The sequence below is a fragment of the Vulpes vulpes genome, unplaced genomic scaffold (assembly GCF_048418805.1).
Source record: "Vulpes vulpes isolate BD-2025 unplaced genomic scaffold, VulVul3 Bu000000624, whole genome shotgun sequence".
Classification (NCBI taxonomy): domain Eukaryota; kingdom Metazoa; phylum Chordata; class Mammalia; order Carnivora; family Canidae; genus Vulpes; species Vulpes vulpes.
Window position 1 is genome coordinate 236,062 of NW_027325676.1, and position 128,522 is coordinate 364,583.

Genomic DNA, 128,522 nt, shown 5'->3' on the forward strand with positions numbered 1-128,522 from the left:
GTTAATAAGGATTCGAGCAGAACTCAACGAATTTGAGATAAGAAGAACTGTGGAACAGATCAACAAAACCAGGAGTTGGTTCTTTGAAAGAATTAATAATACAGATAAACCATTAGCCAGCCTTTTTAAAAAGAAGAGAGAGAAGACTCAAATTAATAAAATCATGAATGAGAAAGGAGAGGTAGATCACTACCAACACCAAGGAAATGCCAACGATTTTAAAAACATATTATGAACAGCTATATGCCAATAAATTAGGTAATCTAGAGAACTGGACATATTTCTGGAAAGCCACAAACTACCAAAACTGGAACAGGAAGAAATAGCAAACCTGAACAGGCCAATAACCAGGGAGGAAATTGAAGCGTCATCAAAAACCTCCCAAGACACAAAAGTCCAGGGCCAGATGGCTTCCCAGGGGGATTCTATCAAACGTTTAAAGAAGAAACCATACATATTATACTAAAGCTGTTTGGAAAGATAGAAAGAGATGGAGTACTTCCAAATTCGTTCTATGAGGCCAGCATCACCTTAATACCAAAGCCAGACAAAGACCCCACGAAAAAGGAGAATTGCAGACCAATATCCCTGATGAACATGGATGCAAAAATTCTCAACAAGATAGTAGCCAATAGGATCCAAGAGTATATTAAGAAGATTATTCACCATGACCATGTAGGATTTATTCCTAGGACACAAGGCTGGTTCAACACTCATAAAACAATCAATGTGACTCATCATATCAGCAAGAGAAAACCATGAACCATATGATCCTCTCAATAGATGCAGAGAAAGCATTTGACAAAATACAGCATCCATTCCTGATCAAAACTCTTCAGAGTGTAGGGATAGAGGGAACATTCCTCAGCATCTTAAAAGCCATCTATGAAAAGCCCACGGCAAATATCATTCTCAATGGGGAAGCACTGGGAGCCTTTCCCCTAAGATCAGGAACAAGACAGGGATGTCCACTCTCACCACTGCTACTCAACATAGTACTAGAAGTTCTAGCCTCAGCAATCAGACAACAAAAATACATAAAAGGCATTCAAATTGGCAAAAAAGTAGTGAAACTCTCCCTCTTCACCGATGACATGATACTCTACATAGAAAACCCAAAAGACACCACCCCAAGATTGCTAGAAATCATACAGCAATTTGGCAGTGTGGCAGGATACAAAATCAATGCCCAGAAGTTAGTGGCATTTCTATCCACCAACAATGAGACTGAAGAAAGAGAAATTAAGTTGTCAATCCCATTTACAATTGCACCCAAAAGCATAAGATACCTAGGAATTAACCTAACTAAAGAGGTAAAGGATCTATACCCTAAAAACTATAGAACACTTCTGAAAGACGTTGAGGAAGACACAAAGAGATAGAAAAATATTCCATGCTCATGGATTGGCAGAATTAATATTGTGAAAATGTCAATGTTACCCAGGGCAATTTACACGTTTAAAGCTATCCCTATCAAAATACCATGGACTTTCTTCAGAGAGTTAGAACAAATAATTTAAAATTTGTGTGGAATCAGAAAAGACCCCGAATAGCCCGGGGGAATATATTAAAAGAAAACCATAGCTGGGGGCAGCACAATGCCAGATTTCAGGTTGGACTACAAAGCTGTGGTCATCAAGACAGTGTGGGACTGGCACAAAAACAGACACATAGAACAATGGACCAGAATAGAGAACCCAGAAGGGGACCCTGAACTTTATGGTCAACTAATATTCGATAAGGAGGAAAGACTATCCACTGGAAGAAAGCCAGTCTCTTCAATAAATGGTGCTGGGAAAATTGGACATCCACATGCAGAAGAATGAAACTAGACCACTCTCTTTCACCACACACAAAGATAAACTCAAAATGGATGAAAGATCTAATTGTGAGACAAGATTCCATCAAAATCCTAGAGGAGAACACAGGCAACACCCTTTTTGAACTCGGCCACAGAAATTTTTTGCAAGATACATCCACGAAGGTAAAAGAAACAAAAGCAAAAATGAACTATTGGGACTTCATCAAGATAAGAAGCTTTTGTACAGCAAAGGATACAGTCAACAAAACAAAAGACAACCTAGAGAATGGAAGAAGATATTTGCAAATGACATTATCAGACAAAGGGCTAGTTTCCTAGATCTATAAAGAACTTATTTAACTCAACACCAAAGAAACAAACAATCCAATCATGAAATGGGCAAAAGACATGAAGAGAAATCTCACAGAGGAAGACATAGACATGGCCAACATGCACATGAGAAAATGCTCTGCATCACTGGTAATCAGGGAAATACAAATCAAAACCACAATGAGATCCCACCTCACACCAGTGAGAATGGGGAAAATTAACAAGGCAGGATACAATGAATGTTGGAGAGGATGTGGAGAAATAGGAACCCTCTTGCCCTGTTGGTGGGAATGTGAACTGGTGAAGCCACTCTGGAAAACTGTGTGGAGGTTCCTCAAGGAGTTTTAAAAATGGACCTGCCCTATGACCCAGCAATTGCACTGCTGGGGATTTTTCCCAAAGATACAGATGCAATGAAACACCGGGACACCAGCACCCCGATGTTTCTAGCAGCAATGTCCACAATAGCCAAACAGTGGAAGGAGCCTCGTGTCCATCGAAAGATGAATGGATAAAGAAGATGTGGTCTATGTATACAATGGAATATTCCTCAGCCATTAGAAATGACAAATACCCACCATTTGCTTCGACGTGAATGGAACTGGAGGGTATTATGCTGAGTGCAGTAAGTCAATCGGAGAAGGACAAACATTATATGGTCTCATTCATTTGGGGAATATAAATTATAGCGAAAGGGAATAGATGGGAAGGGAGAAGAAATGGGTGGGAAATATCAGAAAGCGAGACAGAACATGGAAGACTGCTAACTCTGGGAAATAAACTAAGGGTTGTGGAAGGGGAGGAGAGCGGGGGTGGGGGTGAATGGGTGACGTGCACTGAGGGGTGCACTTGACGGGATGAGCACTGGGTGTTATTCTGTATTTTGTCAAATTGAACACCAATTAAAAATAAATTTATTATTAAAAAGTAGAAGATGTGGTTTATGTATACAATGGAATATTACTCAGCCATTAGAAATGACAAATACCCACCATTTGCTTCGACGTGGATTGAACTGGAGGGTATTATGCTGAATGAAATAAGTCAATCGGAGAAGGACAAACATTTTATGATCTCATTCATTTGGGGAATATAAATTATAGTTAAGGGAATAGAGGGGAAGGGAGAAGAAATGGGTGGGAAATATCAGAAAGCGAGACAGAACATGGAAGACTCCTAACTCTGGGAAATGAACTAGGGGTGGTGGAAGGGGAGGAGGGCGGGGGGTGGGGGTAACTTGGTGGCGGGCACTAGAGGGGGGCACTTGACAGGATGAGCACTGGGTGTTATTCTGTATATTGTCAAATTGGACACCAATTAAAAATAAATTTATTATTAATAAAATAAAAATAAACAAAACAAAACAAAACAAACTTTAAAATTGAAAAAAGAAAAAAAGAGTTAGCTGTGAAGGGTGACCTAATGTGCATTTTTATGATTCAAGTGCAAAGGAAATGGATGTTGCACGCATACATAGAAATGTGTGAGTTTTACATGCTCTCTCCTTTTACCCACGATTTTTTAATTGAGCCACTTTTCATTCTGATCCCTTTGGTTAAAAAAAAAGCCTCCTGGGCACATCAAATTACCAGCTCAGTAGAACACCAGAATTAATCACTGAAGATGGAGGACACTGCATATCATTAGTGCAAAGGACAAAAGGGAGGAGTGGGAGTGACTGGGAAATGGGAGACTCCTCTCTCACACAAACTGGCAACCCTGAACTCTCTAACCTATCAAAAATAATTAAAAGTGCCATCTTCTTAGTAATTTTAACCTTACTAACAGGTGACCTGCACAGAGAAGTTGCATGTGTCAGCTCGCATCTTGGTTTAGGAAGCATTTTCCCCCCAAGGATATAGAACTAGCAAATTACATGCTCAAAACAAAAGAAAGAAGCAACCTTACTATTTATAAATCTAGGCAGAGTAAAAATACATAAAATAAGTAGCTGGAAAAGTTTTAAATAACAGCTCATTCTTCTTTTCTTGTATCTCTCACTAAAGAAGTTCCAAGGAGCTAGGTCAATTATTTGGGGAAAAAAGAACAACTTTATGTTAATGAATCTACTAAAATCACATTTATAGTGCTATGAGCAATGATTTGCATAAAAATACTGAAGTGGCATTTTGGGGTCTTTTGATGTTTGTAAGTCCCATAGATGTATTTGTTTGTTTATTTCTGGCCATGAGTAGAATTGCAGTGTTGCGATAAAACATTTCAGGATTTCAGGATAAAGAGACACATCTTAAATCTGTTCTTAAATTATCAAGCAATCCTTCCTTACCAAATGGAAATTACTAAAGTTGTTTTCCACCTCATATTTTAGGGGAAAAAATGATGTGATATCTGTCTTCATGGAAACTACAGTATCTGCAACACATGATAAATGAGGTCATATATTTGATTACAGTGGCCCTAGTCGAGACCCTGGTTATTGACACTAGCAGCATTTTCTGCTCTTTCCACCACCTTTCCCCACAAAGTGATGTAAGTTAGATCTCAATAAAACTGTTCAATCTATGTGGCTAGAAGTTTTACATCTATGAACGTGTGTCAGTGTCTGTGTGCATGCGTACTTGTGTGTCAATGAGGACTAGTAAAGCATGATATTGGATATTGAGCCCTTGTTTTTGAAATGATTACCGATTCTCAAAATGGTCTGTGCGTTTAACACATGGGAATGTTAACATTTAGTGTAAAATTGATTGTTCCTAGATGGTTTTGTGCTGTGAATTCTTTTTGTGCTACATTCTCGATCATATGTCATTAGAGGAATGTGATTTTGGCAGTTCTCATGTCAGCGACTGTTATTTGGTGCAAGTGTTTAAATGTTTAATGGACGGGGACCTCCTCCGAAGTCTCTTAATAATTTCTTAGATTAGCAGATCATGTGAAGTTCTTTTAAATGAGCTCATAAAAATGATCTCCCAGTATTCTTGTAAAGAGATTTTCCTGCCATCTTCTGATATAGAAGTATAAATACAAGACCAACATATAAAGACTAAATGTGATTATACAAGTTATGTCAGTAAATTCTGACAGTATGGTCCTTCAGGTAAAAGAGGGTTATTATGGGTGACAATGCATGATTCATAATAATCACATTTTCTTTCCCTTGCCTTTGTCAAAGAACTAAAGAACAGTTTGGTGCATATAATGTTTCAAAGAAGTTTCCTGGAGTGTTGGGATTGATCTTCATGCCTCCAGATCTTGGTCCTTGCAAGTTTGTCCCAAGCCTGAGACACACATCTACTCATTAGGTGCAGCAAAAGCTGATTTCTGAACTCTCAAGAATGTAGGACGTAACCTGGGCTGCAGAGAATCCAATACCGTGATCCTGTTAAATCAATGATACTGCTTCAGAATGAGAGAGTAGGTACAGAACAAAGAGTGTTTTTATTCCTTTTCGAGTCCTCTTTTAGTCCACTGCAAACATTTAGTCAGGAAGCCATGCTTTGTTAAAGAACAAATGTTTTTCAATTTCAAAAGCTTCTCTTTACAATTGAAGGTGGTGGCCTTGATTCATTTAATTTCTATAGTATTGCATTTATAAGAAAACATAGTATAAAGAACAGAGACCATATTGCAAACAAAGTTTCCTTACAACAGGAAGGAAAGTTTCCTTTACTAAGAAGCATAGGATTTGGAAAGGAGAGAAAGAGGAGAAGAGTATAGGTATTAGTGACCTACCCACCTACTTGGGAACTAATGCTCCAGGGAGAGGGAAGAGGGAATGCTGTACACTCCTTTGCAAAGCCTTATATTATGCCTTTTGTTGGTGTTATATAATCCCTGGGCAGAGAAGCAATGTCTGAGGAAGTATCTGAAGCCTGCCTCTTTCAAAGAATTCTGCATACTGTGGCATGATGAGGAAAATCAGTGATAGCTTTTGGGTCTCCAGCAAGAATCACAGATTTGAGACAATCAGAAAAATGTGAAAGAGCCACTGTGGGGTCATGACAAGATCCAGAGGCATTAACACACATGACACCACAGAATAAGCCAGACCAGTCATACCTCAGTAGGCACTCCAGTGGGCCATCCAGTGATGAGAGAAGGAAAGGAAAATTCCAGAAGACAGAATGTGGACCTCTTTATACCCACCATGCTGGCATGCACCCAGAAGCCAGTTGTACAGGAAAGAAAGTTAGAGAAGACTCTGTAGAGGGGAGAAACAGTTGTGACTAGCGTTTAATAGATTTTTTCCCCCATAGTATTTTGTTGTTTTTTTTTTAAATTTTTATTTACTTATGATAGTCACAGAGAGAGAGAGAGAGGCAGAGACACAGGCAGAGGGAGAAGCAGGCTCCATGCACCGGGAGCCCGATGTGGGATTCGATCCCGGGTCTCCAGGATCGCGCCCTGGGCCAAAGGCAGGCGCCAAACCGTTGCGCCACCCAGGGATCCCTCCCCAAAGTATTTTGAATTCAAGTTGAATTAATCTTATTTGGCCAGTGTTACTGTATTTTTTCCTGCTAGTAAAAGGACTCAGATTCTGGAAGACTTGTGAGATTAAATAACAAAGGCAGCTAACTTTTCTTTTAACAGCTGAATTTACATTTAGTTCTATTATGTTCATGTCCGAGACAGGAAATTTCAGGATTTTCTAAAACCAACCTTCCTGCTAAATGTTGTGAGAATTTGGCCACACACAAGAGACAACAAGGATTTCAATTACCCTCCATCCATAAACAACTAGAAAACTGGACATAGTTTAGGAAGTAACTACTTTAAGAAACTTGATGGTAGGCAGTATAGGAGAATAATCTTGGAGGAAAGAGAAAGGAATGAGGTGAACTCTACCTTTGTCTAGACCTTCTGCCTAGAAGAATTTCTACTGAAGTTCAGGAAGGGGAATTCTAACAAAACTTGTGTATATGAATGAATTGAGGAGATAGAAATCATCATTTGGGGAAGCCAAGGCAATTAGAATTTGTGAGGCAGACTACCTAAGAGGAGGGAGCTATGCAGAAGTGCTCAGGATATTTTCATGGAAGTTGCATCAAGTCTTTGGCTGAAAATGAATTTGCAAACCCATCACTGGATATGAATAATTTCAGAGAACAGAACAGTTACCAGTGAGCTGAACAATTAATTCCTGGAGATTGTAAAGGTCTGAGAATCATTCAAGTTCCCATAAACCCAAGCAAAGAGACCTTCATGAATACATGGTACATTTAGTGGAGAGCCCAGAGAAGCCTCATCTTAAAAGTGGGGCTAAATGAGCATTAAAGGTATTCTAAATTCACCCAAAAAGATGTAACAAACGCAGTACTCAAGAACATAAAACCATGATGTCCCACATCACTAAAATCACTGCATATATGAAGAAGCAGAAAAATGTGACCCATAACTTGGAGAAAAGTCAATCAATGAAACAGACCCAAAATTAAACATATAATATATAAAAATATATAAAAATATAATCTTGATTAACAGACAAGAACTTTAAAACAGCACAAATCCAATATGTATATTGGATAGTGATAGAAATGCGAGAACGAAGCCCAGAAAACTAACAAAGGCTGAAGAAAAATTAGTCTTTAGTGACCTTCTGAGACAATAACAAATGATTTGACACTTGTGCAACTGGAATTTCAGTAGGTAAGGAAAGGAAGAGAAAAAAATACTTGATGACATAATAGTACAACTTTTTTTTCAAATTTAATAAGTTATAAACTTTCAGAACCAAAAGACAAAATGAAGCCTAAGTAAAATAAACATAAATCAAATCTCTCCAAGTTTTATTGTAATCAAACTGCCAAAAAAGTGTTAAAGAGGGAATCCTAAAAGCATCAAGAAAACAGACACATTGCACGCAGAGACACAAAGTTAAACAAAACAGCAGACTTTTTGTCAGAAATCATTCAAACCACAGAAAAGAGGCTTATCTCTCTAAAATGCTGACAGAAAAAAATAAAAAATAAAAATAAAATGTTGACAGAAAAAAATTCTAAATTCTATATTCAGCAAAATATCTTTCATAAATGAGAGTAAAGAGAAATTGACAAACTTAATATATAACTGATAGGGAAATTCAAGTGATCTAGAATTTGCAAATGATTTTTAAAACTAATAAAGTTGGAGGATTTATACCATTTGATTTCAAGATTACAAAGTTAAAGTACCAAGGCACTATAGTAATGGCAGAGAATAGACAGATAAATGGAACAGAAATGACAATGCAGAAATACATCAATTATATAACCAATTGATTTTTCAACAAAGATGTCAAAAATTTACGGCTGGGGGAAAGATTGTCTTTTTAGTAAACTATGCTAGAATAATGGATATATATATATATGTATGTATATATATATATATATATATGTATGTATATATGTACGTATACACACACACACACACACAAATGGATCTCAGCCTTCTCATTACACCATACCTGAAAAATAATTCAAAATAAACATAGGAGCTAAATCTTTTAAAAGAAAATATAAGGGAAGATCTTTATAACCTTGATTTAGGCAGAGATTTCTTAGGCAAGACATAATCATAAGCCCATAAATGAAGATTTTGTTAATTGGACTCCACCAAAACCAAAAATTTTACTTGTCAAAGGACACTATTGAAAATGAAAAGGCAGCCACAAAATGAGAGAAAATATTTGCAAAACATACATCTGTCTAAGGTAGATCCAGACACATAGCACAAAATATACAAAGAACTTGTATAACACAATAACAAGAGAAACTTTTCAATTAAGAAATGAGCAAAAGAAAGACACTTCATAAAAGAAGACACTCTGGCTAACAAGCTCCTGGAAAGATACTCAACATCATCAAGCATTAAGAAAATGCAAACCAAAATTATAAAATACCAGTATAGAACCATTAAAAAGCTTGAAATAAAAAGGCTGACAAATGCAATTATTGACAAGGACATAGAGAACACTGGAAGTCTCCTATATCTCTGGTAGGAATGCAAAACACTGCAATCACTTTGTATAATAGTCTGGCAATTTCTTTCTTTTTTTAAAATTTATGATAGTCACACAGAGAGAGAGAGAGAGAGAGAGGCAGAGACAGAAGCAGGCTCCATGCACTGGGAGCCCGATGTGGGATTCGACCCCGAGTCTCCAGGATCACGCCCTGGGCCAAAGGCAGGCGCCAAACCGCTGGGCCACCCAGGGATCCCTAGTCTGGCGATTTCTTTAAAAGTTAAACATAGGGCACCCCGGGCGGCTCAGTCCTTTAAACATCTGCCTTCCACTCAGGTCATGATACAGGGGCCCTGGGATTCAGCCCGCATCTGACTTGTGGGCAGGTGCTCTCCGCTCCCTCCCTCTCAAATAAATAAATAAACTCTTAAAGGAAAAAAAAAACCATACAGTTAACCATGTGTCTACAGAAACAATAGTAAAAAATCTTTAAAAATAAATAATAGTAATGTTTGCCAGTGTTTTTTAAAACATATGTAGAAGTAAACCGTATGCAAATTTTGGCACAAAGAATGAGACAGGGAAATGGAAAATCCACCTATGTGGATTAGCATAATACGGTTTGAAGAGGATGATAATTTATTTTATTTTTTGAAGATTTTATTTATTCATTCAGGAGAGGCAAGAGAGAGAGAGAGAGAGAGAGAGAGAGAGAGAGGCAGAAGCACAGGCAGAGGGAGAAGCCGGCTCCAGGCAGGGAGCCCGTGCAGGGCTCGATCCCGGGTCTCCAGGGTCACACCCCGGGCTGCAGGCGGCGCTAAACCGCTGGGCCCCCGGGCTGCCCTGAAGGAGATGAGCATCTAAAACCACAGCCCCTACGGACCCGTCGTGTTTCCTTTCTGGCTCCAAGAATCGTTTCATTTGTCAGCTGAGAAAGCTTTTCCTAGGCTGCTGCTGCAGGCTCCTCCGGGCCTTGGGGCGCCTGCACAGCCGCCCCGCGCGCTGGGGTGACCACCGGCTTCCGCCCCCCGCCTGCCAGGCTGGACGGCGCCTTCTGGGGCACGGCAGGTGGGGCAGCAAGTTCTCCTCCTTTCCTCCTGCTCTCCTGGGCCTCTGTCCGAGCCGCCTTCGAGGGTCCCGGGGAGCCGGACGGCCAGTTAAGGGGGTCCTGGCAGGGAGACCCCCGGACGGCGAGCTCCTCCCCGCGCGGCCGCCCCCGCGAGAGCGGCTGGACTGTGGAACGGCACGTGAACCCCACGTCTAGGCCTCGGCCGCACCGACCCAGATCTGCGTACAGGCAGAGGCTTCTGGCCGCAGGCAGGAAAGCGCCGGCTTCGAGCTTGCTTTCTACCGCACGTCAACGGCGAGCGCGGCTGCAGGCTTCGCGGGACCAGCTCCAGGCCGGGGGACGCCCGCCTGAGCGGAAGCAGCTCCGCTCCCACAGGCCTCGGGTGCTCCGGCGCCCGCTGGCTCTGAGGAGCGACTGCGCACGCGCAGGTGAGAGGCGGGCGGGAGGCCTTTGGGCGCCTGCAGTTGCCAGCACATGCGCGGTGCGGCGGCAGGGACTCCCCGAGGGAGACCAGGCTTTCGGGGCGCATCCGAGAGTCCGGGCCGCCGAGCTGGAAGCCTGCCTGAAAACACCCCGCAAGGTGCGCTCTCCCGCCGCGGCCCTGCCCGGCCACTGTCCGGGCACCCTTGGCCGCACCGCGGAGGACGGCTCTCTGTGGAGGGCACGCGGGCTCCCGGCCCGCCGCCCCCCTCACCGGCGGGGCCTCCGCGAGGTACGTGCGCCCCCCGGGCCTGCCTTTCTGAGGGCGGGACGGGGGAAAGGGATCGGATGCGTCTTTGCAGCCCCGCGAGGAGAGGATTTTCATGCAATTTGATGACCGGATGTTCTGTGGGAGGTGGCGGAGGGTACAGCGATGGCGGTTTGTTTTTGGCGGAAGACTTTTTAAAAGTTCAGGTTGGAAGAATGAATCGAGACAGGGCATTCGTATTTAGATGGAATAAATTCACCTGCCAAATCCATCACATTAAAGAAAAAATGTGGGCAGCCCGGGTGGCTCACGGTTTAGCGGGCCTGTAGCCCAGGGCCTGATCCTAGAGACTCGGGATCGAGTCCCGCTTCGGGCCCCCTGCCTGGAGCCTGCTTCTGCCCCTGCCCCTGTCTCTGCTTCTGTCTCTGTGTATCTCATGAATAACTAAATAAAATCCTTAAAAGAAAAAACGTTAATGGTCTTTAGGGGAAGAGGAGGGAAAACTGAATTTCTGGCCAAACACCAGTTGGTCATTACTGCTGAGCTTTACCAGACAACTGTGTGTTCTGCTCTACCCTTGGTTTCAGTGCCCTCAAATACCATCACAAGTCAGGGGGTGGGCTGCAGCTCTGGGAGTGTCCCTAACAATTCCCCTTTCTTTTAGGAGTTTGATGTCTTTCAGGATTTTCCTTTTTGTCGTTTAAAGCCACTCATGAGATGCAATGGGTGGTGGGTTAAGTGGGGAAGTCAGATTAGTGTGGCCAAATGTGGAGAAAATTCCTAAAGACAGGATGATCAACAACAAGAGAAGACACCTGGGTGACCAGTTGGTTAAGCGTTTGCCTTTGGCTCAGGTCATGAACCCAGGGTCCTGAAATGGAGCCCTGCATCAGGCTCCTTGCTCAGTGGGGAGTCTGCTTCTCCCTCTCCTCCTGAGCTTGTGCTCTCTGTCACTGTCTCTGCGTCTCTCTCAAATAAATAAAAACCCTAAATAAAAACAGACAACAAACCACAATAGCAAGACCGGGTCCCAGAGATTATTCGAAAGAGCAGCACAAAAGTCCCATTTATCTGAAGGGTGTCTTCTTATCAAATAATTTGAATTTGCTGTGGTCAGGGTCTGTGGAAGTCTTCATGGGATTATGGATTACACAGAACTGGAAGGGCCTTTAAGAAATAAAGTTGGTATTGTACTGGAATTAAAAGAAAAGGAGTTAAGAGTTAACAGGGTACGATAAGGGTCTGATTTTCATCTAGATTTCACCTTCCACTCCAAAAAGTCCAAAGCCAAAGTGGCAAAAGTAACTGAGTAAAGCACACATATGAGGAATGCCTTTGCTCAATTTTTCCCTTGTTTTTAGGAAGACCAAAAGGATCCTTTGTACTCCAAGGTACTAACACTTGATATAGATGAAAATCTACATAAACCAACATGATATCTGTCTGCAACCGGTAGGTACTATTTAAATGTCTTTTAGGGGGATCCCTGGGTGGCGCAGCGGTTTGGCGCCTGCCTTTGGCCCAGGGCGCGATCCTGGAGACCCGGGATCGGGTCCCACGTCGGGCTCCCGGTGCATGGAGCCTGCTTCTCCCTCTGCCTGTGTCTCTGCCTCTCTCTCTCTCTGTGACTATCAAAAATAAATAAAAATTTAAAAAAAAATAAATGTCTTTTAGGGAGAAAGGATAAGGTCTGAAGCTTGGCCGTGTCTTTAGCGTCTTTCCCAATATCTAGGCTTTGCCATCCAGGAAAAATCCAGAGCAGTGTACTAAATCAAAGTAATTGATTGCTTTACCGAGTGGTATCTTGAAAGTTTAGAGAGTTGGACTTCTATGGTTATTGTTTGTATAAATAATGCTTTATGAACCATAGTGATATGTGATAAAATCTCATAAACACCTATAGATGTACTCAAATCACCTTAGATTAGGTAGTGGACTTTTAATAAATGTTCTGCAGTTTGCTTGTACATATCCTGGTTGATTTCTTAGAGTCCTGGCAGCTTCTGAGCTAGTGTTTTTCTAAGACTCTGAGGCAGTAGTTATATTGTTTAAGAATCCAATCAGTAGTTTTATCCTTATTCTGGATACACTTCCATTATAAACAGTTGATGGAAATACACACACACATGCGTGTGTGTGTGTGTGTGTGTGTGCATATGCACACCCAGGTCCATACATAAAAGCCATTATCCCTCAAACGTTTTTCATCTTATTCATAAGCCAAAACTAAGTACTATTGAGGAGCATATGGTTCTTTAAAAATCTATTAAGGAAAAATTTGGATTTAAGGGAAATAATTATCCATTAAATTCTCAAAACATTCTCGAAGCACCTGCGTGGCTCAGTTGATCAAGTGTCTGACTCTTGGTATCAGCTCAAATCATGAGTTCAGGTTCTGCATTGGGCTCCATATAAATAATAATAAGTAATATTAAAATAATAATAATAATAAAATAAAAGGAAATTCTTAGAACATTTTCGATCTAGACTTTACCCTTAAGTGGAAAGAATGGAGAAATTTAATATGTCCAATTTTTTATCATTTTCCCTCTGTTCTGTGCAAGAAAAACCAATAGAATTAATGTGGTTTTGGTGTTATTTTCTTATTCTAGTTAGCTTACTTTAATAATATCACTTAATATTTTCTTTGCTTTTATACTAAGTTTCTGAGTTTTTCATGTACAATGAATGTATCTGTGTTGTGATTTCCTAGTTTCTTCATGGAATGTACTATTTTATTTCTGGATATCTGATCATATTTAAATGCCTTAAACTTTCCTGGTCAAAGAGTAACTTCTTTTCCCTTTAATATTCTGCAGAGGGATTAAGCAGATTCTTACAGGTTGAAATGTTTAAATACGTCTTCAGAACACTCATGGAAGAAAGAGTAGCTCTGTCACATTTTTAGCAACAACACACTTAAAAGAATAGCTGTCCAACTAAACTAAACCGGCTTGTGAAGTCCACTAGAGTTGATCCCATCCTAAATTACTTGGCTACATTAGTACATTCGTATAATAAAGAGCAAAACATAACAGGAAGGTAAGATAGCTGTGTCTGAAACACATGAGGTACTGATATATATTAACAGACATCAGTTTCTTTTCTTTTTTTTATAATAAATTTATTTTTTATTGGTGCTCAATTTCTAACTTGTGCTTTCAAATTATGAAGGGGAATTTGAGATGCTTTCTATCTCGTTTTTGGAAAATTTAAGATAATTTTAGAATAGGTTAGATTTAGAATAGGGTTTTTTTCTTAGTTTGAAGAAATAGTTGAAAAAGTAAATAGGAATTGTGTGCCATGGCCCCTCCTCCATCAACTGGGTCTCAGAAACAGTGTTCTCTTCCTCTTGGCTTACAGAAACCAAGTTTCTGTACTTGTGCTGCTAGGTGGACACTGTGGGTGAACAGGGAGGGACAGAAGGACCAGAATGCACAGACTTCTCTTTCCATTTCAGTTTTCTATCATCTATCGGCTATGAATGACCAAGCCTTGTTTCTGTCCACTTGCAGCCCCCTTAAATGAGGCTGTAAGAGAAGACCCCCCGCCCCGGCAGCATTCACAAATTGATAGCTTCTGGGTCACATTAGAATGTTTTAATTTTTTTAAATTCAACTTTGCTTTTTTTCTTTGCTTAAGGTACTTGTCATACTTGAATACAGAATGATACACAAATTAAAGTGTATTATATTAATTGGAACTGATCACATCCTGGGGAAAGTTGGCTGGGGCCTGAGTGGCAGTTATAAATCCCAACTGCTTGAGTCCTTGATGAACATTGGTTTACTGAAAGGTGTTAGGACCAGGTTTTGCCAAATTCTAGAACTATTCTCAGATTGTGGTATGTGCCTTTATTCTGTAATTACATTGAGGCTGCTTCAGATCTTTATTACTCCAGTAATATAAAATTGTGTAGTCACAGAATCTCCCAGTTACTATTTCCTGCAAATTAATTGGCTACCTTCAAAGGCTGATGAACAGGATACCTCTTATTGATTGTAGTATTGAGTATTGTGTGACTACTGAGTAATAGCTCCTGCATCCCTCCCCACTTCTTTCTAATGCTGATTTTCATTCAGGTAATATAATCTTTCACATGACCATATGCTTTCCTAATCCAATTACGGTAATTTTTTTTTAAATTGTATTTAAGTTCTACTTAACATAGATTTGCAATATTGGTTTCAGGAGTAGAATTCAGTAATTCATCACTTACATACAACACCCAGTGCTCATCCTGACAAGTGTCCTCACCACCCATCTAGCCCATCCCTGCTCATCTCCCTCCAGCAGCCCTCAGTTTGTTCTCTGTCCTTAAGTCTCTTATGGTTTTTTCCTTCTCTCTTTTTTCCCCCTTTTCCCATATGTTCATCTGTTTTGTTTCTTAAATTCCACATATGAATGTGAAATCATATAGTATTTGTCTTTTTCTTACTGACTTATTTCACTTAGTGTAATGTGCTCTAGCTCCATCCACATTGTTGCAAATGGCAAGATTTCATTCTGAGTAATACTCCATTGTATATAAAAGAATGCATATTCTACTTTGGGATGAAATGTCCTGAATATACCTGTTAAGGCCATCTGGTCGAGTGTATCATTCAAACACTTCTTACTGTCTTTGTTTTAAAATCTAGTTTAATATAAGTTTGGCAACCCTGGCTTTGTTTTGCCATCCATTAGCATGATAAGTGGTGCTCCATCTCCTTAGTTTCAATATGGGGGTGTCTTTAGGTCTAAAATGAGTCTCTTGTAGGTAGCATATAGATGTGCCTTTTTAAAAAAATCTATTCTGATACCCAATGTATTTTGATTGGAAATTTAGTTCATATACATTCAGATTGCTTATTGAAAGATATGAATTTCATGGCACTGTGTTACCTATAAACTTGGTGTTTCTGGTGATGTTCCTTTCTAGTCTTTGTTGCTTTTTTTAGAAAAGATTTTTTATTTATTAATTCAGAGAGAGAGAGAGAGAGAGAGAGAAGGCAGGCAGAGAGGCAGAGACACAGGCAGAGGGAGAAGCAGACTCCATGCAGGGAGCCTGACATGGGACTTGATCCTGGATCTCCAGGATCACACCTTGGGCTGCAAGCAGTGCTAAACCACTGGGCCACCGGGGCTGCCCGTCTTTGTTGCTTTTGATCTTTTTTCTCCCACTCAGTTCCTCTTAATATTTCTTGCAGGGCTGGCTTAGTGGTCTATGAACTCCTTTAGTTTTTGTTTGTGTGGGACACTCTTTATCTCTCTTCCTATTCTGAATGACAGGCTTGCCAGATAAAATATTCTTGGCTGCATATTTTCCCCATTCAGCACAATTATGGTAATCTCATTCTTCTTGGCTGCTCATATTTTAGAAACAGGTATGATGCATTTCTGGTCAATGAGCTATGAAGTGGAATATTGTGGGAGCTCAGGGAAAAACTTTGTCATAATTAAAGAGACACAAAAACACAGCATTTTTTACTGGATATCATTTTGTCACATATGGTGTAAGGTAGTTAACATAAGGATAAGCCTATATCCTGAATAATGCAATGTTGAAAAATGGAAAGATCCTTGATGATGTTGTCGAGGCACTTAATTAAGCAACCGTGTAGCTGCCTAACTGCAGAATTTCTCTTATGAAATGATCAATTTCTTAAGACGTCAGCTAGTGAGGCCAGGATTTTCTGTTTCTTGTAGCTGAAATCTTCCTCATTAGTACACTATGGGAACCATTTCATTATTGAATAATTTATAATTATAAGATTTATCAGGCTATGTAGAAAGGTTTTTATCTCAGCCTGTTTCGCAGAATAAATTATCCTTGAAAGGAGAGGGAAAATTGGATGATGGTAGAAAGATAAAACAGAGTAAGGTTAAACGACAAAAAAGATGTGATGGTAGCCGAGACCAGGGGTCAGAATGTATTCTAACACATTCATTTAGATTAAAATGTTATATATATATATATCATAAGTCTATAGGTATATGTAAATCTTTCTTCTAAGATTGTGCAGATAGTTCATATAGTTTGTGCTTCTGATGAATCTTGAGTACTTTCATGTTTCTTAAATTGCTAAACCTAAATTATGAATGTTGTGTTTACTCAACAAAGTCCTCTTATCTACCATTTATTGAGCTTAGCTTCAATAAACTTTGAACATAAATTAAAGGTTTCTATGAACTAAGCTTCTCTTCTGAAACTGATTTATGATCTCAGTATAAGCAGGAACAAAGAATACTGGCTTAAGTAAAAGGCAGGTAGGGATCCCCTCCTCTAGCCATCTCCCACCAATGTGTCCCAGAGCCCTGAGAGTGGGGCAAAGCTCTTTTTTTTCTGGATGGAGAACCCTCTCTGGCAGTTCCTTCTCAGTTGCTTGTGATCTACTAGCCTCTGGAAGGGGAAGGGCAAGGGCAAGATGTGCAGACTTCCTATGTTACTTTCCAAGAGCTTCAGACTACTTGAAGAGTCAAGGAGAAGGATATTGTGGATCAAATAGACACAAATCCTGAGTATATATTTAGAAATGCTCAGCATACTTGGTTTGAATTTAGAGACAAAGAGTTTTTCATTGTGATCAGGTTCCTATTCCTTTGGAGGCAGGTATCTTATCTGTCCACCTGTCTGTCTATTCACCTATAGCTTCCTAGTTCAGCCTCTCTGGTATGTTCTATTTAATCTGCCAAAGAAAAGGAAACAGTTACACCATCACATCATTTGATAGGAACTTTATATTACAAGTTAGAAGTCATAAAGGAGGAACAGAAATATTTTTTAGGATAAGTTAGATGAGTAGAAGATAACTTCTCTAAAGTCACATGTGCCAGAAAATACACATAGGTTTTTAGAGTCCTGGGGAGAGTATGGGAGGAGGGGTAACCTGCTGGCTAAACAGTGATGTGGCATTAGCCTAGATTAAGACTACTGACTCTGATCTACAGGCCAGATCCTACCTGCTGCCTGGTTTGTTTTTTTTTTAATGATTTTATTTATTTATTTATTTATTTATTTATTTATTTATTTATTTATTTATTTATTTATTTATTCTTGAGACACATAGAGAGGCAGAGACACAGGCAGAGAGAGAAGCAGGCCCCATGCAGGGAGCCTGATGTGGGACTCGATCCCGGGTCTCCAGGACCATGCCCCGGGCTGAAGGTGGCACTAAACCGCTGAGCCATCCAGGCTGCCCTGCTGCCTGTTTTTGTATGGTACACAAGCTAAGGGAAGGTTTCAACATTTTTAAATGGTTGAAAAAAATTAAAAGAATATTTTGTGATACATGAAAATTGTATAAAATTGAAACTTCAGGTTCCATACTTGGTTTTATTGGCATGGAACCGTGCCCATTTATTTACATATTTTTTTCTGGCTGCTTTTGAGATAGGAAGGCAGATTTGAACAGATATTATAGTCCTGCAACAAAGGCTTAAATATTTACTCTCTATCCCTTTACAGAAATTTTGTTAACCTCTGACCTAGACCACTGTTTCTCAACCCTTAATGTTTGTAAATCATTTGAAGATTTTGTGAAAATATATAGTTTCTGATTCAGTAGTTCAAGGGAGCCTACGTGTCTGTATTTCTTTTTTTTAAAGATTTTGTTTATTTCTACATGAGAGACACACAGAGAGAGGCAGAGACACAGGCAGCGGGAGAAGCAGGCTCCATGCAGGGAGCCTGATGCAGGAATTGATCCCCGGCCTCCAGGATCACGCTCTAGGCGGAAGGCAGGTGCTAAACCACTGAGCCACCCAGGGATCCCAGTGTCTGTATTTCTAATGAGCTGAGGACCACATAGTAAGTGGCGATGCTCTAGTGCAGGATTAACACACTTATTGTTTAAAGAGCCAAGTAATAAATGGTTCACAGTCTGCAGCCTATTCAGTCCTTTTGTTACAACTATGTACATCTGCTGGGTAACGTAGACATAGACAACATATAAAAGATCAGGAGTGGCTGTGTTCCAATAAACATTTACAGAAGTAGGCTTTGGGCTGGAATTGGCACGAAGATTTACTTTAGCATTCACTGGTCTCAGCTGTTCAGTGTGGGTGTCCATTAAGTAATAGGCACAGTCCTACCCTCAACTTGCTTACTAGTTTTATAACATATTCCAGTAATGATGATAAAGACAGCAGTTAACTTGTATTGGGTAATTATCATATGCCAGGCTCTATGTGAAGTCCTATGAGCCATCTCTTATTTAATTACCACAACAAATCCTAGGAAGCAGATACCATCATTATCCTTGCTTACAGATGAGAATACTGAGCTTCAGAAAAAAAAAAATTAATCAAAGCTGCCAACAGCAAATCAGTGGTGAGCCTAGGGTAAGGCATAACTCATGATTATTGAATGACTGTTGGATTATAGATGACTGGATCAAATCTGTGCATTCTTGGGAGTTCCAGAAGCTGGAGAACCAGACTGTGACTATACTGACTTCCTTCATTGTGAGGCCTGGTTCTCAAGGACCTGAGCAGTGAAAGACAAGACATCTCTTTAGAGGCAACATTGAATGTAGGTGTCAGAAACTGGATGTTTGACTCATGCCAGAGCATTCTTTTTCTTGAAAGATTTATTTAGTACCTTCACTGCATGTTTTTGAAGTTAAGGCTCTTAGAGATCTCAGAAAGCACATTTTTCATAGTTTTGGGATTTTCCATGCTCCAAAAATGAAATTGCTTTACTTTATAATAACATGTTATTTTAGGCACCAAATAAGTATGGCATTTTGCCTTCCTTGTGTACTTTGGATTTTTTAATATAAATTTATTTTTTATTGGTGTTCAATTTGCAAACATATAGAATAAACCCAGTGCTCATCCCATCAAGTGCCCCCCCTCAGTGCCTATCACCGAGTCACCCCCCCCCCGCCCACCTCACCTTCCACCCCCCGCCCAGTTTGTTCCCAGAGTTAGGAGTCTCTCATGTTCTGTCTCCCTTTCTGATGTTTCCCACTCATTTTTTCTCCTTTCCCCTTTATTCCCTTTCACTATTTTTTATATTCCCCAAATGAATGAGACCATTTAATGTTTGTCATTCTCCTATTGACTTATTTCAATCATACAATAAATGTCCCTTCTAACCACAGTGACTGAAATTACATTTCTCCTTCCAAATTCTATATTTTTTCCTTCCTTCTTAGCTGCAATTACTAACGTAAAGAGTAGATAGACCTTGATTCTGGCCTAAATATAAGACTACTTTTATCTGTCTTTACACTGTTATTTCCATGTAAATGAATGTTTTTAGGTAAGATGCCTATCAGTATAACTACATTATAATAAATTAATAGGTCCCTGAGAGCAAACATGTTGTTAATAAAAATGCTTTGGAAAAAACTTTCTGGAGTCTCAGACACAATCTCCTTGGACTATAGATACCATATAAAGATGAATAAGTATGCCATTTTTTATGAATCACCTGTTGAAAAACTTTTATGTCATTGCTCTGATGAATAAGACTAGGTTTCATTTTATAAGCAGTCAGTGTAGGTACAGGGCAAGGAGGAATATGTCAACATTTTCTAAGTCTTAAGTATCAATCTTGATATGCCTAGGTGGATCAGTGATTTGGCACCTGCCTTTGGCCCAGGGCAAGATCCTGGAGACCCAGGATTGAGTCCCGCATCGGGCTCCCTGAATGGAGCCTTCTTCTCCCTCTGACTGTGTCTCTGCCTCTTTCTCTCTCTTTCAGTGTCTCTCTGAGGCAGAGACACAGGCAGAGGGAGAAGCAGGGTCCATGCAGGGAGCCCGATGCGGGACTCGATCCTGGGTCTCCAGGATCATGTCTTGGGCCAAAGGCAGATACTCAACCACTGAGTCACCCGGGGATCCCATGAATAAAAAAATCTTAAAAGAAAAAGCATCAATAACCTTAATTTTTTAGGTGGGCAAGGAAGTTAAATATGATACTTAAATAGGAAATCAGGTACTTACAGATTCTTAAAGCCAGAATTTAGGATGGTCTAATCTAGCCATCTCTGTACACTCCTATTTTTCTATGTAAGTCCCAATTGATTAAGTAAAATTCTTAAAGTCATTTGCTTCTTTAACACAAATATGTTAGTTTTTCCCCCCGAATCTGGGAACATGTATTGGTTTCCTCGGGCTGTTATAATGAAGTACCATAAGTTGCTGGCTTAAAACAACGGAAATTTATTATCTCGCAATTCTGTAGTTTAGAAGTCTGAAATCAATGTTTTGGTCGGGCCACAGTCCTTCTGAAGGATCTGGGGCAGAATTCTTTGCCTCTTCATAGGTTCTGATGAAGGCCAGCAATTCTTAGCACTCTTTGGCTTGAGATATATATCACTCCAATCTCTGCCTCTGGCTTCATATGGTGCTTGTGACTCTGTGTCTTCACATTGCTGTCTTCTTAAAAGTATATCATTTGTTTTGGATTAGGGCTCCACTCTACTCCAGTATGATCTTAACTAATGATATCTGCAACAACTCTGTTTTCAAATAGGTCACATTTTGAGGTACTGGGTATTAGTACTTTACTATATCTTTCTTGGGTGAGGGATGGTACAGTGTACCCATAACCGAGTATGGGGATGTCAAGATATTATTGTTTTCCATGCAGATCTTACACTATAGGAAGAACACATATATAGAGATTTATGAAGATGCAGGTTGTAATATACAATATTCACAAAATGCTGTAAGCGTATTGCAGTGGGGAAAGCTACCTTTTCCCAAGTGAAATGGTAAAGGAAGGCTTTCAAAGGCAGGTGCCATTTGAACTAATCTTTGAGGGACATATAGGAGTTCATTGAGAAAAGGATGCCAGATGGGAGGACACATCAGCCAGAAAGTTTGGGGTAAAGGCATGGATTAAGTGTTTGTTTGCTGTGATTATTACTAGCTACTCTTTCTTTCTTTTCTTTCTTTCTTTCATTCTTTCTTTCTTTCTTTCCTTTTCTTTTTGTTCTTTTCTTTTCTTTCATAATAAATTTATTTTTTATTGGTATTCAATTTGCCAACATACAGAGTAACACCCAGTGCTCATCCCGTCAAGTGCCCCCCTCAGTGCCCGTCACCCACTAACCACCCCCCCTCCTCCTCCCCCTCCACATCCCCTAGTTCATTTCCCCGAGTTAGGAGTCTTCATGTTCTGTGCTACTCTTTATTTAATATTAGTGTGTGTCATTTAATTAACAACAACCTTTTGATCCCAATTGTACAGATGGGAAAACTGAAATTTCAAAAAATAAAGTATTTGGTCTCCCGCTAACACATTTTGAAGGTGATACTATTGAGATTAGAACCCAGGGAGCCTGATTATATAGTCTATAATTTGCCATTGTGATGAAAACTACAGTTTAGGATATTTGGGAGCGCATATGGATAGTTAGACATAAGGCCAAAGAGATAGGTTAGAGACAAATTGTGAAGAGGTTGGTTTATCAATTGATTTGCTTAACAGAAAATTGTTGACTTACTAGAGTTTGAACTTTAAGGGCTATTGACATTTGAACAATTTCCAAAGCTCTGTTAGGACAGGTGTCAAATGGCCACATTCCTATGGAGTGTAGGGTAGTTTGGAGGCCCAGATGCTAGAGAGGAGGTTACTGTCATGGACCATTTTAGAATTAATGAAGGTTGGAACTAAACAAGACAATGGAACCGGAGGGGTGATAAAGTCAGAGATACTTGTGAGTCAAGGTCAGTGAGGTGTTGAAGTCATTGCCTCTGTTGTGTGGCCATTCCTGATCCTTTGGCTCAAGTGCTGAAAGTAGAGCTGTCTCCACTAATGTGGTTAAACACAATAATTTAATTCATACCCCTAACTTAGGAAGAGTCTAGTATGTGGAAGTGTGATGGTTGTATTAGTACACATATAAATGATTATATTAGAGAAGATATAAAAATGTCTTTAAAATTCCAAAGACTGAGTTGACATATTTTAAAACAAACTACATAAAAGTGGTAAAAAATATTTTGCCATGTGCTCTGATGAAATCTCATCTATCTGTATTTTTTTTAAAGATTTTATCTATTTATTCATGAGAGATTAATAGAAAGAGGCAGAGACATAGGCAGAGGGAGAAACAGGCTCCCTAAGGGGAACCTGATGCAGAACTCCATCCTAGGACCCCAGGATCATTACCTGATCCAAAGTCAGACACTCAACTACTGAGCCACCCAGATATCCCTCATCTATTTGTATTAAGTTGTAATTCCTTTAGGTTAAATTCATCCAAGTGTTATTGGAGGTATAGCCACACTTCAGCTCAGCTTATTCAACTAAAGCCTGGTTATTGTAAAAAATATATTATTTCTTTAAAATAGCTTAATTGATTCCTGGGTTAATGTAATAACATTTTGCATTAATTTGAAAGCAAGGCATTATTTAAGAGTCCCAAGTTGTCTTTGTGTGGGACAGAGGGAACCAAAACTGTGTCTCCCTGTTAATTATGGCCCTTGTGAGAAAAGCTGCCCAAACAATCATAAATATCCAGCAGGATATTTATGGTATTTCCTAAAAAGATAACAATTACTGGAGGAAAGTTAATTAAAACAAGCTGCATTTCTCTTAAGTGAATTTTCTCTTATTTTGAGAAATTATTTTATGCAGGTATCTGGTGCCACCACAGATGGTGCATTGTGACTTGCTCATCTTTAGTGACTTTTGGCTTGTCTCTGTGTACTTGGCTGCTTTCCCCAAGTGTTGGCCAAGGCCTTCTGATATAACTGCCATTAATCAGGCAAAAGCAAATATAAGCAATGTGAATCTTTTTCCATTTTTAGCCCATAAGTTAAAAGTGTGGAAATGTTATGTCTTCTTGTGGTTGATTTTCAACTTGATACTTTGCATCATTGCAAGATTTAAAAAATTCCTGGAATGTTGATTTAGAATGTTGAGGCACTAAATTAGAATTCAGTTTTAAGATTTGAAACACACAGTGCAATTAAGGGGTTTAAAATTCTTGTACTTCATCTCTTGTAAGAGACCATTCTTTTATAAATTAGGATGTTTTGTAAAATAGCAGCCAAAGGACAGGGAGGTGGAAAAGGAAAATAGAAAAACAGGAAGAATTATCCTTCTTTGTTCCATTCAAAAACACACCCAAGAGAAATATTAAGTATAGATAGTGAGGGAAAAGGCTGACAGTGCCAACTTACTAGCATTGATTAAGCAGTTCAAATGTGTTAATATAGTGATTTTCAGATTACTGATAAAATATGTAACACAACAGGAGGAAAAAACCCACAACCGTATTCTCAGTATCCAAACTATTGCTGCCAACGTGAAGAAAGACTGTGCGTCATATAATGTTCTGCTGGACTTAACTGTTGTTTAGGTCTGTGGGGATATATCAATACCTAGAACTATATGCCAGCATGTGAAGGGAGATCAACTGTGAAGGGCTTCTTCCTTTGCTTAATAAAACTCCTGGAATCTAACAGGGAACCAACCTGGAATCAGATGCCTATGTGAGATTTGCAATGCCTTTTTCATAGTAAAGAATCTAAACACATCCAGAGAGTGATTATATAAATATGCAGTTCATATAGGTATATGGTCTACCCAGAGTTTCCTAGCAGTTTAAAAATGGTTCCGTAGATAAGAGGGATAGACCTAGAGTCTAGAACTAGAGCTGAAGCTGGAGCTGGAGTGCTTTCCAAGACCACCACCAGTTCTTCCATCCCTGGGAAAAAGGACAGAAAGGGGTGGTTCTGCTTGGCCCATTCAGAGATTTACTTGATTAGGATTCAGTCTGGACTAGACCACCTCATACTTTGACACTCTTAAGTTCTAGTGTTATAATACATGGCCTCAAATTATTCAGAATCAGTGGGACATGGTCAGGGAACCCTTGCATTTCTGTCCCTCCTGTAGAGAGAATTCAGCATTTGCCCAGTGCCCTCCAAGACAATAAAAAGTAGTGGACACAGCCAGATCCACACCAACCAGCTTATATCCTATTCTTATGGATTCTTAAGTGATGACACATTGATCAAGTTCATGAATATCACTGTTGCATGGAAACAGCAATATCTCTGATACCTGGTATGTTCTAAGAAAAAACATTGTCATTTTACTTTTCAGAGTTAAAGTCACTGAAGTAGGATTTTAATAAAGAAAATTAATACTGATATAATGTCTACATTATACAGTTTTACAAAGATACTTGATTTCTTTAATACAAATTTAGAGAAAAACTATAAGTAATGGTGATGATGTGAATAAAAGAGATAAGAGTAACCGATCTGGAGGGCTTGCCCTGCCTGAACTAGAAGACTTTGTTCTTTTTCTTTTTTAAGATTCTATTTATTTATTCATGAGAGATAGAGAGGCAGAGACATAGGCAGAGGGAGAAGCAGGCTCCCTATGGGGAACCCAATGTGGGACTCAATCCCCGGACCCTGGATCATGACCTGAGCCATTGAGCCACCAAGGTGCCCCTGGAAGACTTTGTTCTTATGTGTTGTATGGATTGTAGACAAGTGATCTGGAGGGCTCGAGTCTGAATCTGCTGCCCTAAATTTGGTAGTGAGTTTAGAATATTTGTTGAAAGCAGTTATTTAAAATGAGACAACATTTACAAAGAGATATTAGAACTGTGGCTAAAGTTTCTGGAAAAACCATGGAATAAGACAATTTAATGAACAGAATAAGTAGTGGGGATTTGGAATGATCTTTACGAATCGATAACAAGTGGCAGAGAAAAATGAGTTACCAATTTTCCAGCTATGTGGAATGAAACTGCACTTTCTGGGATTCACATTTCATATCAGAATTGTTTAACTAGCAAAATGCTGAAATGATTAAATATAAAACCATGAAGTTAAAGCTCGAGAAAACTTTGGTCAGAGATGTTTCTGGAATGAGCCTTCAGCTTTCGTAGTTGTTTCTGTTCTGTTGGTCAGTGATGAAATGTGCTCTAATCAACCTACTAAATTATCCACAATGGAAGGTTTACTTTGGTGTATATTTGTATACAGATACAGCCATCTGTATCTCCTTTCAGAGCTGTGATTCACAGAGCAGCGCATCCCTTAACAGCTCATTTCCTCAGGGATACTAAGCAAGATCCACACCCAGGAAAAGAGAAAAGTTTAAGATCTCTTCCCTTACTGTGAACCCTTTCCATGTTTAAACACAGATGGCTCTCTTATTTGCAGTCTGGCTTAAACTGAACACTGCCACAAAGGCGCTAAATACTTCCTGTGCAGAGACCCAGGGTCCATTTTTCACCAGGAAAATAAGAGCTGTCTTTACCAGCAGTGTGCTTTGCCCAGATGTGAAACTGAAGCCGAAATGAATGAAACAACTTTATTTTTCCTATGACAATTTAGATGGAGAACACTGTAATAAGTTGATATACAGTTTATTTTTTTATTTTTTATTTTTTAAATTTTATTTATGATAGTCCCAGAGAGATAGAGAGAGAGGCAGAGGAAGAAGCAAGCTCCATGCACCAGGAGCCCGACGTGGGATTCGATCCCGGGTCTCCAGGATCGCGCCCTGGGCCAAAGGCAGGCGCCAAACCGCTGCGCCACCCAGGGATCCCTACAAACAGTTTAATATGTGTTGGTTGCCTGTTAGAAACTGCCAAGAGTTCAGGTCTTATTTAGTAAAGCATGGTGCTGATTTAGGTCTCAATCTGGTCCTTCCTCTGTCTTGGAAGTCCTCCCTGGCCATCACAGTAAACCAATAATGTTGGGCCTGGGAAGCTGTCTCCTCCTAAGGTTTTTTTACATTTTAATTGGTGTTTATTCTAATTTCTATTGATTTGACCATTGCCTTCTGACTTTTTTGTCTTACTTCAGCAGAGTAATGTCAAATGACTATGTAAACATACATATTTCATTTATATAGTTACTTATAAAATAATGTGTTCTTTGGATGTCCAATTGCTGTATCAGCAGAGTTAACTCCTCAAAACAGGTGGGACAGCAGGAAGAGACTACAGTGAATGGAGAAATTCACTAACTTACTGTGTCTGAGTAAAATGAATATATATCTTTGAAGGACATCATTTCCAACTTTAAAATCAAAACAGAGAAGCCTAATCTAATGTGATTTGACTGGCCCATATTTTTTAAGCTTAGTAGTACCAATTCTTGAAATTTTGAAATTATTAATACAAAAAATAAACATAAAATATTTTAGAAGGCATTTTGGTCAAAGTTGTATTATATAGTAGGCTTTATTTTCCTTGGCATATTATGAAAAAGTCAAAGAATAGCTCTGACCAACGGTGTACTTATACTTACTGGTAAATATTTATTAACTAGCTCTGGATATGGGGTTAGAGAAGTCCTGATTCGTAGCATTTGACAATTAACATGATGTAAATACTCCTACATGGGGCCAGTTTCAGACTACCCCTGGGATGTCAATTGGCTTGAAAACCTCTTGAAAGTTTAATAATTAATTCTTACAATGCATAATAAGTCCACTCCAGCATATTGGCCAAGGATGAATTTATACAAACCTTAAAATGATCTTCACAAGTTAAGAGTTTGTCAAATCAGTTATCTAATGGGGACATGGAACCTCAAATATCTGTCTTATGATCCTCCAAATACCTCTAGAAAAAAAGAATAAAAACATAATAGGGATAAGAATGGGAAAATTCTACTATATTTGCTATATTTAGAATCTTACATCAAATATATTGGAAAAGTGTATTAAATGGAATGAATAGTTCCTTAAGCCTTTGAGATAAATAAATGTTTCTCTAAAAATAAAGATTTTAGTATTACTTTAGCATGCTGTTGGAAGTATAGTATCAATAAATGGCCATGAATAAATGATTTACTGTCAGTCATGAAACCTTTTCCTCATATTACTTTTTAATTTATTTTCTTGCATTGTGTCTTCTTTGGTATCCCTTTTCCCTCAAATCAGTTTCTATGCATCAGTGCCGATTTATTTCACCAAAAAAAATATCCCTACAAAAGCTCTTTATTGTTTTTTTTATAATTTATTTTTTTTTTTTGGTGTTCAATTTGCTAACATATAGCATACCACCCAGTGCTCATCCCATCAAGTGCGCCCCTTAGTGCCCATCACCCAGTCACCCCTACCCTCTGCCCACCTCACCTTCCACCACCCCTAGTTGGTTTCCCAGAAAAAAAAAAAACCTTTATTGAATTCTGTCTTTATTTTACATGATACTGGAAGCAATTTTGGGGTAGTTTTAAATTGTGAGGACAAAAAAATTGTACTTAAAATAATTATTTATTTTTCCTTAAAGTTCGAATGAATTTTTCAAACATATATTTCTGTATAGAGTCTCAGTTATGAAAATTTGTTCCAGGTCTTAGATAATATTATACATTTGTATGTAATTTTGCTATATAAACATTTTATGTTAATTATACATAATTAAATAATAAGACAAACTAAAAAAAACAAAAGCTCTTTATCAGCTAGACTGTTTACAATGCTTAATGATTTTATTCCCCCCTCCTTCCCACCATTATTTAAATTAAAAGAATTAGAAGGATGTTGCTAATCCTGTGCTAGAGTATGGGAATTATATGAAAAATAACCTGTGAATAATCCCACCTTACCTGGAAATATTAATAATTTAGGAAAAAGAGACTTAGTTGTTTAATCTGCCAGAATGAAAAGTTACAAGTAAAAGCTTCTTTTTTTTTTCTGATTTCATTTTTATTTTTATTTTTAATTAACTTTTATTGGTGTTCAATTTACCAACATACAGAAAAACACCCAGTGCTCATCCCGTCAAGTGTCCACCTCAGTGCCCGTCACCCATTGCACTGTTGGGGATTTACCCCAAAGATTCAGATGCAATGAAACGTCGGGACACCTGCACCCCGATGTTTCTATCAGCAATGGCCACAATAGCCAAACTGTGGAAGGAGCCTCGGTGTCCATCGAAAGATGAATGGATAAAGAAGATGTGGTTTATGTATACAATGGAATATTACTCAGCAATTAGAAACGACAAATACCCACCATTTGCTTCAACGTGGATGGAACTGGAGGGTATTATGCTGAGTGAAACAAGTAAAAGCTTCTTAACTTTATTCATTCCTTTCAGCATCTCAGGCCTGGGACTCAGAAGGTCTATGTTGATTAAATTCATTGCTACTTGAGAATTTTTTTAATTGGCAGCTGATAAGGAGTGTTTTCAAATAAATGTATTCTAATGTGGTCCTTGGGTGTGATCTTTTCTTTTTAGGAATAGCCAAGAAATAGATTTACCAAAGAACATAATCCAATAATCTTTACTGAGTTGTCATCTTTTTTTTAAAGGGCTTATATCAGCACTGGGGGTTATATGCAACTGTGAATTATTAAAAACGACATCTGAAACTAATGTTGTACTATATGTTGGCAAATTGAAGTTAAGTAAAAATACATAGATAGATAGACAGACAGACAGACAGACTGATATTTTTAACTTGCCTAGTCCTCTCTCATCTGTTCTTGTTTGCTCAAATACAGGAGAAGCATAATGGCAATGCTCTAGAACAATGAAGAAGAAATTGTTCCAAAGTGTTTGATTTCATCAGGACCAGAATAAGATTAGGTGTTTGTAATACAGTTTGACTCACAGATTAGATCATCTTCTGACAGAAAGTGGTAAGAAAGTCATAGCTTTGAGATATGCCTGCAAACTAACACATCTGCTCATAAATAATAGTTTCTGGGAGAAGGAAGACCAAAACAAATGTAAAACAAAAGACATAACAATGTCAACAGCAACAGAAAATAAAAATTTGATATAAACCAGGAGTCAGATTTTGTAGCATACCAGTAAAATTCCCCTGAGTTACCAAGGGAAATGCTATTTCATCAGTTTTGAAATGACTTTCCACGAGACCATTGACAAGTACTTCCAATGCCGGCTTCCAGTCTAGCTTAGTGGAACATATTACTCTTCTGTGAAGGTTTGAGGGACTGTGTACAGCATTGCTGTTAATATTCCCATTTCATGTGTGAAACTGGGGTATGAAGGGTTAGTCTGTTTCTCTGGGCTTGCACAGCTCTCTGAAGCAAGAATATCCAGAGGAATTATAGAAGTATGATTATATTGAAGCTTATTTTAAAAATTGTATACCATTTTGAAACATAAGTTAATTGGAAAATTGGGCTGTTATCAATTACAATTTAACTTGAATGTCTGAAAATAGTTCATAAGTAGGCTTTACTTTCTATAATTGAGGTTTCCATGTAAAACATGTTTTATTTATAACATGCTGTACCTTATTTTTTTACATGGTTACTAACCATGTACCTTTTGAAATAGTTATGATTTTAAAAATGATAATTCTGAAAGGTCTATTTCTATGCCTAAGAAAATATTTGAATACTCTTGCTGTGTCATTTAATTTTGTATTGACTCCAGCTGCTGGTTGCAATCTATTTTCTTCCAGCCAGTGGCCATGAAGATGACTTTCTAAGGTGCCTCAAATCCATATTTTATTTAAGATGTATGCTTTCAAAGGTGATCATCCACTTTAAAAGTAAGAAACACCAAAAATAAATAAAGATACTAAGTCCTTTATTCCATTGAATATTCAAGCTAGAGGGAGTGTGTGAGGTCCTGCAGTCAGGGCTCCTCATCTTCTCTTTTTTAAAGATAAGGATACTAAGCCTAGTGAGATGGTGCAGCTTGCCAAGGCCACACAGCTAGTTAAGGAGGAGCCAGCACTGGAGCCCACATCTCTTGGCTTGCAGTTGAGACCTATTTCAAGGAGACCATATTTAGCAAAGATTAAAATGCTGAAATTTTGTCTCCACATCTGTATTTTTCAGTAAATCAATCTTGGACATGAATCATACTCACCATTTCCAGTATTTATCTGAAAAGTCCTAGAGCTCTGAACATTTTGGGGTTTGCCTTTCATTAGCTACAGTGAAAATAGTGAAAGAGCCAGTCCCACCTCCTGTCCTGAATATACTGTTCCTCTCTGATATATTGGGTTTGCAGCTACTTTTTGAGCCTCTCTCTTGAACACCATCCTCTTTACCTTATTGAAAAGTTATTGGGAATTTGGGAATCAAGTGAAATATTTCATAGTTTACAACAATGTAATTTAATGTTCACCATTAAAAATCACAAACATAATGATACTCATTTATAGTCTGCCTTCCCTCTGGCTATTATTAATAATTTAAATAATGTTAAGATATTGTTTCAAAGGAATATTTCCATTTTCACCATATGTGACATTTAACATCTTAATGCATAGAAATAAATGCTTAGGGGTATCCCTGGGTGGCTCAGCGGTTGAGCGTCTGCCTTCAGCCCAGGATGTGATCCTGGAGACCTGGGATCGAGTCCTGCGTCGGGCTTCCTGCGTGGAGTCTGCTTCTGCATCTGCCTGTGTCTCTGCCTCTGTCTTCCTTTCTGTCTCTCATGAATACATAAATAGAAAGAGAGAAAGAAAGAAAGAAAGAAAGAAAGAGAAAGAAAAAGAAAGCTCGATTTGAGGAATTTTTTTTTTTAACTATAGGAAGTGCATTAACTGAAGTATTTGTATCTGCTTTACTTCCCTTGAGGACCAGAATAATAGTAATCACATTTTTCCTGAGTGCTTACAAGCTGCCAGTTCTGGGAATAAACACTTTATTTGCATCATCTTATTGAATTCTTATGGCTACCCTGTGAGATGGTTATTATGGACCCCATTTTAGAGATGAAGTAACTGAGGCTAAGGGATTAAGATCACAAAGTTGATAAATGGCAGAACTGTGGAAAAATCCAAGCAGTCTCAATTCAGTTCCCAGCTCTGTGCTAGAATATAAAACCCTCTGGAGAGGGGACAGCTTCCTAGGCCCAGCATTGTTTGGTTGCTTCTGTGAGCATGGAGGGCCTCTGGGAGTGGGAAATGATTGGGTTCAGACTGAAGAAACATCATGGAATAGTGGTTGAAAACCTGGGCTCTAGACAAACAGTGTGCTGAGGGTGGCATCCCTGCTTTGCTACCTACCAGGCTTTAATTACCCTGTCTGTATAATGAGGAAAATATTACTACACATGTCTGTAGGTCTGCTGTGAGCACGGGACAAGATAATCCATGGAAAATACTTTACACAATGCTGGGCATGTAATATACAGTCAGAAAAGTTTAGCTATACTTACACTTGACTGATAACAAAAAAAAAAAAAAAGAATTCCTAGACCATTGTCCATATCTCCAAACCATAAAAATACCCCATGAAAAAGGAAGATCTGAAGAGTGGTCTGGGGGCTCTGGGTGAGAACTTTCATTCTCCTTTGAATAGCTCAGATGTCATTAAGCCTTGCTCACAAGAAAGTAAAGCAGCCAGGCAGCAGTTATGATATGATAACAAGTGAAAACAAGACAAAACATCAACCAGACATGGCCCTAACCTTGGAAAAGTTGAAGAAGAGACTACGTAGCCAGGGATACTGTGAACAGAGGTGCACACGGGTATTACAAAGTGCACTGCTGTTGGGAGTGAGGCATGGGGTCTTTGTAGAGACTAAGGAAGTACTATATGATAGCATCCTAGAGATGATAAAGCCCTTGTTATGTGAAACACATGAGGCAGACCTGTTGTTGAGTCAAAGAAGCTGTTCTCTGCACCTAGGATATTTAATTTGGCAAAATTTCTGGGATAGGAGTTGCAAAATAAACGCACAGATCTTTCCTAGCACCAATGAAGGTTTTTGGCTAAAGCATAGAATGGGATGGGAGTGGTTGGGCAGGGTAAAAACCTAGTGTGAAGAGTCCTAAAGAATGTGGTTTGAGTATGGTTTAGAGTCAAGGTAATTTGCAAACTACTAGAGGTTTAAAGAAGAAGAGTTTATGGACTGTGTTCCTCTTTCTCCCTCTTTCCCTCTGTCTCCCCCTCTACTCCACCACACTTCCTGGATTATGTATCTGGAATACCTCTCTATCCTTCCTCTCCCCATTCCCCTCCTGTTTGCTTAAACTAACTCCTGCAGTCTTCATGTCTCAGTTTAGGACTTTCTTAAAAAGCCATCCCTGACCATAGAGTGGTTAGGTCTATTCCTGCGTGTACTACTAATATCCTCCTCTTACCCGTCAAGTTTGTTTTCTTTATGTATTGCTTTGTAACATATCACCACAAATGTAGCAGCTTGAAACAAAATTTATTTTCTCACAGTTTTTGTGCCTTAGGTATCCTGGACACTCTGCTCAGGAACTAAGGCTAAGATCAGGATGTTGGCCAGCTGTGTCTTCATCTGGAGACTTGACCAGGGAAAATTAAGCTTCCAGGCTTCTGTAGCTTGTTGGAGGAATTTGTTTCCTTGCAGCTGTAGAACTGAGGTTCCTATTTCTTTAATAGCTGTAGGCGGGGACCTACTCTCAACTCAGGTCCTTACCATGTGACCCTCTCTACAACATGGTAGTCTGGCACTTCAGGGCCAGCAGGGAATCTGCTAAAATAGGAGCTTATGTAACATACATAATCATGGGAGTAACTTTCCCATCATATTCACAAATTCTGCCCATACTTAAGCGGGAGGGGATCATCCTGTTTGTGTATACCAAGGGTAGGGGATCTAGGGAGTCATCTCAACATTCTGCCATTTTTGCTTTATGACTGAGACATCAGTCATCTCAAAATATCCTTTATCACATTGCATTATAATTGCCAAATTGCTGAGATCCTAGAAGGATTATCTCTTGGTGGACCTGGCTTGTGCTTTGCATAGTGCTTGGCAGATATTGGACTCTCAATAAATACTTGCTCAGTCACTTAATAAATGTTGACAGTTGTGTTTGGGTGGTAGAAAGCATGGAGGCCAAAAGAGAAAAAAATCTTAATAATCAATACATTCAGTAGAGTCCTAGGTGAAAAAATGTTTCTGAATTGAATTGTTTCTGAATTGAATGAAGGACAGAGAAATTTTGAACTAAATCTGGAAACTACAGAATCTATTAATGAGGTGTTAGGGAGCAAGAATTTTCTGTTCCCTAGTAGGTCATTCTAGGTGGGCTAAAATCAAATTGACGTGAGACAGATTAATAGAAGAAAACAAAATTTAATTTCCTACATATGGAGAATCCACACACTCAGAAATACACCAAAGATAGTCAAACCAAGGGAGGTATATATATGTCATTCTGAACTAATAAAAAAGAGATAGGGATCTGGTACTTCAAAGGTAAGGAATGCAATTGTCAGGAAGACATAAAAGAATTAATGTTTGGTAAAATGTTGTTTACCACTCAGAAACAATGGGAGAGAAAGGACTTTGATCAAACAGGCCCTGCTATGTTCTTTCCTCTCTACCGTATCTAGTTTGTAGTGTACTATAGTTAGCTCTGATGATAGCTCTCTTCCTGGAGCAGGGTGTCTATCTAAACTATTTTTAGTCAGTTGTGGGGGAGATGAACTTTTCCTGAATCTTCTAAGTTTTGATTGCATTTGAACTCAAAGAAGCTATCCATCCTGGGGTGGTCTGCCTTTTGGCCCCTAAGAGGATGGTAGCAGCATTGTGGTGATGGGGAAACTTGACACTGTATTTTTGGAGGTGGTGATTAAGTGATACTCAGTCAACACTGTTTGGTTGATTATGTTGCATGGGGTGTTGAATAAGTAAGAATGAACAGTTCCCACTAATTTGCTGACGTGTGGGAGGCTGTCCATGATAATCATTGCTTAAAAAAATATTTTAGCTTTTCCTCTGATTGAGGCACAAGGATAAATACTATAGGAGAGTTATCAGGGCTGAACCAAGAAAATATAGGAAATTTAAAGCAGGGAATTCGTTTACTCAGTGATGGGAATGCTGAGAAGACAAAGGAGGGACCGTGAGACTAACCAGAGATCAGTAGACCCAGGAAGCCTCTACCATCTAGGGTTCTAGGTCATTCTAGGGAGGAGGTGATCACATAGGAGCTTGGAGGTCAGGGTTAGGGAATTCATATGATAAAAGAAAACAAAACACAAAAAAGAGTCAATACTTATAATGTGCCTACCAAGTAAGAAAAAGACAACTAACCAAATAGAAAAGTACGCAAATGTATTAGCAATTCATGCAGCAAAGTAAGATAATATAGTTCAGTTTTTATAAAGCAAGACATTAAACAACAGTCCTCCATGGATGATTTCTGAAATGGAGAGAAATGTGAAAGGTTGCATAAATGGCTGGCTTCTTACATTGGTTACTGGAAAGGAGGAGTGTGGAGTGTGGGATGGAGGACTAGGGAACGGGAAAATAAAAGAAAAAATGAGTACACAAGAAAAGTTTAAAGAACACATTCAGCATATACCTAGTCCCATTCATGTAAAATTATTGAAGTATATGTCTATGTATAGGTCTGTGTATATACTACTTCCACTGCTCCCACCCAAGTCCAAACATCAGCTCTTCACCCGGATTCCCTTTAGAATCTTCTTTCTCATTTCCCTCTTCCATGCTTGCCTTCTTGCAGCACTCTGCACACAGCCAGAGTGATTATTTGAAAAGCTAAATCAGATCCTTCTCTGATGAGTACTGTCATGATAGTACTCTCTGAGTACATGATAGTCCATGGTAGTACATGATAGTACTTTCCATCTCACTCAGAGTAGAATGTGGCCCCTGTAGCTTCTCTAACCTCAGGTCATTCTCTCCCTTCCCTCAGGACACTCCAGCTACACTTGTCTTCACTATTCCTCGGATGTGCTGAATGCCATGTCACCTTACAAATTTAGTACTTTTGCAATCCCCTTTGCCATCTCCATCTTCCTGCCCTCTCCTCCATACTTCTGCTTAAATGTCACTTCTTTAAAAAAGATTTTCCTGACAACCCTACCCAAAATAACATCTCTGGCACTAATACCCTTCTTTACTTTTCTTTAGAGCATATTACCACCTGACATATGACTAGAATATAAACATCTTGAGGACATAAGCTTTGTGTCCCATGGCACACAGTAGGCACTCAAAAATTATTTGCTGAATGAATGAATAAATGGAGATATTTGGACAAGGATAGTCACCAAAATATTAACACGTATAGGTTTCATATGCTTTTTGTTTCTTCTTTATAATCTTCTCTATTGCTTGAGTAACAAAATTCTTTTTTTTTCATTTTTATTTATTTATGAGAGAGAGAGAGAGAGAGAGAGAGAGAGAGGCAGAGACATAGGCAGAGGGAGAAGCAGGGTCCATGCACCGGGAGCCCGACATGGGATTCGATCCCGGTTCTCCAGGATCGCGCCCTGGGCCAAAGGCAGGCGCTAAACTGCTGTGCCACCCAGGGATCCCGAGTAGCAAAATTCTTAAACATTATTTTTCCTCAGTGACAAATCAGAGGTTTGGCTTGTTTATAGGAGTCTCTGATAGTTTTAGATGAAGAAATCTTAAGGAAAAATGAACTTATTACTTATTATTATCAATAATAATCTCTGTAGCTTTCATTTTCCCACAGAACCTCAAGATGTTACTTAGCTATTGCCTTATTTTCTAGACATGAGTAGGAAGTCATATATTCAGGGTCCTAGTTCCTATACTAGTATATGTGCCTTGCATCTTCCTGCTTATTGTAGTGGAGATAAATGTATCTTGTCTGTGTCAAAAGCTACATCACTAGTGTTTGCTGTAGTACTTAAGAAAAAGGAGATTGGTGTTTCCATTTACTTTGAAGTTCATAAAGAAAGACCAAGATAGGGGATCCCTGGGTGGCTCAGTGGTTTAGCGCCTGCCTTCAGCCCAGGGTGTGATCCTGGAGTCCCAGGATCGAGTCCCACATCAAGCTCCCTGCATGGGGCCTGCTTCTCCCTCTGCCTGTGTCTCTGCTCTCTCTCTCTCTCTCTCTCTCTCTCTCTCTCTCTGTGCGTCTGTCATGACTAAATAAATAAAATCTTAAAAAAAAAAAGAAAGACCAAGATGTATTAATGGATGGAGAGTTGGATAGATATAGAATGAAACAAGATAGTGAGATATTAATGTTAGAATCTAAGGGGTGAGGGATGCCTGGGTGGCTCAGTGGTTTGGTGCCTTCCTTCGGGCCAGGGCATGATCCTCGAGTGCCAGGATCGAGTCCCACGTTGGGCTCTCTGCCTGGAGCCTTCTTTTCCCTCTGCCTATGTCCCTGCCTCTGTCTCTCTGTGTCTCTCATGAATAAATAAATAAAATCTAAAAAAAAAAAAGATTCTAAAGGGTGAGTATGTAGGTCTTCACAGTTTCACTGTGAAATTCTTTCAACTTATAAATATTTGAAAAATTTTATAATAGAATTTCTTTTTTCAATAATAAATTCATTTTTTATTGGTGTTCAATTTGCCAACATACAGAATAACACCCTGTGCTCATCCCGTCAAGTGCCCCCCTCAGTCCCCGTCACCCATTCACCCCCACCCCCCGCCCTTCTCCCCTTCCACCACCCGTAGTTTGTTTCCCAGCGTTAGGAGTCTTTATGTTCTGTCTCCCTTTCTGATAATAGAATTTCTGAAAAGTTAAATGACTAGATATAATGGAATGTAGTATAATATTATTTATTTCTTTTTGATGAGAGAACAAAATGAAATTTAGATACTCTGATGAAAGCATTTAACAATATTCTTAGAAATAATAAATATTATAGTCCATGTATTGTGTTACTGAGATTTATGGTCGTGTTAACTACATTTATTTCATTGGGAAAAGTCCATTTTGATCATTTGGTAATGTAGTTTCATCAAGCATCTTTGGTACTTTAAGCATGTATAGAAGAAGCAGTGAGAGTCTGGTCTTTTCCATTAATTAGGGCTTTCAGAAGCTTACTGAAAAACACCCTCTAAACATGACAAGCATTGAGAGCTGTTGCACTGAACTACAATTAGCACAGTTAATAATAGCTTTTCCAGGAAAAGAATTTAAGGACTGTGCAGAACCAAAAAATCTAAATTAAGCATCATTATGTATATCACTTCAGGGTGTTCTTTGCTTTTCATGTGATAAATAGGCAGAAAAGTTTGTCTCGATGCTAAATACTATTACCTTCTAAACCTCTAAAAACACATTCATTCATTTCAATGTGTCACGCTGTTCATTACACAGAAGCCATAGAGAGGCAGGGACAGAATTTCAACTCATGGTCTCCCCCTCCCTTTCCCCTGATCCTCTCTCTCTGTCTCCTTCTTGTTCTTTACCCTCTTCTCTCTTTTTTTTCCTCCCTCCCTCTTCCTTATCTCCTAGTCCTTCTTTTCCCCCTCCTGTCTCTTTCTTTTTCTGTTCCCTTTCTCCTTCTCCCTTAGGCTGCCAGAGAGAGGCAGTAGGCCATTTCTGCACACTCATTTCTCCTCTAATAAGACTATGCTGAGTTAGAGTGTGGAGACATACTAGATTCTCTATTTAAGATATATAAGCTATGTATTTATAATTGTGGGTTATACTTTTCAAATTCTCTGTTTTTTTTTTCTGACTAGGGCTCTGATTTGAAAAGAGATGTATTTCAATTTCAAGCTGTAAATACATTTTTAGTCAGATTCCCCTTCTATTATAATAGTTTTTGCTTTATATGGTTAGCACCTGTGTTGACTGGTACATTCATACAGTGCATTCTTTTGTGCCTTTTATGAGGATATGACTTCCCTTTTTATCTAGTTTAGTGCTTTTCCCTGTCTATTGAATTTAATATAATACTTAAGTTGTATATTGTCTGCTATTAACCTTGCTATTTGTCTTTTTTACTTTGCTTGGATTTACCTTGTATTTTTTTCCTATTTCTTTATTTTCAGTTTTCAAATTACTTTATATTTAATAATATTCTCTAATTTCTTCTTTTATTAATCCAATATGACTGACTTAATGGAAGCATATAGTCCATTAACACTGAGCATATTGACTGATCTGCTTTCCTTAATTTTTTTCTTATTTTACATTATTGTTTGCAATTTATTCTTATTTCTCTGGTTTATTCAAGTTACTATTCATTCTATTCCCCTTTACCTTTATGTACCCCTCTTCTGCTCTAAGTCAGACACACATTTCTCTCCTACTGTTTAAAAGCAAGATATATATATTTTTAAACCCATACTTAAAGGAACTATACTGATTCACAGAAGATGAAGTCCAAGAGGTATAGCAGGATGAAGAAATTCAAAACTTCACTAGACTTATTTTCTCTATCTTGTTCCTCCCTGCTCTGTTCCATTTTTTCAGTTTTATTGAGGTATAACTGACAATAAAATTGTGATATATTTAAAATGCACAATGTGATGATTTGATGTACATACTCATTGTGAAAAGAGAGAACAGTTGCCTCCCCACCACCCCCCCAACACCCTGGAGGCTTCCCTCCTAATTATCATAACACTCAAACCAATAAGATGAGTCCTTTAGCAAACTTTCACTTGCTGCTTTTCTGTGTTTCATCCCATCAGATGAGAGGTTTGGAATGTGGGGTTTTAAAAATCATTTTTTTATATATTCATTCATTCATTCATTCATTCATTCATTCATTCATTCATGAGAGACACAGAGAGAGAGGCAGAGACTCAGGCGGGGGAGAAGCGAGAAGTAGGTTACCTGTGGGGAGCCCCATATGGGACTGAATCCCAGAACTCTAGGATCATGTCCTGAGCCAAAGGCAGATCCTCAACCACTGAGCCACCCAGGTGCCCCAAGGAATGTTTTTATCACCTAATCACTCCACTCTAATCCAACCCTGCCACCATCTTCAACTTCTGGGTTTTGCTGAGATAATTAAATACTTTTATTCTAAACCAATTCCACTTTCATTTCAAGAATTCTTATTTAGTACTTTTAAAAACACATTCCCAGACAGTCTACCAATATCTACTTAGACTTAAATATATATTTAGATTGTGTGTGTGTGTACTCTACTAAAATGCTCTTCAAGTTTTTTGTACAACTTGTCATAAATCTGTCCAGCAGCACTATTTCACTGGATACCTATATCCTTTGATCTTGCTCTTTCTCTTTCAGATTCTTATTCTAAAAGGTTGTTATTTTTTTGATGTAGACCTGGGTACAAATATTGAAGGTTCCCTAAGTGATGGGAAGCAAAGCATCACCTGCCTAACTCCCTGGGGAATTGCATAGAAGGTAGACAGTTAGACTATCTAGACAGCAGAGAGTCTTCCTGTCCCTTTTCCTACTCATACCTTCCTGCCCTCAGAAAAAGGGATGTTTAGCCTTCTAGATATGCTTTTTCAGCTTTGTAGGGGTCAGACTAAGAGCCCTTCACAAGAGACCAAGTCATCCTTAGATGCTTGGAGTGTACAGAACTTTGAAGCTATCCCTAGTATTCATCAAATGCAAACTTAATCTTGAGTCTCTGAATTTGGCTTTCAAACTCATGCCTCACCCATGTTGGAAAAGGCCCCACATTTTCTCCTCTGCCAAGATCTTTTCATAACTCAACATCTTACTTATACTCAGTGGCTCACCACCACCAACTGCTGCTTGGCTCAAGGTAGACAAATATATTTAAGCCAGAAATGGATAGGAAATAAGACATTCAAATTTGATCACTGTTGTCCCAGAATTCTCTTAAAACAGATTCCAGCTTTTAACAATTAATTATTTTATACATCATTAGAATGCCTTCAGAATGGGGACGTAGAAATGAAAATGATCAGGATTTGGTCATGTATAGATTGTGATAGGAGTTTTTATTGACTGTGCAAAATTCCTCCAGGAACCACTACCCTTTCCCTCAGCCAGTTCATGCAGTTTCAGCCTTGGTAAATTGAACTATTAGTTAAGGATATTTGTTTTGCAAATAACAGAAAAATATAATAAGGCTTATGTAAAAATGGTATTTTTTTGCTAGTATAACTATCTTGAGATAAACAGACTTTGAGGAAATTAAATAGAGATATATTGAACTTTGGGTAGCTGGATAATTACTTCTGTCATCATCAACTGGTTTCTGCTTAGCTTCTATTCCTTCTGTGCCAAAACTGTTCTTTTTCAAGACTGAAGATGTCTGCTAACAATTCCCAGGGATAGCGATCTTGGTCACATCCAGTGGCAGAACGTATGTCTTTCCATTAGCTATCTGAGAAGCCCCCAGAAAATATCACGTTCCTTATTTGGATCATATGCAGTAATGGACAAAAATCTGCCTCAGTGGCTTGGACATAAATCATCAAAGTTACATACATGTGCTAACATAGAGACACAAACAGTGTCCACCAGCCTTCTCCTGTCAAGGTCACCAAAGATTTCTGTTTTTTTTTTTTTCCTGCTAAATCCAGTGATCAATACTCAGTCTTCATTTTACTTGACTTATTAGTATCATTTGACTCAATCGATCATTCCTGAAACACTTTCCATTGCTCCCATGACTTTGTTCTCCTACTTTTGCTCCTACCTCACTGCTCCAATTTAGTCTCCTCTGTTGGTTCTTTCTCAAAATCCTAATATCTTATATGCCAGAAGACTCTTTAGACCTCTTCTCTTTTCTGTCTCTACTCCCTGACTTCATGGTCTCATCCAGTTCCATAGTTCTTCATATGAGCTATACAACTGTGTATAATCAATATCCTCATCTTCATTAGCAAAATATACCAAATTAGCATTATCATTCTTATCACTAAGTGTCAGAGAAATGTTATCTCATTTACTCCTGACAGAACTTCATGATGTAGATGAGTTACTATCTCCATTTCACAGGTGAGAAAACCGAGACTGAAGACCACCTCACTCTGGCACAGTCACAAAGTGGTATAGAGCCAGGCCTTGAATATGGATAGGTGATTCCAGAACTTTTTTTAAAGATTTATTTCTTTATTTTAGAGAGAGAGGAAGAGAGGGCAAGAGGATGTGATTGGGGGCAGGGAGAGAGAGAGAGAGAGAAAGAGAAAGAGAATCTTAAGCAGACTTCCTGCTAAACACAGAGCCCAGCTTGGGGCTACATCTCACGATCCATGAGATCATGACTTGAACTGAAACCATGAGCTGGATGTTTAACTGACTGAGCCACCAAGGCACCCGCAGAACCATTCTTCCGAGATCAGACGAGATCGGGCGTGTTCAGGGTGGTATGGCCGTAGACCGCAGAACCATTCTTAACCACCATGCATTACCGCCTCTACATTGCCAATAGCTTTTTGATGTGTAGGATCTCTGAAAGACATTCCTTTGCTCTTTATGCCAGTATCTGACATTATGGTGCCCTGCTTTTAGAAGGTTGTTTCTCTGTTGCCAAGGATTTCCAAAATGTTAAAATTTCTGTTGTTTCAAATGACTTCAAAATTTTTAGTAGTGAATTTTCTGGCTACCAGGAAAATTTTAGAGGCCAAACTGCTAGTGATCCTATTTTCTTAAAAGGAAGACAATGAACTGACATTAAAAAGAAGTCTAACAGGGACGCCTGGGTGGCTCAGAGGCTGAGCATTTGCCTTTGGCTCAGGGTGTGATCCTGGGAGTCCAGGATTGAGTCCCACATTGGGCTTCCTGCATGGAGCCTGTTTATCCCTCTGCCTATGTCTCTGACCCCCGCCCACGGTGTCTCTCATGAATAAATAAATAAATCTTAAAAAAAAAAGAAGTCTAACATACTCTTTGAAACTTTTTTTCCCCTGGCTAATGCCTTTTTTTATGTTTGTCTTCTCCACCATCTTTCTGGAATAATAGCTTTATAAAATAAAACATAAAAAATTGAATAAAATAAATAAAATAATAAATACATCACAAAATAAAAGAAAATACCTTTGTTTTATTGCCCTCCATTTGAAATCTGAATTCTAACTTCCCAATTCCACTGAAATTACCACTGTGTTATTTTTACCTCAATTGCCAAATCCAATGAACATTTTTCAGTCACTATTTCACTTGGGTTTTCTGTGGTACTTAACAGTGTTGATTATTTCTTTCAACTATTTTCTCACTTGAGTTCCATGACAACATAGTCTGGATTTCTTTGTATTTCTGTGACCTCTTCTTTAGAGCACCCCTTACTTGAATGTATGATTAACTTTGTTTTTCTCCAGGGTTATTATTCCTCTTCTCATTATATTCTCTCCCTGGATAACATCATTTGTCTCTGGGTATAATTTAAAAACGGATAACCCTAAATATGTACCTTCAGCTGGAGGTCTTATAAGTCCCTTAGTCAACATCCCCAGAGTTTAGTAATGTGGTTCCTCTTTCTTTACTCTGAAACGATTCCACTTTTCTTGTCACTGTCTGCATTAGTGATATGGCACCACTGCTATCTGAAGTCCATAACATTCTAAGCTATCCAGTGCTTCCTTTCTTCTCTCACCTTCAATACCCATGTGCTCACTCAAGTGATCTGTCAGGCCTGTCTTCTCTGCAGCATCACCAGTAGCCTTGTGTTAGTTCAAGCACGTCACCTCCAGCCTGAATTATAATAATAGGCTGCTTTTTGGTCTTCCTGGTTTCCTTCTTGCCCATGCAGTTTTTTCTTTTTGTATGTTGTTACTGGAGTGACCTTTCCAAATTTCAAATCTGACTATATTGTTCTCCAGATGAATTCCTTCAGTGACTTCCTGATGCCTAAAAGAGGAGGTTCCAGCTCAACAAAATCCTTTCTAATCTGTTCCCAGCCTACTTCTCCAGCCTCCTTTCCTTCTACTTCTTTTTTTATTTTTTTAAAGATTTTATTTATTTATTCATGAGAGACACAGAGAGAGAGGCAGAGACACAGGCAGAGGGAGAAGCAGGCTCCGTGCAGGGAGCCTTATGTGGGACTCGATCCCAGGACTCCAGGATCAAGCCCTGGGCTGAAGGCGGGCGCTAAACCGCTGAGCCACCCAGGGATCCCCTACTTTTTACTTCTTGCCTTCTTCCTTCTCTTTCTCTTTCTCCTTTTTTGATCATCTTCCCCTCCCCTTCTTTTTCTTCTTTTTCTCTCCATACCCTCCTTTTCTTCCTTTTAGCATTAAATTGTTTGTAGTTCTCTGAAGATGACAAGGTTGTTTTATAGGTCTGGGCCATTTGAAACACTTTCACCACCCATTGAACTGCTACTTATCCGACGAAGGCCAGTTTCCATATTATTCCTTCTAGTTTCTCCAAACTGAATTCATTATTGCCTTCTTTGTACTACTTTTGTAATTTGCCTTTACTTCAGTATACATAAAGCTCCCTAGTTACATCTGTTTAAATTCTGTGGCTCTGTCAGATTGAAAGTTTCTTAAAGGTAGTAATTCTGCTTTTATTATCTTTTTATCTCCTGTTAGAATGTTCAGCATATAACAGAGTGGCAGCATTTGTTGAGCTGGCTTAACTGAAACCATAGCTAGACAATTTCTCTTGGGATATTAATAATTCTATTAGAAATGATATTATATATTTTAATAACACCTTACTGTGTACTATGAATTTCTGTGCAACCTTCTATTAAGCCTAAGCAATTTTCACCATAAATTAAGCATATAAGGAATCACATCTGTTATTCCATGTCAGTAAGATAACCATTTATTATTTTTAACAAAATACATATGTTATTTTTTGCTAAAAATCTGTAAAATTTTCCAAATGGAAAAATCATTTCTGTTTTCTCATAGAAATGACAGCAAAGGCAGTACCATCTGGGATAACATTAATAGCTGAATCCAAATTGATTACATCATTCTCAAAGAGTTTAAGTCTCATATTCTTAAGTCATCTATTTTTGCAGTTTCAAATTTATGACACATATTGAGATAGATTATTTATTTTATTAAATTTATTTTTTATTTGTGTTCAATTTGCCAACATACAGAATAACACCCAGTGCTCATCCCTTCAAGTGCCCCCCTCAGTGCCCGTCAAACATTCACCCCCACCCCCCGCCCTCCTCCCTTTCCACTATCCCTAGTTCATTTCGCACAGTTAGGAGTCTTTATGTTCTGTCTCCCATTCTGATATTTCCCACACATTTCTTCTCCCTTGCCTTATATTCCCTTTCACTATTATTTATATTCCCCAAATGAAAGAGAACATATAAGGTTTGTCTTTCTCCGATTGACTTACTTCACTCAGCATAATACCCTCGAGTTCCATCCACGTCAAAGCATATGGTGGGTATTTGTCATTTCTAATGGCTGAGTAAATTCCATTGTATAAATAAACCATCTCTTCTGTATCCATTCATCTTTCGATGGACACCGAGGCTCCTTTCCAGATTGGCTATTGTGGACATTGCTGCTAGAAATATCGGGGTGCCAGGGTCCTGGCGTTCCAATGCATCTGCATATTTGGGGTAAATCCCCAGCAGTGCAATTGCGGGGTCGTAGGGCAGGTCTATTTTTAACTCTTTCAGGAACCTCCACAGAGTTTTCCAGAGTGGCTGCACCAGTTCACGTTGCCACCAGCAGTGTAAGAGGGTTCCCTTTTCTCCTCATCCTCTCCAACATTTGTGGTTTCCTGCCTTGTTAATTTTCCCCATTCTCACTGGTGTGAGGTGGTATCTCATTGTGGTTTTGATTTGTATTTCCCTGATGGCAAGTGATGCAGAGCATTTTCTCATGTGCGTGTTGGCCATGTCCATATCTTCCTCTGTGAGATGTCTGTTCATGTCTTTTGCCCATTTCATGATTGGATTGTTTCTTTGGTGTTGAGTTTAATAAATTCTTTATAGATTTTGGAAACTAGCCCTTTATCTGATATGTCATTTGCAAATATTTTCTCCCATTCTGTAGGTTGTCTTTGAGTTTTGTTGACTGTATCCTTTGCTGTGCAAAAGCTTCTTATCTTGATGAAGTCCCAATAGTTCATTTATGCTTTTGTTTCTTTTGCCTTCATGGATGTATCTTGCAAGAAGTTACTGTGGTCAAGTTCAAAAAGGGTGTTACCTGTGTTCCCCTCTAGGATTTTGATGGAATCTTGTCTCACATTTAGATCTCTCATCCATTTTTAGTTTACCTTTGTGTATGGTGAAAGAGAGTGGTCTATTTTCATTCTTCTGCATGTGGATGTCCAATTTTCCCAACACCATTCATTGAAGAGACTGTCTTTCTTCCAATGGATAGTCTTTCCTCCTTTATCGAATATTAGATGACCATAAAGTTCAGGGTCTACTTCTGGATTGTCTATTCTGTTCCATTGATCTATGTGTCTGTTTTTGTGCCAGTACCACACTGTCTTGATGACCACAGCTTTAGAGTACACCTGAAATCTGGCATTGTGCTGCCCCCAGCTATGGTTTTCTTTTTTAAAATTCCCCTGGCTATTCGGGGTCTTTTCTGATTCCACACAAATCTTAAAATAATTTGTTCTAACTCTGAAGAAAGTCCATGGTATTTTGATAGGGATTGCATTAAACGTGTACATTGCCCTGGGTAACATTGACATTTTCACAATATTAATTCTGCCAATCCATGAGCATGGAATATTTTTCCATCTCTTTGTGTCTTCCTCAATTGCTTTCAGAAATGTTCTATACTTTTTAGGGTATAGATTCTTTACCTCTTTGGTTAGGTTTATTCCTAGGTATCTTATGCTTTGGGGTGCAAATTGTAAATGGGATGGACTCCTTAAATTCTCTTTCTTCAGTCTCATTGTTAGTGTATAGAAATGCCACTGACTTCTGGGCATTGATTTTGTCTCCTGTCACACTGCTGAATTTCTGTATGAGTTCTAGCAATCTTGGGGTGGAGGCTTTTGGGTTTTCTATGTAGAGTATCATGTCATCGGCGAAGAGGGAGAGTTTGACTTCTTCTTTGACAATTTGAATGCCTTTAATGTCTTTTTGTTGTCTGATTGCTGAGGCGAGGACTTCCAGTACTATGTTGAATAGCAGTGGTGAGAGTGGACATCCCTGTCTTGTTCCTGATCTTAGGGGAAAGGCTCCCAGTGCTTCCCCATGGAGAATGGTATCATGGTATCTGCTGTGGGCTTTTCGTAGATTGCTTTTAAGATGTTGAGGAATGTTCCCTCTATCTCTACACTCTGAAGAGTTTTGATCAGGAATGGATGCTGTATTTTGTCAAATCCTTTCTCTGCATCTAATGAGAGGATCATATGGTTCTTGGTTTTTCTCTTGCTGATATGATGAATCACATTAATTGTTTTACGAGTGTTGAACCACCCTTGTGTCCCAGGGATAAATCCTACTTGGTCATGGTGAAAAATTTTCTTAATGTCCTGTTGGATCCTATTGCCTAGTATCTTGTTGAGAACTTTTGCATCCATGTTCATCAGGGATATTGGTCTGTAATTCTCCTTTTTGGTGGGGTCTTTGTTTGGTTTCGGAATTAAGGTGATGCTGGCCTCATAGAACGAGTTTGGAAGTACTCCATCTCTTTCTATCTTTCCAAACAGCTTTAGTGGAATAGGTATGGTTTCTTCTTTAAACATTTGATAGAATTCCCCTGGGAAGCCATCTGTCACTGAACTTTTGTGTCTTGGGAGGTTTTTGATGACTCCTTCAATTTCCTCCCTGGTTATTGGCTGTTCAGATTTTCAATTTCTTCCTGTTCCAGTTTTGGTAGTTTGTGGCTTTCGAGGAATGCGTCCATTTCTCCCAGATTGCCTAATTTATTGGTGTATAGCTGTTCATAATATGTTTTTAAAATCGTTTGTATTTCCTTGGTGTTGGTAGTGATCTCTCCTTTCTCATTCATGATTTTATTAATTTGAGTCTTCTCTCTCTTCTTTTTAATAAGGCTGGCTAATGGTTTATCTGTATTACTAATTCTTTCAAAGAACCAACTCCTGGTTTTGTTGATCTATTCCACAGTTCTTCTGGTCTCGATTTCATTGAGTTCTGCTCGAATCTTTATTAACTCTCTTCTTCTGCTGGGTGTAGGATCTATTTGCTGTTTTTTCTCTAGCTCCTTTATGTGTAAGGTTAGCCTTTGTATTTGAGTTCTTTCCAGTTTTTGAATGGATGCTTGTATTGCGATGTATTTCCCCCTTAGGACTGTGTTTGTTGTATCCCAAAGATTTTGAACGGTTGTATCTTCATTCTCATTAGTTTCCATGAATCTTTTTAACTCTTCCTTAATTTCCTGGTTGACCCTTTCATCTTTTAGCAAGATGGTCCTTAACCTCCACGTGTTTGAGGACCTTCCAAACTTCTTGTTGTGATTTAGTTCTAATTTCTAGGCATTAGGGTCTGAGAATACAGGGGACGATCCCTTTCTTTTCGTATCGGTTCAGACCCGATTGGTGTCCCAGTATGTGGTCTATTCTGGAGAAAGTTCCATGTGCACTTGAGAAGAATGTGTACTCAGTTGAGTTTGGATGTAAAGTTTTATAGATATCTGTGAAATCCATCTGGTCCAGTGTATCATTTAAAGCTCTCATTTCTTTGGAGATGTTGTGTTTAGAGGACCTATCGAGGGTAGAAAGAGCTAGATTGAAGTCACCAATGTAAGTGTATTATTATCTAAGTATGTCTTATCTTTGGTTATTAATTGATTTAAATATTTGGCAGCTCCCACATTGGGGGCATATATATTGAGGATTGTTTAGTCCTCTTGTTGGATAGATCCTTTAAGTATGATATAGTGTCCCTCTTCATCTCTCAGTACAGTCAACGGGGTAAATTTTAGTTTATATAAGGATGGTACCCCTGCTTTCTTTTGAGGACCATTTGAATGGTAAATTGTTCTCCAACCTTTTATTTTCAGGCTGTAGGTGTCCTCCTGTCTAAAATGAGTCTCCTGTAGACAGCAAATAGATGGGTCCTGCTCTTTTATCCAGTCTGACACCCTGCCCCTTTTGATGGGGTCTTTAAGCCCGTTCACGTTCAGAGTTATATTGAAAGATAATGAGTTTAGTGTCATCATGATATCTATTCAGTCCTTGTTTTTTGTGGATTGTTCCACTTAACTTCTTCTTAAAGGGGAATTTTAAGAGTCCCCCTTAAAATTGCTTTCGTAGCTGGTTTGGAGGCCACATATTCTTTCAGTTCCTGCCTGTCTTGGAAGCTCTTTATGTCTCCTTCCATTCTGAATGAGAGCCTTGCTGGATAAAGTATTCTTGGTTGCATGTTCTTCTCATTTAGGACCCTGAATATATCCTGCCAGCCCTTTCTGGCCTTCCAGGTGTCTGTGGAGAGGTCTGCTGTTACCCTAATACTTCTTCCCATAAAAGTCAGGGATTTCTTGTCTCTTGCTGCTTTAAGGATCTTCTCTTTATCTTTGGAATTTGCAAGCTTAACTATTAAATATCGAGGTGTTGAACGGTTTTTATTGATTTTAGGGGGGGGGAATCTCTCTATTTCCTGGATCTGAATGCCTGTTTCCCTTCCCAGATTAGGAAAGTTTTCAGCTAGGATTTGTTCAAATACATATTCTGATCCTCTGGCCCTTTCGGCGCCCTCGGGAACCCCAATTAAACGTAGGTTTTTCTTCCTCAGGCTGTTGTTTATTTCCCTTAATGTATCTTCATGGTCTTTTAATTGTTTGTCTCTTTTTTCCTCAGTTTCCCTCTTTGCCATCAACTTGTCTTCTATGTCACTCACTCATTCTTCCACCTCGATAACCCTCTTCTTTAGGACTTCTAGTTTGGATTGTATCTCATTGAATTGATTTTTAATTTCTGCCTGATTGGATCTAAATTCTGCAGTCATGAAGTCTCTTGAGTCCTTTATGCTTTTTTCTAGAGCCACCAGTAGCTGTATAATGGTGCTTCTGAATTGGTTTTCTGACATTGAACTGTAATCCAGATTTTGTAACTCTGTGGGAGAGAGAACTGTTTCTGATTCTTTCTTTTGAGGTGAGGTTTTCCTTCTAGTCATTTTGCTCAGTGCAGAGTGGCGAAAAACAAGTTGTATTGGGAAAGGGAGAAAAAGAGAGGAGAGAAAGAAGGAAAGAAAAGAGAAAAAGAAAAAAAAGGAAGAAAAAAAAGAAAAAGAGAAAAAGAAAGAAAGTAAAAAAAGGGTGGGGAAAGCAAACAGACATTAAAAAGCAAAAAAAAAAAAAAAAAAAAAAAAAAACCAGAAAAACACGGGGGAGTATCTTCTCTTTCTGTATACTTTAAGTCCCTTGACTTCCCCTGGAAGTTGTCAGTCTAGCTGGTCTTCTGGGGGAGGGGCCTGTTGTGCTGATTTTCAGGTTTTAGCACTTGGGTTTGCTGCTCTGCCCCCTGCCTGGTGCTGGGCTCAGTGGGGGTTGTTTACCCCATGAGGCCCCTGAAGGAACAACCCTGGTGGTGGCGGCCAGCTCCAGAGCCCTGGATTCAACTCCCGCAGTAACTACGGAGCTCTCAGTCCGCAGGGTCTGATGCCCCGGGGCGGGGCCGGTGATCTGCTCAGCTTGGGTCAGAAGCGTCCTTGCTGTCCTGTGCCCTCCCGGCCTCTGCCTGTCCTGGGGGGAAGCCGGATCCTGGGCTGTGTCCCACACGCAGTGCTCCCGGGCCTGCGCTGTTGGATTCGTGCTCCTGGCCGCACAGCCCCCTCCGCGGAGCCGCCGCCTGAGCTTCTCCTACCTGCTCCCGGAGCCGTGCAGCCCCCTCTGCACGGAGACTCTTCCTCGCCCGAGCCCCTTCGAGGTGCTCCAGGTCCCGCTGTGCGCGCTGCAGCCCTTAGGGAGCTCGGCGCACTCTCCCGGGGCGCAGGTGTCTGTTAGTGTCCCAGGGAGCCCGAGGGCATCCCCGCCCTCCTGGGTCCTGCTCTAACTCCCTGCGGGCCCCTTTCTGCCCGGGAAGGTTGGTGCAGCTCTTGCTTCTCCGGGCCGGGGCTCTCCTGTCCTGGGGACTCTCGCCCCAGCCTCAGCCCAGGTCCTCGCCGGGCCCCTCCCCCTTGGAGGCCTTTTGTTTCTTTATTTCTTTTTCCCCGTCTTCCTATCTTGAGAGAATCGAGAACTCTTCTCACTGTAGCGTTTCAGCTGTTCTCTCTTTAATCTCAGGCCGAATTCGTAGGTTTTCAGGATGATTTGAAGGTTATCTAGGTAATTTGTTGGGCTCAGGTGATTTGGGGACTCTACTCCTCCGCCATCTTGCCCCTCCCTCCCGGTATATAAACTTATTGTTAGTATCCCCATAACTTAGATGAAAACAGAGGCCAGTCATGTGGCTAATAAGTGGAAGTCCCCCAACTTAACCACCACTCTAAATTACTGACACTAAAAGAAAATTCTCCAGAAAAACATGTGAGATTTTTCCCAAAGTAAGAAAAAGAAGGGTAAACAAAAGAACATAGTCAAAGAAAAGGAGTTAAAATCACTGTAGCTGTTTTACAAAATTATCAGTATTATTGTGAGATTTTTATCTTATTTTACTTATATGGAGAAAAGAATAAAATAAAGATGAACTAAAATAAAGATGATTAATGTAAATTTATCACATTAAAATCAAGAAGAAACATAGTACTTAGTGTGCAAGTTCTCAATGTTTTGGTATTATCATTGAAACAATTTTTTAATTTTATGAGTCTCTAGAACAGGGCCATATACTAATGTGTATTTCATTAAATATAGCTTAATTAAATACATTTTTGTGTGTAAGATTGTATAAACCAAATATAACATTGCTTTCACCTTAGGACCAACAGTGACACATCCAAAATATTTACAAATTCAACTCCAAGAGCCTGGAAGAAAGATGCAGCCCTTCACAGACATTCTCAAGAAGCAGTTAAGAGACTTTACCCCCATATAACACAGTATTCCCTCAGTCCCATTTCACATGGCAGCTGCTGTTTCTATAATATTTCTTTTTGTCTCTTCTGCCTATTTTGGAAGAGACACCCTATGACCTTACTTATATAGGACTATTTACTTCCTCTTCTAGGCTTCCTCTGAATCGTGGCACATTTCTCCACCTGTATATTAAAGGCCCTTCCTATCTTCCCACGAAAGAAAGGACCTTCGTTCAAACAAAAGAATAGGGAGAAAGGCTGATAAAGGTCAAATGATAGCAATGCCATATTCTAGGCAAGTACTTACTTAATATAGCTTCATGAAAATGAAGTTTCCCATACATAGAAAACCCAAAAGACTCCACCCCAGGATTGCTAGAACTCATACAGCAATTCGGTAGTATGGCAGAATACAAAATGAATGCTCAGAAGTCAGAAGCATTTCTATACAATGAGACTAAAGAAAGAGAAATTAAGGAGTCAATCTCATTTACAATTGCACCCAAAAGCATAAAATACCCAGGAATAAACCTAACCAAAGAGGTAAAGGATCAATACCCTAAAAACTACAGAACATTTCTTGAAACAAATTGAGATAGACACAAAGAGATGGAAAAATATACCATGCGCATGGATTGGAAGAATTAATATTGTGAAAATGTCAATGTTACCCCGGGCAATTTATACGTTTAATGCAATCCCTATCAAAATACCATGGACTTTCTTCACAGAGTTGGAACAAATTATTTTAACATTTGTGTGGAATCAGAAAAGACCCCAAATAGCCAGGGGAATATTAAAAAAGAAAACCATATCTGGGGGCATCACAATGCCAGATTTCAGGTTGTACTACAAAGCTGTTGTAATCCAGACAGTGTGGTACTGGCACAGAAACAGACACATAGATCAGTGGAACAGAATAGAGAATCCAGAAGTGGACCCTGAACTTTATGGTCAACTAATATTCGACAAAGCAGGAAAGACTATCCACTGGAAAAAAGACAGTCTCTTCAATAAATGGTGCTGGGAAAATTGGACATCCACATGCAGAAGAATGAAACCGGACCATTCTCTTACACCGTACACAAAGATAAACTCAAAATGGATGAAAGATCTAAATGCAAGACAAGGTTCCATCAAAATCCTAGAGGAGAACACAGGCAACACCCTTTTTGAACTCAGCCACAGCAACTTCTTGCAAGATACATCCAAGAAGGCAAAAGAAACAAAGGCAAAAATGAATTATTGGGGCTTCATCAAGACAAGAAGCTTCTACACAGCAAAAAAACCAGTCAACAAAACAAAGGCAACCTACGGAATGGGAGATGATATTTGCAAATGACTTATCAGATAAAGGGCTAGCATCCAAGATCTATAAAGAACTTATTAAACTCAAAAGAAAAGAAACAAACAATCCAACCATGAAATGGGCAAAAGACATGAACAGGAATCTCACAGAGGAAGACATAGATATGGCCAACAAGCACATGAGAAAATGCTCTGCATCACTTGCCATCAGGGAAATACAAAACCACAATGAGATCCCACCTCACACCAGTGAGAATGGTGAAAATTAAAAAGGCAGGAAACAATGAATGTTGGAGAGGATGTGGAGAAAGGGGAACCCTCTTGCCCTGTTGGTGGGAATGTGAACTGGTGCAGCCACTCTGGAAAACTGTGTGGAGGTTCCTCAAAGGGTTAAAAATAGATCTGCCCTAACAACCCAGGAATTGCACTGCTGGGGATTTACCCCAAAGATACAGATGCAGTGAAATGCTGAAACACCTGAACCCCGATGTTTCTAGCAGCAATGTCCACAATAGCCAAACTGTGGAAGTAGCCTCGGTGTCCAGCAAAGGATGAATGGATAAAAGAGCTGTGGTATATGTATACAATGGAATATTACTCACCCATTAGAAACGGCAAATACCCACCATTTGCTTCGTCGTGAATGGAACTGGAGGGTGTTATGCTGAGTGAAATAAATCAATTGGAAAAGGACAAACATTATATGGTCTCCTTCATTTGGGAAATATAAAAAACAATGAAAGGGAATAAAGGGGAAAGGAGAGAAAATGAGTGAAAATATCAGTGACAGTGACAAAACATGAGAGAGACTTAACACTGGGAGATGAACAAGGGGTAGTGGAAGAGGAGGTGGGCGGAGGGTTGGGGTGACTGGGCGATGGGCACTGAGGGGGGCACTTGGTGGGATGAGCACTGGAGGTTATGCTATATGTTGGCAAATTGAACTCCAATAAAAAGTAAATTAATTAAAAAATGAAACTTCCCACCTTTGATAAATAATAAAAGAATTGGAGCAAAATCCTATTGATAATTTATTTTCCTATGGCAACATATGGCAAAAATAACAGTCACTGATTTCACAGATCTTTACTGTGAAACAGAGGCAGGAAAGTGAAAGATAAAGATAATGACTAAAAAGACATAAAGCAACAGCAATAGTTACATTTTTGTTAGCAGACCATGTGGAACTGGAAAGGCACTGCTGGAAATAGGAATTTAAAAGTAGAAGAAGAAACACAGTATTAAACTATTTAAACTTAGTAGTTTTTCCTTCAATTATTTATTTTACTGACAGCGTTGTGATGTTAGAGGAGGATAGAAGAGGAGGGAATTTGACAGTCACACTAATTTTGAAATGCTTATTGGACATACAAGTAGAGATGTGAAGTAAACTGTTGGATAAATGTAACTCAAACTCAGAGGAAAAGTCTAGACTTTAGATATAAATTTGGAGATCATCATGAAACAATGGTGTTAAGTCATGAAATTGGCTGGTATTACCTCAGAAGATGATAGAGAAAGAGAAGGAAAATTTATATTAGGGTAAGAGGAGAATAAAAAAAAAGAGGTAGAAAAATAAGTCAGTGAAATAAGAATAAATGGATGAGTGTGTGGTGCTGGGAAAACAAGGAAAAAGACAGAGTGGTCAGATATGCTTAAGGTTAGATCATTTGGAAGAAAAATTTCACTGATTTGGCAATGTCAAAGTCAACGGTGAACTTAGCATGAGCAATTTCAGTGGAATGTGGAAAAAGAATCAGGATTGAAGTGGATGTAAATATTAAGGGGAAGTGATTGTGAGTAGAAAGAGCCTTCAAAAGAAAAGAAAAAAGAAAGAGCCTTCATAGGATAATTCCACTAAACTTCTTGTTATTCTCATCAGGCAAAACCCAACTTTAATTACTGCCCTCCTTACCTCTATGGTAGCATCGTCCAGTGATGCCCTCATTTTCTGTATGTTTGTTTATCTCTTATTTATCCCTCTACTTCATCTTACCTTTCAAAATTTCTTCACTGTGTCTCAGGGAATTCATTTTCTAAGGTAAAAAGACTCCCCTAATATCCTCAACCATATTTAAAATGTTATCTTGGGGACGTCCGGGTGGTTCAGTGGTTAAGCTGAGCCTTTGGCTCAGGGCTTGATCCTGGAGTCCCGGGATCGAGTCCCACATTGGGCTCCCTGCATGGACCCTTCTTCTTCCCCTGCTTGTGTCTCTGCCTCCCTCTCTGTCTGTCTCATGAATAAATAAATAAAATCTTTTTAAAAAGTTATCTCAGCTTCCTTATTTTATTTTTGCCTTGACTGGAACATTGTTTGTCTCCCCTCACATGCTATAGTGGCCAGGAGTGGGAGCATTATTGTTGCTCACTTTTGCTATTTCCATGCAATACTCCTCCTCTCTTGAGAGTTTCCCCAAAAGGTTGAGTAGGCTTGTTAGTTATCTTTAAAGTAGGAAAGTTCTAAGACAGTATTACAAATAGCCTTTCTGTTGCTGATGACATCCAGGGCTCTTACTAGCGTTTGTTTATTCTCCATAATTATTATTTGGTGTCAGAATATAACTCAAAGAAATACTGTTTCAGTTATGTCAGAGGGCAAGGATTTTGATCATGAAGTTTTTAGCTGCTTTAACTCCCTCTGGATGTTATCTCTGAATAATAAGCTAACATATTTTTCGAAGTATAAAATACCAAAAATAGTCATGTGTGGAAGAATATTGTGAAATAATGTGAGTTGAGAAAACCCAGGAGCTAATACAGTGCACGAGAGAGTAGATAGAAACTTTGTTGTAACTGTATGATAATGAAAATATTCCATATGCTAATTTCCATTCTAATTTCAAAATTAGGTTATAAAATGCTTTGGCAAAGCAAGATTTTTCTCTGAGTGTATGATCCATTTTGTTTTCATGAAACGTTCATCAGCCTTTAACCCTAAGAAACATTTGAACCTAGGAAGATTATCTCTTTGGTGCAAGAATTTTCCTATTAAATGGCTCATTATTCAGTTTTTATTAACTGAATTTGATCAAAAAGATCAAGTGCCCAAGAAGTTGTATAATCTGTAATTTTAGATAATCTTTTAATAATCAAATACGTTTCTTTCATATGCTCATAATTAAACCCATGGTTCATTAAATGACATTAATTTTTAAATTTTCTATAACATTCACTCATCATCTCAAATCCCTTAAGTATTTCCTTAGTAAGGATAAATGATATATTGGATCATGACTAGTTTCATTGTTTAGCATAACAACTTGGAAATGAATCTACCTTCAGGATTATTTTCCACCTATGAATAGGCCTCAGTGGAGATAATAAACCCTTGGATACCAGAGAGATTAATTAGTGTGATGGTCTCCAGAGGTCCTCACTGTCAGTTCTCTGCTTTATCTTGGGATAAAGCCTTCTTAGTGAAAACTTTCCTCTGCTTTGTGAGTGTAATGTGGTTTTTCTTTTAGAAAGTGGTCACGTATCCCAAGAGTCTAATTTAATGTATTTGCTGGTCAGTTTGACTTTTCCTTCTCATAGTGTTCTCATAGAACATAGTTCAAGGTAGAGACTGAATTCTCTAGCTGAACTTTTCAAACTAGTGTTGCAATCATTAAAATAACAACAAATAGGAAATCTGTGGTTACGTAGACTGTCAGTTCCTTGATTGCAGATAAAACATAACTGTGAATGTAGATTGCTTTCCAAATTTCTTAAGACAATTTTTTTTGTAAAAACACTTCCAATTGCCTATTCCCAGAAAATACCATTGACTCTGTCAAAACCATAGGTTAGTATTAAATACACACACCTGTAGATTTTTTTCACATAAAAAATATGTATATGTCATTTTGTTTTTGCTTCCTGTTTGTAGCAATCACACTGTTTTTCTTACACTGAATATGAAATGTTTTCCTTTTATGAATTAAACAATTACCAGTAGAGTACATTTGGAGATGTACAAAGTGATCTGATATGTTTATCTTTGAGTATAAGAGAGAATTTGCAAGTGAGAGCTAAGTATTATGCCTTACTTTACAAGTTCTTGGGGCTTAATTTACCTCATCTATGAAGTTAAAAACTTGTACTAAATTATAAATCCTTGAAGAGCTGAAGGGTTAGTAATTGTTAATAGATGGCCATGAGCCCGTCTAAGATTAAAAATTAAAAGTTGAACAATGGATATTTAATAATCATAAAAGAATTATTAAGCACTAAATTTATGCATGACATTTAATTTCTTCAAGAAAATGTAAAGAATAAAGTCTCTTGCCTTAAATTGGCTTATTTTATAAAGAAAGAATCACACAGGCAACCAGATACATTAAAGAAGACGTTCTATATATCTTGATTTTTTTTCTTCATCCAATCTATTTACTTAAGTCTCTTAGCTACACCTTGTGCAATGAACAGTGGATTGAAAGATGAATAAAACATAGCCTCTTACCTCAAGGAATTTGTAGTAAATATGTTTAAAAATCACAGCAAAGGGGCTGGGTGACTCAGTTCATTAAGGGTCTGACTTTGGCTGAGATCATGATCTCAGGGACCTGGGCTTGAGCCTCCCGTCAGGTTCCCCACTCAACGGAGAGTCTGTTTCTCCCTCTACCTCTCTCTCTCTGCCCCTCCTTCTATTCATGCTCTTTGTTTCTCTCAAATAAATAAATAAAATATTTTTAAAAATCACAGCAAAAATATGACCATGGAAAAGGAAATATTAAATTTATAAATTTATAACTTAGGCTGTAGAACTTACCATTCCGAACTGATATGATTTCTTTATTAAATCAGTGGCTTTCAATGTAAGTGCTAAAGTCTTGAATTTTCCTAGTATGGCGTTTCTTAATGCCATATTTTTCCTAGAATAGTAAGCTTGATGAAATTAGGGATGTGTGTGTGTCTCTCTCTTTTTTTGTTTTTGTTCTTGTTTCTATACATAAGTTTATTTTAAAAAATGTATGGCCTTTTTACAAAATTTTTCCTTAAATTCCAGTTAGTTAACAGACAGTACAATACTGGTTTCAGGTGTAGAATTTAGTGATTCAACAGTTACAAACAACACCCAGTGCTTATCACAAGCGCACTTCTCGATCCCCATCACCTATTTAACCCATCCTGCTGGGCACCTCCCCTCTGGTAACCATCATTTTGTTCTCTATGGATAAGAGTCTGTTTCTTGGTTTTCCTCTCCCTCTCCCATGTTGTTTGCTTTTTTTCTTAAATTCCACACATGAATAAAATCATATGGTATTTGTCTTTTATTTAGAGTTGCGAGGCTAACACAGCATCATGGCTGGCATGAGAAGATGCTCAATGTGTTTACTGGAGTGAATTTAAGGGTGTAAGCATGAGTTGACGTTTCTTATCGTGGTAAGTTTTTACTGTCTACTTTGAAGTACAACACACAGAGAAGTGCACAAAATACTAATGTGCAGCTTGATGAGTTAGGGCAAAGTAACACGTGTATAATGACCACTAAGAAAAAAAGAAAGATCATCATCCTTTCTTAATCCTTACTCCCTCCTTCCTTCCAATAAGCCACTATTCTGAATTCTTACACTGTCTACTGTGGCCCCAAGGCTGTCAAAAGCACTGCTCATCTTCTAATCACCTTTAAGAGAATCAGGAGACACTACAATGGGAAATGCTAGACTCCCCTCCTGTGTTTCTTTTTTCTCCTGAATCTTGGTCCTTAACATTTGGTCTACCATAGCTGGAAATTCATGACAATACTTTAAATAAAGATTAGAGGTCATATTGAAAATTATGGCTGTTTTTTACAACAGAAATACAAATACACATGTTAATTTGTTGGTTTTCAAGTTATCTTTATTCCTATTTACCAATATTTGTTCTTCAGGTGTGATTCTTAGACTTAAATACGTAAATATTGTCATATACAAAGAATGTATTCAGTCAGATGCACATGAAGTAGGTAGAGTTGAATAGGTTTGAATGTGAAAGTAATACTTTTGAGGTGTATTTTCTATAGAATTAGCTTTTCTTCAAGCCAAGAGGACAATATAGAAGATACATATTTAATTGTATATTTACTTAGGTTCTAATTATAGGACAGTTTTCTCCTTTCATATTTATTCCAGGTAGTCCTAGAAAATTTTTATAATAATCTAATCACAGCTCAATATACATTATATATATTGAGGATATATATTATATTATCTTCTTCCAACAAATTAATTTATCATAGTTATTTAAGTGTTAGTTTCTTCATAGAATATTTAAATATGATTGAATTTGGGAAGAAGGTATTCACATATGCATTTTCAGGATCACAGACTTAGGAAAAACATACTCATATTTTATAATTGGACAGTAATTTCAATTATTATGTCCCTCACATTCCTGGAAATTTAATGGATACATATAGGAAGAGAACCTGGAATACACAGTATAACACTAAGACATGGATTAAATTCCTCTCAGGAATCCTTTTTGCCCTTATGAAGCCTGTCCTACTCTCTTTTCTGTCACTTCACTTTCTTGTTTGATTATCTGTATTTAAATTTGCAGTTAGTCAGTTGCCTTTTTGTTACAATTTACATGTGGCAAACCTCTTGCTCTCATCATAAAGAAGGGTCACTGAAAGTTAGGGAAAATCAGCACGTATCCACAATAATAGGCTGAAGTTCCTATTGTCTGATAGGCTTGTACTAGACACATTTTCCCATCCATTTCACAACACCTGATTTCTTGTCTCTGCCTGTCTATAGATGGAATGTTCTTTCAGCCAACCCTTGAATAGACCAATTCCTACTGAGAGTAGGGTAAGACTAGATTCAGATCTAATTTCTCCTACCTTCAAGCAGGCTGAGGTCTCTATGTATTTAATCCCATTCACTTTCCTCTATGTATTCAATCCCATTCACTTTCCTCATACCTATTTACTACACTGAGCTAAATAAATAGCTCTGTCAGTTTTCTGTGGACAAGGATGATTTCTTATTCGTTACATCCACTAACAATTATCCCAGGAGTAGTACATGGCAGATGCTCAATAATGTACGCATACTGAGTGCCTGATTTAAAATAGAGCTACTGAAAACTGACAAAATCTAGGTGATCTTGGAATGTCTAAAATTGGGGGAGGGTTTAGTGGTCTGCCTATCTATTTACCTACCTACCTATCAGTTTCCCTGCCCACTTATTTATGTATCACTGAAAACCTTCAATAGTATGATAACTAAAATTAATAAACAATTGCTCTAAGTCAATGGAATTGAAATGGGGGATGAAATCACCAAGTCACTGCAACCTTAAATAAATGTTTTACTTCACCTGTCATCAATTTCTTCATTTGTAAATTGAATGGCTTTAATAGATCCCCTCTGAGGACTTCTTTTACTCATTTTGTGATTTAAAAACTTTTCAGTTCTGTCTACATTTTGATCCAGTTGTTAATTAACAGGGATATAACTAGTTAATAGAAAAAAATCAGAAGGAAAATTTGGGAATTATCATAATCGACAAACAGGGAGATAAGTCCTTTAATAGTCAGTGATCTATGTAGTTTCTTATTAAGTCATTTTCATTCTGTTGATATTTCTATTTTCATGATTTCTTTGTTTTTATATTTCTGAGCAGATTTCAGTCATATAAAACTTTAGGGATTTTTCCAAAGAAGTATTGCAAATTCTTTTAATAAGTTGTTTGTGAAAAACAGCATTTAAAACTGGAATTATTAGAATTAATGTTAATCCTCTCTAGGTATATTTCTCAGCAGATGGGAGAATACTTAGGCTATTAAACCTAATTCATGAATCACTATCTAGGGTAATGAGACTTTAATATTCATTTCAATTTTTTCATTAATTCAAAGTGTCCAGGGCTTTCAGATAAGCCCGAATGAATAGATAAATAAAAATATTAAAAAACAAACAGTTTAATGTACCTTTATTTTATTATTTTTAAAGATTTTATTTATTTATTCATGAGAGAGAGAGAGAGAGAGAGAGAGAGAGAGAGGCAGGCACAGACACAGGCAGAGGGAGAAGCAGGCTCCATGCAGGGACCCCGATGTGGGACTTGATCCTGGGACTCTGGGATCATGCCCTGAGCCGAAGGCAGACACTCAACCCCTGAACCATTCAGGCATCCCTGAATGTACCTTTAAAAGGTGAACAAGTAGAATTATATCTCTGTTTCTTACCTGGCAATTATACAGTATGAATGGTTTCCAAAAATACAGCCAGAAGATTGAACGTAATTTTTTTCTGAGGATAAATTGACAATTGGTGGATTTGGTAAACTGAAATAGCCTCCCAATAAAAATTCCATAAAAAATTTGGAAACCATTTATCTGATAAAGGGTTAACAACCCTAATATATGAGAAACTCCCACAACTCAATAGCAAAACAAAAACAAGCAAAACAATCTGATTTAAAGATAGACAAGACAACTGAATATTTTTCCAAAGAAGACATACAGATAGCCAACAAGCCACATGAAAAGATGCTCAACATCACTAGTCATTAGATAAATGCAAATCAAAACCACAATGAGATATCATCTCATGTCTGTTATAATGGCTATTATCAAAAAGACAAGATATAATAAGTGCTGGCACAGATGTGGAGAAAAGGCAATGTTTGTGGCTATTGGTGGAAATGTAAATTGGTATAGCCACTATGGAAAACCCCCACTGTCGATGTTTCTTGAAAAATTAAAAATAAAACTACCATATCATCCAAGAAATCAACTTCTGGACATTTATCTGAAGAAAATGAAAGCAGCATATCTGCACTCTCATGTTTATCACAGCATTATTTATCGTAGCCAAGACATAGAAACATCCTAAATGTCTAACAATGGACAAATGAAAAAAGAAAATGTAGTGCATGTATATTGTGTATATATACACATTATATTCCATATATAATAATGCATTATTAATCAGCCATGAGAAAAACCAAAGAAAATCCTTCCCATTGTGACAGCGTTGATGAAATTGAAGGTATTATGCTAAGTGAAATAAATCAGAGAAAGACAAATACTATATATTACTTACATGTGGAATAAAAAAAAGAATTCATAGGAGCAGAGAATATATGTATTTATTCATGAGAGACACAGAATGAAAGAGATAGAGGCAGAGACACAGGCAGAGGGAGAAGCAGGCTCCATGCAGGACTCCATCCCCGGTCTCCAGGATCATGCTCTGGGCTAAAGGCAGCGTTAAACCGCTGAGCCACCCGGGCTGCCCTAGGGTCTGTTTTCATCTATTTCACCGAACACCTATATTTTCACCCTAAATATCAAATAGAAGTGATACTGTAAGGTGATCTTTATGCCCATAATACCATACCATTGATCAATTGTCTGTTTTTGTCAATACCATACTGTTTTGATTATTACAGCTTTGTAATATATCTTGAAATCTGGGACTGTGATACCTCCAGTTTTTTTTTCTTTTTCAGATTGCTTTGGCTATTTGGGGTCTTTTGTGGTTCCATACATGCTTATGAATTACTTGTTTTAGTTCTGTGAAAAATACTACTGGTATTTAATAGGGATTCCATCAAATCTGTAGATTTTTTTTGAGCATGGGATATTTTATTAATACTTGTTCTCTCATCTATAAACATGGAATATTTTTTCATTTGGTCTTCAATTTTTTTCATCAGTGTTTTATAGTTTTTCAGTATCTTTCACTTCCTTGTTTATGTTTATTCCTAGGTATCTTATTCTTTTTGGCGCAATTGTTAATGGAACTGTTTCTTAATTTCTCTTTTTGCTTCTTCATTATTAGTGTATAGAAATGCAGTGGATTTCTGTATATTGGTTTGTATCCTGTGACTTTCCTGAACTCATTTATCAGGTCTAGTCAATTTTTGGTAGAATCCTGAGGGTTTTCTACATATAGTATCATGGCACCTGCAAATAGTGAAAGTTTTACCTCTTCCTTACCCATTTGGATGCCATTTATTTCTTTTTCTTTTCTTATTGCTGGGGATAGGACTTCCAGTACTATGCTGAATAAAAGTAGTCAGGTGGAAATCCTTGTCTTGCTCTTGATCTTGGGGAAAAGCTCTCACTTTTTTCACCATTGAGTATGATATTAGCTGTTATTTTTTCATATATTGTCTTCATTCTGTTGAGTTATGTTCCCTCCAAACTTATTTTGTTGAGAGTTTTTATCATGAATGGATGTTGTACTTTTAAATGCTTTTCTGCATCCATTGAAGCAATCATGGTGTTTTACACTTCTCTTGTTGATGGGATGTATGATGTTAATTGATTTGTGAATATTGAATCACATTTGAATACTAAGAATAAATCCCACTTGATCATGGTAAATGATTTTTTTAGTGTATTTTTGGATTTGGTTGGCTAATATTTTGTTGAGGATTTTTGCATCTATGTTCATCAGAGACATGGGCCTGTAGTTCTCTCTCTCTCTTTCTCCCTCCCTCCCTCCCTCCCTCCCTCCCTCCCTCTCTGTAGTGTCTTTATCTGGTTTTGGTATCAGGGTGATGCTGGCCTCATAGAATACATAGGAGCTTTCCTTCTGTTTTTCAAGTAGTTTAAGAAGAGTAGGTATTAACTCTTCTTTAAATGCTTGTTAAAAAGAAATATTTAAGAACTTATTTATTTATCCATGACAGAGAGAGACAGAGGCAGAGACACAGGCAGAAGGAGAAGCAGGCTGCATGCAAGGAGCCCAATGTAGGACTCGATCCCGGGACTCCAGGATCACACCCTGAGCTGAAAGCAGATGTTCAACCACTGAGCCACCCAGACATCCCCCCTCTTTCTCCTTTTTATGAGTCTGGCTAAATGTTTATCAATTTAGTTTATTTTTAAATTGGATTTCAATTTTCCAACATATAGCATACCACCCAGTCCTCATCCCACCAAGTTCCCCTCAATGCCCATCACACAGTCACCCCAACATCCCGCCCACTTCCCCTTCCACTGCCCCTTGTCCATTTCACAGAGTTAAATGTCTCTCATGTTTTGTCACCCTTACTGATGTTTTCACTCATTTTCTCTCCTTTCCCTTTATTAGCTTTCACTAATCTTTATATTCCTCGGATGAATGAGACCATATAATATTTCTCCCATTCCGATTGACTTACTTCACTCAGCACAATACCCTCCAGGTCCCTCCACATTGAAGCAAATGGGGCTATTTGTCTTTGCTAATGGCTGAGTAATATTCCATTGTATACATATAACACATCTTTTTTTTAAATTTTTTTAATTTATTTATAATAGTCACAGAGAGAGAGAAAGAGAGAGAGAGAGAGAGAGAGAGAGAGAGAGAGGCAGAGACACAGGCAGAGGGAGAAGCAGGCTCCATGCACCGGGAGCCTGACGTGGGATTCGATCCCGGGTCTCCAGGATCGCGCCCTGGGCCAAAGGCAGGCGCTAAGCCGCTGCGCCACCCAGGGATCCCCCATATACCACATCTTTATCCATTCATCTTTCGATGGACACCGAGGCTCCTTCCACAGTTTGGCTATTGTGGATATTGCTGCTATAAACATTGGGGTTCAATTGCTGGGTCATAGGGCAGATCTATTTTTAACTGTTTGAGGAACCTCTACAGTTTTCCAGAGGGGCTGTACCAGTTCACATTCCCACAAACAGTGCAAGAGGGTTCCCCTTTCTCCACATTCTCTCCAACATTTGTTGTTTCCTGCCTTGTTAATTCTCCCCATTCTCACTGATGTTAGGTGGTATCTCATTGTGGTTTTGATTTGTATTTCCCTGGTGGCAAGTGATGCGGAGCATATTCTCAAGTGCTTGTTGGCTACACCTATGTCTTCCTCTGGGAAATTTCTGTTCATGTCTTTTGCCCATTTCATGATTGGATAGTTTATATCTTTGCTGTTGAGTTCAAATAAGTTCTTTATAGATTTTGGATACTAGCCCTTTATCTGATAAGTCATTTGCAAATATCTTCTCCCATTCTGTAGGTTGTCTTTTAGTTTTGTTGACTGTTTCTTTTGCTGTGCAGAAGCTTCTTATTTTGATGAAGTCCCAATAATTCTTTTTTGCCTTTGTTTCTCTTGCCTTCATGGATGTATCTTGCAAGAAGTTGCTGTGGCCAAGTTCAAAAAGGGTGTTGCTTGTGTTCTCCTCTAGGATTTTGATGGAATCTTGTCTCACATTTAGATCTTTCATCAATTTTGAGGTTGTGTGTGTGTGTGTGTGTGTGTGTGTGTGTGTGTGTATGGTGTAAGAGAATGGTCTAGTTTCATTCTTCTGCATGTGGATGTCCAATTTTCCCAGCACCATTTATTGAAGAGACTGTCTTTTTTCCAGGGGATAGTCTTTCCTCCTTTATCGAATATTAGTTGACCATAAAGTTGAGGGTCCACTTCTGGATTCTCTATTCTGTTCCACTGACCTATGTGTCTGTTTTTGTGCCAGTACCACATTGTCTTGACGACCACAGCTTTGTAGTACAACCTGAAATCTGGCATTGTGATGCCCCCAGCTATGATTTTCTTCTTTAGTATTCCCCTGGCTATTGGGGTCTTTTCGGATTCCACACAAATCTTAAAATAATTCATTCCAACTCTCTCAAGAAAATTCATGGTATTTTGATAGGGATTGCATTAAACGTGTAAATTGCCCTGGGTAACATTGACATTTTCACAATATTAATTCTTCCAATCCATGAGCATGGAATATTTTTCCATCTCTTTGTGTCTTCCTCAATTTCTTTCAGAAGTGTTCTGTAGTTTTTAGGGTGTAGATCCTTTACCTTTTGGTTAGGTTTATTCCTAGGTTTCTTTTTTTTAATTATTTTTCTTTTTTCATTCATTTTTTATTGAAGCTTGATTTGCCAACGTATAATATAATGCCCAGTTCTCATCCCATGAAATGCGCTCCTCAGTGCCTGTCACCCAGTCACCCCAACCCTCTGCCCACCTCCCCTTCCACCACCCCTAGTTCGTTTCCCAGAGTTAGGAGTCTTAGTTTTCTTATGATTTTGGGTGCAATTGTAAATGGGACTGACTCCTTAATTTCTCTTTCTTCAGTCTCATTGTTAGTGTATAGAAATGCCACTGACTGCCACACTGCTGAATTGCTGTATGTCTGGCACTCTTGGGGTAGAGTCTTTTGGGTTTTCTATGTACAGTATCCTGCCATCTGCGAAGAGGAAGAGTTTGAATTCTTTGCCAATTTGAATGCCTTTTATTTCTTTTTTGTTGCCTGATTGCTGAGGCTAGGCCTTCTAGTACTATGTTGAATAGCAGTGGTGAGAGTGGACATCCCTGTCTTCTTCCTGATCTTAGGGGAAAGGCTCCCAGTGCTTCCCCACTGAGAATGATATTTGTTGTGGGCTTTTCGTAGATGGCTTTTAAGATGCTGAGGAGTATTCCCTCTATCCCTACACTCTGAAGAGTTTTGATCAGGAATGGATGCTGTATTTTGTCAAATGCTTTCTCTGCATCTATTGAGAGGATCATATGGTTCTTGTTTTTTCTCTTGCTGATATGATAAATCACGTTGATTGCTTTACGAGTGTTGAACCAGCCTTGTATCCCGGGGATAAATCCTACTTGGTCATGGGGAATAATCTTCTTAATGTAATGTTGCATCCTATTGGCTAGTATCTTGTTGAGATTTTTTGCATCTGTGTTCATCAGGGATCCTAGTCTATAATTCTCCTTTTTGGTGGGGTCTCTGTCTGGCTTAGGAATTCAGGTGATGCTGGCCTCATAGAAGGAGTTTGGAAGTACTCCATGTCTTTCTATCTTTCCAAACAGCTTTAGTAGAAGAGGTATGGTTTCTTCTTTAAACGTTAGATAGAATTCCCCAGGGAAGCCATCTGGCCCTGGACTTTTGTGTCTTGGGAGGTTTTTGATGACTGCTTCAATTTCCTCCCTGGTTATTGGTCTGTTCAGATTTTCATTTTCTTCCTGTTCTAGTTTTGGTTGTTTGTGGCTTTCCAGAAAAGCATCCGTTTCTTCTAGATTGCCTATTTTATTGGCATAAAGCTGCTCGTTATACGTTTTTAAGATTGTTTGTATTTCCTTGGTATTGGTCATGATCTCTCCTATATTATTCATGATTTTTTAAATTTGAATCTTTTCTCTCTTCTTTTTAATAAGGCTGGCTAATGGTTTATCTATCTTAATTCTTTCAAAGAACCAACTCCTGGTTTTGTTAATCTGTTCCACAGTTCTTCTTGTCTCGATTTCATTGAGTTCTGCTCGAATATTTATTAACTCCCTTCTTCTGCTGTGTATAGGATCTATTTGCTGTTTTATTTCTCCAGCTCCTTCAGGTGCTAGGTTGGCTTTCGTTTTTGAATTCCTTCCAGTTTTTGGATGGATGCTTGTATTGCGATGTATTTCCCCCTCCGGACTGCTTTTGCTGCATCCCAAAGATTTTGAACGGTTGTATCTTCATTCTCATTAGTTTCCATGAATCTTTTTAATTCTGCCCTAATTTCCTGGTTGACCCTTTCATCTTTTTGCAGTTTGGTCCTTTAACTCCTGGTGTTTGAAATCCTTCCAAATTTCTTATGATTTAGTTCTGATTTTAAAGCATTATGGTCTGAAAATATGCAGGGGACGATCCCAATCTTTTGGTACCAGTTAAGACCTGATTTGTGACCCAATATGTCATCTATTCTGGAGAAAGTTCCATGTGCACTTGAGAAGAATGTGTATTCAGTTGCATTTGGATGTAAAGTTCTGTAAATATCTATGAAATCCATCTGGTCCAGTGTATCATTTAAAGCTCTTGTTTCTTTGGAGATGTTGTGCTTAGAATATCTGTCGATTGTAGAAAGCACTACATTGAAGTCACCAAGTATAAGTGTATTATTATCTAAGTATGACTTCACTTTGTTTATTAATTGACTGATATACTTAGCAGCTCCCACATTTGGGGCAAAAATATTCATGATCGTTAGGTCCTCTTGTTGGATAGATCCTTTTTATTTTTTTATTTTTTATTTTTTTGGATAGATCTTTTAAGTACGATATAGTGTCCCTCTTCATCTCTTACTACAGTCTTTGGGATAAGCTTTATCTAATATAAGGATGGCTACCCCTGCTTTCTTTTGAGGACCATTTGAATGGTACATGGTTCTCCAACCTTTTATTTTCAGGCTGTAGGTGTCTTGGAGAGCTGGTTTGGTGGTTACATATTCTTTTTGTTCCTGCTTACCTTGGAAGCTCTTTATTTCTCCTTCTATTCTGAATGAGAGCCTTGCTGGATAAAGTATTCTTGGCTGCATGTTCTTCTCATTTAGGACCCTGAATATACCCTGCCAGCCCTTTCTGGCCTGCCAGGTCTCTGTGGAGAGGTCTGCTGTTATCCTAATGCTTCTCCCCATAAAAGTTAAGGATTTCTTGTTTCTTGCTTCCTTAAGGATCTCTTTTTCTTTGGAATTTGCAAGTTTCACTATTAAAGGTCGAGGTTTTGAGCGGTTTTTTATTGACTTTAGAGGGGGGAGGGGATCTCTCTATCTCCTGGATCTGAATGCCTGTTCCCTTCCCAAGTTAGGGAAGTTCTCAGCTATGATTTGTTCAAATACACATTCTGGACCTCTGTCCTTTTCAGCGCCCTTGGGAACCCCAATTAAATGTATATTTTTCCTTCTGAGCCTGTCATTTGTTTCCCTTTCCCTTAACCTATCCTATGAGCTTTTAATTGTTTTTCTCTTTTTTTCCTCAGTTTCATTCCTTGCCATCAGCTTTTCTCCAGTGTCAGTCACTCACTCTTCTACCTCATTAAACCTCATTGTTATGACCTCCAGTTTGGATTGCACCTCATTTAATTGATTTTTAATTTCGGCCTGATTAGATCTAAATTCTGCAGTCATGAAGTCTCTTGAATCCTTTATGCTTTTTTCTAGAGCCACCAGTAGCTTTATAATTGTGCTTGTGAACTGGCTTTCTGATATTGAATTGTAATCCAAATTTTATAACTCTGTGGGTGAGAGGACTGTCTCTGATTCTTTCTTTAGAGGTGAGTTTTTCCTTCTAGTCATTTTGCTCAGTGCATCGTGGCCAAAAACAAGTTGTACTGGAAAAAGGAGAAAAAGAGAGAAAAAAAAGAAAAGAATAAAAGCGGGGGGGGGGAACAAACGGAAAACAAAAATCAAGGGGGAGTGTCCTCTGATTCTATACACTGTAAATCCCTCGACTGCTCTTGAACTTTCTAGTGCTGCTTGGTCAATAACTTTATTTCCCCCTGTCCTTCTAGCTGTTCTTCACCTGGGGGAGGGGCCTGCTGGGCCTGCTGTGCTGATTCTCAGGTGTGTGCACCTGGTGGAGATGCCCAGCCCCCTGCCAGGTGCATTGCTCCATGGGAGCTGTTTATCCTGTGAGGCGCCTGCTCAGTCCGGGGTAAAAGGTGACACCAGTAGGAACAACAGTGGCAGCGGCCAGCTCTCCAGCCCTAGAGTCAAGTCCCGCAGTAATACCGGGAGCTCCCAGTCCACAGGGACCTGGATGCTCCCTGGGCAGGGGCACCAATCTGTACAGCTGGGGGCGGCAGCAGGAGCGTCCTTGCTCTCCTGTGTCCTCCCAGCCTCTGCCTGTCCTGGGGGGTGCCAGATCTTGGGCTGTGTCCCCCGTGCCCTGGGCTCTGGCGTCCTAACCATTGGAATCCCGCTCCTGGGCTCGCAGCCACCTCCGTGCATCGCCGCCACCTGAACTGCTCCAGGGCCATAGTGGACGCATGCTCCAGGCCTTTAGGGAGCTCTACCTGGGGTGTGTGGCTCGCTCTCCCCCAGGGTGCACTTCCTCCATTACTGCACCTGGGAGCCTGAAGGCATCACCACCCCTCTTGGGATCCTGCCCGAGCTCCCTCCCAGCGCCTTTCCATCTGGAAAGTTTGGTAAAGCTCCCGCTTCTCCGGGCCTGTGCTTTCCTGTCTTGGGGGCACTTGCTGCGTGGCCTTAGCCTGGCTCCTCACGGGGCCCCTCCCGCTTGGCTGCTGTTTTCTTTATTTTTTGTTTCCATCTTCCTACCTTGATAGAAGTGCCAACTCTTCTCACTGTAGCATTCCAGCTGTTCTCTTTTTAAATCTCAGACTGAATTCGTAGGTTTTCAGGATGATTTGAAAGTTATCTAGGTAAGTTGGTGGGGACAGGTGCCTTGGGGACCCTACTCTTCCGCCATCTTGCCCCGCCTGGCCACGCTCAAAATTTTTAATGATTCTTAGAACCTGGATATCCTGACTGATGCAGCAAGAGGGCAACAATCCGTGTATATTCAACTGTTGTCTTTCTTCCAGGGCAAAAGCCAAGTCAGAAGAGTTAGAGGCCATGCAGTCCCATTGTTTGAAGAACGGAGTCACCGACCTCTCCATGCCCAGGATTGGATGTGGTCTTGATGTCCAGAGCGTGTGAAGGATATCTGAGGCTCTCAGAACGCCTCTTCATCCAGGATGGACCGGCAGGGCCCCTTCTCTCCAGAGCAGCCTCCGGGAATTGCCCCACAGAGGGGAAGCGGTGAGTTGGGGGGCACGTCCAGCAGGGGCTGAGCAGGCGCCCACCTGCGGTCTTCACCAAGTGCACGATGCCTTCCCAGAGCCTGATAGTCCTTCCTTGGCTGGACGGCCAAAAGGAGTAGCCAAAAAGGACTATCAACGGGTTACAGCCTCTTTTCCCCCAACGGGCTGCTGAGGGGCAGCAGCACCGGGTGCCCACCCACCTGGGGGCATGGAGCCGCATGTGGCCCCTGCAGGCCCTTAGCCCCAAGGACAGCTCCCCGGGAGGGCCGGCAGTGGGGCAAGGCCAAGCTGGGGACCCTCTGCAGGGCTGCATCTGCCCAACAGTGGCTGACAGGGTCGGCCAGGGAGGGCGGCATGCAGGGCAGGAGGCAGAGGCTGCTGGGGCCCTGGTACAGGCTGGTTGATCTTCTTAAAGAACCAGCTCCTGGTTTCATTGATCTGTTCTATTGTTTTCTTAGTTTCTATTTCATTTATTTCTGCTCTATGCTTTATTATTTTCTTTCTTTTGCTAGTTTGGGGTTTTATTTGTTCTTCTTTTTCTAGCCTCTGTAGGTGTAAGTTTAGGTTGTTTATTTGATATTTTTCTTGCTTCTTGAGGTAGGGCTGGATTGCTCTAAACTTCCCTCTTAGAAAGGTTTCTGCTGGATTGCAAAGTTTTTGGACCACTGTGTTTTCATTTTCATTGGTCTGCAAGTGTCTTTAAATTGCTTCTTTGATTTCTTCTCTTACAATTTTAAATATTTGATTACATGTGTATATTGGAAAACATTATGTAATGTCAAGAGCATGAGGTCTGGAATCCCATTACGTAGTTTTAATCCTTCCTCATAATTTACTACCTACATGACACTGGATAGACTAGTTACACTTCTGAAGCCTCACTGTTGTCATTTATAAAATCAGGATGGTGATAAAAGCACCTGCTTCCAGAGAAGGATACAGTCAACAAAACTAAAAGACAACCTACAGAATGGGAGAAGATATTTGCAAATGACATATCAGATAAAGGGCCAGTTTCCAAGATCTATAAAGAACTTATTAAACTCCACAGCAAAGAAACAAACAATCCAATCATGAAACGGGCAAAAGACATGAACAGAAATCTCACAGAGGAAGACATAGACATGGCCAACATGCACATGAGAAAATGCTCTGCATCACTTGCCATCAGGGAAATACAAATCAAAACCACAATGAGATACCACCTCACACCAGTGAGAATGGGGAAAATTAACAAGGCAGGAAACCACAAATTTTGGAGAGGATATGGAGAAAAGGGAACCCTCTTACACTGTTGGTGGGAATGTGAACTGGTGCAGCCACTCTGGAAAACTGTGTGGAGGTTCCTGAAAGAGTTAAAAATAGACCTGCCCTACGACCCAGCAATTGCACTGCTGGGGATTTACCCCAAAGATACAGATGCAATGAAACGCTGGGACACCTGCACCCCGATGTTTCTAGCAGCAATGTCCACAATAGCCAAACTGTGGAAGGAGCCTCGGTGTCCATTGAAAGATGAAGGGATAAAGAAGATGTGGTTTATGTATACAATGGAATATTACTCAGGCATTAGAAATGACAAATACCCACCATTTGCTTCAACATGGATGGAACTGGAGGGTATTATGCTGAGTGAAGTAAGTCAATCAGAGAAGGACAAACATTATATGGTCTCATTCATTTGGGGAATATAAATAATAGTGAAAGGGAATAGAGGGGACGGGAGAAGAAATGGGTAGGAAATATCAGAAAGGGAGACAGAACATGGAAGACTCCTAACTCTAGGAAATGAACTAGGGGTGGTGGAAGGGGCGGGGGGTGGGGGTGGGGGCGACTGGGTAGTGGGCACTGAGGGGGGCACTTGATAGGATGAGCACTGGGTGTTATTCTGTATGTTGGCAAATTGAACACCAATAAAAAATAAATTTATTATTAAAAAAAAAGCACCTGCTTCATCGGGTTGCTATGAGAATTAAATGAGATCATACTGCAGAAATCTTAGTAGGATACCTAATAGAGTAATCCAGAGGATGACTGCTGAGATTCCAAATACAGAATGAAAGAGCAGCTCAGATCCACTCTTACCTAGCCACACTCCATCAGTCTTGAAATATGTATCAGGTACAGTTTTAAAGACTTCATGAAAATTTACTGCTAGCAATAATGACACAAATGATACACCATCCATGATGTGAATTCAGTGGCAAATGTGTATTAACATTTTGAGATCAGCCTGCCACATACACATTTGCTGCTTTCACTCATTGTCTCTTCCACCAAACCTACTATGCAGGAAAACCTCTGATACACAAAGCTGTTGGGAATTTGGTCTTTGTGGCTAGAGAGAGCTCTTTGAACTCCTGATTAGTTCAGAGATTTTAGGTCTGTAGCAGATTGGAGACCCTTACAAGGCTCAAATCATACTGCATTTTATTTGGTCGAGTAAGGTAAAACTAAGTAGAGCAGAGTGAGGGAAAGAAGAAAACAGAGCCTAATAGGTAATGACACACAGTGATGGTTAATTTTATATGTTATTGTGGTTATGCTATGGTGGTTATGCTATGGTGCCCAATAATTTGTTCAAGAACTAGTGTAGACATTACTGTGAATATATTTTTTAGATGTGAATAACATTTAAATTAGTAGGCTTTGAGTTAGGCAGATTACATTCCGTAGTGTGGGTAGGCATCATCCAAACACTTGAAGGCCATTAGAGCAAAGACCAGTTTCCTTAGAAGGAATTCAGCCTCAAGACTGTGCCATAGAAACCTTGCCTGAATTTCTCATTTGCCTGTGCAATTTGGGCTCAAGACTATAACATCAATTCTTACCTGAATTTCTAGCCTGCAAGCTTGCCCTATAGATTTGAGACTTGCCAGACTCCACAATTGTGTGAGCCCATTTCCTCTTTTGAAATAACGATTTGATTGATTGATTGATTGATTGAGAGCATGCAAGAAAAGGGGCAGAGGGAGAAGTAACACGTTTCTAGATAAAAGTTGTGGTTGTTTTTCCCTCCAAATTCTAATCTTCTCTTAAGGATAATACTTTCCTCTTAAATTATAGCCATTTACAGATTTTCTTAAAATCCATTCATGTGCTTTGGAAAGAAATCTAAAATTTGTGGTCTGTAAAGAAATACTAATGCTATAAAATTCGTGTTCATTCTGGGAGGCCTGAGACACTTTTTTTTTTTAAAGAAAATGTTAGAAGGGAACTAACATTTAGGAGATTGGCACAGAGTTGTTTGAAAAAATTAAGAGGTTGATCACTATGGATGTAGTCTGCATGTTTGCACACAATCCAATCAAGAATAAGCTGACCCAATTATCTAGACATAACTGTGCCAGTCTCTTTGGGTGCAGAAGCCTGTGTTCTCCTAAGAGAGACAAAGCTAAAACATACTACACATTTATAACAATATTTTTGGGTTCACAAAACTTTTTGCTCAGATCCATAAATAAAATAATAGAGCAAAAAGTATCAAAAAAAAAAGAGTTGAGCTGCTTGTTCAAGGCTGTAGGAGTGACCAGGGCAAGGCTCCACTGGTTTGCTTAAATTTCACACTGCTCTAGCCCTGCTCTTGTAGGTGCCATGGAGAACCATCTGAGAACCATTCAGAACTCACATTTTCTATTTCCTCATATTCTAGAACCCGTGGATTACATGTGTGTTATCCATAAAAAGCATTTGAGGCTAGCCCTAGAATTGCTGAAAAGATATACATATATACATAGACAAAAGAGTAACATTGAAATTTCAATTTCAGAAAATGTTAAATTAAAAAAAGAAATGGGCATTAAAGACTACATGTCACAAAAATCACAGGAAAATGATTATAAGGCTACAGAAATTCACAAGAGAAAATGCCAACATGACTGAACAAATCAAGACAGACTGTTGGGAAGCTGACTCTATAGGTCAGACTTGGATGGGAAGAGGACAAGAAGGGAACTGTCTAGGGGCAGCAAGAGCATGAGTACAAGTGCTAGAGCAGAGATGACAAACTGAGAAATTCGGAAACTTGAGAATTTTCCACATCTTTGAGTCCTGACTTCTTTTTGCTTTATACCTTCTTCAACTCATTTCTCTCTTCTTGCATTTTAGTATAAGCAGTCAGGAGGACACAAGCTCCTTTAAAACTTTCCTGAGCAATCTACTCAGATAAATATCTGATTTTATTGTTTCCAAGTTCAAACTTCCACAAAATACTAGAACACTCGTTAAGCCAAGTTTCAGCCATTTTATGACAAGGTTCTCCTTTTTTATGGTTTCCAATAACATGTTCCTTATTTCCATTCTGAGATCTCACAGAAAGATCTTCAACATCCATGTTTCGAACAATCTGTTTCTGATTAGTTATGTATTCTCTAAGAAGATAGAGTCTCTCTCTGAAGTTCTTGCTTTTATTTCTGAACTCTTACCAGAATTACCTTCAGCATCTATTACTTCTACCAATAGTACCTTCACAGCAATGTGGGCTTTTCCCAGCATGGCCCTCCAAACTCCTACAGCCTTATTACCCCTTATCCAGTTCTAAAGCTGCTTTGACAGTTTTAGGTATTTGTCATAGTAGGACCCTACTTCCTGCTACCAAAATCAAAGGGGAAAATGAATGAAATGATCTTTTTAAAGATTTTTATTTAATTAAGAGGGAGCGAGAGAGAGCAGGGAAGAAGAGAGATAGACAAGGTATCCCAAGCAGACTCCCCACCCAGTGAGGAACCCCATGTGGGGCTCCATCTCATGACCTGAGCCGAAATCCAGAATTGTATACTCACCCGACTGAGCTACCCAGGTGCCCCTGAAATGATCTTTATTGAAAAAATATAAATTGTATGAAGAGGAAAAAGATCTGATTAGTAATCTCAGAAAATATATAGGTGTCAAAAAAAGAAAAAAAATATGAAAGTAAAAGAATAATCTCTAGAATGACCAAAGTTAAGGAATTAATAAACTGGAAAAAAGAACTGAGAATTTTACCCTGGATGCAGTATGAAGAGAAAAAGTGAAAAAGTTGTTCATATCGAGTGCTCTTTGAGAATCATTGTTTCTTAAAATTTTAGTGGATTCTCGTAAAAGATACTAGAGGAATATTGGAACAAAGTGGTCAAAGACCTAATAGCTGAGAAATTTTAATATAAATAAAAATTGACACAGAGGATACTAAAATAAGATTTATGAGTCTAACAAATCTTACTTAAGGAAGATAAAAGGAACCAGAAGAAATCTTTGATGAAACAAAAATGCAAAATATGGTGTGTCAGTATAACTCGAAATACACTATAATGACAGTAAATGTAATAGATTAAATCGCTTTAATAAATATCAGAAATTGTCAGTGTGGATATAAAAAAAATCAATTATATGCTGCTTACAGGGGACACTGCTACACAAACAACCTAAAACAGAAAATATAAAAAGGAAGAAAAAAAAAGAAATAGACTAAGCATATATGAAGCAAAAAAAAAATTGCTAGTGCAACAATATCTGTCAAAGTAGAATATGAAGGGGAATCCCTGGTGGCTCAGCAGTTTAGCGCCTGCCTTTGGCCCAGGGCGCGATTCTGGAGTCCTAGGATCGAGTCCCGTGTCAGGCTCCCAGCTTGGAGCCTGCTTCTCCCTCCTCCTGTGTCTCTGCCTCTCTCTCTCTCTCTCTCTCTCTCTCTCTCTCTCTCTCTCTCTGTCATAAATAAATAAATAAAATTTTTTAAAAAGTAGAATATGAAGTCAAAGCATTAATGTGAATAAAGCATATAAGCTATAATTCATGAAAAGGCTCTAGAAATTATAAATTTGTATGTGCCTAATAATATAGACTTAAACTATAAAATACCAAAAGCCAACAGCTACCAAAACTCAGAATTACAAAATAAAAGGGAAAAGCTCATAGAAGCATAATGGCAAAATTTAACACCTCTCTCAGAAGCTACACATTTGGAGAATATATAGAGAATTTGAGTAACATGTTTGACATAATTGTGAGTTTACATATCCTTGCACTCAAAAGAGAATACAACAGAAAATACACATTCTCCTAAAGCATGCATGCAACATTTTAAATATTTATAAAATTAACTGTATACTCTCAATCACAAAGAGTCATAGTTATTCAAACCGTATTATCTGATTACAATGCAGTTTAATTAGAAATTAACTATTACAACTAATAATTAAAATCCTACAGGTTAGAAAAATCTGAAAAAAAAACACAAAAGCTTAAATAATGACTAGGTTAAAAAAGACTTCACAAGGAAAATCATAAACTGTAATGGTATTACCAACAAACTAAAATATGAAAAATAAATTTGTGAGGTATAGCTAAAGCCATACTTAGAAGTTATGAATAGTCTTCAATATATTTACTACAATGAGCTAGCATTTAATCCAAGCAGATAGATGAAGAAATCAAAAGAGTAAGAAAGTTGAAGCAACAGAATTATAAAAACAAAACACAAAGAGCCTAGGAAAAACATTTATGGAGATGATTTAAAAAATCAATTTCTTTGAAAGCTAATAAACTAGGTAAGCCTCTAGAAAGTTTGACTAGATGTGCCCACACATAAATGTATCATCATATAATGGAATACTACTGTTCAGCCACTTGGACTGAGTGAACCAGATCATCAATACAGAGGAATCACAGACAAAATTGCTGAATGATCAGAAATTCTGTTTTTTAGGGACCTCTGGGTGACTCAGAGATTGAGCATCTGCCTGCCTTTGGCTCAGGGTGTGATCCTGGTCTGGGGATCGAATCCCGCATCTGGCTGCCTGTGAGGAGCCTGCTTCTCCCTCTGTCTGTGTCTCTGCCTCTCTATCGGTCTCTTATGAATAAATACAAAATCTTAAAATTTCTGTCGTTTATTTACTTATTCATTAAACAGTGTTTTGTATGTTTACATATACAATTCAATGTGTGCGTTTGTGTGTGCATGGGTATGTGGTTGATATTTATATGATCAAGTTACCTACAACATGTTCTTCATTAGTATGAAGCACATGGTGAAGTGTAAGCATTTTGAAATCTTCCAAGAATTTAAATTGATGTATGTGTGCTTGGAGTTTCTTTCTTTCCCCTTTCTCCTAATCCTACTCTTTCCTTGCCCAGAGATAATTATTATCCTGAGGATGGTGTTGTTTTGTTTTGTTTTGTTTTGTTTCCCAGCTAGTTTTATACTTTTACATTTTGGAAAACCTTCCATTCTAATAAAGCAGTTTCTCTTTATCCACTTTAAGAAATTACAATTTTCCTTTGGCAATTTGGTTTTTCTACTTGTTTCTTTTATTTGACAAAGGAATGACTTCATTCTTTAAAAGAGCAAGCCAACTAAATTAATACTGACATTGAGGCCCAAGACTATGAAGAAACCAATTTGTTCATAGCACCAGTTATGCATTGGGTGAGTAAAACAAAACAAAACTGGAAAATAGTCACCATCCACTATAAATCTTCAGAGTATGTATTGGCCCATTTGACTAGCATAGAAAGAATTACAGAAAAATATAAAAGGCATTGTTCAGTGCTCTCTGAAAAAAAAAGTTGGTTTCTTGTACTAAGATATATTTCATTCACCAAATTCTTACATGTTGCTCATATAAATAAAAATTGAGTGATATATATATCATATATATATATATATATATATATATATATATATATATATATAATTTTATTCATCATGGTAATTGATCCAGACCAGCTATTAGAATTAGTTTCCTTATATTGGTAGCCTCAGAGTAACTTTCTTTCTGGAATAAAGTAAGATAGTCATTCTAAGTACCTTTATTTTACTTTTAGAAATGTTTAACCTTAACTGTATCACTAAGTGCGTATTAACTAATGATTACACACATCTTACTCCCAGGTATGGTAAAGGCCAATATGGGAACACCTAATTGCCTGTCATTCATTCTAGATTACGCAATTAGATCCTTTTACAGTTTATCAGAGTTCTCAGGATCTTTTCCTCAAAAATAGGAAATGAATTGCTGTTCTCAGAGATATTATGCTTGAGTATCCTGAGGGAAAATCTAACACTTATTAACTATTTCCCTATGTGAGAAATCTCTTCTCTGAGTCACGGTTGACAAATTAGTTCAGTTTCAGCTTTTCTATGCCTCCTTGTATTTCTATATCCTCTTCAATTTCTTTCTTTCTTTCTTTCTTTCTTTCTTTCTTTCTTTCTTTCTTTCTTTCTCTTTCTTTATTTCTTTTTCTTTCTCTTTCTTTCTCTTTCTTTCTTTCTTTCTTTCTTTCTTTCTTTCTTTCTTTCTTTCTTTCTTCAATATCTTCTTTGGTTTAAAAACTCATACCTGCATTGCCCAGCTATGTTTTTTGCCCCTTTTATTCTGGATTGTTGATATTTAAAAGAAATTTCATACAAACTTGCAATCATTCCCAAATATATCACACCAATATCACTTTTTTTGGTATAATGAATGAAAATAGTATATCCAAGCACATGTGAATCAGCCTGTGAAGTCATATCTAAAACAATTACTCAAACCTATGTCTTATTGTCACCCCCTAAAATTTCATGTGCTGTGTTCTACCTCTTGTTTTAAAACTTGCAGTTTTTACCAGTATCTATAAAATCTCTATACTCTTAGGAAAGTGAACATATTCATCTGTACATTTTTTTGAGTAGACATTTAGCCAGGCTTTAAAAGTAGTATAAAACTAACACAAGATACAGTTTACCACAGGAGTTTGGATTTTCTGGATAATGTATGAGCACATCAGCATAATTCCTGATGGTCAAAGCAGCATATCAGCCAATGTCTAGTAGGGTCAAGTGCTCATGTTTTATAAAGAACAATTAAATTGATATCCGAAAGGCTTTGTGAAATTTCTCGGAGTGGAGAGCCCAAATGGCTAGCCTGCTTTGTGTGTGGCAATGCAGAGTCCAAGAAGAGGTGAGAATTATAGTAGAAAAGTGAGTGTGATTTGTTCAAGAGCCAAGGAAATGTCTGAACCAGTTAAGTAAAGGATCTGCACTGGGAAAGAGTGAAGACAATACTAATTACTAGAGCAGGCTGCATTGTGGAGGATCTTAAAGACGACATTTTTTTTTTTTCACGAAAAGAGGAAAAAAAACCAAAGATTTATTGAAATCCATTGATGGCTTCTTAGCAGGGAGTGGAATGTTAAACTATGACTTAAAATAAATTTAGAGAAATGTTTATTAATGTTTCAAGGCTCATTAATTAACGGGGTCACTTCAAAAGGGTCAAATAATGACAAATAAATATGGGAAAAAACTGCGGCATTTGACTTCCAAAAGGAAAATATGAATTTCCCAAAACTATTTGACAAGGGAATCCTTTCAGGGAAAGGGAAAACAATGCATGGATCATATATTCTATATGCTCTGATACCAATCTCAGTCTATACACTGGGATATGTCAGAAATGTACAGTTCTGTAGTTCTAAGTAGCTCACTTGATGTCTAGTTTGATTCTCTGGTACTGGGAAATTGGTCGGTACTCCTGTTGCTGAGGCATCTCTCCATCTCAGTGGCTTTCTATTCCTTCCATACTATTCTGGGAATGATGGAAATACTTTTACTATCTGATCTGTCCATATTGAGGTATAAGAAACTGCGTGGACATAGAGGGCCCCATCTCTCTTAGACATGTCAGCTCGCTATTCTGTGAGGAATTTCTGCTTCCTGTTGGTTTCCATGCAGGAAAAGGTGCAGATATCCCATGTACCTACCTAGTGGTTTTGGGCTTTTCCCATGAGATTGCCACCTAAATCTTCGACTCTATGCCATGAATCATTTTTGTTTCCTAGAAAGCTAAATCTGTAAAACTCATAAGCAACAAAGAACTCCCTTTTCCTCCTATTCCCCTCTTGCTTCTATTCCATGAGGAGGAGATTTAGTTGCCTCTTAAGGCAGCTTAAGACAGGAAGAAGGATGAGGAAGGAATACCTGAGGTAAAAATGAGTTATTATTTCAAATATTCTTCCTACCGTACTTGGAATACCCTTTAGGAAATGCTAGAGTTCAGAACTGAGGATTAAAAGCCAGTGAAGAAGAGGATATGTGTAGTAGTGGTGCTGCCATGAGTTTTATGATGTGTGGTCTCAAGAAATAATGCCTCCTTGTCTTGTGAACCACCATCTTTGCACATCCTCTCCCACATTAACTCTTGAGAAGTCTCTCTTGCTTCTGGGAACTCTTCCTCCACCCTATGAAAGGAGGAGAAGCTACCTTATGGAAGACATGGGGACCAATTGAGAGCCAGCACCAATAGACAGACACCTAGGTTAACTCCAGATGAGCTGCAGGCTAACTGCAAGTGCACAAGTGACCTCAGCTGAGACCAGACCTGCTCAGATGAGCCTCCACTGAAGTGTTATATGAATCATAACCAAATGAAATGGTTGTCTAACTTACTGAGTTATGGAATGATTTTTATTATCCACATAAAAATATACAACACAACACAATACAAAAGTATGTAATATGATAGATATGGTAGGCATTGAAGATAGAGGAGATATTTTGTGGGGAAATATCCTCAATATGAATATATGGGACCCAGGAAAAAAACTTTAAATGGAAATAGCTGGGTCTTGGAAGGGGTTCATTTTTCATTCATTGGAAAAATAAAGAAAAAGGAAGTGTCAAGTGTCATTATGGAGATTCCAGTCTTCAGTGACTTAATAAACTGTAGACATGTAGGTGGATGGTCCCATGCTAGATGGGGACTTGGTATCATTCTGCAGGTGTGCCTTTTTGGAAATCACTATCACTCCCACTGGCTTGGATTCAACAGGTGATTTTTCTGTTACTGATGAAAAAAAAAAACAAACCTGTGTCTTATATCAGAATACTATCAGACCTGACACTAGATTCATCTTAATTCATTAAGACATGAATTACACTATAGAAAAAAAAATGAAGACATGTCAAAACTATGGAGGGTTGATGATATATGTCTCTAGGTTCTGAATCTAAACTCTGTTTTACAAAATTGGGTGTTGCCAGTTAGCTGCGATTAGCTAGACTCCAATAATACACTAGTCTCAGGGGAACTTCTCCTAGTTCTATTAACTGCTTTATTAGAAATGTATTTTACATCCATTATCTTATTTAATCTCTAGAACATTTCTAAGATTTAGACATTATTTTCATCCAAATTTTAGGGATGAATAAACTGATAGCAAGCTTGAGGTATAGGCCAAAGGTCATATAGCTGATAAATGGGGGGCACTGGAGTTTGTATTCTGGAGAGGTGGTTTGACATCAAGTCAAGTCCTTTTCTCTCAATGATGCTGATTCTTTTCAACTCATTTTTTTCTTTCCTTTTTAATAATACATTTATTTTTTATTGGTGTTCAATTTGCCAACATAAAGAATAACACCCAGTGCTCATCCCGTCAAGTGCCCCCCTCAGTGCCTGCCACCCAGTCACCCCCACCCCATGCCCTCCTCCCCTTCCACCACCCCTAGTGCATTTCCCAGAGTTAGGAGTCTTCAACTCATTTTATTTTTTTTATAGTAAATTTATTATTTATTGGTGTTCAATTTACCAACATACAGAATAACACCCAGTGCTCATCCTGTCAAGTGCCCCCCACAGTGCCCGTCACCCATTCACCCCCACCCCCCACCCTCCTCCCCTTCCACCACCCCTAGTGCGTTTCCCAGGGTTAGGAGTCTTTATGTTCTGTCTCACTTCAACTCATTTTAAAGAGCACTGGAATCCTGTGGTGCCTCAAGAGCCACTGAGCAAAAAGAGGAGGGAGGAGGAATAAAAGCCTCATGCTCGGGTTTCAACCAGAGCACATTTATATATTACAAATAGAAATTCATAATTATGTATTATATGCTTAACTACATATATAATATAATATATATGTGGGATCCATTTAAAATTGTGTTTGAAAATATTCCCCAAAATGGTATCATTCCATGCTATCTCCTAATACTGCTAGAAACCTCTTGAAGTCTATGCTTTTATTGGTCTCCAACAGTGTGAAACCTCCCTTGACCTGTGAGCCAGCCTTCGGAAGAAGGAGCAGCTGAGAATCATTGCCCTGGGGATGCCATGGGCTCCAGAACAGGAGTAAGTATCTGCCAGACCAATGGCAACCTTGCTGTCTGCTTCTGGCTAAAGCCAATTAAATTATTCACAGTACCTGCAGCCTTCTCATTGTTATCACAACTCATTGAATTCTCTCCCAAGAGAGAAGTGATGTCTACTCCAAATATCTTGAGGCAATTTTCAATCAAAAAGTGTACAAGACAAGCCTGTAATGCAAAAAGACCACAAAGGGGTGCTCTTTTTCATATGGCATAGCTATAAGTCACATTTTGTTTATAAATCTTGGATCTAACCATTAATATGAAAGACTTCTAAGAAGAATTCAGAGTTGATAAAATATAGAGAGACCAGAGTTCTCTAACAAAAATAACATAGAGTGATACTTTCTGGTGTACTTTGGGTACAGATTTGAAGTAATTATCATCAGTGGGCTATAGTTCTAACTTTTGGCCTATTTTTACAGCTAATATTGTGATACTAATAGTTACATCTTTAAAACTACAATAGTTTTCAAAGTAACCCAATTCATTAAAATTTACCTCTCTTTTAAAATTTTGTTTCCAGTAGATATTGGGTTGTAACCTCTGTATAATATCTTATTAAACTGTATAAAACATAGGCAAAACTTTATGAAATCCATTTCTTTTTTTAATAAATTAATTTTTATTGGTGTTCAATTTACCATCATACACAATAACACCCAGTTCTCATCCCATCAAGTGCCCCCCTCAGTGCCCGTCACCCATTTCCCTCCACCCCCCGCCCTCCTCCCCTTCCACCACCCCTAGTTCGTTTCCCAGAGTTAGGAGTCTTTATGTTCTGTCTCCCTTCCTGATATTTCCCGGACATTTCTTCTCCCTTCCTTTATATTCCCTTTCACTATTATTCATATTCCCCAAATGAATGAGAACATACACTGTTTGTCCTTCTCTGATTAACCTACTGCACTCAGCATAATACACTCCAATTCCATCCTCGTTGAAGCAAATGGGTATTTGTCGTTTCTAATGACTGAGGAATATTCCATTGTATATATACATAAACCACATCTTCTTTATCCATTCATCTTTTGAGGGACACTGAGGCTCCTTCCACAGTTTGGCTATTGTGGACATTGCTGCTAGAAACATCGGGGTGCAGGTGTCCCAGCGTTTCATTGCATTGTATCTTTGGGGTAAATCCCAGCAGTGCAATTGCTGGGTCGTAGGGCAGATCTATTTTTAACTCTTTGAGGAACCTCCACACAGTTTTCCAGAGTGGCTGCACCATTTCACATTCCCACCAACAGTGCAGGAGGGTCCCCCTTTCTCCACATCCTCTCCAACATTTGTGGTTTCCTGCTTTGTTAATTTTCCCCATTCTCACTGGTGTGAGGTGGTATCTCATTGTGGTTTTGATTTATCTTTCCCTGATGGCAAATGATACAGAGCACGTTCTCATCTGCATGTTTGCCATGTCTATGTCTTCCTAGGTGAGATTTCTGTTCATGTCTTTTACCCGTTTCATGATTGGATTGTTTGTTTCTTTGCTGTGGAGTTTAATAAGTTTTTTATAGATCTTGGAAACTGGCCCTTTATCTGATACATCATTTGCAAATATTTTCTCCCATTCTGTAGGTTGTCTTTTAGTTTTGTTGACTGTATCCTTTGCTGTGCAAAAGCTTCTTATCTTGATGAAGTCCCAATAGTTCATTTTTGCTTTTGTGTCCTTTGCCTTCATGGATACATCTTGCAAGAAGTTACTGTGGCCGACTTCAAAAAGGGTGTTGCCTGTGTTCTCTAGGATTTTGATGGACTCTTGTCTCACATTTAGATCTCTCATCCATTTTGAGTTTACCTTTGTGTACGGTGAAAGAGAGTGGTCTAGTTTCATTCTTCTGCATGTGGATGTCCAATTTTCCCAGCCCCATTTATTGAAGAGACTGTCTTTCTTCCAATGGATAGTCTTCCCTCCTTTATCGAATATTAGTTGACCATAAAGTTCAGGGTCCACTTCTGGATTGTCTATTCTGTTCCATTGATCTATGTGTCTGTTTCTGTGCCACTACCACACTGTCTTGATGACCACAGCTTTGTAGTCCAACCTGAAATCTGGAATTGTGATGCCCCCAGCTATGGTATTCTTTTTTACAATTCTCCTGGCTATTTGGGGTCTTTTCTGATTCCACACAAATTTTAAAATAATTTGTTCTAACTCTCTGAAGAAAGTCCATGGTATTTTGATAGGGATTGCATTAAACGTGTAAATTGCCCTGGGTAACATTGACATTTTGACAATATTAATTCTGCCAATCCATGAGCATGGACTATTTTTCATCTCTTTGTGCCTTACTCAATTTCTTTCAGATGTGTTCTATAGTTTTGAGAGTATAGATCCTTTACCTCTTTGGTTAGGTTAATTCCTAGGTATCTCATGCTTTTGGGTGCAATTGTAAATGGGATTGACTCCTTAATTTCTCTTTCTTCAGTCTCATTGTTAGCGGATAGAAATGCCATTGATTTCTGGGCATTGATTTTGTATCCTGCCACACTACCAAATTCCTGTTTGAGTTCTAGCAATCTTGGGGTGGAGGCTTTTGGGTTTTCTATGTAGAGTATCATGTCATCGGCGAAGTGGGATAGTTTGACTTCTTCTTTGCCAATTTGTATGCCTTTAATGTCTTTTTGTTGTCTGATTGCTGAGGCGAGGACTTCCAGTACTATGTTCAATAGCAGTGGTGAGAGTGGACATCCCTGTCTTGTTGCTGATCTTAGGGAAAAGGTTCCCAGTGCTTCCCCATTGAGAATGATATTTGCTGTGGGCTTTTCGTAGATGGCTTTTAAGATGTCGAGGAAAGTTCCCTCTATCCCAACCCTCTGAAGTGTTTTGATCAGGAATGGACGCTGTATTTTGTCAAATGCTTTCTCTGCATCTAATGAGAGGATCATATGGTTCTTGGTTTTTCTCTTGCTGATATGATGAATCACATTGTTTGTTTTACAACTGTTGAACCAGCCTTGTGTCGCGGGGATAAATCCTACTTGGTCATGGTGAATAATTTTCTTAATGAACTATTGGCTAGTATCTTGTTGAGAATTTTTGCATCCACGTTCATCAGGGATATTGGTCTGTAATTCTCCTTTTTGGTGGGGTCTTTGTCTGGTTTCGGAATTAAGGTGATGCTGGCCTCATAGAACGAATTTGGAAGTACTCCATCTCCTTCTATCTTTCCAAAAAGCTTTAGTAGAATAGGTATGATTTCTTCTTTCAACGTTTGATAGAATTCCCCTGGGAAGCCATCTGGCCCTGGACTCTTGTGTCTTGGGAGGTTTTTGTTGACTGCTTCAATTTCCTCCCTGGTTATTGGCCTGTTCAGATTTTCTATTTCTTCCTGCTCCAGTTTTGGTAGTTTGTGGCTTTCCAGGAATGTGTCCATTTCTCCTAGATTGCTCAATTTACTGGCGTAGAGCTGTTCATAATATGTTTTTAAAATCGTTTGTATTTCCTTGGTGTTGGTAGTGACCTCTCCTTTCTCATTCATGATTTTATTAATTTGAGTCTTCTTTCTCTTCTTTTTAATAAGGCTGGCTAATGGTTTATCTATCTTATTAATTCCTTCAAAGAACCAACTCCTGGTTCTGTTGATCTGTTCCTCAGTTCTTTTGGTCTCGATTTCATTTAGTTCTGCTCTAATTTTAATTAACGCTTCTTCTGCAGGGCGTGGGGTCCATTTGCTGCTTTTTCTCTAGCTCCTTTATGTGTAAGGTGAGCTTTTGTATTTGAGTTATTTTCAGTTTTTGAATGGATGCTTGTGTTGTGATGTATTTCCCCCTCAGGGCTGCTTTTGCTGCATCCCAAAGATTTTGAACGGTTGTATCTTTATTCTCATTAGGTTCCATGAATCTTTTTAATTCTTCCTTAATTTCCTGGTTGACCTTTTCATCTTTTAGCAGGATGTTCCTTAACCTCCACGTGATTGTGGTCCTTCCAAACTTCTTGTTGTGATTAAGTTCTAATTTCAAGGCATTATGATCTGAGAATATACAGGGAACTATCCCGATCTTTTCGTATCGGTTCAGACCCGATTTGTGACCCAGTATGTGTCTATTCTGGAGAAAGTTCCATGTGCACTTGAGAAGAATGTGTATTCAGTTGAGTTTGGATGTAAAGTTCTATAGATATCTGTGAAATCCATCTGGTCCCATGTATCATTTAAAGCTCTCATTTCTTTGGAGATGTTGTGCTTAGAAGACCTATTGAGGGTAGAAAGAGCTAGATTGAAGTCACGAAGTTTAAGTGCATTATTATCTAAGTATTTCTTCACTTTGGTTATTAATTGATTTAAATATTTGGCAGCTCCCACATTCGGGGCATATATATTGAGGATTGTTAAGTCCTCTTGTTGGATAGATCCTTTGAGTATGATATAGGGTCCCTCTTCATCTCTCACTATAGTGTTCGGGGTAAATTTTAATTTATCTGATATGAGGATGGCTACCCGTGCTTTCTTTTGAGGAGCATTTGAATCGTAAATGGTTCTCCAACCTTTTATTTTCAGGTTGTAGGTGTCCTTCTGTCTAAAATGAGTCTCTTGTAGACAGCAAATAGACGGGTCCTGCTTCTTTATCCAGTCTGAAACCCTGCGCCTTTTAATGGGGTCATTAAGCCCGTTTACGTTCAGAGTTACTATTGACAGATATGAGTTTAGTGTCATCATGATATCTATTGAGTCCTTGTTTTTGTGGATTGTTCCACTGAACTTCTTCTTAAAGGGGAATATTAAGAGTCCCCCTTAAAATTTCCTGCAGAGCTGGTTTGGAGGTCACGTATTCTTTCAGTTCCTGCCTGTCTTGGAAGCTCTTTATCTCTCCTTCCATTTTGAATGAGAGCCTTGCTAGATGAAGTATTCTTGGTTGCATGTTCTTCTCATTTAGGACCCTGAATATATCCTGCCAGCCCTTTCTGGCCTTCCAGGTGTCTGTGGAGAGGTCTGCTGTCACCCTAATATTTCTTCCCATAAAAGTCAGGGATTTCTTGTCCCTTGCTGCTTTAAGGATCTTCTCTTTATCTTTGGAATTTGCAAGCTTAACTATTAAATGTCGAGGTGTTGAATGGTTTTTATTGATTTTAGCGGGGGGGGGGGGTCTCTCTATTTCCTGGATCTGAATGCCTGTTTCCCTTCCCAGATTAGGAAAGTTTTCAGCTAGGATTTGTTCAAATACATATTCTGGACCTCTGTTCCTTATGGCGCCCTCGGGAATCCCAATTAAACGTAGGTTTTTCTTCCTCAGGCTGTTGTTTATTTCCCTTAATCTGTCTTCATGGTCTGTTAATTGTCTGTCTCTTTTTTCCTCAGTTTCCGTCTTTGCCATCATCTTGTCTTCTATGTCACTCACTCGTTCTTCCACTTCGTTAACCCTCGTCGTTAGGACTTCTAGCGTGGATTGCATCTCATTGAATTGATTTTTAATGTCTGCCTGATTGGATCTAAATTCTGCAGTCATGAAGTCTCTTGAGTCCTTTATGCTTTTTTCTAGAGCCACTAGTAGCTGTATAATAGTGCTTCTGAATTGGCTTTCTGACATTGAATTGTAATCCCGAGTTTGTAACTCTGTTGGAGAGAGGAGTGTTTCTGATTCTTTCTTTTGAGGTGAGGTTTTCCTTCTAGTCATTTTGCTCAGTGCAGACTGGCCAAAAACAAGTTGTATTGGGAAAAAGAGAAAAAGAGAGAGAGAGAGAAGGAAAAAAAAAGAGAAAAAGGAAAAAGAGAAAGGAGAAAAAAGGGGAAAAAAGAAAAAGAGAAAGAAAAAGAAAGAAAGGTGAAAAAAAGGGGTGGGGGAAGCAATCAGAAATCAAAAAGAGAGAAAAAAACACAAAACAAAACAAAAAATACAAAAAACACGGGGGAGTATCTTCTGATTCTGTATCCTTTAAGTCCCTTGACTTCCCCTGGAACTGGTCCTTCTAGCTGGTCTTCTGGGGGAGGGGCCTGTTGTGCTGATTTTCAGGTGTTAGCACTTGGGGGAGCTGCTCTGCCCCCTGCCTGGTGGAGGGCTCAGTGGGGGTTGTTTACCCGTGAGGCCCCAGGAGGAACAGCCACAGTGGGGTGGCAGCTCAGGATACCTGGATTCGGCCCCGCAGTAACTCCGGGGCTCTCTGTCTGCAGGGCCTGGAGGCCCCGGGGCAGGGCCGCTGATCTGCTCAGCTCCTGGCAGGAGCGTCCTTGCTCTCCTGGGCCCTCCCGGCCTCTTCCTGTCCCTGGGGGAGGCCGGATTCTGGGCTGTGTCCTGGCGCCCTGTGCTTTGGCGCCTGCGCCCTTGGATTCGTGCTCCAGGCCATGCAGCCCTCTCCACGGAGCCGCCCCCCGAGACCCTCTGAGCTGCTCCGGTCCCGCCGTGTTTGCTACAGCCCTTAGGGATCTCAGCGCACTCTCCTTGGTGCGCCGCAGGTGCCTGTTTGTGTCCCAGGGAGCCCGAGGGCATCCCCGCCTTCCTGGGTCCTGCTCTAACTCCCTAAGGGTGCCTTTCCACGGGGAAGGTTGGTGCAGCTCCTGCTTCTCCGGGACGGGGCTCTCCTGTCCTGGGGACAGTCGCCCTGGCCTCAGCCCGGCTGCTCGCAGGGCCCCTCCCTCTTGGAGGCCTTTTGTTTCTTTATTTCTTTTTCCCCGTCTTCCTACCTTGAGAGAAGCGTGAACTCTTCTCACTGTAGCATTCCAGCTGGTCTCTCTTTAAATCTCAGGCAGAATTCGTACATTTTCAGATTGATTTGAAGGTTATCTAGGTAATTTGGTGGGGACAGGATATTGGGGACCCTACTCTTCCGCCATCTTGCCCCTCCTCCATGAAATCCATTTCTTAAATGAGGAAGTATCTGAGTTGGAACGTGGAGAATCTTGTGGGTTTTTTTTTTATTTTGTTTTTGTTTGTTTGTTTGTTTTTGTTTTTGAGGAAAAACTCACATGGCTGGAGAGAACTGGAGAGAAAACATGTCTGTCTGTATAACTGCAGTCCCTCCTTATGTCTTGCTTTGCCTAATGCTGGCTGTCGTCGTGAGCTTGGGGTAAAGCTGTCATCTTATTAGACAGTGTTATGACCAGAGGAGCTCATTGTGTTATGAGGAAGCCATGACTTTGCCTATGTTTACAAGCTCCACCCCCCATCACAGATCAGGTTGAGAGTTGAACCTTGGCTTGTCAAACTCCAGAGCCCTGGTTCTTTTCTATCTTATCACACCACTCTTCTCTCTCTTTTGTGTAGTCAGTCTAGTATGTAATCTCCTGGACGGGAAGAAAACGACTCAACTGCTCTCTGTTTCACACTTTAACAACACCCCTTCCCATATTCCACCAGCGTAGGATAATGAACTCTGCCATTCCAAGGAAGCCTATGAGGATGCGCACTTTTCAGAACTGAACCAGTTTACTACTACACATTTCAGATTCAAAGCATGGATTCTAAACCCCAAGGGACACAAATGAGAACTCTCTTACCTTTTTTATAAAGTTGTTTATCAATTCAAAGCTGGAGGAATTAGGTGGACAAAGAATGCATGGGGCTCTACTCTCTGATAAATTAAAATCTGTCATCTGATTGGATGAGGATTGTTGCTCAATGTTGTATAACACTCCAAAAAGGCATCACAAGAGAACAGCATTCGCTTTTGGCAGCTGGGCTAGAAGCCTAAAGTCAGACAGATGCACTTTTGAATAAGGCAAGTCATTGCACTTAGGAAGCTGGAAGTATAGAGACGGAGAACAGAGAATATCATTCTAGATCTAGTACACAACGCGTTGTAGCAGAGTTCCAGGCATTAATGTATACAAAAAAAAGTTACACTGAATTCAATTTCTGAGCCAACCCACTCCGGTTAAAGGTTTGATAAGCTTATGGTTATACTTCTGGCTACTGATGCTCTAGCATCTCTCTTAGGCCACTGAGTTTTGTCTACCAGTTTCATATATTCAGATTGTGTACAATGGTAAAGGATTCTACATTAATAAGGTCAGGTGAAGAGCAAAAATAGCCATAACACATGCCTGTATTCTGAAACATGCCTCCATGGGTATGTAGAATTGAAACTCTTTGGCATTGATCATTATTTTAGTGGACAGAGTGGCAAAAATTAAGCCAATATTTTCCTAATAGTATATTGGCTATACTTCAGATACATGACCAGAGTCGAGTAATTATAGCATCATTACCTTTGGGCTACATTTATTTTCTCCTCCTCAGTCGATTCATCAATAACACCAAGCCATTTATCATAGAGGTCGAATGAAAACATACCTCCTTGGATATTTTGAAAAAAATCCTTATGGTTATAAAAAATATAAACACACAATAGAAAATATATGTTGGAAGTATTACAGAGAAAACAGTTGAAAACTTCAGTTAAGTCCCTACTTCCTTCATAGATACCCAAACTGTGTCCCACACGGAGCTCAGCTCTGACTCTCCATTGATGTGCACATTCGAAAGCAGGTGTAGATTTTCTCCAACAAAAACGAAAGCTTCAAAGCAGAGCCTAGGCTTTAGTGGAAATAAAGACAAAGCTCCGTTCTATCATATGGCACTTACTCTTTTGTGTGCTTTTTTGCAAACTACTACAAAAGCTGCTCTCATAATTGCCTCACTCTTCCTTTCCTTTACTGTATAAAATAGACAGTCTAATGGCAAACTCATGATGGTCCTGAGGATATATTAATTTCCAGTGGAGACCAATTATCCAGATAGTTTGACATGATACTATTCAGGCCAAGGTTGCAGAGACTGATTCTCCACAAAGATTAGACAGCTTTAAGAAGGGAAAACTTTAGAAAGGTCTAAGAACCTACGCACACGTGGACACCATATAATCTGTGCTTGTAACATGGAAATAGAAAGGACCCTACTAAGTCTTGGTAGAAAAGTCAATTCCATGTGTGCACATTAAAGAGGACAACACTTATCCTGCGATTCGGGTACGTAATGTATCATCATTCTTTCCCCTGTCTCTTGATGGCTATATATATATTTTTACTGGTGTGTTTTACTGTTGCCCAGTGTAGTAGTGGTCAGGGACTATTGCTATTTATCATAGAGTTGAACAGTAATGGGGGACAAGGAAATTCCAAAGGTGAAAAAGAAGGATGAAATATGACCTTGATTCTAAGAGTGTCATCATTACTGCATTAACATCCCTTTGTTTAGAGCTGTTAGGTGCCAAGGTAGATGGATTAAATTGTCTGTTCTAATTCTCACTTCTTTCTCCATTTCCCTTTCAGAAATAGAGCTGGATATCTGTGATTTAGCTGTATAATTTCGAAACTAATCTATTTCTTGGTTGATCTATAGAATTTTCAGAATTCCAAACTACTTTTCTCTGTTGCACCTACTCCAAAAGTTAGATTTATCAAAAGAGGCATGTAGCAAGAGCTGGTTACCATGTTGTTATAACCTTGCGTGGTGGGCTAGACATCACAAATATTAACCAAAGGATGCTTAGGATGTGGTGAAAGGAGGCACAATTGGCAAAATCCTTCCTCCATGACTTACAAAGTATAAGGCATTAAGAGACAGGAGAGAATGATGGTTAAGAATGATTTGGTCACCTCACTGAGCCTTTTTGGATTCCTCATAAAGTAAACACTTGCTTACTATTGTAAACTTCTATACCAATTTTCAAATGTTTCATATTATTTTCCTTTTGGAAACTGCCTTCATTAGGAGGGTGGTGAGGAAGTCATCAAAAGCAGGATGTTTGCTTTGGTAAACATTATGTATGTGCCAGTGGATATTTTGAAATTTATTATTATTACTAGTAGTCATATTAGTATTAGTATTTTTAAGGGGTCTTCAGGTGGGCGGTGTGTGGTGAAAACAAAGCATTTCTAATCTATGTGGCTTTTAACCCCTACAGTATCTTCCTTAAATTTTCATTTCATGAAGTGTTTTCCAGTGTGTCAAGTTCTTAATCAGTTATGCCTATGATGGTTCTTGGGAAATCTTAATGAAAGACACCAATCAAACCTTGAGTTACTCATGTGTGGATAAGGCTAGAACTTTCCCGACCTTTAAAACAGATGCTACCACAATAACATTCACTGTCAAAGTTCACTCTGTCCCCAGAATTTAGTTTCCTTTATGATTCCGTATGAATTTATATGGGCTGATTTTCTAAAGATGCCTTCTGTGAGTGGTCCTTTCTGATTGATAAGAAAGCATATCCTGTAGGAAAAAAGAAGGGTATATGGCATGTCATATGCCAATCCCAGAGCAAAAGCTTGCTTCCTTTGGGAAAGAGGTAGGGAATGTGATGGTATACGGTTTTAGAGCTGGAAAGACTAAAGTCAATTTAGATTCTTTAGTCAATGTCTCTCTATAGTTTCTACCCAAAAGTCCACCTTACACTCATACACTGAAACATTGTAATCACTTACTTTAATCAGATTTTTTCATTGAATTTACCCTTTTAAACAAACTTCCATGTTTCAAGGCCTTTGTGGAATCCTCGCCTGTCTCCTACTTTGCCAGTCTTTTCTCCTTATTCCCTTCCATAGATGCTCTTCCCCCAAGTATGGAATACTTTTTGCCATACTCATTTCCCATTTGTTGATTCCCCTTAAGTGATTACATCCTCCATTCCTACTACCTCTATTTCCTTTCCTTTTCAAACCAAGCTCAAATGCTCTCTTATTCTCTTATTACATTCCCTTCATGAGTCTTTCACTGTCCTTTGATCTATCTTCATGTCCTCTCCCTGTGGTGTAGAACGATAATAAGGGCTGGAGTCAGAAAGACCAAGGGATTGGAAACCTATTATGCTTCTTATTGTGTGACCTGGGGCACATGCAAACTGTTCTGAATACCTTTCTAACTTTCTAACTCATTTGTAAAGTGTGGAGGACAGTAGTTCTAGCTACCCCCTAAAACTGCTGTGATGCAAGGACTGGGGTAGTAGGTAGCATGTAACTAACATGGTAAATTTCTCCACATCTAGCATAACATTCCCAAATCTAGTGTAGCCCTTGCAGAGGTACTGGGTATTCAGTAAATTTCCACACTAACAATTCAGTACACCAATTTGAGATAACACAGGCCAAACTCTGTGGCTTTCATTAAGCATATTCTGTTAGAATTAATGGACTCATATTTGCCACAGGATGCATCTTTATGCTTAGGTAAGATGTTTTCTAGTGTTAGATTAAGTAGACTCAGTTGAAGGAGACCTGAGACTACTGTGAATTCAGGAAGACAATGGCAGAATGTGAAGATGATTCATGCACACAGAGTCCATTTTGACTGATCTTAACAGGCCTACATGGGTCTCTGTGCAAACAAGTGGAATGGACAAAAAGTTGTCCTGCTGTATTGGCCTCATGACTCTGCAGTGGCTAAATCAAATGACACTATCAATGCTCCTCAGCCACAGCCAGGGGCTGTCTAATAATTTCCACATTTGAGGGTAGGTTTGTATGAAAACACTTGGCCTCTCCAAGTTCCTTCTCCTCAGGAAGGCAATAAAAGACCAAACTGAGACCTACCAGAATTGGAAAGGGCAAGTTGTCATTATCACAGATATCTGTGAGGGAAAATCCAAAGAGCTGTCCTGGTTTTGCAGATGGTGCAGTTGTGCACTGGTTGTTCTTGCAAGTGCCAGCACACCGCCAAAATGCCGAGTTTCTGAAAGCACTGCTTTTCATGGTCTTGTGGCCTGTATCTAAGGAAGAAGGTTGATTAGTGTATTTTAATTCACTTAGCCTTATTTTCACCATGGCCATTATACAGCATGTCATCTAGTGTAAATGTCCCCAGGATGATTAATTAATGGGGTCACTTCAAAAGGGTCAAGTAATGTCAAATAAATATGGAAAAAAATTGGGGCATTTGACTTTCAAAGGGAAAGTATGAATTTTCCAAACCTATTTGACAGGGGAACTCTTTCTGGGAATGGGAAAACAATCCTTGGATCGTATATTCTATATGCACTGATAGCAATCTCTGTCTATACACTGGCATATGTAAGAAATGTACAATTCTGTAGTTCTAAATAGCTCACTTGATGTCTAGTTTGATAATCTGTTCCAAGATTGCTGGAGATTTAGGATTTCTTAATTGCCCTCATGAGTGTGTCTATGTTCTAGAGTCTTTTGGTGCTGTGGAGGCTGTAAAATAGTGAAGTGGCACTTATCTGGTTGCTCTGTGTCATTGATGTATACTAATAGCCGCTGAGGTGTCCAAACTGCTATCTGACCATGGGAAATTGGTCTGTGTGACTGTTGCTGAGGCATGTCTTTCAATCGCAGTGGCTCTCTATTTCTTCCATACTATTCTGGGACTGATCGAAATACATTTACTAACTGATCTGTTCCATGTTGAGGTATAAGGAATTCTGCATGGACATAGAGGGCCATCTTTCTTAGACATGTCAGCTCGCTATTCTGTGAGGAATTTCTGCTTCCTTTTGGTTTCCATCCAGGAAATGGTGCAGATATCCCATGTACCTAACCTAGTGGGTTTGGGCTTTTCCTGTGAGATTGCCACAGAAACCTTTTACTCTATGCCATGATCATTTTTGTTTCCTAGAAAGTTAATCTGTAAAACTGATAAGCAACATGGACCTCCCTTTTCCTAATATTCTCCTGTTGCTTTATTCCCTGAGAATGTGATTAGTTGCCTAAGGCAGCTTAAGACAGGAAGATGGATGAGGGAAAGACCTGCGGTAAGAAATGAGTTTTTATTTCTAAGACATTTCCAACCATACTTGGAATATCCCTTAGGAAATTCTGGGGTACAGAACTGAGGATTAAAAGGCAGTAAAGGAAAGGATATGTGTAGTAGTGGTGCTGCCGTGAGTTTTATGATGTGTGCTCTTAAGTAATAATGCCTCCTTGTCTTGTGAACCACCATCTTTGGCATGGTCCTTTGCACATCCTCTCCCACATTAACTCTTGAGAAGTCTCTCTTGCTTCTGGGAGCTCTTCCTCCACCTTATGAAAAGAGGAAAAGCTACCTTATGGAAGACATAGGGACCAATTGAGTTCCAGCACCAATAGACAGACACCTACGTTAGCTCCAGATGAGCTCCAGGCTAACTGCAAGTGCACAAGTGACCTCAACTGAGACCAGAACTGCTCAGATGAGCCTCCACTGAAGTGTTATATGAATCAGAACCAAATTAAATGGTTGTCTTACCTACTGAGTTACGGAATCATTTTTATTATCCATGTAAAAATATACAGCACAACACAAAACAGTACAATACAGTACAATACAATACAATACAAAAAGTATGTAATAGGATATGGTAGGCATTGAAGATAGAGAAGATATTTTGTGGGAAGTTTTCCTCAATATCAACATATGGGACCAAGGAAAAAAATTTAAATGGAAATAGCAGGGTCTTGGAAGGGGCTCGTTTATCATCACTGGAAAAATAAAGAAAGAGGAAGTGTCAAGTGCCGTTATGGAGTATCCAGTCTTCAGTGACTTAGTAAACTGTAGACATATAGGTGGATGGACCCATGCCAGATCGGGATTTGGTATCATTGGGCAGTTGTGCCTTTTTGAAATTTACTGTTCTTCTTACTGGCTGGATTCAACAGTTTGTGTTTCTGTCACAGATGAAATGAAAAACAAACACTTGATTTATACCAGCGAATTCTCAGACATGACACTAGACTCATCTTAATTCCTGATGACATGGATTACCCTAAAGATTACCTCAACACAATGTGGTATATGTCGTAAAAAGAAGACATATCAAAACTATGGAGGAATCGATGATATGGGTCTCCAGGTTCTGAATCTAAACTCTGTTTTATAAATGTGGTGTTGCCAGTGAGCTGTGTTTAACTAGGCTCCAATAATACTAACACTAGTCTCAGGGGAACTTCTCCTAGTTCTATTAGTTGGCTTTTTAGAAATGTGTTTTACATCCTTTATCTTATTGAATCTTGACAAAATTTCTAAGATTTGGACATTATGTTTTTCCACATTTTGGGCATAAATAAAGTGATACTGAGCTGGACTAATTGGCCAAAGGTCATATAGCTGACAAATGGGGGCACTGGAGTTTGTACTCTGTAGAGGTGGTTTGACATCAAGTCAAGTCCTTTTCTATCAGTGTTGCTGGTTCTTTTCAACTCATTTTAAAGAGCACTGAATTTCTGAATGCCTCATGAGCCACTGAGGAAAAAGAGGAGGGAGGAGGAATAAAAGCCCCATGCTCTGGTTTCAACCAGAGCACATTTATATATTATAAATTGAAATACACAGTTATGTATTATATGCTTAACAACATATATAATATAATATATATGTGGGATCCATTTAAAATTGTGCTCAAAAAAATTCCCTAAAACTGTATCATTCCATGCTATCTCCTAATACTGCTAGAAACTTCTTGAAGTTTCTATGCTTTTATTGGTCTCCAACAGTGTGAAACCTCCCTTGACCTGTGAGCCAGCCTTCGGAAGAAGGAGCAGCTGAGAATCATTGCCCTGGGGATGCCCTGGGCTCCAGAACAGGGGTAAGTATCTGCCAGACCAATGGCAACCTTGCTGTCTGCTTCTGGCTAAAGCCAATTAAATTATTCACAGTACCTGCAGCCTTCTCATTGTTATCACAACCCATTGAATTCTCTCCCAAGAGAGAAGTGATGTCTACTCCAAATATCTTGAGGCAATTTTCAATCAAAAAGTGTACAAGAGAAACCTGTAATGAAAAGGACCACAAAGGGGTGTTCTTTTTCATATGGCATAGCTATAAGTCATAATAGTCATAGCTATTAAACTAGGCCACAAATTATAACTTTAGCCCACTGACTAGTACTATTTTAAAATCTATACCCAAAGTACAACGGAAAGTATCACTCTATGTTATTTTTCTTTGGGAACTCTTCTTTCTGTATATTTTTATTAACACATCACAATTAACATTGTGATACCTATGGTTACATCATTAAAACTAAGATAGTTTTTGAAGTAACCTAATTTGTTAAACTTTACTTATTTTTTTAAATTTTGTTTCCAATACATATTGGGTTATAACTTCTGTATAATATCTAATTAAAATGTATAAAGCATAGAGAAAAACTTATGAAATCAATTTCTTAAATGAGGAAGTATCTTAGTGGAATTTGGAGATTCCTGAGGGTTTCTTTGTATTTGTTTTTTGTTTTTTTTTTTTTTTTTTTTGAGGAAAAACTCACATGGCTGGAGAGAAAACATGTCTGTCTGTATAACTGCAGTCCCTCCTCATGTCTTCCTTTGTCTAATGCTGTCTCTCGGCATGTGCTTGGGGAAAAGCAGTCATCTTATTAGACATCTGTGGCTCCATTAGGATGTTCTGGAATATTCTAGTAGTTTCTGTCTGATGTAACAGAGGCAAAACAGTAGCCATGTATTTTTCTAAATGAGCCACAACTTACAGAGGAAGGTCAATGTGTTTGGAGCCATGGGTACTCATAGTGCCCGATCCACCTAGGATGTGCCAGTACTGACTAGAGGACCTAGGTGTTGTTACCATTGTGTTATCAGGAATCCATGGCTTTGCCCAAAATCCATGGCTTTTGCCTTTACAAGCTCCCCCACCCCTCAAAGATCAGGCTGAGAGTTTAACCTTGGCATGTCAAACTCCAAAGCCCAGGTTCTTTTCAATCATATCACACCACTCTTCTCTCTTGTTTATTTAGGTAGTGTAGTATTGAACCTCCTGGATGGGAAGAAAGCGACTCAACTGCTCTGCGTTTCACACTTTAACAACATCCCTTCCCATATTCCACCAGAGTAGGATAACGAACTCTGCCATTCCAAGGAAGCCTATGAAGTTGTGCACATTTAAGAACTGATCCATCCAGTTCACTACTACACATTTCAGATTCAAAGCATGGATTCTAAACCTCAAGGGACAGAAATGAGAGCTCTCTTACCTTTTTTATAAAGTTGTTTATCAATTCAAAGCTGGAGGAATTAGGTGGACAAAGAATGCATGGCGCTATACTCTCTGATAAATTATAAACTGTCATCTGATTGGATGAGGATTGTTGCTCAATATTGTATAACACTCCAAAAAGCATCACAAGAGAACAGCATTCGCTTTTGGCAGCTGGGCTAGAAGCCTAAAGTCAGAAAGATGCACTTTTGAATAAGGCAAGTCTTTGCACTTAGGAAGCTGGAAGTATAGAGATGGAGAACAGAGGACATCTTTCTAGATCTAGTTCACAACCTGCTGTAGCAGAGTTCCAGGCATGAATGTATACAAAAATGTTTCACCGAATTCGATTTCTGAGCTAACCCACTCTCGTTAAATGTTTGACAAATGTAAGATTATACCACGGGCTGTTGATGCTCTAGGATCTCTCTTAGGCCACTGAATTTTGTCTACCAGTTTCATATATTCAGAAGGTGTACAATGGCTAAGGAGTCCACATTAATAATGCTCTTCAGGCGAAGAGCATTAATAGCCATAAGGCATGCCTGTATTCTGAAACATGCGTCCATGGGTCTGAAGAATTGAAACTCTTTGGCTTTGATCATTACTGTAGTGAACAAAGTGGCAAATGTAAGCCAATATTTTCCTAAAAGTATATTGCCTGTATTTCTGAGACATGACCAGAGTAGAGTAATTATTGCATCATTACCTCTGGGCTGCATTTATTTTCTCCTCCTCAGTCACTTCATCAAAAACACCAAGCCATTTATCCTAGAGGTCAGATAAAAGTAAACTTCCTTGGATATTTAGAAGAAAATACTATGCAGATAACAAAAATACACACACACACACACACACACACATATTGGAAATATTACAGAGAAAACACTTAGTTGAAAACTTCAGTTAAGTCCCTACTTCCTTCATAGATACCCAAACTGTGACCCACACGGAGCTCAGCTCTGACTCTCCATCGATGTGCACATGCGAAAGAAGGTGTGTGGATTTTCTCCAACAAAAACGAAAGCTTCAAAGCAGAGCCTAAGCTTTAGTGGAAATGAAGACAAAGCTCTGTTCTATCATATGGCACTTACTCTTTTGTGTGCTTTTTTGCAAACTACTAAAAAAATACTCTCATAATTGCATCATTCTTCCTTTCAATCACTGTATCAAATAGTCTAATGGCAAACTCATGATGGTCCTGAGGATATATTAATTTCTAGTGTAGGCCAATTCTCCAGATAGTTTGACATGATACTATTCAGGCCAAGGTTGCAGAGTCTGATTCTCCACAAAGATTAGTCAACTTTAGGAAGGGAAAACTTTAGAAATGTCTAAGAACTCTACACACACTTGGTCACCATCTTCCTAGTCTGTGCTTATAACACAGAAATAGAAAAGACCTGACTAAGTCTTGCTAGAAAAGTCAATTCCATGTGTGCAGCTTAAAGAGGGCAACACTTACCATGCTATGCAAGTACTTAATGTATCATCATTCTTTCCCCTTTCTCTTGGTGTCTATACATATATTTACTGGTGTGTTTTATTATAGCCCAGTGTAGTAGTGGTCAGAGACTATTGCTATCTATCATAGAGTTAAACAGTAATGGGGGACAAGGAAGGACCAAATATGACCTTGGTTCTAAGAGTGTCATCATTATTGCCTTAACATAGTTTTGTTCAGAGTTGTTAGCAAGTGCCAAGGTAGATGGATTAAATTGTTTGTTCTAGTTCTCACTTCTTTCTCCATTTCCCTTTTAGGAATATAACTGGATATCTGTGAATTAGCTGTATAATTTCAAAAACCTATTGTTTTAGTCAATCTTTTGAATTTTAAGAATCGAAACTATTTTTGTATGTTGTGCCTTCTCCAAAAGTTAGCTTTATCAAAAGAGGCATGTAGCCAGAGCTTGTTACCATGTCGTTATAACCTTGGATGGTGGGATAGACATCTCAAATATTAATAAAAGGATGCTTAGGATGTGGTGAAAGGAGACACAAATGGCAAAATCCTTCCTTCATGACTTATAAAGTAAAAGGCATTAAGAGACAGGAGAAAATGATGCTTAAGAATGATTGCCTCACTGAGCCTTTTTGGATTCCTCATAAAGTAAACACTTGCTTACTATTGTAAACTTCTATACCTATTTTCAAATGTTTCATATGATTTTTCTTTTGGAAACTGCCTGCATTAGGAGGGTGGTGAGGATGTAATCAAAAGCGGGATGTTTGCTTTGGTAAACATTATGTATGTGCCAGTGGATATTTTGAAATTTATTATTACTAGTAGTCATATTAGCATTAGTATTTTGCATGGGGTCTTCAGGCGGGCGGTGAATGGTGAAAACAGAACGTATTTCTAATGTATGGGGCTTTTAACTCCTACAGTATCTTCCTTAAATTTTGATTTCATGAAGTGTTTTCCAGTGTGTCAAGTTCTTAATCAGTTATGCCTATGATGGTTCCTGGGCAATCATAATGAAAGACAACAATCAAACCTTGAGTTGTTCATGTGTGGATAAAGCTAGAACTTTGCCCAGCTTTAAAACAGATGCTACCACAAGAACAGATTCACTGTCAAAGTTCACTCTGTCCCCAGAATTTAGTTTCTCCTTTATGATTCCGTATGAATTTATATGGGCTGATTTTCTGAAGATGCCTTCTGTGAGTGGTCCTTTCTGATTGATAAAGGAATGCATATCCTGTAGGGAAAAAAAAGAAAGAGTATATAGCATTTCATATCCCAAGCCCAGAGCAAAAGCTTTCTTCCTTTTGGAAAGAGGTAGGGATGTGATGGTATACATTTTAGAGCTGGAAGTACTAAAGTCAATTTAGATTCTTTAGTCAATGACTCTCTATAGTTTCTAACCAAAAAATCCACCTTACAGTCATACACTGAAATATTGTAATCACTTATTTTAATACGATTTTTTCATTGAATTTATCCTTTTAAACAAACTTCCATGTTTCAAGGCCTTTGTGGAATCCTCGCCTGTCTCCTACTTTACCAGTCTTTTCTCCTTATTCCCTTACATAGATGCTCTTCCCCCAAGTATGGAATACTTTTTGCCATACTCATTTCCCATTCATTGATTCCTCTTTAAGTGATTGCATCCTCCATTCCTACTATCTCTATTTCATTTCCTCTTTTCAAATCAAGCTCAAATGCTCTCTTCTTATTCTCTTATTACATTCCCTTCATGAGTCTTTCACTGTCCTTTGCTCTATCTTCATGTCCTCTCCCTGCAGTGTAGAAAGATAATAAGGGCTGGAGTGAGATAGACCAAGGGACCAGAAACTTATTATGCTTCTGATCTATTGTGGGACCTTGGGCACATGCAAACTGTACTGAGAACTTTCTAATTCATTTGTAAATTGTGGAGGATGATAGTTTTAGCTACCCCCTAAAATTGCCATGATGTAAGGACTGGGGTAGTAGCTAGCAAGTAAGTAATGTGGTAAATTTCTTCACACATAGCATAACATTCCCAAATCTAGTGCAGTGCTTGCAGAGGTCCTGGGTACTCAGTGAATTTCCACACTGAAAATTCAGTACACCAATTTCAGATAACACATAACCAAACTCTTTGGCTGTCATTTAACATATTCTGGTAGGATTAATGGATTCATATTTGCCACAAGATGAGTCTTTATGCTTAGGTAAGATGTTTTCTAGTGTTAGATTAAGTAGACTCAGTTGAAGGAGAATTGAAACTACTGTGAGTTCCGGAAGACAATGGCAGACTGTGAAGATGATTCATGCACACAGAGTCCATTTTGACTGATCTGAACAGCACTACGTAGGTCTCTGTGGAAACAAGTGGAATGGACAAAAAGTTGTCCTATTGTATTAGCCTCATGACTCTGCAGTACCTAAATCAAATGACACTACGAAAGCTTCTCAGCCACAGCAGGGGCTGTCCAATGATTTCTCCATTTGGGTGTAGGTTTACATGAAAACACTTGGCCTCTCCAAGGTCCCCCTCCTCAGGAAGGCAATAAAAGACCAAACTGAGACCTACCAGAATTGGGAAGGGCAAGTTGTCATTATCACAGATATCAATGAGGGAAAATGGAAAGAGCTGTCTGGGTTTTGCAGAAGGTGCAGGTGTGCACTGGTTATTTTTGCAAGTGCCAGCGCACCGCCAAAAGGCCAAGTTTCTGAAAACACTAATTTTAATGGTCTTCTGGCCTGAATCTAAGGAAGAAGGGAGATTAGTGTATTTTAATTCACTTAGCCTTATTTTCACCATTGCTATTATACAGCGTGTTCATTGTAGTGGCTAGACGAGGGAAACTGAGTCATTTGTTGTATAGAATTCTGCACGTTCTGATGTTGGCTAATACCATCCTCTTGGTGTTGAAGACTTCTTGCCCATATCCTTCAGACTGATGGTTAAGCCTAGAGACTCGATCACACTCAAGGTCAGTATTTCCTGTGCCATCAGTTACTGTCGATTACACTGCATCAGGAGACACTGAACCTGTAGACGTTTGTTTTCTACTGGTGTGATCAGTGGGTTCAGGTGTCGGATCTCATTTTAAAAGCTAGAAGGATTTATATTCAAATCACGTGGAGTTTGCTAATCATAGGCTTTCCCAGCCCTTCTCCCCTCAGCCTCAGATATCCTCTTTGGTTTTCTCAGTGCTCAAGTTTCTCCCATGCAGAGGATCTGCCTCTTGTGACACAATTTGCCTGAGCCCTACTTCTCTGGTTCCTCTGCTCTGGGTCATCTTCAAGGACGACTTTCTGCAGTCAGGGTCCTTGGGAAGTTGTCATCACATGCTGGCTATGTGGTGGCTGTGTTTTCTTGTCATACCCCACCAACCCACCCAGAGATGATGTTTTTGTTTAAATATTTTGAACATTTACTGAAAAGAGCCTAAACCACAATGAACTGTGGAAACACACTTCCTCATACACACACTCAAACATACATGTATATATACATCTACACACAAGTACAAGGCTTGAGAAAACATAGAAAAAGCAAAACAATGAGAGGTTATAAATGCATTTATTTACCACCAGTTTCCAGAGATGATTTTTAATTACTCAACATTCCCTATCAAAGGAAGAGCTTTCCAAAGAAAAGGTGATCAGCAGTGAAAAGCTGAATTCAGTGTTTCGAGTGGTCAGCTATGAATGTTTTCCTTTGAAGATACCTTAACATTGCTTAAATAAATGAATTCCTTAAAAGTCAACAGATGAGCCAAGCTGTTGAAGGATAAAGAGATGAGCAACATTTCACCAAATGACCTTAAACACCTGGCCTCTTGGCTTTTCTGGAATGTAGTGAGTACATCACCACCTCCACTGATGTGGGTGCCAGCACTCCACCAGAAGCATCCTGGTTCTGCCACTTAGGAAGCTCAGCATTTTAAAGCTTCGGTTTGCTCAACTTTAACATAAATGATGCTGCCTACAACTCTTAAACTAAATATATAATATTCTACTCAGCACAAGGCAATAAATGTCCCCAGGATGATTAATTTTCGGGGTCACTTCAAAAAGGTCAAATAATGTCAAATAAATGTGGCAAAATTTGGGGCATTTGACTTTCAAAATGAAAGTATGAATTTTCCAAAGCAATTTGACAATGGAACATTTCTGGGAATGGGAAAACAATGCATGGATCATATATTCTATATGCACAGATACCAATCTCTGTCTATACACTGGCATATGTAAGAAACCTACAGTTCTGTAGTTCTAAATAGGTCACTTGATGTCTAGTTTGGTTCTCTGTTCCAAGACTGCTAGAGTTTTAGGATTCCTTAATTGCCCCCATGAGTGTGTCTATTATCTGGAGTCTTCTAGTGCCAGGGAGGCTGTAAAATGGTGAAGTGGCACTTATCTGGTTGCTCTGTGTCATTGATGTTCACTAATGGCCATTGAGGTGTCGGCACTGCTCTCTTGACCTGGGAAATTGGTCTGTGTGCCTGTTGATGAGGCATGTCTTTCAAACCCAGTGGATTTCTATTTCTTCCATACTATTCTGTGACTGATGGAGATACTTTTACTAACCGATCTGTTCCATGTTGAGGTATAAGAAACTCTGCGTGACCATAGAGGGCCATATTTCTTAGACATGTCAGCTCGCTATTCTGTGAGGAATATCTGCTTCCTTTTGGTTTCCATGCAGGAAATGGTGCAGATATCCCATGGACCTGCCTAGTGGTTTTGAGGTTTTCCCATGAGATTGCCACCAAAATCTTCTACTCTATGCCATGAATCATTTTTGTTTCCTAGAAAGCTAAATCTTTAAGACTCATAAGCAACAAAGAGCTCCCTTTTCCTCATATTCTCCTCTTGCTTCTATTCCCTGAGGAGGTGATTTAGTTGCCTCTTAAGGCAGCTTAAGATGGGAAGAAGGATGAGGGACAAAATACCTGAGGTAAAAAAATGAGTTAGTACTTCAAAGATACTTCCTACCATACTTGGAATACCCCTTAGGAAATGCTGTTGTAGAGAACTGAGGATTAAAAGCCAGTGAAGAAGAGGATATGTGTAGTAGTGGTGCTGCCATGAGTTTTATGATGTGTGGTCTCAAGAAATAATGCCTCCTCATCTTGTAAACCACCATCTTGGGCGTGGTCCTTTGCACAGTCCTCTCCCACATTAACTCTTGAAAAGTCTCTTTTGGTTCTGGGAACTCTTCCTCCACCCTATGAAAGGAGGAGAAGCTACCTTATGGAAGACATGAGGACCAATTGAGAGCCAGCTCCAACAGACAGACACCTAGGTTAGCTCCAGATGAGCTGCAGGCTAACTGCAAGTGCACAAGTGACCTCAGATGAGCCTCCACTGAAGTGTTATGTGAATCATAACCAAGTTAAAAAGTTGTCTAACCTACTGAGTTATGGAATGATTTTTATTATCCATATAAAAACATACAACACAACACAATACAGTACAGTACAATACAATACATTAAAATACAATACAAAAAGTATGTAATAGGATATGGTAGGCATTGAAGAAAAAGGAGATATATTGTGGGAAGATTTCCTCAATATGAATATATGGGACCAAGGGAAAAAAATTAAATGGAAATAGCTGGGTCTTGGAAGGGGTTCATTTCTCATTCACGGGAAAAATAAAGAAAGAGGAAAAGTCAAGCGTCATTATGGAGATTCCAGTCTTCAGGACTTAGTAAACTGTAGACATGTAGATGGATGGACCCGTGCCAGATGGGTACTTTGTAGCATTCTACAGTTTTGCCTTTTTGGAAATCACTATCACTCTCAGTGGCTTATTTTCAGGAGTTTGTTTTTATGTCACTGATGAAAAACAAACAATTGTCTTATACCAGCATATTCTCAGACATGACACTAGACTAATCTTAATTCCTAATGACGTGGGTTACCCTAAAGATTTCCTCAACACAATGAGGTATATGTCGTAAAAATGCAGACATGTCAAAACTATGGAGAGATTTATGATATGTGTCTCTAGGTTCTGAATCTAAACTCTGTTTTACAAAATGGGGTGTTGCCAGAGAGCTGTGGTCAGCTAGGCTCCAATAATACTCGCTCTAGTCTCAGGGGGAACTTCTAGTTCCATTAGTTGCTTTATTAGAAATGTATTTTACATACATTATTTAATCTTTACAGCATATCTGAGATTTAGACATTATTTTTATCCACATATTAGGGATCATTAAACTGATACTGAGCTTGAGTAATAGGTCAAATGTCATATAGCTGATTAATGGGAGCACTGGAGTTTGTACTCTGGAGAGGTGGTTTGAAGTCAAGTCAAGTCCTTTTTTACTCAATGATGTTGGTTCTTTTCAACTCATTTTAAAGAGCACTGGAATCCTATGGTACCTCAAGACCACTGAGCAAAACGAGGAGGGAGGAGGAATAAAGCCTTGCACTCTGGTTTCAAACAGAACACATTTATATATTACAAATAGAAATACAAAATTATGCATTATAAGCTTAACTACATATATAATATAATATATATGTGGGATCCATTTAAAACTGTGTTTAAAAAAAAATTCCCAAACACTCTATCATACCATGCTACCTCCTAATACTGCTAGAAACTTCTTGAAGTTTCTATGCTTTCTTTGTTCTCCAACAGTATGAAACCTCCCTTGAACTGTGAGCTAGCCTTCGGAAAAAGGAGCAGCTGGGAATCATTGCCCTGGGGATGCTCTGGGCTCCAAAACGGGGCGAAGTATCTACCATGACCCCCGGCAACCTTGCTGTCTGCATCTGGCCAAAGCCAATTAAATTATTCACAGTACCTGCGGCCTTCTCATTGTTATCACAACTCATTGAATTCTCTCCCAAGAGAGAAGTGATGTCTTCTCCAAATATCTTGAGGCAATTTTCAATCAAAAAGTGTACAAGACAAGCCTGTAATGCAAAAAGACCACAAAGGGGTGCTCTTTTTTATATGGCATAGCTATAAGTCACATTTTGTTTATAAATCTTGGATCTAACCAATAATGTGAAAGACTTCTAAGAAGAATTCAGAGTTGATAAAAATATAGAGAAACCTGAGTTCTCTAAGAAAAATAACATAGAGTGATACTTTACAGTGTACTTTGGGTACAGATTTTAAAATACTACTAGTCAGTGGGCTAAAGTTCTAATTTGTCGCCTAGTTTAATAGCTAACATTGTGATATCAATGGTTACATTTTTTAAACTAGCATGGTTTTCAAAGTAACCTACTTTATTAAACTTTACTTATTTTTCAAAATCTCATTTCCAGTTTATATTGGATTGTAACTTATGTATAATATCTTATTTAAATGCGTAAACCATAGACAAAAACTTATGAAATCCATTTCTTAAAAAAGGAAGTATCTTAGTTGGAACGTGGAGATTCTCGTGGGTTTTTTTGTTTGTTCATTTGTCTGTTTTTTGAGGAAAATCTCACATGGCTGGAGAGAAAACATGTCTGTCTGTCTAACTGCAGTCCCTTCTCATGTCTTGCTTTGCCTAATGCTGGCTCTAGACATGGGCTGGGAAAAAGCTGTCATCTTATTAGGTAGGTGTGACTACATTAGGAATTCCTGCAATACTCTAGAGGTTTCTGTCTGATGTAGCAGAGGCAAAACAGTAGCCAAGTATTTTTCTAAATGAGCCACAACTTGCAGAGCAAGGCCAATGTATTTGGAGCCATGGGTGCTCATAGTGCCCGAGCCAACTAGAATGTGCCTTAATGACCAGAGGAGCTGGGTGTTGTTACCACTGTGTCATGAGGAGCCATGGCTTTGCCCAAGGCTCCAAGCTCCCCCCTCAAGGATCAGGTTGAGAGTTGAAGCTTGGCATGTCAAACTCATGCCAAGGTTCATTTGGCCCAGGTTCTTTTCTACCATATCACCCCACTCTATCTCTTTTGTTTAGTCAGTCTAGTATTGAATCTCCTGGATAGGAAAGGAGCTACTCAACTGCTCTGCATTTCCCACTTTAACAACACTCCTTCCCATATTCCACCTGAGTAGGATAACAAACTCTGCCATTCCAAGGAAGCCTATGAAGATGTGCTCTTTTCAGTACTGATGCATCCGATTTACTACTATGGATTCTAAACCCCAGAGGACACAAATGAGAGCTCTCTCTACCTTTTTTAGGAAGTTGTCTTACAATTCCAAGCTGCAGGAATTAGACGGACAAAGAATGCTTCGGGCTATACGCAGTGATAAAATAAAAGCTGTCATCTGATTGGATGAGGTTCATTGCTCAATGTTGTATAACACTCCAAAACGGCATCACAAGAGAACAACATTCGCTTTTGGCAGCTGGGCTAGAAGCCTAAAGTCAGAAAGATGCACTTTTGAATAAGGCAAGTCATTGCACTTAGGAAGCTGGAAGCATAGAGACGGAGAACAGAGGACATCTTTTTAGATCTAGTACACAACCCGCTGTAGCAGAGTTCCAGGCATGAATGTATACAAAAATGTTTCACCGAATTTGATTTCTGAGGTAACCCACTCTGGTTAAATGTTTGACAAACGTAAGGTTATACCATGGGCTGTTGATGCTCTAGGATATCTCTTAGGCCACTGAATTTTGTCTACCAGTTTCATATATTCAGAAGGTGTACAATGGCTAAGGAATCTACATTAATAAGGTCAAGTGAAGAGCAATAATAGCCATAACACATGCCTGTATTCTGAAACATGCCTCCACGGGTATGTAGAATTGAAACTCTTTGGCATTGATCGGTATTTTAGTGGACAAAGTGGCAAAAAGTAAGACAATATTTTCCTAATAGTATATTGGCTGTATTTCTGAGAAATGAGCAGACAAGAGCAATTATTGTATCATTACATTTGGGCTGCATTTATTTTCTCCTTCTCACTCGATTCATCAATAACACCAAGGCATTTATCATAAAGGTAGAATGAAAATATACATCCTTGGATATTTCGAAGAAAATCCTTATGTAGATTAAAAAATATAAATATATGCACATATATATGTATATATAATATAAAATATTTATTGGAAATATTACAGAGAAAACACTTAGTTGAAGCTTCTCTCAGTCCCTACTTCCTTCATAGATACCCAAACTGTGACCCACACGGAGCTCAGCTCTGACTATCCATTGACTTGCACATGCAAAAGCAGGTGTGTGGATTTTCTCCAACAAAAATGAAAGCATCAAAGCAGAGCCTAGGGTTCAGTGGAAAGGAAGACAAAGCTCCCTTCCATCATATCGCACTTACTCTTTTGTGTACTTTTTTGCAAACTATTACAAAAGCTACTCTCATAATTGCTTCATTCTTCCTTTCCTTAACTGTATAAAAGTAGATGGTCTAATGACAACCTCATGTTGGCCCTGAGGATATATTCATTTCTAGTGTAGGCCAATTCTCCAGATAGTTTGACATGATACTATTCAGGCCAAGGTTGCAGAGTCTGATTCTCCACAAAGATTAGTCAACTTTAGGAAGGGAAAACTTTAGAAATGTCTAAGAACTCTATGCACACGTGGTCACCATCTTCCTAGTCTGTGCTTATAACATGGAAATAGAAAAGACCCTACTAAGTCTTGCTAGAAACATGAATTCCATGTGTACACCTTAAAGAGGGCAACACTTATCATGTTATCTGAGTACCTAATGTATCATCATTCTTTCCCCTGTCTCTTGATGCGTATATATATATATATATATATATATATATATATATATATATATTTAGTGCTGTGTTTTACTGTAGCCCGGTGTAGTAGTGGTCAGGGACTATTGCGATTTATCATAGAGTTGAACAGTAATGGACCAAATATGACCTTGATTCTAAGAGTGTCATCATTATTGCCTTAACATAGTTTTGTTCAGAGCTTTTAGCAAGTGCCAAGGTAGATGGATTAAATTCTTTGTTTTCGTTTTCACTTCTTTCTCAATTTCCCTTTTAGAAATAGAACTGGATATCTGTGATTTAGCTGTATAACTTCAAAATTAATCTATTTCTTGAGTCGATCTATTGAATTTTCAGAATTCCAACTACTTGAAGACATGGGGACCAATAAGAGCCAGCACCAATAGACAGACACCTAGGTTAGCTCCAGATGAGCTGCAGGCTAACTGCAATTGCATAAGTGACCTCAGCTGCGGCCAGAACTGCTCAGGTGAGCCTCCACTGAAGTGTTCTGTGAATCATAAACAAATGAAATGGTTGTCTAACCTACTGAGTTATGGAATGATTTTTAGTATCCATATAAAAACATACAACACAATACAATACCATACAGTACAATACAATACGATTCCAAAAATATGTCATAGGATATGGTAGGCATTGAAGATAGAGGAGATAATTTGTGGGAAGATTTCCTCAATATGAATGTAAGGGACCAAGGAAAAAGCTTTAAATGGAAATAGCTTGGTCTTGGAAGGGGTTCATTTCTCATTCATTGGAAAAATAAAGAAAGAGGAAGTGTCAAGGGTCATTACGGAGATTCCAGTCTTTTGTGACTTAGTAAACTGTAGACATGTAGGTGGATGGACCCATGCCAGATAGGGACTTGGTAGCATTCTGCAGTTGTGCTCTTTTGGAAATCATTATCACTCTCAGTGGCTTGGATTCAGTAGTTTGTTTTTCTGTCACTGATGAAATGAAAAACAGACACTTGTCTTATCCAGCATATTCTCAGACATGACACTAGACTCATCTTAATTCCTGATGACACGGATTACCCTAAAGATTCCCTCAACACAATGAGGTATATGTCATAAAGTGAAGACATGTCAAAAGTAGGGAGGGATTTATGATATGTGTCTCCAGGTTCTGAATCTAAACTCTGTTTTACAAAATGGGGTGTTGCCAGTGAGCTGTGGTCAGCTAGGCTCCAATAACACTCACACTAGTCTCAGGGGGAACTTCTCCTAGTTCTATTAATTGCTTTATTAGAAATGTATTTTACATCATTATCTTATTTAATGTTTACATCATTTCTAAGATTGACACATTATTTTTTTTGACACATTATTTTTATCCAAATTTTAGAGATGAATAAACTGTTACTGAGCTAGAGTAATTGGCCAAAGGTCATATAGCTGATAAATGGGGTCACTGGAGTTTGTACTCTGGAGAGGTAGTTTGACATCAAGTCAAGTCCTTTGTACTCAATGATGCTGGTTCCCTTCAACTCATTTTAAAGAAAACTGGAATCCTGTGGTGCCTCAAGAGCACTGAGCAAAACAAGGAGGAAGAATGAATAAAAGCCTCATGCTCTGGTTTCAACCAGAACACATTTATATATTATAAATAGATTTACATAATTGTGTATTTTATGCCTAACTGCATATATAATATAATATAATATAATATAGATATGGGATCAATTTAAAATTTTGTTAGAGGGATCCCTGGGTGGCGCAGCGGTTTGGCACCTGCCTTTGGCCCAGGGCACGATCCTGGAGACCCGGGATCGAATCCCACATCAGGCTCCCGGTGCATGGAGCCTGCTTCTCCCTCTGTCTGTGTCTCTGCCTCTCTCTCTCTCTCTGTGACTATCATAAATAAATAAAAATTAAAAAAAAAATTTAAAAAAAAATAATAATAAAAAAAAATAAAATTTTGTTAGAAAAAATTGCCAAACACTCTATCATACCATGCTATCTCCTAATACTGCTAGAAACTTCTTGAAGTTTCTATGCTTTCTTTGGTCTCCAGCAGTGTGAAACTTCCCTTGACCTCTGAGCCAGCCTTTGGAAGAAGGAGCAGCTGGCAATCGATCATTGCCCTGGGGATGCTCTGGGCTCCAGAACAGGGCTAAGTATCTACCATGAACTCTGGCAACCTTGCTGTCTATATCTGGCCAAAGCCAATTAAGTTATTCACAGTACCTGCAGCCTTCTCATTGTTATCACAACTCTTTTTTAATTCTCTCCCAAGAGAGAAGTGATGTCTTCTCCAAATATCTTGAGGCCATTATCAATCAAAAAGTGTACAAGACAAGCCTGTAATGCAAAAAGACCACAAAGGGGTGCTCTTTATCATATAGTATAGCTATAAGTCACATTTTGTTTAAAATCTTGGATCTAACCAATAATGTGAAAGACTTCTAAGAAGAATTCAAAGTTGATAAAAATAGAGAGAGACCAGAGTTCTCTAAGAAAAATAACATAGAGTGATACTTTACAGTGAACTTTGGGTACAGATTTTAAAATACTACTAGTCAGTGGGCTAAAGTTCTAATTTGTGGCCTAGTTTAATAGCTAACATTGTGATATCAATGGTTACATTTTTAAAACTAGGATGGTTTTCAAAGTAACCTAATTTATTAAACTACTTATTTTTCAAAATTTCGTTTCCACTTTATATTGGGTTGTAACTTATGTATAACATCTTATTTAAATGCATAAAGCATAGACAAAAACTGATGAAATCCATTTCTTAAATGAGGAAGTATCTTAGTGGAATTTGGAGATTCCTGTGGGCTTTTTTTTGTTTGTTTGTTTTTGTTTTGTTTTTTGAGGAAAAACTCACATGGCTGGAGAGAAAACGTGTGTCTAACTGCAGGGCAGTCCCCTTCTCATGTCTTGCTTTGCCTAATGTGGGCTCTAGACATGAGCTTGCGGAAAAGCTATCATCGTATTAGGCATTGTGGCTCCATTAGGATGTCCTGGAATACTCTAGTAGTTTCTGTCTGATGTAGCAGAGGCAAAACAGTAGCCAAGTATTTTTCTAAATGAGCCACAACTTGCAGAGCAAGGCCAATGTGTTTGGAGCCCTGGGTGCTCATAGTGCCCAAGGCACCTAGGATGTGCCAGTAACGACCAGAGGAGCTAGGTATTGTTACCACTGTGTCATGAGGAGCCATGGCTTTGCCCAAGGTTCCAAGCTCCCCCCTCAAGGATCAGGTTGAGAGTTGAAGCTTGGCATGTCAAACTCTGGAGCCCAGGTTCTTTTCTACCATATCACACCACTCTTCTCTCTCTTTTGTTTAGTCAGTCTAGTATTGAATCTCCTGGATAGGAAAGGAGCTACTCAACTGCTCTGCATTTCCCACTTTAACAACACCCCTTCCCACATTCCACCCGAGTAGGATAACAAACTCTGCCATTCCAAGGAAGCCTATAAGATTGCTCTTTTCAGTACTGATCCATCCGATTTACTACTACACATTTCACATTCAAAGCATGGATGCTAAACCCCAGAGGACACAAATGAGAGCTCTCTCTACCTTTTTTAGGAAGTTGTCTTACAATTCCAAGCTGCAGGAATTAGACAGACAAAGAATGCTTGGGGCTATATGCAGTGATAAAATAAAAGCTGTCATCTGATTGGATGAGGTTCATTGCTCAATGTTGTATAACACTCCAAAACGGCATCACAAGAGAACAAGATTCGCTTTTGGCAGCTGGGCTAGAAGCCTAAAGTCAGAAAGATGCACTTTTGAATAAGGGAAGTCATTGCACTTAGGAAGCTGGAAGCATAGAGACGGAGAACAGAGGACGTCTTTTTAGATCTAGTACACAACCCGCTGTAGCAGAGTTCCAGGCATGAATGTATACAAAAATGTTTCACTGAATTCGATTTCTGAGGTAACCCACTCTGGTAATGTTTGACAAACTTAAGGTTATACCACTGGCTGTTGATGCTCTAGTATCTCTCGTAGGCCACTGAATTTTGTCTACCAGCTTCACATATTCAGAAGGTGTACAATGGCTAAGGAGTCCACATTAATAATGCTCTTCAGGCGAAGAGCATTAATAGCCATAAGGCATGCCTGTATTCTGAAACTGGCCTCCATGGGTGTGAAGAATTAAAACTCTTTGGCATTGATCGTTATTTTGGAGGACAAAGTGGCAAAATATAAGCCAATATTTTCCTAATAGTATATTTGCTGTATTTCAGAGACATGACCAGAATAGAGTAATTATTGTATCATTACCTTTGGGCTACATTTATTTTCTCCTCCTCAGTCAATTCATCAATAACACCAAGCCATTTATCATAGAGGTCGAATGAAAATATACTTCCCTGGATATCTTGAAAAAAATCCTTATGTAGATTAAAAAAGATATATACAAACAAACATAGATATAAAATAGAAAATATATATTGGAAGTTTTACAGAGAAAACACTGAGTTGAAACTTCACTTTGGTCCCTACTTCCTTCATAGATACCCAAACTGTGACCCACACGGAGCTCAGCTCTGACTATCCATTTACTTGCACGTGCAAAAGCAGGAGAGTGGATTTTCTCCAACAAAAAAATGAAAGCATCAAAGCAGAGCCTAGGCTTCAGTGGAAAGGAAGACAAAGCTCCCTTCCATCATATCGCACTTACTCTTTTGTGTACTTTTTTGCAAACTATTACAAAAGCTACTCACATAATTGCTTCATTCTTCCTTTCCTTAACTGTATAAAAGTAGACGGTCTAATGGCAAACTCATGTTGGTCCTGAGGATATATTCATTTCTAGTGTAGGCCAGTTCTCCAGATAGTTTGATATGATACTATTCAGGCCAAGGTTGCAGAGTCTGATTCTCCACAAAGATTAGTCAACTTTAGGAAGGGAAAACTTTAGAAATGTCTAAGAACTCTATGCACACGTGGTCACCATCTTCCTAGTCTGTGCTTATAACACAGAAATAGAAAAGACCTGACTAAGTCTTGCTAGAAAAGTCAATTCCATGTGTGCACCTTAAAGAGGGCTACACTTACCATGTTATCTGAGTACCTAATGTATCATCATTCTTTCCCCTGTCGCTTGATATATACATTGTGGTGTGTTTTACTGTAGCCCAGTGTAGTAGTGGTTAGGGAGTATTGCTATTATTGTATAGTTGAACAGTAATGGGGTAGAAGGAAAGACCAAATGTGACAAGGAAGGACCAAATATGACCTTGATTCTAAGAGTGTCATCATTACTGCATTACCATAGTTTTGTTTAGAGGTGTTAGCATGTACCAAGGTAGATAGATTAAATTCTTTGTTCTAGTTCTCACTTCTTTCTCTATTACCATTTTAGCAATACAATGCGATATCTGTGATTTAGGGTGTATAATTTCAAAATTAATCTATTTCTTAGTCGATCTATTGAATTTTCAGAATTCCAAACTACTTTTGTCCATTGCACCTACTTCAAAAGTTAGATTTATCAAAAGAGGCATGTAGCAAGAGCTGGTTGCCATGTTGTTATCACTTTGGATGGTGGGCTAGACATCACAAATATTAACAAAAGGATGCTTAGGATGTGGTAAAAGGAGACACAAATGGCAAAATATTTCCTCCATGACTTATAAAGTAAAAGGCACTAAGAAACAGGAGACAATGATGCTTAAGAATGATTTGGTCACCTCACTGAGCCTTTTTGGATTCCTCATAAAGTAAACATTTGCTTACTATTGTGAACTTCTATGTCTATTCTCAAATGTATCATATGATTTTTCTTTTGGAAACTGCCTTCATTAGGGTGGTGAGGACGTCATCAAAAGCAGGTGTTTGCTTTGGTAAACATCATGTATGTGCCAGTGGATATTTTGAAATTTATTATTATTACTAGTAGTCATATTAGCATTAGTATTCTGCATGGAGTCTTCAGGTGGGCGGTGTGTGGTAAAAACAAAGTATTTCTAATGTTTGGGGCTTTTAACTCCTACAGTATCTTCCTTAAATTTTGATTTGATGAAGTTTTTTCCAGTGTGTCAAGTTCTTAATCAGTTATGCCTATGATGGTTCTTGGAAAATCATGATTGAAAGACACCAATCACCACTTGAGCTACTCATGTGTGGATAAAGCTAGAACTTTCCCCACCTTTAAAACCGATGCTACCACAAGGACAGATTCGCTGTCCAAGTTCACTCTGTCCCCAATATTTAGTTTCTCCTTTAGGATTCTGCATGATTTTCTACTTCCTGATTTTCTGAAGATGTCTTTCGTGAGTGGTCCTTTCTGATTGATAAATGAAAGCATATTCTGTAGGAAAAGAAGAATAGTATATGGCATTTCATATCCCAATCCCAGAGCAAAAGCTTGCTTCCTTTATGAAAGACCTAGGGAATGTGACAATATGTGGTTTTACAGCTGGGGAGACTAAAGTCAATTTAGATTCTTTAGTCAATGTCTCTCTATAGTTTCTACCCAAAAATCCACCTTACAGTCATACACTGAAACATTGTAATCACTTATTTTAATTTGATTTTTTTCATTGCATTTACCCTTTTAAATCAAACTCCATGTTTCAAGGCCTTTGTGGAATCCTTGCCTGTCTCCTACTTTACCAGTCTTTTCTCCTTATTCCCTTCCATAGATGCTCTTCCCCCAAGTATGGAATTTTTTTTGCCGTACTCATTTCCCATTTGTTGATTCCTCTTTAAGTGATTGCACGCTGCATTCGTACTACCTCTATTTCATTTCCTCTATTAAAATCAAGCTCAAATGCTCTCTTCTTATTCTCCAATTACATTCCCTTCATGAGTCTTTCACTGTCCTTTGATCTATCTTCATGTCCTCTTCCTGCAGTGTAGAAAGATAAGGGCTGAAGTCAGAAAGACCAAGGGATCGGAAATCTATTATCCTTCTATTCTATTGTGTGACCTGGGGCACATGTTAACTGTACTGAAACATTTCTAATTCATTTGTAAATTGTGGAGGATGATAGTTCTACCTACCCCCAAAAATTGCCGTGATACAAGTACCGGGGTAGTAGCTAGCATGTAACTAACGTGGTATATGTATTCACTCCTAGCATACATTCCCAAATCTAGTGTAGTGCTTGCAGAGGTACTGGGTACTTAGTAAATTTGCACAGTAACAATTCAGTAGACCGATTTGAGATAACACAGGCCAAACTAGTGGCTGTCATTTAACATATTCTGTTAGGATTAATGGATTCATATTTGCTGCAGGGTGAGTCTTTATGCTTAGGTAAGATGTTTTCTGTTTTTAGATTAAGTAGACTCAGTTTAAGGAGACTGGAGTCTACTGTAAGTTCAGAAAACAGTGGGAAAATGTGAAGATGATTCATGCACACAGAGTCCATTTTGACTGATCTTAAGAGGCCTACATGGGTCTCTATGGAAACAAGTGGAATGGACAAAAAGTTGTGCTGCTGTATTGGCCCCATGACTCTGCAGTGGCTAAATCAAATGACACTACCAAGGCTTCTCAGCCACAGCCAGGGGCTGTCTAATAATTTCCACATTTGGGGGTAGGTTTGTATGAAAACACTTGGCCTCTCCAAGTTCCTTCTCCTCAGGAAGGCAATAAAAGACCAAACTGAGACCTACCAGAATTGGGAAGGGCAAGTTGTCATTATCACAGATATCTGTGAGGGAAACTCCAAAGAGCTGTCCTGGTTTTGCAGATGGTGCAGTTGTGCACTGGTTGTTCTGGCAAGTGCCAGCGCACCACCAAAATGCCAAGTTCTGAAAGCACTGCTTTTCATGGTCTTGTGGCCTGTATCTAAGGAAGAAGGTTGATTAGTGTATTTTAATTCACTTAGCCTTATTTTCACCACGGCCAATATACAGCATGTTCATGTAGTGTAAATGTCCCCAGGATGATTAATTAATGGGGTCACATCAAAAGGGTTAAGTAATGTCAAATAAATATGGAAAAAAATGGATCATTTGACTTTCAAAGGGAAAGTATGAATTTTCCAAACCTATTTGACAGGGGAACCTTTTCTGGAAATGGGAAAACAATGCATGGATCATATATTCTATATGCACTGATAGCAATCTCTGTCTATACACTGCCATATGTAAGAAATGTACAATTCTGTAGTTCTATTTTTTTAATTTTTTTTTATTTATGATAGTCACAGAGAGAGAGAGAGAGAGGCAGAGACACAGGCAGAGGGAGAAGCAGGCTCCATGCACCGGGAGCCCGATGTGGGATTCGATCCCGGGTCTCCAGGATCGCGCCCTGGGCCAAAGACAGGCGCCAAACCGCTGCGCCACCCAGGGATCCCAATTCTGTAGTTCTAAATAGCTCACTTGATGTCTACTTTGATTCTCTGTTCCAAGACTGCCAGAGATTTAGGATTTCTTAATTGCCCTCATGAGTGTGTCTATGTTCTAGAGTCTTTTGGTGCTGTAGAGGCTGTAAAATGGTGAAGTGGCACTTATCTGGTTGCTCTGTGTCATTGATGTATACTAATAGCCGCTGAGGTGTCCAAACTGCTATCTGACCATGGGAAATTGGTCTGTACGCCTGTTGCTGAGGCACGTCTTTCAATCGCAGTGGCTCTCTATTTCTTCCATACTATTCTGGTACTGATCGAAAGACATTTACTAACTGATCTGTTCCATGTTGAGGTATAAGCAACTCTGCATGGACATAGAAGGCCCCTTCTTTCTTAGACATGTCAGCTCATTATTCTGTGAGGAATTTCTGCTTCCTTTTGGTTTCCATCCAGGAAATGGTGCAGATATCTCATGTACCTACCCAGTGGTTTGGGGCTTTTCCCATGGGATTGCCACCGAAATCTTTGACTCTATGCCATGAATCTTTTTTGTTTCCTAGAAAGCTAAATCTTGAAGGCTCATAAGCAACAAGATTTATTCATTCATTCATTCATTCATGAAAAACACAGAGAGGGGCAGAGACATAGGCAGAGGGAGAAGCAGGCTCCAGGCAAAGAGCCTGATGTGGGACTCGATCCAGGAACTCGGGGATCATGCCCTGTGCCAAGGCAGACGTTCAACAGCTGAGCCACCCAGGTGTCCCTTAAAAATATTTTAAAACTTTTCCAAATTCACATGGTAAATAATCTAGAATAGGACTGAAATTCAGGGCTGTGCGATTAAAAAAATCAATGTTCATAACTAAGATTCTATGTTCTTATTTTAGTCCCAGTGCCTTCTTTTTGACAACTCTGGTCCATAAATTATGTTAACAGTTAATGCACTTAATTCTTATTACACCTATAGGTTATTTTTCTCTGAAACACATGGATACCATACATTTCTTCTGCTTGAAAAAACTAGAATTTTCCCATTTGCCTTCCAGATAAAACCTTGTATTTGTTAGTGTGGTATTCAGAAAGTAAAAGTAAATTAGGGAGATCAGAGTGAAGAAACAGGGGACTCAAGATGAGTTAAAGTTCAGAGTGATTAATGTACTTAATTGTATTTACTTATTTATGTTTTTTTAATTATCTATCGAAGAAAATATCCATTGGATTTCTGATATTTTTCCTAAGATACATTTAAAACTACCATCATGGGGTGCCTGGGTGATTCAGTCAGTTAAGTGGCAAACTCTCAATTGCGACTTGGAACCAAAGTACCACTACCCCCAGCCCATTTTTTGAGGTGGCACGTTGAAACTGACCTCTAAACTTTCCTATTTGCAATATGTAAAGAGTAGTTCATTCTGTCATGTCATGGCAAAATCCTTTTTTTTTTTTTTAAAGAATGACGAAGTTTTTTTTTTAATTTTTTTTTATTTATTTATGATAGTCACACACACAGAGAGAGAGAGGCAGAGACATAGGCAGAGGGAGAAGCAGGCTCCATGCACCGGGAGCCCGACGTGGGATTCAATCCGGGGTCTCCAGGATCGTGCCCTGGGCCAAAGGCAGGTGCCAAACTGCTGCGCCACCCAGGGATCCTGGCAAAATCCTTTTTAAAAAAAAAAGATTTTATATATTTATTCATAAGACACACATAGAGAGAGAGGCAGAGACAGAGGCCAAGGGAGAAGCAGGCTCCTCACAGGGAGCCTGATGCAGGACTTGATCCCAGGGCTCTGGGATCATGCCCTGAGCCAAAGGCAGATGCTCAAACACCGAGCCACCCAGGCACCCATCAGCATGGCAACATCTTAGCCATTTTTCAATATGTTATACATTTGTGCACACCACTGTGGATCTTTGCCACAAAATCTTTTTACCTCAAGGTAGTGTCCCCTAAAGGTAAGAGGTGATCACAGCTGCAGAAAAATTTAGAGGACTCTAAAGAATAGAGAAGTCAAAAAAGGACTGTCCCTGTTCCCACTGGGACTCCTAGGAGGTAGTTGAGTGTGTCTAAGCAGAGAGGGTTGGGATGATCCCAGAGTCTTCTGTGCCATGGAAGCAGTGTGGAAGAGGTCCAGGAGTAGGGATGAAGAGGACAATAAATGAAGGACTGCTGAGGGAGACCATGGGGGAATTTCTGATGTCTTAGTAGATGCTAATGAGTTATGATGCCATTGCCCAAAAACTATGAAACCAAGCCTGTACCAATTTTTTTTAATGTATGCCTGATATTTGGATTGAAAACATTGTGACTGCTACCTAAGTCATGGGATCAAATATTTTTTCCCTCAGCCTTCTCTATTAAGAAATTATCTCTGTCCTCTATATGTCTACTCCATGTTTAAATCATTCCCGTGACACCTTTGTGGGGGAGATTATAGTAGAGTAACTAATGCTACATGTCCTGTTTTCTTTATGAGATTGTAATTTGGGCAGCCCAGGTGGCTTAGCGGTTTAGCGCCGCCTTCGGCCCAGGGCCTGATCCTGGAGACCCAGGATCGAGTCCCATGTCGGGCTCCCTGCGTGGAGCCTGCTTCTCCCTCTGCCTGTGTCTCTGCCTCTCTCTCTGTGTGTGTCTCACATGAATAAATAAATAAAATCTTAAAAAAAAGAGATTGTAATTTTGCTGGATTAAGTCGTATTTATCTTGTTATATCCCATCCCTTGTAGGGTCAAACACAGGGTCTTATACTTCTCACATAGTAGGTACTTCGTATATAATATGTAATATGTTATGAAATGAACTGAATTGTAAAGAAAATACCATTGAGTTTGTATTCCAGAAAAGACCCTTTCATATACTGCATTGTAGGACAAAGTAGCATCACACAGTTCTTTATCACATACATTAATGAGTTCTTACATAAATAAGCGAAGGGACAAAAATATTAGCAAAATGCTGTCAGTTACGTAATAAGAGTTTTGCAGAGAATTTACTCTGAGTTCTCTAAAGCAGATAATTCAGTCCTGTGGCTCCAAATAGGCATTTATTATGTCTCCAGAATGCCCCTTTCTTTATTCCATCATTATAGAAGCTCTAATCATAGGGCACAATTTTAGAGAATATGTAAGTTAACATGAAAATTCAGATTTCCACTTATGGAAAATTGCATGTGGAAAAACCCCAGCTGTGATTCCTAAATAAACATCAAGAAAATGAACAGAAAAAACCTTAGTGTGAAACATTTCCCTTGAAGAATTTTCTTCTTACTCTGATACTGGCTTGATTACAGGAGGCTGTTGGAGTAATAGTTATATTTCCTTTGTGATTTTTTATTTTATGCCATTCTTGTAAAAACTGAATTTGTCTGATTTATTAATTTCTGTTTTGAGACATGAAAAATCACTGATCTCTAAATTTTCTTTGTATTGATTACCAACATCTCCATGAATCTGTATGAGACTGCCCCGGAAGACGACTTACCTCATTGTGAGAAGATGAGATATTGACTATTTCATGCATATAGCAAAATGTTAGAATAGTGTCTTGTAATTAAAAGTAACTGTATCTATAAGGATATGATTATGAAATAAACATTGGAAAATCTGGTTGAGAAAAAAGAAACTACTCACCCTATTAAAAATAATTTTTAAGGGTGCCTGGCTGGTTCAGTCAGTGGAGCATGTGACTTTTGACCTTGGGGTTGTTTATAAGTTTGAGTCCCACGTTGGGTCTAGAGATTACCTAAAAAAAGTTTTTATATGTCTCAAATTCTGAAACACTCATGATGAACATGACACCCAAAGTGCATTTTTACAATAAATGTGTTACTTTGAGAAGAAATATCTTTGTGTCTAACTAAAGAATATGACAGACCTGAACTTTTATATTCTAGAACTAAAAGTCTTACTGTTTGACATTTTTATGTTCACTTATACATTTTATATAAATATAGACATTTCTAGAAATATAAATATTTTCACATTTCCCCCTATACATATGCTTACATATTTATATTTCATTTCTAAGGTATTTATATTTTTTGACCTACCTCATACTTTAGAGATAGTGATGGTTAACTCATTAAACACCCAAACCAAGTAAATGGGACAACAGCACAATTGTTAGACTCTATAGTGGTGCAGGCCATTTATGTGACCTTAACATGGATCTCTTAACATGGATCCCACAGCATCATGGTAAACAAGACAAATACTTTGGATAGAACAAATGCCTTTGTGATGTTCTTACAAATTTATATTCCCATTAATGGTGATATACCAAGAATAGAGTATATTTTTAATTTCTTTTAGGACCACAGCTATGTTTTCCTTCTCACAGCAAATGGTAAGATATCATCACTATTGGGAATTGAAGTCCACAAAAGAGAAAAAATAGTTCTTCAATGACCAAATGTGATTTTCAGAAGTCATGTTTAGTGAGTAACATGATTAATCTTGCATTTAAAAAGGAGTCAGAAATGATAAAAGGAAGAACATCTTCCTTCTTTTGAACTACATTTCACTCCACAAATACTAATACACAAAGAGTAGAGAGTCATGTGAAAAACCTATAAAGGATAATTCAATACAGGAACTTGCATAGAATTATTTTCCATGAACTAATCAGAACCTGCATTAATGTAAATGAAATCTATTTTAGCTTCCAGGAATGCCATTGATTCTTTAAGGGACCTAAAAGAATAAAGAATGAATGTATAAGAATAGTAATATGATGGTAATGTGTAATAATTATACATCTACCTAATTGCAGAATATAGTGCAAAGTGTAATCAGTACTGTTGTTGTGCCCAAGATAGCGAATCCGAGAAACCACCGAGGAGCTGACAACGATGCAAGCACACGAGGGTTTATTAGCAAGCTCGAGCTTGGGTCCAAGTATACCCGACACAGCGGAACAAGGACTTGGACCCCGAAGTGGGTTACAGCTGGGTTTTTATGGGCTGGTCTAGGGGATTTTCAGAAGGGATGGAGGAATTTCTCAAGTTCTGTTTACATTCTGATATGGGGCTTTCAAGGGCATTGAGCTCTGTTCTTATTCTAATAGGGGCTTCCTGCCCTTGGCTTGGGGTCTGTTCTTGTTCTAATATGGGACTTTCTACCATGGGCGTGGGCTCTGTTGTCTTTCTGATATGGGATTACCTGCCGAGGACACTGAGGACATTCTGCAGTTTTCCCATAAAGTTCAGCTCTTATTCACAGGGGCTAAAATGGCTGTACTTGTGCTAACGCTAAACTTGAGGTGGAAAGGCTTTGATTTTTCTTGGCCTCCACACTGTGAAGAGCAATTTAGTAATCATTAATAATTCTCAGGTGTTTCCCTCATAGTCCAGTGATACAAAGCAATTGTTGTACATTTTCTGCCGATATCAGCCATCACTTTAAAATTGGTTTTGTTTATCTTTACTGAGTACAAAAATTGGCTGTTTTTTAATTTCGAATACATTTTAAATATGAAAATATTTTGATACTATATTACATATGTTGTACTTAAATTACATGCTGTAGCCTTCCACAACTCACCCTGATACTTTTGGTTTTCTTACATGCAAACTGAAACGTCCTTTGAAAAAAATCCTCATTAGCTGATAGGTCTCCTTTTGTTGACATATCCTAGAGATATGATAATTCCAGAAAGAGGATAAGGAGACAAGAATTTTAATCACTAAATCACAAAATCTTTTATAAAATTGAATAACTTCCAGATGCTATCCTTTTTAGCCTTGTAAACTAATGGAAACATATTTCAAACTGTAGATTTTTCTTCCCTTTAATGAGGTCACTTGTACCTTTTAGTGGTCTACAAATAGCAAGCTAAATAAAAGAATGTCTTCTTTTTTTATACTCTGATAGCACTAAAAATGAACAAAAGCATCTCTGCTAAGCTTGTCTACTGTTATCTCCAGCCTCGTAGGCATATTTCATTTAAATTATTCCTTGTCTTTCATGAACATACACATTTGGTCTTGGCATGTAGCTGGGCCAGTGGCCATTTTTAACGTTGCAGCATAATAGACCCATGGGAGGAGAAAATAGTGTTCTATTTGTTAGTACTTCTCAAAGTACTTTGGATTGCATACAAAATTACCTGGGGATCTTGGTAAAATATAGCTTCTGACTCAGGAGGGCTGGGGTAAAGCCTGATGATTCACATTTCTAATAAATCTCAGGTGACCCAGTGCCGCTGGTCCACTAACCCTCACTTTGTTTGCTAGGTATGATCAAAGTGATGTATTTTCATCTTTTCTCTTGAATTGAGTGCAAGCTTGGGGGAAGGGACCTAACCTATCTTTATCTATTCTTCAGCAGGGCCAAGCACAGCACTCGGCATCTGGTGTGCGCTCAATAAACATATGTTGCATACCAGACGATAACCAAGAGTAAAGACTCCCTGTTCTCTGGTGCCCTAAATTTTGTTTTCTCTCAGAATGTATAACAACAAGAGACCCTTTTCTCACCTAGTAACGTGATCTGGTTACAAGTCAGAGTAGTAAATTGAAATTATAAGGTTGCACTCACTAGAAGTCACAGAACCAGGATGACAATTTTACAACTTCTTTTATCACCTCTTCCCAGCTTTCCTTTGTCTAGCTAGAACATATTCTAGGAGTGGTGCCCTCTTCAACTCCTCGTGGTCCAAAGTGCTGAAGTATTAAGCCTCTTAGAGGGAAAGTAAGGGAGGAGCACAGGAGGCTGAGGGTAACACCTTGAAAGTTCTTTTTAATTTGAGAATATCAACAGAGGGTCACCCGGACTTACACATGCATTGCTTTGACCTTCTTCTAAGATGTAAAATTGTTTGTTCTTGAGGTTATTTATCCACAGTTGTTGTTTTTTTTGTTTTGTTTTGTTTTGTTTGTTTTTTTTAGTTAAAATTGCTCCTAAGCATTTTTGGAAACTGAAGAGGTCACTGGTGTGTGGCTGTTGCATTTTGCCCTAGATCATTAGGCATCCACCTTCAATAGTGTACAGTGAAGCCATCCTGTGGGGTGCTTGGGCAGCTTGCCTTCTTCGTGTGATGGACGTGTAGACAGTCTTATACCCACTCTGTGCTTAGAAAATCAGTGTTAACAAAAAGACATTAAAGGCATTCAAATTGGCAAAGAAGAAGTCAAACCCTCCCTCTTCGCCGATGACAAGATACTCTACATAGAAAACCCAAAAGCTTACACCCCAAGATTGCTAGAACTCATAGAGCAATTTGGTAGCGTGACAGGATACAAAATCAATGCCCAGAAATCAATGGCATTTCTATACACTAACAATGTGACTGAAGAAAGAGAAATTAAGGAGTCCATCCCATTTACAATTGCACCCAAAAGCATAAGATGTCTAGGAATAAACCTAACCAAAGAGGTAAAGGATCTATACCCTAAAAACTATAGAACACTTCTGAAAGAAATTGAGGAAGACACAAAGAGATGGAAAAATATTCCATGCTCATGGATTGGCAGAATTAATATTGTGAAAATGTCAATGTTACCCAGGGCAATTTACACGTTTAATGTATTCCCTATCAATATACCATGGACTTTCTTCAGAGAGTTAGAACAAATTATTTTAAGATTTGTGTGGAATCAGAAAAGATCCCAAAGAGCCAGGGGAAGTTTAAAAAAGGAAACCATAGCTGGGGCCATCACAATGCCAGATTTCAGGTTGTACTACAAAGCTGTGGTCATCAAGACAGTGTGGTACTGGCACAAAAACAGACACATAGATCAATGGAACAGAATAGAGAACCCAGAAGTAGACCCTCAACTTTATGGTCAACTAATATTCGATAAAGGAGGAAAGACTATCCACTGGAAGAAAGACAGTCTCTTCAATAAATGGTGCTAGGAAAATTGGACATCCACATGCAGAAGAATGAAACTAGACCACTCTCTTTCACCACACACAAAGATAAACTCAAAATTGATGAAAGATCTAAATGTGAGACAAGACTCCATCAAAATCCTAGAGGAGAACACAGGCAACACCCTTTTTGAACTCGGCCACAGTAACTTCTTGCAAGATACATCCACAAAGACAAAAGAAACAAAAGCAAAAATGAACTATTGGGACTTCATCAAGATAAGAAGCTTTTGCACAGCAAAGGATACAGTTAACAAAACTCGAAGACAACCTACAGAATGGGAGAAAATATTTGCAAATGACGTATCAGATAAAGGGCTAGTTTCCAAGATCTATAAAGAACTTATTACACTCAACACCAAAGAAACAAACAATCCAATCATGAAACGGGCAAAAGACATGAAGAGGAATCTCACAGAGGAAGACATAGACATGGCCAACATGCACATGAGAAAGTGCTCTGCATCACTTGCCATTAGGGAAATACAAATCAAAACCACAATGAGATACCACCTCACACCAGTGAGAGAGGGGAAAATTAATAAGGCAGGAAACCACAAATATTGGAGAGGATGCGGAGAAAAGGGAACCCTCTTACACTGTTGGTGGGAATGTGAACTGGCGCAGCCACTCTGGAAAACTGTGTGGAGGTTCCTCAAAGAATTAAAAATAGATCTGCCCTACGACCCAGCAATTGCACTGTGGGGATTTACCCCAAAGATTCAGATGCAATGAAACGCCGGGACACCTGCACCCCAATGTTTATAGCAGCAATGTCCACAATACCAAACTATGGAAGGAGCCTTGGTGTCCATCGAAAGATGAATGGATAAAGGAGATGTGGTTTATGTATAAAATGGAATATTACTCAGCCATTAGAAACGACAAATACCCACCATTTGCTTCGATGTGGATGGAACTGGATGGTATTATGCTGAGTGAAGTGAGTCAATCGTAGAAGGACAAACAGTGTATGTTCTCATTCATTTTGGAAATATAAATAATAGTGAAAGGGAATAAAGGGGAAAGGAGAAGAAATGTGTGGGAAATATCAGAAAGGGAGACAGAACATAAAGACTCCTAACTCTGGGAAACGAACTAGGTGTGGTGGAAGGGGAGGAGGGCGGGGGGTGGGGGTGACTGGGTGATGGGCACTGAGGGGGGCACTTGACGGGATGAGCACTGGGTATTATTCTGTATGTTGGTAAATTGAACACCAATAAAAAATAAATTTATTAAATAAAAAAATTAAAAAAGTAAATTCTAGAATCTCCAAAATTATACCAACAATTATTTACATATTCAGAAAAATGAAACCGAAGAAAATATTTCGTTACGTGCTCAGTATCAATATAAAATTCCTCAGAAAGAGAAACAATTTTTGTTTGTAGTAAGCTGAGCATGTGGCTCTACCAGTATAATGCCTGAGTTCTGCCTCTAAATTCCTGGTGGAAGTAGTGAAAAGATGGTGATTTAAACACACCTGTGTGTATACACAGGTACAAAAGATTGAAGGGTGTACGGAAAATATTTTAGGGCTACTTGGCCTATTAGGTATGTTTCAAACTGATCAAAATCTGATAACACTGTCATAGGCAGCATTCTAAGATGGCAGAAAAATCCTCTAAGGAGCACATTTTATTTATTTTTTATTTTTTTAAAAGAATCTTTTCAATTTATTATTATTTTTTTATGATAGTCATACAGAGAGAGAGAGAGAGGGACAAGGCAGAGATACAGGCAGAGGGAGAAGCAGGCTCCATGCACCGGGAGCCCCATGTGGGATTCGATCCCGGGTCTCCAGGATCACGCCCTGGGCCAAAGGCAGGCGCCAAACCGCTGCGCCACCCAGGGATCCCCCAAGGAGCACATTTTAGATACTCTCCTCATTTTGAGTGTGGCCAGAGCCTGTGAATATGATAGGATTCACTTCCCGGATTAAATTCATCAAAGGTAAAAAAAAAAAAAAAAAAAAATTAGCTAAGGGTAAATTAACTGACTAGGTCTAACCCAGTTAGATGAATCCTTAAAAGGGATCTCCATGAAGTCAGACTCGCAGTATGAGAAAGTCTATGGAAGAGCCATCTGGCAAAGGCACAAGACTCCCCTCTGCCCAAGGAGCAAAACAACAGTAACCCCAGTCCAAGGTTATTAATTCTGCCAACAGCCAAGGGGCTTGGAAGAGAACCCTGGGTCTTCTGGGTTGATGGATGCAAATGGATGAGATTGCACTTGCAGAGACACCTGTATTTCAACTGCGTGAGACTCTTGAGTAGAGCATCCAGCTGTGTCACAGCAACCCCTGATGTACCAGATGGCGATAATAAATGCGTGTTATCTTCAGCCATCAATTTGCGGTAATTTGTCATGCAATCATAGACAGTAAGACACTAAGGCATTTCTCATATAATCAAGTAGGATAGCATGTCTGGTGCGTAGTTTTTGAGACTTGATTTTTACAAATAATGTTTCTAGCTGCTTCAAGGACTACAGTGTTTTTGCAATTGACACGGATTGTGCGCTCTCTTTCAAACTTCTCATCCTAACATAACATAGTGAATTCGTGGGTCAGAATTCCCTGACAACTTCTTCCGCGTGTCTGGGCCTGATTGGGGGGGAACTTATTCCCGAGGAACTTATTCCCGCGCGCAGAGGCAGCCCCTGCGGCTCCCCGCTGACAGCACAGGACAGGAGCTGCGGCTCACCCCTTTAACCCCAACCCAATTCCCTTGTTTTTGAAGAATTTATTTATTCATGATAGACACACAGAGAAAGAGAGCGAGGCAGAGACCCAGGCGGATGCAGAAGCAGGCTCCATGCAGGGAGCCCCACGCGGGACTCCACCCCAGGGCTCCAGGGTCAGGCCCAGGCTGAAGGCGCCTCAACCGCTGGGCCACCCCGGCCGCCCCCAATTTCTTAAAAGCTGCGCCCGGATCCAGTCACCAGGCCCTCTCAAGCTGCGGCTGGGCTGCCACGCAGGCGGGTTCTTCACTGACTCCGGAAGCATCTAAGCAGAAGTTTGGGGAGGTGGCGGGGGTCCCTGGGGCACGTTAAGAGGCAACCCGCGCGGTTCACATCACTTTGAAAATGGCTTTGAAAAAAAAGAAAAAGAAACAATCGCTTTGGCACTGACGAGCTGGGATCCTGGGCCGCTCAGTCCGCAGGCCTCGGGAGCGGGCGTCAAAGCAGGTTTTGCAGTCCTCTCGCCTCAGCTGCTGCCCGCGACCACAATTACAGGGGCCCGCCAGGACCCTTCGGAGCCCGACAACCCGGAAGTGCCTGACCACGCCTACCCACTGCGCCTGCGCGAGGCGCCCCCCCTCCGGCGAGCAGGGAGACTGGCGCTGGGCAGGCTGAGAGGCT

The 128,522-nt window shown here is 39.0% G+C and overlaps 1 long non-coding RNA gene across 1 annotated transcript; it reads left to right on the forward strand.

Annotated features, from left to right (window-relative positions):
* Nucleotides 1–12,151: 12,151 nt before the first annotated feature.
* Nucleotides 12,152–81,994, forward strand: LOC140596552 (uncharacterized). The gene is made up of 4 exons (XR_011998485.1): nucleotides 12,152–12,238; nucleotides 57,759–57,862; nucleotides 69,723–69,939; nucleotides 81,930–81,994. It is a non-coding gene; the product is annotated as an uncharacterized lncRNA (long non-coding RNA).
* Nucleotides 81,995–128,522: the final 46,528 nt, after the last annotated feature.